Source organism: Pipistrellus kuhlii, unplaced genomic scaffold (assembly GCF_014108245.1).
Source record: "Pipistrellus kuhlii isolate mPipKuh1 unplaced genomic scaffold, mPipKuh1.p scaffold_m20_p_24, whole genome shotgun sequence".
NCBI classification, from domain to species: Eukaryota; Metazoa; Chordata; class Mammalia; order Chiroptera; family Vespertilionidae; genus Pipistrellus; species Pipistrellus kuhlii.
Window position 1 is genome coordinate 2,242,084 of NW_023425523.1, and position 123,792 is coordinate 2,365,875.

The window sequence follows — 123,792 nt, forward strand, 5'->3', positions numbered from 1 at the left end:
CAACAATGTTATTAATCTCACCAAAAATTATTTTAACTTTTCTCATCTTTGTTTAGTACACCTTTTACTTTAAAAGAATCACCATATTGTTATATGTAAAAATCAATAGAGAATTCAGTTAGTAAATTAATCTGTGGAAGCCAAGAAATCATAAGCTCATACTAGTAATGGAGTTAACGTCCTTCGCTGTGGGTGTTAAAAAAAAAAAAGATCAGCCAAGACCTGTTTGGCTCAATGGATAGAGCGTCGGCTTGGGGACTGAAAGGTCCCGGGTTCGATTCCGGTCAAGGGCATGTACCTTGGTTGCGGGCACATCCCCAGTAGGAGGTGTGCAAGAGGCAGCTGATCGATGTCTATCATCAATGTTTCTAACTCTCTATCTCTCTCCCTTTCTCTCTGTACAAAATCAATAAAATATATATTTTTTTAAAATGATCAAAAGATCGTGAATATCCCTAGTTGGTTTGCTCAGTGGATAGAGCAGTGGCCTGGGGACTGAAGGGTCCCGGGTTCATTTCCCAGTCAGGGGTATGGACTTCGGTTGCAGACCCCTCTCCGGCCCAAGCTCTGGTTGGGGCTCATGCAGGAGGCAAGCAATTGATATGTTTCTCTCACATGGATATTTCTGTCTTTCCCTCTCTCTCCCATTTTCTCTAAAACATCAATGGAAAAATATCCTTGGGCAATGATTAAAAAAACAAAAAGATCATGTATAGTCTGACTCCACTAATTTGAAATACACAGAATAGGTAAGGCCATGGTGTTTGAACGCAGACTATTAGTTTATCGGGGACTGGGGGAAGTAGGAAATAGGAAAAACAACTGAATGAGTACAGGACTTCCCTTGGGGATGAGGAAAATTATTTGAAACTAGATAAAGGTAATGTTTGCACAACATTGTGAACATATTAAATACCAGAAAAATGTTTGCTTTAAAGTGCATAATTATATGAATTTCACCTAACTATGAAACAATGACAATTGACAGCTTAAGGCAAAAATAACAATGCATTGTGGGACTTATAACATGTAGAAGTAAACTTTATGTTAACAAGTAAACTGTATGTCAAGAAAGAACAGAAATGGAAAATAGAAATATATTTCTGTATGGTTCTTATACTATATGTAAAGTGCCATAATAGTATTTAAGGTAAACTATGACAAGTAAAGAAGTATATGGCAAATCCTAGAACCACCACTAAAAATGAAAGTATAGCTAAAAATCCCATCGTGTCAAAAGAATGAGAAGACACAGACTGGAGAAAATATTTGTAAAAAACGTATCAGATAAGAATTGTTATCCAAAATATACAACTCTTAAAACTTAACGACCTGATTAAAGAATGGACAAAAGGCCCTCGCTGGTTTGGCTCAGTGGGTAGAGAATCGGCCTGTAGACCAGAGGGTCCCAGGTTCGATTCCAGTCAAGGGCACGTGCCCAGGGTTGAGGGCTCGATCCCCAGTAGGGGGCATGCAGGAGGCAGACAATCTGATTCTCTCTCATCATTGATGCTTTTCTTTATCTCTCCCTCTCTGAAATCAATAAAAAAATATATTAAAAAAGAATGGACAAAAGGCTGAAGAGATTCCTCACCAAAGAAGACATATAGATGGTAAATAAGCATATGAAAAGGTATTCCACATCATGTCAGCAGAGAAATAAAAATTAAAATAAGATCCCACTATATACGTAATAAACTCATGCTCGCATATGTAAAAATACAACTAATTAAATACATTATATCTATCAGCAACCTACCATGGAGGGGGAAAAAGGATACCCTCTCTGTTCTTCTCAAAGATTAATAGGAGAGGGGAATTTGGTGGAGAGAATAGAGTAGGTAAGGGAGAAAGAAAAAGGGGGGGGGGAGGGCACTAAGATTTTAGATGATTACATTTATGTATTGGTATAAATTATGTATATTCGTAGAGAATTTAAGTCATTTTTAGAAACTAACTTCTCCCTTTATAGCTTTTATAGGCCTCAAATTACTGATGTTTAAATGAAATTATCTTTTTAGTTACCTCCAACTCTAAACTCGGATTTCATAACTTAAATAACGTTGTCTTATCTGTCTCCTGTTTGTCATTTCCTATTTCTAACCCACAGTTGACCTGCCCTGATTAAAGTTCTTGATGTACTACTAATGCCTGTGGACTATTAATTATACTCAATTCAGGTTGCCTGAATTATGAATAATTTATTTCTAACCTTTATATCAACCAAAGCAACTTGCTCTTTGACATCATTAATTTTTACATTTACATGGAGGAGACATTTTAGTAGAATGATAACTTTATGGATGTTTTTCTTAGGACAGGTATTAGATCTAATCTAAAAGTTTGAAACCTAAACTTTCAGTCTAAGAAATCTTCCCATCTCTCACCTGAACTACTCCAGTAATAAACATATTGTTGGCTCCCAAATTTACACCATTGGCCTGGAATTGTCTCTAAACCAACTTACCATCTCTATTTAGATGTCCAATAGGCATTTCAAACTTAACATGTCCAAAACTAATGGACGCTATCCTTGGTCCCTTCTCTTTCTTAGCACATCCCACAACTAATTTTCTAAATAAATCTACAAGCTGACCACTTTGCTCCCCTGCTCTGTCACCCTTGCTCAAGTCACTTACCCTCTCTCCTATTTTTAAATCTGTTTTCTGTTTTAGTCTTTGTCCCCTTTTCATAATGTTTCAATATAGTGGTCAGAAAGATTCATATGCTAAAACAGGGGTAAGAATGGCTCCTTTGCTCAAAAAAAGTCTAATAATTTCACATCTTATTCAGAGGAAAGCCAAAGCTATTAAAGAGCTTACAAGCACTAATCTGCACGCCCGTCCTGTTAATTACCAAACCTTTTCTCCTTCTACCCTCCCTTTTGCACACTGTCCTCCAGTGGCCTCCTTACTGCTTCCCAGATATTTTAGGCACACCCCACCTCTGGGCCTTTGTATTTCCTGTTTCTTTTGCCAAAAATATTTTTCCCCAGACGGTCACAGACATGTCATTCAATTGTCATTTTAGTGAGGGCCACCCTGCATAAAATGTCAACCCCTTTAATGCTCCCTCATACTTCCTCTGCCCTTATTCCGCCTTAGCAATTACCATTAACTAATAGACTGTATGTTCCATTTATTTATTCTGTTTATTGTCCATTTCCCTCACTAAAATGTAAGCTCTGGAAGAGCAGAGGGTTTGTTTTGCTCATGATTGTATCCCAGCATCTAGAATTATGCTTCATCTTTATAGGCAGACACTCCATAAATATTCAACAATAAATGTTGAATAAGTGAAGTAATTTAGGAAGTCATACTGGTATAGCCGTTTTTCAGCAACTAAAAAAAAAAGTCTATTTTATAAACTAGGTAAAGCTGCTTCAGAACTGTAAACTTTGGATAAAATGGGCTCTAGCTTTTAAAAAATGGATATTATCAAAATTTTAATGAGTAGCTGTCTATGAATTAGACTTATTAATATTTTACCTTCCTCAAAGAGTGTGATAGCTTACAAGATTGAGGCTATTTCATCATAGTCTTCTTTTTTGTCTCTTGGCAGAATGTTCTACTTCTGTGAAATTCTAAAATCTTGTGCAACAGATACTTTTTAAAAAATCAGTTTATCCATCTGAAGTCTGAATTATCTGTCCAGTCACATTAGAATAATCTGCCATTTGCAACAGAATCTGTTTATTAAACTCCTTTCAATTTTTTTCTTAAACGATATATATTATTGTTAGTGAGTAGCTTTGCTATATACAGAATCAAGGAGAAGCATTTATTTGCATGCAAAATATTTTAATAGTAAAGAATTAAAAGTAAATCTCAATTGTCTAATCCTAGCATTCAATGGCTAACTTTATAATTTGAAAACTTAGCCAAAACACTTTTCATGAATAACAAATAAAGGTAAAAAAATAAAATCATCTAATTACCTGAATACAATTTTTCATATAACATGTAGTTATTTCACATTTATACCAAAATATAAAGAAACAAATAATGTATGCAGACATTAAAAACAAATAATGTATGCAGACATTAAAAACCTCAGTTACAGTAAAAGTTTGGGGGGGGGGAAAAAGTTAACTATAAATTTTGTTATTAGCATCCTTATTCACACAGATTTTCTGAAATTAAACAAATAGGCTTCCTGCTTCCTTTAGCTTTTTTCTCCTATCCACTTTGGCAATCATAGCCCAGCGATCATCCTGCATCTTCCTCATAGCTCCAAACTTTGGCGCAGATCCAAGGGCTGTTAGAGATGAAGGGGTCTGAATTCAAAATAAAATCATAATATGTTTAATTAAAAAATTAAAATCCAGCTTTTGAAATTTGCTTTCTGAAATAAATTTGTAAGTTACCTTTTTTGGTGTTCTGACACAAAAATGAGAAGTTGTTGGATAATTATTCTTGCATAGATTTTTCGATTTCTCTTCCTCTGAAACCATGGTCTTAAAGAAAAATACAATATAAATTGGGTATTGCCATTATAAATATTACATGATTACATTTTTGTCTATATACCACGTATCAGGAGGAGGAGGGGAAAGTGAAGGATGAGGGGGGGAAGAAAGAAAATAGGGGAGAGAGAAGACAAAAAAAAAAGAGACAAAAAAGAGACTATGATAAAATAGCCTCATTCTGCCAAAGACCTAGATTTTTATCCTATTAACTATATTCCTGAAAAGTTATATAAAATACAAGTGCTTGTGAATAGTATTTTTCTAACTTCTATTTCAGTTTCAGAGTCTTTTTGTTACCACTTTCTCCTCCTCTTTCCCCCCAGCCTACTTACACAACTCACACTTAAGTCCTATATAAGAAGCATTTATAATCACATAAAAATTAAAATATCAGTTATCAATTTGAGTATTGTAATCCTTCCAAATAATACTAGGTAACACTTATTTAGTACTTTCTTTATGTCAGATATTGTTTTAAGCACTTTGCATATTTTAGTTTTAATACAATTTTGTGAAGTAGATATACTATTATCCTCGTTTTAAATAGGGGAGGAACTGAGACACAAACATTAAGTAACTTGCACAAGATTATACAGCTAGTTAGGGATGGAACCAGGATTTAAATCCAGGTAGGCTAGCTCCAAAATCATATATATAGATAGATAGATAGATAGATAGATAGATAGAGATATTGACTTCAGAGCATTAGGGAGAGGGAGAGAGACAGAAACATCAATGATGAGAACCATTGATTGGCTGCCTCCCACATGCCCCCTACTGGGGCTCAAGTCTGCAACCCAGGCATGTGTCCTGACTGGGAATCAAACCATGATTTCCTGGTTCCTAAGGCAATGCTCAACCACTGAGCCACACCAGCCAGGCAGAATCCATTTTCTTAGTGAATAAGCTACACAAATTTAGTCAGGTAAGCAATGAGTTCAAATTATCTTTGCCTGCTCATTAAAGTCACACTTAACAAAAACTTCAGAGGCTTCATGGAAGAAAAATATTCACATTTTCATGAATCCTAAGATTTTAGCAGAATTCAAAGTCATAAAGAATTATCTATTTGGATATGTTTAGACCCAGTATGCACCAACTGGCCGGCTTGAAAAAGAGAAATCATTTTGAAAATATTTTGTAAACTATCATTAAAGCTCTACTTAGTGCACAGTAACTGACATTCATTACTAACCATATGAAAATAATACATGAATAAAAAATTTGGCTGCAGCAATATTAAAAATACCCACTTTTTTTTTAATCCTCACCCGAGGTCTTGCTTATTGATTTTAGAAAGATAGGAAGCGTAATGGAGAGGGGAACCACTCACTGATGGCTGCTTCCCATATGCACCCCAACTGAAGATGGAACCCATAAACAAGTATATGACCTGACCAGGAATTGAACCTGCAACCTTTCGGTGTATGGGACAATGTTCCAACCAACTGGGGCACACAGGCCAGGGCCTAACCTTCCTTCCTTTTGTCAATTACAGCTGAGGATCTTTTCCATTGATTTTTAGAGAGAGTGGAAGAGAGAGGAAAAGACAGAGAGAAACATCGGTTTGAGGAAAAAAACATGGATTGGTTGCCTCCTGCACGAGCTCCGACCAGGCCTTGGGCCAGGGAGGAGCCTGCAACCAAGGTACGTGCCTTTGACCACAATCAAATCTGGGACCCTTTGGTCCATACGCTGACGCTCTCTCTATCCACTGAGCCAAACTGGCTAGGGCTAACCTTTCCTTTTTTAAAAGAAAAAGAAAATGCAGTAAAAGCTCCTTTATAACACTGTTGGAAAACAATATGATTAATTATTTCAAATGCAACTATATTATATCAAGTATTTCAAAATGCCATGTTTTCTAAATTTTAGAGAAATTATTTGAGCCCTAATAGCTTCAAAATGCTGTAAAAGCATAGGTTTCTGTAATAATAAAGTGCTACTATCTTTAGTATTGATGAATAATATTATGATAGATAGTTCTTTATCAAGAAATAAATTAGACAGTAATGTAAACAAATAATAAATACTGATTATCCTCAATGTGTTTACCAGAAGATCAGCAGATTCTGAACTATCTGAATTAATATCAAACTCAAAGACCATTTTTCTCTTTTTAGTATTTTCTTCAATGGGTGCATTCTTGTTTTCTCTTGGCTGGATTTTTAGTTTCGTTGGTGTCTTCACAGTATATGCCTACCCAAAAAGAAAAACAACACATTATCCCATCAAATAAGACATGTTGTTAACAAAGGCAAGTTGAGTCTTTAGTAATCAATAACGCCCCACTATTGTTAGCATGTTTATAAAGTATAAATTTTGGGTAAGAATTTAATTTAGATGTTCTCGGTAATAAAACTTTTATAACTTTCTGCAAAAAAAATATACAATTGTGAACTTCCTCTTTCCCTTGAACTTACTGAAGAAGATAGTAGAGGGAGAGAGTGAAAGGAAGAGAAAAAAAAAACACTAGTTTTAACAATCACCAATCTTAAGAGGGACTTTAATTTTTCTAGCAATTATTAAAACCAAAAAACTTAGTGAGCATTGCTCTCTCAACAAAAATCCTTATTTATAAAAAAATAAGTTTGCCAATTTTTTGTTGGTAAAGTAATTAACATTAGTCAATGTTTGTTATTCCATATTTCCCTGTAAGTTTCATAATTTTTAAAAAGTATCTTTATAGCCGAGACCGGTTTGGCTCAATGGATAGAGCGTCGGCTTGGGGACTGAAGGGTCCCGGGTTCGATTCCAGTCAAGGGCATGTACCTTGGTTGCGGGCATATCCCCAGTAGGGGGTGTGCAAGAGGCAGCTGATAGATGACTCTCTCTCATCGATGTTTCTAGCTCTCTATCTCTCTCCCTTCCTCTCTGTACAAAATCAATAAAATATATTTAAAAAAAAAAAAAAGTATCTTTATAAAGTAAGGTCAGCGAAATCAGCAAAAATGACAGAGTAAGAAGCTCCAAAAATTTGCTCTCCCGTAAAGCAAAGGAACTACTGATGAAAATGGTGTTAGCTGTTTCAGATCTCTTTGAATTAACCAAAGCTTGCCAAAATTGGAGCTCTTTGCCATTAACATTTCCTTGTCCCATCCTCTGCCCTCCAGCTCTGTGTCACTTTAACAAAGACAGCCCATATGCATGGCCCAGCCTGGCAGCCACAGACAGAGCAGAACAGAATCAGGGTTCTTTCCACGCTGTATTCCCAGAGGGCTGCCTTATGTGACTGGCTAGTGGTTCTCTGGAAGGCCTCACTTACAAGGCAGTTTGGTTTTTGACCTGACTCAGAGCTCACTCAGCAAAAAAACTTTCAGCTTGGTGTGTGGGGGTTAGGGAGTAGCATTTCTTAAAAACAATTACAGGCAAGTGTTTTAACTTAGCTCACTGAAACAAGGACTATCAGTTGGGGTAAAGGATAGGTTACATAAAATTTTAGGAGTACAGCTTGTGAATGAGATATCCGAAGGGTTTTTGGAAAGCTCTGACATACTCCTGAAAATATAGAAAGCTATGCACATGCACAGGGCTCTGAGTAGTGCAGTAAAGACCTGAAAGGCCTAAAGCTTTTACCTCTGTCAGATCTTGAGGGTCTGCAAAGCAGGAAGTGAAGGCTAAGGCTGACTTGTCAACTATCTAGCTGTGTGGGCGCCCTAATAGCCCGGGGCAAAGTCTGGGAGAGTTGTTGGTCTAAGCTTTTAAGGAGATATCTGTTCAAACATTAGCTGAACATAAAGTTAACCAAGTAGAGACTTCAATGAAACTATAAGAATATGAACTTTACAGGATTAGTTTAGAAAGGTCACTAAACAAACAATAACAACAAACCCAGAGGAGAGGGTAGAATCTGATTCCCAGAGCTCACATTGTATTATTCTTAATGTTCAGATTTCAAGAAAAAAATGAGCCAAACCGGTTTCGGCTCATTGGATAGAGCGTCGGTCTGCGGACTGAAAGGTCCCAGGTTCCATTCCGGTCAAGGGCATGTACCTTGGCTGCGGGCACATCCCCAGTAGGGGGTGTGCAAGAGGCAGCTGATCAATGTTTCTAACTCTCTATCCCTCTCTCTTCCTCTCTGTAAAAAATCAATAAAATATATTTTTTTAAAAATGAGACATGCAAAAAAAAAGAAAGGATGAATGAATTACCCATGAATTAGTTGAACATGTGGAAGGCAGCTAGAATTGAGCTACTTTGCTAGCAACACCTGCCCCATGAGCTCTGACTGCTCAGTAAAGAATCCAGCAGCAAGAAGATGTGGAGGTAACTTGGGGTAACACAGGAAAATGTCAACTCAGAACCACTTTCCCACATCGGGGACCTATACATTGGTGAATGCTAGAAAGCTGTCAAGATGCCATTAAGTTGTGAACAGTGACGGAAAAACACACACACACATTTCATGTTGGTATCACAAAAAATTGAAACTTGTAAGAAACTGGTTTTATATCTACTAGTACGTCTGATATGTAACACCAAATTTTTTTAATTTAAAAAATTACTACTTTTGAAATTTTACCAACCAACCTTTGGAAATGATTCAGATAAAGTACTTTTGGCAGGTGTCCTCAGATTGTCTTTTTTTCCTTTGGGTTTGCCATAATCAGCTGATGTGAAGTTTTGAGATATATTTTGTGAAGGAGCTGCTTTAGGATCAAATTTCCGATAATTGGTTGTAAGTGTTTCAGATAATGATGTCTGTATTTTCTGGATTAGACAACAGAAATGAATAAAATCATCATTAAATGTCATTTAAATTACAGTGTAGCAACTAGTAGGAAAAAACTAAAATTTACCCCCAAAATAAATTACATATTGATTAAATTAAATAATTAACTCATTTTTTGTCACTTTATTTTCCTATTTAAGATGAAAATGGTATCTGCCCATTCCTGTCTTTAGGGGGCTGCTATGAAAACAAAGAAAACTCTATCTGATCAAAAACTGAGGATTCTATAAACAAAAATCTCTATTCCTGGTGGCAAAATGCCTTAATCCGTGGTTTAGTCTAATAGTCTAAAAACTAAGGGCAATTTATACACATTTCCATTCATTCTCTTTTATGCTTTCATATATTCTCTTATCTATTAATAAATGTTAGCTTTTTCCTATCCACCAACCTCACCTCCCTCAAAAAAAATGGGGGAACAAAAATTATGATAGCAAAGAACTAGAGAAATTATCAGGAAAAAATGATAAAGTAGCTATTTGCTACAATTCTGAAAATAAATTGCAAATTTACTCTAAATACTTAAATATTATTTCAACTCAATTTATTTGGTTTCCTTCTCTCTGCCTTTATATATCGTTACCTCAGCACCTGACCCAGCTTTCCAGTAAAAACTAGTAACAATAGCTGCTTGAGTGGAACCCTATGTGAAACTCATGCCTATTACTTATTATTTTACCACTTTTGTTGGTTACCATCATCTCCATGAATACAACCAAGGCAACCACTCCCAAGAAAGAAGGAAGCGGCACACACAGCAAAAAGACGGGGGGGCTACACTTTCTCAAGGCTGGTGGCTGAATCTGCAGTGAGAATAGGTCACATTCAATAGGCTACAGGACCAGGACAGGCCACGAGTGCTATAAAAACACGGAATAGGAGTCAAGTGTGCTCTTTTCTCCGGGAACTTTTACTGCTTTGCAATGTGATTTTAACCAAATCATTAAGTATCTCCAAGGCTTAAATTTATCCATCTATATAATCAAGGAGCTAAATAAGGTGATTGGTAGGTTTCTTGACTAGCCTTAGTGATCTCACTCTATAGTCCATTTTCCAGTAGGTATGAATCTTAGTAACATTTTTTCACAGTTGCACTTCTCCTTTCTTTTCCCTAAACAATTATACATCCTAGTTAATAGCACAATTTTAAGGAAAACAAAGTTATTCTCCTTCGTGGCTTCATTAGTAATCTCCAAAACGTAACTGCTTTCATAGACAAATGTTTCTCCCCAGAAAGGACTGACAATGGCAACTGCACCACCATGTGGCCATGCGGGAGAATCCACATTTCCTGGTGGCCTGGTGGCCTAAAAGAAAATGCCACCGCCCCTCATTCTGGAACACTGAAATAACCTCTCCGTAACACATCCCCCTCATTCTGGAACACTGACATAACCCTCTCCATAACACATCTCCCTCATTCTAGAACACTGACATAACCCTCTCCATAACACATCCCCCTCATTCTAGAACACTGACATAACCCTCTCCATAATATTAATACATCCCCCCCATTCTGGAACACTGAAATAACCCTCTCCATAACACATCATGGAGATATATGCACTTTCCCACAAGCTACCTTCTTTTCTAAGCTTACACTTCCCGTGATACATATATTCAGAACATTCATGATTGTCTCTGTTGTACTTTTTAAGCACTTATATGGTTATTTCCTATGTGCTAATAAGCACTATTTTGAATGCTTTACAAATACTATTTCATTTAATCCTCAAACTTTAGGAAATAGCTACTCTTATTACCCTTTATAAATGAGGATACCTACTAAGGCATAAGAAAGTTAAGTAACTTGCCCAAACTCAGAAATGTTTGATAAACCTAATGATTATAATATAGACTTTTGATATTTCCATAATTTTAGAATAAAGAATCACAAATAAAAGCATATTTACATTATTTCTTTTTTCATTTTCTCAATATTTTCCAGATACAATATAAGGCATTTACTAATGTACTTGATTACAGATATAAATAACAGGCATATATTAGTGGAATTATACACGAGTCAAAACAACTTTATAACAAATTGGGATATATACCTACATAGTATGAATACATTCTATATTTGAAAATAGATATTAGAGTTTAACCAATTTATTTACCTTTATCTGACACTTCTCTTAGACTATTACCTAATTCTGCTGGCTAATTTTAATATGATAAGAATTTCTTGAAATATTTTTTAAAGTGCCTACCACAGTATTTGGAACATATGAAGCACTCAATATTCATCCAAAGGTATATTATTTCTTTCCTTCTCTTTCTTTGAACCCAAATACAACAAAATTGTTGTATCCAGCGGTTGCCAACCTTTGAACCTCACATACTACCAGTGGGTCCGTGGACCACCGGTTGACAACCGCTGGATACCTAAAACTCAACTGTTCTCAACTACTGTCACTTTCAGTTTATAGTCAACAGCAACCTCTGTGGGGCCTAGGACCGACTACATCACTGCGTAGAAAGCATGTCTAATCCTTAAAACTTGCATTTAGAATTCTTCTGTAATGTGTCAGAAGCTGAGGGAGGTAGCCCCTTCCACATACCGGTGCTTCCTTCCACGTGTAGGAAGTAACCCCAGGATACATTCCTAATCTGTTTTCTTAGGGGAAGAACAATGACTTAATTGGATAGTGAATTTGAAAGGAGAAACTGGACAAATACAGTTTAAGCCCTTCCTTACTCTTACTCTTGGGTACCAGAGGAAGCACACATTCTGCTCTCCTTTATGCCGTATGTTTCACAAGAGCAGCCATTTTAAAGTGGATAACTTGTCTCAGTTCAGATCTACTGTGACAAAGTAGACAAAATGTCTAATTTGGGATTTCAGGATTAAGAAATCCCCTTTTCTTCAAATAAAAGCTACATTCTTCAATATTACTAACAAAGATATTATTTTAGTTTTCATTGTCTTTCTCAGTTGGTTCTGACTTAAGAAAAGCAGGATATCATTTATTTAGGCCTCTCAAACCCAAAACTAGACATAATCTTACGTAATAAAAGAGAAGCATGCAAATTAACCATCACTCTGCTATACCCACAGCCAATCAGAGTGAGTATGCAAATTAACCCAACAAAGATGGAGGTTAGAAGCCTGTTATGAGGGGAAGGGGAGAGCGGAGGGAGCTACAGGAACGTAGCTCCAGACAAAAGCAGGCATGTGCCTGCTGCCAGGCACCCAGCAGCCAGGGAGCAGGGACTTGCTAGCTCCCAGGCGGCTGGGAGTGAAGCCAAGGGCCTATTCTTGCACAAATATCGTGCAATGGGCCTCTACTCTAAATATAAGCTTTGGAGTTTTTAAGGAAAATATTTTGCCTTTAAACATTGGAAAATACTCAAGAAACACAAATGTACCTATCTAATTTAAGATAATACTGTAATTAAACTTATAGATGGTTGAAAACTTCTCTAAATCTCCAAGTGACAACTGCTTTAAAGTTTTTAGCAAATGCTTTTTAATAAGTAGCAAGAAACAACTTAGGAAATAAAATTGTGTGATATATTTCAAATGTTTTTTTTCCTAATTATGAACAAAAACAATTTCTAAGTAAACGTAAGAAAGTGAATTGGTTATAAAGAAAACTGAAAATTATATAAAACTCTTACCTTGTCAGTTTTTTCTTTGAGAGTAACTGTGTTTTCTTTTGCCCCTTTTTTGAGTTTTTCCTATTAAAAATGAATATCAAGTACATACAATGTAATCATTACTATTATCACAATGAATGTTCCTATTATCAAAGAAGTATGAACAAGAAAAAAATACTGACCTACAAATTTTATAAAAATAATAAAAAATTAAAAAATAAATTAGTTCTTCTCTACAGGAATGTTATTTAGTTTCAAATATCTTAAGAGTAAGTCTCTTAAAAACTTTAATCAGAACTTTCTCATTCATAAAATGAAGTGGATGGACCAGATTTATAAAGTAAGGAAATACACACAGGTAGCTAACTACAAAGAACTGCTAAGAGATCCGAAATATTATATGCCGTTAGAGGTAGAATTCACTTTTTCTCTGTGTTGTTTTTGAATAATGAACTTTCAACATGAAATTAAGAGATGAAGGATAAAGTATAGAAAAACAAAAAATGCTTGGGAAATAATAAATCACTTTTACTGGAGATTAGGGTGATAAGGGTGTATCAGTAATCTTACAATTAGTTACTTTATAATGCCACAAAACTTACTTTTTCTTCTCTTTCTATTTCAAGTTGTTCCCTAATAGAGGAAAGTTCATTTTTGAGATTGGATAGTTCAGCCTCCTAAAGAAAAAAAAAACACAAAGTTTTTACATACATATAAATGCAAACTAGTGTTTCAAATAAATTTAATTTTATAGAGAAATAAATTACTAATATATATACTTTAAGCCTACTAATACGAAGGCTGCTACCTGAACATAACTAAAGATTTCATTTTTACAGTATTTTATAGTTTACCAGATGCTCAGTGCACGAAAACTCACGCACTCGGGGTGGGGGATCCTTCAGCCCGGCCTGTGCCCTCTCCCAGTCGAGGAGCCCTTGGGGGATTATTCAACTGATCGTTTAGGCCCGCTCCCCAGGAGCAGGCCTAGGTCATAGTCTGGCCTCCCTCTCCCTGCTGGCCAGTTGTTCTGCTGTTCAGTCAATTTGCATATTGGGCTTTTATGATATAGGATTCTAAAGAAATATTAATACTACATATCTCTCCTCCTCATTCTCTCCCAATCTCCCCCCTTCCCAGCTCTCCCAATCTCAATCACAGCTCCAAACTTATTTGTATTATAACTGTAGTTTATAAGCATTCATTTGTGGGGGAAAGAGTTCATTCAACCATTTCAAAAAATAAATTGGAAGCCTATTTAACTATAAGATTCCTTTTAGATCTAAGGTTGTTTTTTTATTCTACAACTCAAACATCATATCAAGCCGTAGCCCATTTGGCTCTGCAGTTAGAGCGTTAGCCCTTGGCCTGAAGGATCCCAGGTTCAATTCTGCTCAAGGGCAGGTACCTCGGTTGCAGGCTATGGCCCTTGTCGGGGAGCTTGCAGGAGGCAACAACAAAAAATTATGGCTTTATTTAATATATGTTGACATAAAAATTGGCTTTTATGGCTACTGATTCTGTATCTCACCAAAGATGCTTTCACTGATGATTGTTCTTGTTCTCTGCTCTTATAAAGTCCTAATTCTGAGTCTCTTTCTTCAACGATTTTATCATATTGGTGCTATATGAAACAGAAAAAACATTTTAGAGCCCAAATAGATTATGCTTTAATATGCTTTAATATGACTGGTATCCTTGTACATTTAAAATTTAAAGAAAACAATGACTATGAGTTAAGTGATGTATATTTTTAAGCACATTTTTGAAATTTTTCAATTGCATAAACAATGAAACCTAGATAACTGTCTTGAAAATAACAACACATGAGCAAGAAATTATTCTTTTTAATTGGAAACACTGAATTTCTTAATTTTAAAAACAGGACCTCTTAGAAAAGTGGCTGATTCCAGATCTGAAGTAGGAAATACATGATGAGTCTTAAATGTTGTTATTAGAGAAAGCAAGCAAGCTATCAATGACTATTAAAGTCAAGCCAAAAAGAACTTGTACCAGTGTGAAGAGGTTCCCACTAGCCAAAGATGAGACAACTATAAAAACTGCATTGGGCTGAAATATGCCAAATATGTTTAAACCTGTAAGTTCACAAACTTACTTAAAAGTTTTTTTTTAATCCTCACTGGTTACCTCATAGTAATGTTCTATCCCAACAATAATTTTTAAAGATGAATAGGTGGATATAAGTCACCTGAAGAGAATAAGGCTTAATTTGCTAACAGAATTATTACTTTAAACAACAGTAAAAAATAGAGCACACTCACAAATACAACACACATTAAGCTTTTCATCTATTTATTCCACTGATAAAAATTCATTTAGCCTTATGTATGTTAGACACACATAGAGGATACAAATATTAACAAAACACATATCCTGGATGGAAAGTGCTATAAGAGAATACTAGGAAAATTCAGATAAAGAATGACCACTTCCATCCATCATAAGAGATTTTCTCAAAGTAACACTCAAGGTAAGCTTTGTGTGGTTAAGATTTAAACCCAGAGAATTGGGAGATCAAGGGCATTCCAGTTATAATTATCTACAGTTATATCTATAACTATAAATTTCTATAATTATCAGAGAAAATTACCACTTACCATTTTTCTGATATATCAGAATGCTATATTAATTTCACCATTTCATGCATAAATATGGCTTCAGTATATAATTTTCATTACACAAAATGGAAAAAATTACCTTATGTTTTTCCATAAGTGCAACCATTTCAGCTATTTTATGTTGACATCGTATATCAATTTCCTTCTGTAATCGTACCGCTTCATCAGCTGTTGCTTTGGCTTTCTCAACCTATCAAATCAATTAAGTGTTTATTAAAATTAAACACAAAAAACAAATTTAACTTAAACTTAGAGACCATATATTATTATACAAAATGTAGAGACCATATGCTAGTATATAAAATGCAGAAATCAAACACCAGGAATTTAGAAAAGCCAAGTAAAGAAATGCATTACTGTATTGGTTTATTACAGGGTGCTCTATCAAGTGAAATGACAGTATAACACTGTAATGATCATTTAATCTTTTCAAAATAATTGTATACTACTCAATACTCAAACAGAATAACAAGGATACTTTTAGCTTCTATAAGAAACTGTCCTTAATATAAATTTATTAATCCTTTTAAAAGTCATAATTTAAAAATCTTTACTTTTCTCTTAAAATGCTACTTAATAAACAGAGTTTTAATATAACAAATTCTCACACATATTTAATTTTCCTACCTCTCCCAAAAGATTTTCTTCTGATATCTTTTTGTCCTCAATTTCTTTTTTATAGTTGTCAGACATCTCTTTAAATTTTTGTTTGGCACCTTCTAGTTCTGACTCTAATTTCTTGACCTTTGTGTAAAAAATAAAAAAAAGTAGCATGAACATTAGTAAATGCTGTGGATTTTTTGACAATATTGTTCATTTTAAGGTTCTTCAAATTTTTAAAGATTACTTATTCATGGAGATTATAGTTGGATCATTTTCCTTTTTTCATTTGGTAAAATGTTTTGTTTTGTTTTTTTAATCCTCACTCGAAGATATTTTCATTGATTTTTTTAGAGAGAGAGAAAGGACTAGAGTGAGAGAGAAACATCGATTAGTTGCTTCCCATGCATATCCTAAATGGGGATCAAACCCGCAACTTAGATATATGCCCTGACTGGGAACCAAACCGAAATCTTTTGATATACAGACATGTTCCAACAACTGAGCAACCTGGTCAGGGCTTAATAAATTTGTAAGTGCACAATGCATTATTGTTGACTATAGGCACTATGCTGTACAGTCGATCTCTAAAACTAATTTGTCTTGCAGAACTGAAACCTCATACAAATTGAGGAATAACATACAAATTGAGAATTCTTATATTCTCATCTATTTACTACTATTTTTAAAAAAATGAAAATAATGATTCCAAATACCTTTATCTCATAAACATTCAGTTGCTTGCTCTCTGCTGTACCCTTTTTTTTCAAGGCCTTATTCTGTTAAAAGTTAAAAATAAAAAAATTATGTTTAGTACTCAGGTGACTCAAATTTGCACTGCCACCTTGCCCAGACTGCAATTACTACAGGAAAAGAAAGCATTATTCTCTAAAACTGAAGTGAAAAAAATCTTTTAAAATAATTTTGTTATTGAGAATCAATACATACCTCCTGTTGGAATTCTTCAATATTCTTGCTTTTCATTTCAACTTGTTTCCTTAAATTGTTACACTAAAAAAAGATAAATTATAATTATTTTACTCAATATTCTAGTCAACATAATTTCAAACTAATAAAATATTACATAAATATAGAAGTCACTTAAAAAATAATAGTTAAATGATTCCATTAACATCTAAAATCATGTGAATGGGTACAAATTTTACTAACAATTATCTCAATACAAATTTGAAATTTTTAACAATTCTTAATATACTTAAAGAACATTTGAATTCAACTACTTTAAAAACAATTCAATTTTCATTTCTGAGACTTCTTGTACGTATTATCTATAGGGGAGGGAAATAATATAATAGTCTGTCTCTTCCTAGCTACATTTTAATTCCTGTTTAAAAAAATATATCAGCTGAACACTTTTTTAGATCTCACTTTTTTTAATAACTCACATATCTGGGTACATATGCAGAACTGGAAAAAGAGGTATTGGCCCCCCAAATATGTGGAGTACCATAAAAGCAGCATACATTTCCAAAGGTCCCTTCATTACATATATGTAAATCATTCTAATTTCCATTGAAGTAGAAAGAAATTCTAATGAAAAAAATTTTCATCTCCCACATAGGCACAAAATTCTGTTAAATATTTTTCTTACAACACTCACTGTCCCATCTCACTCTCCCTTCTTTCTGAATAAGCTAATGAAAATTAAAGTAACTCAAATTTTCAAACCTTTTAAATTTAAATAATCTCAAAATGTAGGACTAATTAAAATAAATACGTTTGGTGGAATGCCCAGAAATCTTGAAAAGGTATTAAACTATCACAGTTAATTTTTAAGTAAAATAACTCTTATGCAGAGTAATAATTTTAATCATCAGAATTCTAGGTAGGAAAAAAAAATTGGTGTTATTAGAGGCCAAAACTACAGAAAGTGAACTATACTTTCCAGAGGACTACTATTAGGGGTGTCGAACTCAATCAGAGAAGGGGCCAAAATCTAAAATCCAGCCTAAATCGCGGGCCAAATGGTTTACTGAACAGTCATAAACTGTCATTGTGATGGAAACGCAGCGGAGTGCAGTGATGACAGCGCGGTGCGGGCCACATTGCAAGGCCTGGCGGGACGGATTTGGCCCGCGGGCCTTGTGTTTGACACATGTGCATAGAAAGTCAGGTTTAGGACCCAGGTGGAGTGAGGTACAGAGAAGGGAAAAGTGAATTGGAATAGGCAGCCAGCAAGAACACTTCACATAAATGAAGCAGAAATTTTTCTGCAGTTCTCTAGAGTGATGGAAAAGATGTCTAAGAATGATTTAAAAAAAAAAAAAATCCTGTCACACTAAAGATATCCACAACAAATGCAGCTGCACAGAGTATGAAATTTTGCAAAAGGGAAGAGATATCTATGAGGAATTCAATAAAACTTTGTTCTTTAAATCACTGTGCAAAAAAATCCTGAACCCAGAGCCACTTCAAAGACCTACAATAAAAATTCTACATTACTCCTCAAAGCGTTCAAAGGAGAATTGAGATTTATATAAGGACTGCTGAAAGTGTAAAGGCTAGTCCTAGCCAGTTTGGCTCAGTGGATAGAGCATCAGCCTGTGAACCAAAGGGACATGGTTTTGATTCTAGTCAGGGCACGTACCTCCCAGCCTGGGCCCTGGTTGGGGTGCACTCAGGAGGCAACCGATCAATGTGCTTCTCTCACATCCATGTTTCTCTCTCTTCCATTCTCCCTTAAAATATATCCTCAGGTGAGAATTAACAAAAGTGTAAAGGTTGGCCCTAAAGAATCTATTCATACTTTGTTACAAAGTCTCTACTTCCAAACCTGTTGCAATTTGATACTACCTTGTTTTCTAATATCTTCATTTGTTTATCTTTTTTTAAAACTTCACATTCAAGGCTTCGAACCTAAAAAATAGTATTTGACATCAGATTTAAAATGTTAATAGAATTACTATTTTCTTCTACAAGTATCTTTTAGAAATAGAATTATAAAACTCAACCTTTTGTTTTTACAAAAATATTTATCAGGCCCTAGCTGGTTTTGCTCAATGCACAGAGCATCAGCCCTCACTCAGACTGGCAGACTGAAGGGTCCTGGGCTGGATTCCAGTCAAAGGCACATACCTTGGTTGCAGGCTGGATCCCTGGCCCTGGTGGGGGTACATGTGGGAGGCAATCAATCAATGTATCTCTCTCAAATCAATGTTTGTCTCTCTCTGTCTCTCTCCCTCCCTTCCATTCTCTTTTTAAAAAAATTATATCCTTAGGTGAGGATTAAGAACCACAAACAAAAATTTATCAGCACTCCCAGATTATTTCAGTATCCTTTCTTTTAAAAACTGTCTTCGTGTCTTTGTGTTCATGTTTATATATTAACTAGAGGCCTGGTGCACCAAATTCATGCACAGGAGAAGGGGTGTCCCTCAGCCCATCCTGCACCCTCTCCAACCTGGGACCCCTAGAAGGATGTCCTATTCCATTCTTACAAATTAAAATATTTCCTGAAATAAAAAAATAATTGGATCACCATTGTCTACCAAAACAAATAAAATTTAAAGTCAGCACCCAGAACAGTTCCTAGCCCATAGTAAGTAGTCAATAATATTTGTTGAATGAATGAAAAAAAACAGTTAAGGCCTTTACAATCTAGTTTGATCTATTTTTGCACAATTTTCTCCACTATATATGTTATATACTATTATCTTGTCACATACTTAGTACTATTCCACTTTCATAACATTCTTTTCTAAAGACCTTGTTCCTATCTCAACTTATTAAATCATATCCACCAAAGCACAAAATGAACTTATTACTCAGTTTATCAGTATATTCTATATACTAAAGTACGGGTGTCGAACTCAATCAGAGAAGGGGCCAAAATCTAAAATCCAGCCTAAATTGCAGGCCGAATGGTTTACTGAACAGTCATAAACTGTCATTGTGATGGAAACGCAGCGGAGTGCAGTGATGACAGCGCGGTGCGGGCCACATTGCAAGGCCTGGCGGGACAGATTTGGCCCGCGGGTCTTGTGTTTGACACATGTGTTAACTAAAGCATAAGCCATTTATTTAGCCTAAAAATGTAAATCAACATTAAATATTGAGCATTTATAAAAGAAATTTAGAAGTATACTACTCTTTCTTCTAGATATAAACTATGCAAAATAAGCAAATTTTGCCCTATATTTTAAATTTCAATAGCCTATAAAAGTCCCTAGTTAACTAGTTATTTATTCAACAGTATACATCATTAATTTTTTAAATATGTGGTATTGCTTTTATGATTGGAAATTCTGTGATATGATTTATTATAAAATATAACATACATTTTCCTCACTCTTGTCCAATTTACATTTAGCTTCATCTCCTTTCTGCTTTAGTTCTTCTCTCACAGATTCCAGTTCATTCCTTAAAAGAAATAGAAGCGTGGCAATGAGATAAAACTTATATTTTCATTTTATTCCCTTTCTGAATTCTAAAATGATTAACTTTAACTTTATTGGTTTATATTTTCATTTTGCTGGGTAGCTTTTCATGCCTTAATACTAATTTGGCACAATTCACTCTCATATTTAAATTACACATTTATTTTTAAATTAATTATCTGCACACTTATAGTTACTTTTCTATTTAAAAAAAACTCCTGGAAAGAAATGCTTGTCCTAATTTAAGTCAAAATTTCACTTTACTGTCATAAATTAATCATTATTCTAAGACATAGTCATAATTTTATTAAAATAAATTAGATACATAAATACAAGTGATTTTAATGAAAAACTACATGACTGAAAAATCTGCATACACATATAACCTTATATATGTAACAGAGTATCTCTAGAAACATACACAGGTAAGAGTGATACCTCTGGGGAGAGAAACTATATAGCAGAGACAAAGGCAAGAAAGATAGTTTTGCTCAATTTTATTCTTCATTGAAATAATTATTCCTCTGACTCAATAAATTCTACTTAACTTGAAATTTATCCTATCAAATTCAAAATAAGAAAAAGATCTATATTTGCTAAGATGTTTACTACAGTATTACTTATGATAGTGAAAAACTGTAAAATATAAATATCCAAAAATATAAAAGAATAAAAGTAAAAAATGTCATATCCACTTGATTATCTGGGATCTAGGCATTACAATAGACGATTGGGAAAATGCCTAGAAACATGGCTAATGCTTAAAATAATATTTTTTATTTCTCTTCTAAATTTTCTGGCATGATTAATGTATATTCTTAGTTAATAAATAATACATATTGGAAAGCTATGATGCTCTTAAAATTAATGTATCTAATCTCACTATTTCAACACTGAATATAAAAGACATTATTACAACATTATTTTTAAGAATTCCAAAGCAGTAATTTAAGTCTCATTTTTACTTTATATTATATTCAACATAAGTTTAATCTAAATTAACTATAATAAATTAATAGAAAAGAATACTAAAATCTTTGCCAGACAAAAGAGGCCATCAACTCATTAGTCTTGCCTTAATTGAGTTTCTGTTTCTTCCAGATTTTCTATTTGTTTCAATGTCCTTTCTTCTTGCTTTTTGCTATTCTAAAGAAATAATATTATTCATATTATTTATCCTGTTGCAACAAAAACAAAATTGAAACTAATATTTAAGACCTTTATCAGAATAAAATTCATTTAGTTATATATAAATCAAGAGAATGGGCCAACTTGTACAGTTCCACACTACTTTTCCAAACTTCATTTCCTTAACAATCTCTATTCAACAGCTAACAAAACAAGTGTTATTTGCTGTTTCCCAATGATAGTTTGAGACACATCCTTTGTTTATATTGCTGTGACTTCTAGGAATGTGTTTCCACTCACTGTTACCTACTGAACTCATAATTACTTATCTTAAGGCTAAAATCAACGCTGCATTTCTCTGAAGCCTTCTCTTCCACCAAGGCCGAAGTGATCCTATGGATGCAGGTAACACTTTGTCCCAAAAGCAAGGCATATACTATTTTATTTAAGCTATTTGAGCATTTTTAAGCTATTTGAGCATTTTTTTTTCTCTTGAGTTATAAGCTCCTAAAGAGGATGACCATACCCTCCAGTGTCTCATATGAATTACTTAATACTTGTTGAATACTTTATATAAATCTTGATGCTTAAAATTAATTAACTTTATCATTGGGTAGCCTCTATATTCTGTTGCTCATTATCACCATGTAAAATCAGTATGTATATTTTTCTTCTAAAACAAAGTATCACCTCTAAGATAATTAGACTTTGAAAAGTGAATGAATTTTTGGGTCATCTATTCTAACTCCCTAATTTTACAGGTAAGAAAAATAAGTCATTGGTACTTTCTTTTTCAACTCACATTAATATCTTCTTGCTGTTTATTAAGTTCTAAGGCCATTTTACTTCTTTCTTGTGCCAGTTCTTCATTCTCCAGTGAAAGTTTGTTGCAACTTGCAGTCAGTTCAGTATTCTTAAGCCTATTTTTTAAAAATACATCGTATCAAAATATTTAAGTATAAAATTATATGATGTGAAATTTACTTCATAATAATCTTAGAGGAAAGCAGGGATTATAACCTATGGTTATAAATTAAGTACCATATTTTTCGGACCATAAGACGCACTTTTTTTCCCCCAGAAGTGGGGGGGGAAAAGTCCCTGCGTCTTATGGTCCAAATATAGCCTACACATATACTTTAAAAATAAGTTTTTTTACTTGCCCGGCTCTGTGTGGTATCTGTGTGCTTGCCTGGCTCTAAAATGGTTCTAAATGCTGCTGTTTACTTTACAGGGTTGATTACATGTGTTTATGACTGTGATGTTGGGTTTTAATGCACATAAAATATTTTAGGACACTATTTGTTTCAGAATCTTTTTTTCTTCATTTCCCTTCTCTAAAAACTGGTGTGTCTTATGGTCCGGAGCGTCTTATGGTCCGAAAAATACGGTAAGTTTGGCCACTTCTTAATTTCTGAAGCTGGGTGACAGGTACATGCTGGTTTATTACATCCCTACTTTTTACATGTTTGAAATTATTCTATAAACTTTTCATGACATCATATATTTCTCTGCATACTCCCCACACCATTACCCCCCATTACTTTTCCACAAATGTTAAAAACTATATTTTTTTCATGTATTTTTCTTTCTAATAGACTGTCTCTTAGAAACTGTTTTAAGCTTCTGATGAGTTGATTAAAGTAATATATGAGGCATGACATTTTAAATTAAAATAAAGAAAACGAGGTTTAACCTTTGTGCAAATACTTAAACTGCTCTAATAATAGGAGGCCTCATGCTCTGCCTTGGAAGAGAGATTACTGCTGTTATTGGTTGCAGCAAGGATCAATTTAAAGTGAAGGGGAATGTGTGGCTCTAGGAATGATTTCAGGAGCACTTATTATCTCCTACTACTTTAATGGAAATTCATCAAAAAAATAGATAAAAGTTTATGTTCAGTCTCTTCCCACATCCCCCCTCTCCCTTTTTCCCCAAGAATCGTCAGTTCACTCCCCTTCCATACCTCTGATTCTATTATATTGAGAACAGTGGGGTGTGGGGAAAGGGCAGAGGGTGGGGTGGGAACTTTGTGGAGGAGAGCAATGGTGAGAGGGGGGGGGAAAAAAAGGAACATTTGTAATAATATGAACAATAAAAATTTATTTTAAAGAAATAGATAAAAGTTTTCATTAATAAATGAAAGGTTGAAAAAGCAAATAAATGAAGATAACAAATTTATACCAAAGTATAAATAACTAATCAGCCTATTTATCAAAAGGGGTTTTGGTTATTAGATAAACTTTATCCAGAACCCCTAAAAAAGCACTGTTGAATATATGTCCAGAGGGAATGGGAGCTGAAAGAAAAGAAAGAAGATCCTGAATAAACTACTTGCTTCTCATTTTTATGTAGAGCTGAGAAGCAACCAAAAAAAATTATGCTCACCGCTAGCTTGGCTACTTGAGTTTACTTCTCTATAAATAATAATAATATAATAATTTTTCCTCTCACTTTTTCTCAAAATTAAACTTATTGAGTAGATAAATCATTCAATTTTATAATTTATTTGGACAATGTAAGAAATAAATTTGTATTTTCTCACTGGCATTTCATCAATTCAAACCTATGAGATAATTTAGCAAATCAATCAAAATAACTACTAGTTAGAACTCCAAATAAAAATGCTTTTTTCTAAGAAACCAACTATCTCTAAGAAATGTTTCATCTTAAGCAGTACTTAACTTTCTGATGAACTTTTTATGTAAATGATATGTACTTCCCTTAGCAATAAAATTGATAAATTATTTTGATCTTTATGAATAAAATACAACTTTAAGCTCATTCAAGTAAATATTGAGCATGATTCACTAATTTAATATTAAATACTAGAAAACCTAATAAGCTGTTTCATAGACAGATAGAAAGCATACTTCTCATTTTCAAGCTCAGTTTTCAGTTCTTGAACCTGTTTTGAATACTGTTGTTCACTTGTGGCAATGGTAGTCAATTGAATTTCCAAATCATGTACTTTTTTCTGAAAAATAAATGTGTATAACCATAGCAAATATTTTTACAATTTTCTCATTTAAAAAACGTGGTCACTCGATGCAAGTAGGTCATTTATTTAGCAAAAATGTGGTAAAAATATATCAAATTTTAAAAATTTAAATAGATTCAGTGCCATAACCATTATAATTTAAAGCAATGAGCAATGACAAATGTAATATAAGTAAATTTCATCTTGATATTCTGAAGCTCAACCAGTAAAATTATATTTACACATTTTAAAATATTTTTGTCACTTTTACTCTATCACATAACTTCAATTAAAATGCTATATAGCCCAGCCAGCATGGCTCAGTGCGTGAGCACCAACCTATAAACCAGGAGGTGAGGGTTTGATTCTGGTCGAGGGCACATGTCAGGATTGCTGGTTTGGTCACCAGTGGGGACATGCAGGAGGCAGCAAATCAATGGTTCCCTCTCATCATTGGTGTTTTTATCTCTCTCCCCCTCCCCCTTCCTCTCTGATAGCAATAAAAAATATTTTAAAAAATAAATTAATTAAATGCTATAATATTAAGAAGAAACATTAATAAAATCAGCATCTTAAATACTAAGCTGTTATTATTATAAAAAGATAGTTACAATGTTGTTATGGTCAGAAAACATACTTTTTCAAATAAATGACATTCTAAAATTATAACATGAGCACTATAAAAACTACTGTAAACTAATAACCTAATAAAGGCTAACTTTTAAATATATTGATTAAGAAATACTCAAGGTATCAATAAATGTAATTACAAGCCATGGCATTGTGTACATACTATTGATACCTTAAATACTGACCTTTCCCTCCCACATTATATATAGCACAAAATTTGTGCATGGGGAGGGGGTGTTCTTCAGCCCAACATGCACCCTCTCCATTCTGGGAGCCCTCAAGGGATGTCCTACTGGCGGCTTAGGCCTGCTCCGTGGTTCTCTGCTCTCTACAGACCTGCCTGCTTGACGCCACCACAGGCCCTGGTGTCTGCTCTCTGTAGGGGACTGCTTGCCCCTCGCTGCCAGGGCCAGGGCAAGCAGGGCCCTGCTGTCTGCTTGCTCCCTGGGGGGAATGTTCCTGTCCCGCCCCCGGCTGCTTGCATGGGCGCCAGTTAAGAGCACCTGGGCTCCAGGGACGTTCCCACCCCGCTCCCAGCTGCTCCGAAGCTGCGCACATAGGCCTGGTGTGGCTGGGGTGTTCCTGGACCCCAGCTGCTCCTAGCCTAAGCACAGGCCTATAGGCTCAGAGCGGCCTGGCTCTCAAGGCCTATCCCTGGGACCCAGGCCACTTGGCACTGGTGCACAAGCAGCTCCCCCACCCCCAGCTGCTCTGTACCTGTGTATGCAAATTAACCTGCCATCTTTGTCAGGTTATTTGCATACTCATTCCTGATTAGATGGTGGGTATTGTGGAGGTATGGTCAATTTGCATATTTCTCTTTTATTAGTGTAGATGGAAGTTTTCTAGATGTGTTTAAAATTGATCATTAGCATATTAAATGTAGCAGGAACATATACTTTAAAAGGAAATCTTGCTCTGATTGGTTTGGCTCAGTGGATAGAGCATCAACCTGTGGACTGAAGGGTCCCAGGTTTGATTCTGGTCAAGGGTATGTACCATGGTTGCGGGCACATCCCCAGTGAGGGGTGTGCAGGAGGCAGCTGATCGATGTTTCATCTCTCATCAATGTTTCTAACTCTCTGTCCCTCTCACTTCCTCTCTAAAAAAAATTCAATAAAATATATATTTTTAAAAATAATAAAATAAAAATAAATCTTGTGATAATGGCTATACAATAATATATTCTATAATCTATACTCTACTAATAAAATATGTGAAAGAAAAATGTATCTTTTATAAACAAACCTCTCTGGTTTGGAGAAGACCAGTTAGTTCTTGTTCTGTTCCTTTTAATTCTTCAACAATTTTCTCAAATTGTTTCTTTTCATCTAAAAGCTTTTGGTTTTCTGCCTATTTAAAAATATTAACAAATCATGACAATCAAAGTACACACATATTCAAAATAATCAAACTTCCTAAATAAAGTTGGGGAGAAATAATGAGTTTCCCTTTGGCTAAAATTTTTCTTAAAAGAAAATGTTTGTCATTATTAAGTAAATTCCAAAACAAAGTATGGACAGACCCCTGGAATTTTCTTATTTAAAAAAAAAAAATCATACAGGCCATATGAAGTCAAACCTCAATTATGTATAAATCACTCCAATTTATTAGCACTTACTAGTCATTCATTATTCTATCAGTCCTGTTTGTCCTTATAATTACACAAAAATGTGCTTTACTATAACTTTCATGCAATAGTCATTATTCTGCCTTCTTTGATCACATAAAAGTCTAATTCCTCTTTCACATGACAACTGGTAAATATTTGAAGATAGTTATCATTACTCCCTAACTTTTCTCTTAACTATTCTAAAATCTTTAAGAATATCTTCATTCTTCCTATGAAACAGTTTTAAATTACATCATTCCATCAGAATGGGCTCACTTTGTTAATATACCATCTTAACACAATGCAGGCAGATCACGAGCATTCTTGTGTTTTCATATCACACAGTGTTTTACATAACTGTTAAAGGCACGTCTTAAAATTAAATACCCATTGCATTTTGAAGTATTTATTACATGTTCTTACAAGCTAATATCTTTTTAAAGTATGATACTTTGTAAAATGTTTTTTGTACTCGTTCAATAGAAAACTATCTGGGCACTGGGTAAAGCTAGCAATAAAACTACCAATGTGCAATGTGTTAAGTAATATGCCAAGAATTGAATTCATCATGCTAGATAACCAAGGGTCAGCAAACAGCCCACAGACCTAATCCACCACTGCCTATTTTTAATAAAGCATTGCTGTAATATAGCCAATCTGTTTATGTATTATCTATGCCTGTTTTGCCCTATTAATGGCAAAGTTGAATAGCTTCAAAAGAGACCAAATGGCTCACAAAGCATAAAAATTTACTAAAAGGATAACAGGGAATATTATAAATAACTCTATGCACAGAAATCTTGACAACTTCAGAGAAATGCATTAATTTCTCAAAAATCACAAACTACAAAATTCACCCAAGATAAAGCAAGTAACCAGAGTATTTCTGTAACAATGAAAGAATTTCTATGTCCAGATGATTTCACTGGAGAATTCTACGAAATGTATAAAGAAAAAAATAACACTAATTCTACACAATCTCTTTAGAAAATAGAAATGAAAGAAAAGCTTTCCAATTCATTTTATGAGGCCAGCATTAGCCTGATTCCAAAAGCTAAGACAATCAAAGAAAACTACAGGCAAATAACTCCCGTTAACACAAAAACAAAAATGTTCAATAGTCTGTCCAATGTGGCTCAGTGGTTAAGCAGGACCCATTGACCAGAAGATCATGGTTCCATTCTGAGTTAGAGCACATATAAGAATCAACCAAGGAATACATAAACAAGTGGAACAACAAGTCTCTCAGTGTCTCTCTCTCTCTCTCTCTCTCTCTCTCTCTCTCTCTCTCTCACCCTTCCTTCTTGTCACATTCTTTCAGTCAATAAATTAAAAAATTGTTTAAAAACCTCTAAAGACATGAAGACAGTTATCAAAATGTATAAATATTAGTATAAGTAAGAATGTGTCTTTATTAAAACCAAAGGTCATTTTTAATAGTTTATCTGAAAAAAAAAAAACTAACATAAAACATCTATAGTGTGAGAGTCTAAGTCGGTAGTTTTGAAAAGTAATTACTCTATATTAAGACTTACCAAGGTTTTTTTCAATTCTTCAAGTTCTACTTCTTTGTTATTGTTAAGCTTAGTCATCTCTTCTAAAGCAAGCAAAAGAATATAAATGTGTTAAAAGCTGGATTAAAAGACTAGGAAAGGAGAAACAAGAATAATACCATTTGAAAGGGGAAAACTAAGAAATGAATTCATGTAACTAAATCACCAATTTTCCAGCAGTGTGCTGTAAAAAGTTTTTAAACATAATTTAAAAATTATTTGATAAAGTTTTTGTATTTACAATTAACTTTAACTAACTTGGTTTACACTGATTGAAATGGGCAATGAAAAGACAGCTTATATCTCAATATTTAAAGAGTTTGAACTTAGTCAATGAGATGGCTCTTAAATTTGTAACACAAAATAGTCAGGTTTGAACTACATAATGAACTGAATAGTCTTTCTTAAGGTTTACTTTTTTTTTTCTATCTCTGAAAAATCAAAAAAATTATCAAATAATGAATATTAGTAAATGACAAAGAAAAAACTACATTTTATTCTGAAATAGTGTTTATGTTTTTAGAATTGTCTAATATTATCATGTATACATTTAATTCTCTAAATCTTACCCAGTTCACTTGATTTCTTCTGAAGCTCCATGGTAAGTATTTTCAATTGGTCTTCACTTTTTTCCAATCTTGTAAAATACATTATTAATTTGCAATGTAAAATATTGTTTTATTGAGACTTCATCTAATAACTAAAATTGGTACAATATATCTTAGCACAGATTCATTCATTCAATTATATAGCATTTTTTGAGCACCTACTCTGTGCTGGACAGCGTAACACTTCAAAATAAAATATTGCTAATATTTATATTTATAGTTGTATATTAATTAATCTACAAAAAAGCTTGTGATCACAATTTATCTCTCTTAATTATTTATGGTAATCAAATATATCCTAGAACTTTGAGATTGAGTATATAACTACTACTATAATGAATTCTGCCTCAGGAACAATATAATTATGAAAACATGTGCAATTTGCTCAATTCCTCTGTCTTTCTGTTTCCTTATCTATAAAACTGAGGTAATTAGAATAGATGACATCTAAAATTGCTTACAGTTCTAAAATTTGAAAATCAACTAGATAGGTCCATCAAGAATGTAAGATTAGCTGAGCTAGAAAAGCTAGCTTTTCTTCCTTTATAAGACACAAGGAGTAGAGAAGAAATACTGTTAGGCCCAGTCCATGACTTCAGAGAAAAATTTGTTTCTTTCATCCTAATTAACCATAATTCTAATAAGACAAAAATAACTACTGAGGCCTCATAACACTGCTTTATATGAATTTTTCCTTAATATAAAATGAAAAACAGCAAGTTTTTAACTCACATTTTAGACAAACTATTTCAGATGAAATGCAAATGAATAGCTTATTTTATAATTAATCATATTCATTAACTCATTAATCCATTGATTTAATAAAAATATTTTAGTATATTCTTTGTACCAGGTTAATTTCTAATTTTGTAAATCAGAATTTTATAGACCTCAGTAAAATAAACCTCACTTCCCCAGAAGAAGTTATTTCTATGAAACCAATAATAACCCAGTTTAAATATGTCATATAACTGCATCAGCACGTATCAGTTTATCTATTTAGCTTGACTCTATGGCAAAGTATGCATGGAAACGATCCTAGAAAATACCTGCTATCTTTTCCTAGTATACCTGCCTACCCAATGCAAACTTTTAAAATGTATTCCCAGTTTATACTTTAAAAAAAAGACTGGTTACAATTGTTACAGGAATTACATGTCAGTTGACAATGAATAGAAAATGGCACTGAATATTAGGACTTTTTTATTCATATAAATAAGAAATATTTTTACCTTTGATGTTCTGTTGCCAGTAACTCTTTCAAGTTGCAGATGGTAGTTTTAAGTTCAGTAACCACAAGTGAATTAGCAGCCTTAGCTTTATTAAATTCTTCCATTTGAGTTTCTTTTCCTTCAGTGAGCTGATGTATTTTTGTTGTTGCTATCTGTAAATCTTCCTCCAAAGCCTTTTGAGTACTCTGAATGAAATAAAGCAGAAAACAAAAGCAATGATCCAAGGCCCTTTAAAAAAAAAAAAAAAAAAAAAAAAGCTGAACTCCTCAGCTTCTGTAATTTGCTGTCACTCCTTATCCTGTTGCTCCCCTCCTCTACCCCACCTACTAATCTTATTTCAATTCACCATTCCTCCAAAGCCCACCTAAAGTCTCATCCTCTCCACAGAGACTAGCTCATCCAGCCTGCAGCGTTCTTATAATTCTTACTGCTATCGCAGCAATTTTTGCCTTAATCACACTGTTGGTACCTAGCATGAATGATCTTGTATTTTAGTTATATTTTAAAGTGCTTTCAACTAATGTCTCTAATTAAACCATAAGCATTTTGTGACAGATTTGAAGATCTGGGTCTTTGTACATATTATTATCATTCCATAAATGTTTGTTGACGGATGAATAAGTGTGAGACTTATCACACCAATCAGTTTTTAAATCATACCACACTTCTTTGCAAAGACATTTTACAATCTTCTAGTTCTGATGTTAAATGATCGTTCTTCTCATTTGATTCTTTAAAGTTTTCATTCTGTAATTCTAAAAAAGAAAATTGTAAGTAAGTAGTCCTTAATAGAAAACAAATAACTTGTTTTTTCTCTATTAGATAACCCAAAATGAGGGAGAAATATGCAAATATAGATACTGATGGTATTGGTCATCATCAACTTTTATTGACTTTTCAAGATTGTTATTTCCCAAGCACTCAATGGTGAATAAAGATTTTGATGCTACATTTTTAATAATAGCTGAACATTGAAAACAATCTAAATATCCAAAAGGAGGTAGATTAAATTATAATGATGCATACATACAATTGTATAATATGTAGCCACTACAAATGACCATATAGGTACTACTGATTATTAATTTGGACAAATATTTATTAAAATTATAGAACTGCCCTAGCTGATTTGGCTCAGTGGGTCCTTGGGTTTGATTCCGGTCAAGGGCACATACCGTAGCTGTAGGCTCAATTTTTAGTACTGGTCAAGGGCATGCAGGAGGCAACCAACTGATGTCTTTCTCTCACATTGATGTGTCTGTCTGTGTGTCTCTCTCTCTCTCTCTCTCTCTCTCTCCCCCCCCCTCCCTGCTACTCTCTCTAAAAATCAATGAAAAAATATTCTCAGGTGAGGATTAACACCCCCCCCCCAAAGAAAAAAAAAACAAAAACCATTAAGCCATGCTAGCCAAGCTATGGTGTCCACTGTGATTCTATTTATTATAGTCTGATAACCAGATGTCTTCTCTGAGAAATTATAACCACAAACTAGTCCTTGGATATGTGTGGAAACTGAAAGCATGCTGTTTGAATGTCTTAAAAAGCTCCAAGTCAAAACTTAATTTGAAGTGCTCCTAAGTTTTCCCAGGATCCCAGAACTACAAATGCAAATTTTCTCTTTAAAAATATACTTCCGAGATCCAAGATGGCTGCGCCCAGGTGAACACCTAGCCGCAGCCGCACACAACAATTTCAATAAAATACAACTAAAATATAAAACGGACATTGCCCAGAACTACAGGAAGGTTGACTGACTGGAAATTCTACAGCGAGAAGCAAGGAGAAAACCAGAAGGAGGCGCGGAGGAGCTGGAAAAGCCCAAGGTACGGAGACGTGGCGCGCGGAGAGGACGGACCTGAGAGGAGGGAGGCCGAGTGCCTGGCGGGCGTTCCCCAGCGGAAAGGAGATAAAACTCCGACTGTGCTGGGCCCCCGACTGCTCTGGACCCCAGTTCTAGGCCGGACCCCGGGGACTCAGGCTCAGCCACAGGGAGCCGGGCTGTAAGGCGGAACCCCGGGGAGAGGCAAAAGGAGGTCCCGGAGGCGCGCACACTGAGCGCAGAGAAGGGACGGTCGGCTGTGCCGGGGGATTGCCCTGACGGGAAGGAGACTGGGGCTCCAGACTGCTCTGAACGCCACCTCCAACTCCACTTCCAACTGAACTGAACCCCAGTTCCGGGCTCATTGTGGGAGAGCATAGACTGTTTGGCAGCAGGCGAAAATCGAGGGCACCTTTCTCTCAGAGGCGCCGGCAGCGAGCACTGAAGGACCCGCATAGGGCGGGGCTGACAGAAGCCAAAGCTGCAGGCTCCACCCTGAAACCCCGCCCCATCTGTAACTGCGAAATGAGACAACAAAATAGATCACAAACGAAAGAATTGGAGGACAAAAAACGTCTGGATATAGAGTTCAAATCTACGCTTATAAGGTTTTTCAAGAATTTCCTAGAAAAGATGGATAAGGCCTATGAGGATATGAAAAGAGATCAACTAGAATTAATAAGGAGTCAACAAGAAATGATAAGGGATCAACAAGAAATAAAGAATACATTGTCTGAAATAAAAAATATTTTACAGAGTCCTAAAAACAGGAGGGATGATCGCAAGAATCAAGTCAAAGATTTGGAACATAAAGAGCCAGAAGACACTCCTCCACAGAAGCTAGAAGGCAAGAGAATCCAGAAAATTGAAGATAATGTAAGAAACCTCTGGGACAACTTCAAGCGAACCAACATCAGAATTATGGGGGTCTCAGAAGATGAGAGAGAGCAAGATATCGAAAACATACTGAAAGAAATAGTGACAGAAAACTTCCCCCACCTGGTAAAAGAATTAGACTTACAAGTCCAGGAAGCGTACAGAACTCCAAACAAAAGGAATCCAAAGAGGACCACACCAAGACACATCATTATTAAAATTCCAAGAGCAAAAGACAAAGAGAGAATATTAAAAGAAGCAAGAGCAAAGAAGGTAGTAACCTATAAAGGAACACCTATACGATTGTCAGCTGACTTCTCAACCGAAACCATGCAGGCCAGAAGGGAATGGCAAGAAATATTCAAAGTGATGAATAGCAAGAACCTACAGCCAAAAATAATCTACCCAGCAAAGCTATCACTCAGAATCGAAGGCCAGATAAAGAGCTTCACTAATAAAAAAAAGCTAAAGGAGTTCATCACCGCCAAACCAGAATTATATGAATTGCTGAAGGGAGTTCTTTCAGAAGAGAAAATAAACAAAGATAAAAACTATGAACAACAAATACGTAACTATCAACAAGTGAATCTAAAAACCAAGGAAATTAAAAAAAATCTGATGAACAATATTAACTGTTGAATATAATAGAATCAGAGGTATGGAAGGGGAGTGAACTGATGATTCTTGGGGAAAAGGGGAGAGGGGGGAGTGGGAAGAGACTGAACATAAACTGTGCACCTATGGATGAGGACAATGGGGAGAGGGGAAAGGGCAGAGGGTGGGGTGGGAACCTGGTGGAGGAGAGCAATGGTGGGGGGGGGGGGGGGGGAAGGAACATTTGTAATATGAACAATAAAAACTTATTAAAAAAAAAATTAAAAAAAAAAATATACTTTCAACCCAGTTACCAAAGAATTTCCACAGATGAAGTTATAGGACCTACAATCAAACAACACAAGAGAAAATAAAACACTACAAACAAATTCAGCAGAATAAACAAAAGCCAGACTTGGACCTGAAAAGATTTCAGATGTTCTAATTACTGACTATGGGTTTTTTAAAAATAAGTATTATGTCAATGAATCTTTAAAAATGAACAGAGGTAAGGAAGATGTCCATAAACTAAATAAAACTTCTATAAATGACATATATAAAATTAAAACTGGTGTAATGCGGGAGGTATATCATCCAACAAACCATTTCCCTAAAAAGGGATAAAAATTCAGGATGAAATATAAAGAACATTAAAATAATCAATTGTTATTGGAATGCATCAGTGAACAAAAAGATACAGCTCCCTGTTTTCATAGAGTACTTTTTTGAAACTAAATAAGAGTATGAAATGAAAAGAGGAGTGTATGTACTTTGAAAAAGCTCTTTAAGTGACTATTATGCTCTCCTTATGCAGGTTCACTCAGGCTTAGAATTACAGAACTAGAAAGCATTACAGCAAAACTGTAATGAAAGCCAAAAATTAAAGCATAACAAAGAGGAATACATAAGACACGGTGTTATATTTTATTATATAAATTCTTACTTATTTTTTCTTCTAATTGATTCACTTTATCTCTGGACTCCTCCAGCAGCAATGTTAACTCTTTTATTTTATTTTCTTTCTCGTTGTTTTGGATCAATAGCAGTGATACCTAAAATTGAATATTTAAATGACATACTATAGATAAGAAAAATAAAATATAACACCTTAGCATTTATCATCACCTATGATTATTTTATGTGCTTATTTATATATTTTTATCTGGCTATGTCCAGTATTTAGTACATGCTTGCCCAAAAAATCCTTTATTGAATGAAGAAACTATGGCAGGTCCTCAAAAATGATGTTTCATTCAATGTTTCATTATAATTTTGATGAGATGACGTAGGAACTTAACTTTTGTTTATGTCAATTAGCCTATGGTAAATTGATTTCACTATACTTTGTTTCAAGAACGTATTAATGACATTAGGTGAGGCTAACTATAATATGACACACCCAGTATTATAGTATGCATTTTAACTTATTACTGAGGAGGTTATATAATAAAATCTACTTGGCTCATTTATTCCATAAACTAGAGAACTGGTGCATGGGTTCGTGAATATCAAAAGGAAATAAATTAGAAGGTAGCCTTGGGGCAGGACTAGGCAAGAAAGGCTGGGCACGCCCTGGAGCCAACCTCTCGGGGTTCTTCCTGGCCGGCTGCACCTGAGGCGGCCTGGGGCTCAAAGGGCATCTGCAGAGTGAGCAGGGTCCCTCTGGCAGATGAGGTCCCTTGGCCTGGCCTGCGGGGATTGGGCCGAAACCAACAGTCTGATATCCCCTGAGGAGTCCCGGTGTGAGAGGGCACTCTGCAAAGTTGCCATCGATCAGCAACTCCTGCATTGAGTAGCTGCCCCCTGGTGATCAGTCCATTTCATACTTACCGGTCAGCCGGTCGCCTAGCCATATATATATATAGATATATAGATATATAGATATATAGATATAGATATATTCACCATTCCAAAAATCATAAGCATTGAGTACAGAGACATAAAGGAACTAACCTTCAAATAACTCAATAGCCTAGACTAGTAGATAAACCAACTCTACTTGAAGATATTAGTAACTAGAAGCATGATGCACAAAGATTCATGCTAGAATAAGCTTTCCTTTCCCTAGCTGCCCGCACCACCTTTCTACTCCCGCCCAGTCCCTTCAGCTCAGGCCCCAGAGCCTCCTCTTTCAGCTCTGGCCACACATCCCCATGCTGCCCAGAGGCCCTGAAAGACTGGGGGTAGGACAGAATGCCTGCATTGTCCCCATGGCAACGACACAAGTGTCCCTCTGCTGTCACTCAGCGGCTGTGTATGCAAATAAACTTACATCTTTGTTGGGTTAATTTGCATATCACTCCTGATTGGCTGGTGGCACAGTGGAGGCACAGTTAATTTACATATTTGTATATTAGTATATAACATAGGGCAAAAAGATTATAGGAATTGGGAAAGGAACACCTTTATCAATCTTGGGGGATGTAATAAAAAAGTAATCCTTCTCAGAGAGACTGAATTGAATATTACAAATAGAAATTAATTAGGCAAACATGGGAAAATAAGCATTGTAGACCAGCAGTTGCCAGCAATGTCCTATTACTCATTAATATAAATAATGTAGAAGATTAAGTTTTTAAAAGGACTAGCATTCATCACATGTGCATATTTGAGTCAATGGAAATTAATTCCACTAGGAAAAAGGCTGAATATTTAAATATATATAATATTAAAGCCGAAACCAGTTTGGCTCAGTGGATAGAGCGTTGGCTTGGGGACTGAAGGGTCCCGGGTTCGATTCCGGTCAAGGGCATGTACCTTGGTTGCGGGCACATCCCCAGTAGGGGTGTGCAAGAGGCAGCTGATCGATGACTCTCTCTCATCGATGTTTCTAACTTGCTATCTCTCTCCCTTCCTCTCTGTACAAAATCAATAAAATATATTTAAAATAAATAAATAAATAAATAAATAAATAAAATAAATAAATATAATATTAAAATTATCTAATAGAAATCTATCATGTAGTCAGCAAATATATGTTTCTTTTTGAATTTTAAATATTTTATAAATTAGCAAATACAAAGTATACAGAAAGTTAATTTTAAAAACATACCTGCTTTTCCTTGTCATTTACTTCCTTCTTATATTCTTCTTCAAGGTGCTGGATTTTTTCATAATCTTCCTTTACTTTAAAAGTAAAACAAATATATTTTAACATCCTATATAATAAAAGCCCAGCAACTGAAACAGCATAATGACCAGAGACAAGAACAACCATGGCACGTCACCCCAGCCGGCAGCCCCCCAGAGAGCAGTTAGGGGCAGTCAGGCAGGCAGACAGAGTGGTTAGGGTCAATCAGGCAAGCAGGAAGAGTGGTTAGGGGCAATCAGGCAGGCAGATATAGTGGTTAGGGGCCAGGAGTCCTGGATTTCAAGAGGGTGCAGGCCAGGCTGAGGGACTGCCACACTCTACCCATGCACAAATTTCATGTACTGGGCCTCTAGTATTAATATAATTGTATAACAAACAAAACTTAAGTTTTTGAAACCTACTTAGCTAGATATCAAACCCCAAATGTTTCTAGCAAGCAAAAACTGTTTTCTTGGTAATTTTAGTAAAATAGGGAATTTAATAGCAAAGTAACAATAACTTTAAAAAATTCTACTTTTAGCCGAAACCGGTTTGGCTCAGTGGATACAGCATCAGCCTGCGGACTGAAAGATCCCAGGTTCGATTCTGGTCAAGGGCATGTACCTTGGTTGCGGGCACATCCCCAGTAGGGGGTGTGCAGGAGGCAGCTGATCAATGATTCTCTCTCATTGATGTTTCTAACTATCCCACTCTCTTCCTCTCTGTAAAAAAAAAAAATCAATAAAAAAATAAAAATTAAAAATTCTACTTTTATATAGCACATATATAAAAGTTCCTTATAACAAATTTTAAATACATAGTTATTTTTATATGCAACTTCACCAAGAAATGTAAAAATAAGACCAAATCACACTTCTAAAAATTAAATATAAACCATAGTAAGTTTTATTTCAGAAAAAATGTAACTTTGAAGCCAAAAACATATTTTTTAGTATATGTGCTGCAGAAGCGAGCACAAAAAACATATTTTTTAACATATATCAATTCACTGTCACATTCCACAAGATTCTGAGAGGCTTACAAAATCGTATACAGTACAAAAATTAAAAGAGCTAGGCATCAAGTTGAAGGTATGAAAACATTAACACATTAACACAATGTAATAAAAATATAAACAGAATCTAATGAAAATATTTTTATATTTATAAAAATATAAAAATTAAATAGGATCCCTACATTTAAAATGCATTTCTAGTCTGGAATTCTCAGCTTGCACACGAAGATCCTCAAAAGCTATTACCATTTTCTGAAATACAAAGTTTTAACTTTTAAAAATCTACTTAAGACTTTTTAAAGTAGCTTTCTTCAAACTATAAAAATATTAATAAATTTCTATTATATGGTCATTATACAACTTTGCACAATGAAAACCCTATAACTTTTAATAATTCAGTAATTTGTAAAAATGTATTGTCTATTGCCAAAACCGGTTTGGCTCAGTGGTAGAGCGTCGGTCTGCGGACTGAAAGGTCCCATGTTCGATTCCAGTCAAGGGCACGTACATTGGTTGTGGGCACATCTCCGGTAGGGGGTATGCAGGGGGCAGCTGATCGATGTTTCTCTCTCATTGACATTTCTAGCTCTCTGTCTCTCTCCCTTCCTCTCTGTAAAAAAATAAAATATATATATATATATATATATATATTTTTAAATGTAGTGTCTATTGTATTAGCTTCTCAGATGCTAGGTACTACATACAAGTTATATAATATCAAACAGCAATGAAAATGATTACCACTTACTTAAAAGCCTTAGTATTAAAATCTATAATTTTATCTTTATTTTTACTTTTACTCTCACTTTAGTTATTTAATATCTGTCTTCCCCACTAAAGCATAATCTCTCCCATAGGAGTCCAAATTACAAATTCATTATCGGGCAACATGAGTTCAGTTCATTCAACATTCAACAAATCTTGATTTGTAAAACTGGATTTATTCAATTAATAAAGTTATTGAGTATCTATCATATACCAGGTACTGTGTTAGGCACTTAAAATATAAGAAAAGGTCCTTATGCTATTGAAACCAACTTATATTCCAGAATAAAAAAGAATACACACACAGACATATGTACATCACATAATTAACATGTATTTCTAAGTACACTTTAGAAAAGTTGAATGAGATGAAAATGTAATAGAAAGATCTTTTAGATAAAGTGGTAAGGAGGTAATTAAAAAGAATAAAGCTTATGAGTCTGCATAAGATCCTGGAGACAAAAGTTCTAGACAAAGGGAATAAATTGAAAGAACCAAGATCAGAAAAAGCTTAGCAAGTTTGAGAAACATAAGAAAGAGTGACTTCAGCAGAGAAGCAAAGTGGAGAATGACAGGAGATAAGACAGATTAAGCAAGAACCAGATACATTAAACTACTATGTTTTTCAAATTAATGATTTTGTGTTACAATGTGCTAGTGTCTGACACAGAATTAATAAATATTTGATAAATTAAGTTAAATAGTGTCACTAACATGTAAATTCAAATGCTACCCAGTAACAAATATTAACACTCATCATATAGAACCTGGAGAATTTTATTGGTGATATTATCATATGTCAACAAATAAATAATCCATTTGGCAAGAACAGTTTTCTATATCTTTGTAGCCATCATTCTACTTTGCTTAGAAATAACTTCGTTTAAAATATTAAGTTTTCACTACCACTTACCTCAATGTTATTATTTAGGTCCACATAAACTTGCCTAGTTTCTTCTCGTTCATATTCATCTATTATTAATAAAAATATTTAAATTTTAATTTTAAAACACTTATGATGTGGATAATAGTAAAATGCCTCAGAAAACATTAAAATTCTGTGTTAATGTTTACCTCCCTTGGTTTAGTGGTTGAATCCTCTTTTATATCTTTTATATGCTCCTGTGCAAAAAAAAAATTCTATTTTTTAGCCGAAACCAGTTTGGCTCAGTGGATAGAGCATCGGCCTGCGGACTGAAAGGTCCCGGATTCGATTCCCATCAAAGGCATATACCTTGGTTGCGGGCACATCCCCAGTACAGGGTGTGCAAGAGGCAGCTGATCGATGATTCTCTCTCATCGATGTTTCTAACTCTCTATCCCTCTCTCTTCCTCTCTGTAAAAAAAAAATCAATAAAATCTATTTTTAAAAATAAAAAATAAAAAGAAGACACAACTGTGCAAGGTGAAAACTTTAAAAACTACTAAGTGACCTGACAACAATTATAAATATGAAAAGAGGATTCAACCACTAAACCAAGGGAGGTAAATTAGGATCAAACTCAGTTTATCACATAGTTTACTTAGTACAGATAGTTCTTGCTTTATCTATGATGTATAAGGGAAGAAAAACTATATGATACCTATGAAAAAATACTATCAAAGGAAACAACATGCCTATCACTGAAAATGAACTCTACAGAATCCAGATGAAAATTTCAGAAAATTACTCTATGTTCTCAACAGGACCAAAATAGGAGAGGAAGTTACAGTCATAAAGAAAGAATAGGCCACACATATAATAAGGCAAGTATTAAGAATTTTTAAGAAAAAACCATCTCTCCTGTCACATTGAGATATAACCTTTAGTTCATTTAAAAGATCACCTAAATAATGTTTAAAAGATTTTTCAAATCACCACCTGATCTCTGACTTAAGAGCCTAAAACTAAATGGTAAAAGGACTATTTCTTCCACTCTGAATCCCCACATTAAAATAATAATTAATAAAATCACATAGAACAAGAAAGATATTTACACTTTTTTGTCTTTTCTGCAGATCTGGTACAGGTTTCTTTCAGTAAATTGCATAAATGCCTTATAGCATTATTCCTGGAACAAATGAAACAGCTAAATTTAATCTGATTACAAGCAAAACCATATAAAAAAGTTATGAAACATTATTTTTACAATTTTAAAGGAATTCTTAAACATTTTGTATATATCATTTTCTCATAAATGACTATATGAAGAAAAAATGGACTGACTGTACTGTTAGTGAAACTGTCTCCCTTTAAAACTAAAAGGAATAAACTCCTTAACAAGTTTCTACCCAAGTAGCTACCAATAACCTTTTAGTAAACAGTTCTAAGTTTGCCTAAGGGACTGAAGGGCAGAAGAGAGGGTTGGACTTTTCATAAATATTCCAGCTACCTTACCTTCAAAAACACAAAATAGCTAATATTCTGACTAGCTATTCATTCTGTGAATAACAATACCTCTGATCACCTCAACAGATGTTGAGAAATTATTCAATATTCATTTATGATTTAAAAAAAAGCTTCTCAATGAAAGTGTGTACAGAGGGAATGGGACATCAACATAATAAAGGCCATATATTACAACCTATATATAACATCATACTCAAGATGAAAAGCTGAAGTTTTTCTTTTTTATCAGAAACAAGACAGGGATGCCCACTCTTGCCACTTTTATTCAACACAGTATTAGAAGTCCTAGTCAGAGCAATTTGGCAAGGAAAGGAAATAAAAGGAATCCAAATAGGAAAAGAGCAGGTAAAACTGCCACTATTTACAGATAGCATGTTATTATATACTAGAGGCCCGGTTCTACCATAACAATGGCTTAGGCTTTTATTATATAGGTAAAAAGAAAAACCTAAAGATTCCACCAAAACAACAAATAGAATAAATAAACTCAGTAAAATTGCAAGATACAAAATTAACATACAAAAATCAGTTGCATTTCTATACATTAAGAAAATAATCCCATTTATAAATACATCAACAAGAATAAGATATCTAGGAATAAACATAAGCCAGGAGGTAAAAGAACTATGCACTGGAAACTCTAAGACATTAAAGAAACTGAAGAAGACACAAATAAATGCAGATATTCTGCACTCATGGTTTAGGGGAAATAATATAAATGTCCCTACTAGCCAAAACAATCTAGAGATTCAGTGCAATCCCTATGAAAACTCCAATGGCATTTTTCACAGAAATAGAACAATCATAAAGTTTGTATAGAACCACAAAGACCCTGAATAGCCAAAGTAATCTTGATAAAGAGGAACAAAGTTGGAGGCATCACACTTCCTGATTTCAAACTCTATTACAAAGCTATAGTAATAAAAGCAGTATGGTATTGGCATAAAAACAGATATATATATTAATGGAACAAAATAGAGAAGCCAGTAATAAACTCAAGAATATAGTCAATTCATTTATGACAAAAGAGTCAAGAATACACAATGGGAAAAGGACAGCCTCTTCAATAAACATGACTTCAGACACCAGTCACAAGCCCAGGTTGTTACCTATATCCTTGACCTACTGGCTAGACACATCAGGGGTTCCCAAACCCTTTTATTTAGGTTCAATTAATTTCCTAGAATGGCCCCCAGAACTCAGAGAAACAACTTACCAGATTACCAGTTTATTATACAACTATATAACTATATAAGCCAGATGGAAAAGATACATAGGGCCAAGTATTTGGAAATGATGTGGAGCTTATAACAGAAAGTGCTCAATAAATTTTTGTAAATTATTTTAATAATAAATTTGCAAAGAACAAATTCATTAAATTATTACTTACTCTTTTATTAACTCTTTATTTTCTTGAATTCCTTCTTCTAATTTCAAACTTACTTTTTCATTTTCAAACTAATTTACAAAACAGAATAGTTCATCAAATATTGCTTATCAAAATAAATAAGCATAACAATCAGTGTAATATGCAATTACACATGTAGTATACATCTGCTTAAAGTGACTATAATTGTAAATCTTTTAACATACACACACACACACACATATATATATAGTGTTTAAAATATCAAATACTTTTGCTATGTAAACAAAGCAAATAGTATTTCTTTGCTAACATGCTATGATGGTCCATAAAAATTGTTTTCTTTGAACACCAAAAAGTATTTTTTTGTCACAGCTTATGGATTTCCCATAAGACAATGGGCCTCACTTTCATCAATCTAAAATCAAGTTATCTTACCTAAACATTTTGAAATGTTTTATCTTCGTCCTAGCCCAATGTTGCAGTTTCTCAACATTTTTCTATCACTATGCGATGAAAATTGAAGCTAAACAGTTTCAGATTTAAAGTTTTATCTATAAATGTTATAGTACAATGTAATAAAAGACATTTATATTAAGTAAAACATCATCAATAGGAATAAAACTCAATCAGAATCATTAAATCAATCATTTCTCTAATCATTTGCATTATCTTGTGCAACTCATCCTCTGTATCCATCTTAAAGTTGAAATGCAATTAATATTAATGAAACTTCAAAAAGAGTCCTTAAAATCTACATTACAGAAACAAGATAAATGCAACTTACCCTGAAACAATAGTTTTAATATGTTTTTTATTGTTGATAGTATTACAAGTATCTCTTTTCCCCCACCATTCTCTCCTTCTCCCAGTCCCTTCCCACCCTCACACCCAGTTCTTCACCACCCTACGGCCTGAGTCCATGAGCTACGCATATACATTTGTAAGTTCTTTCCTTTCTCTCTTCTTGTTCCCCAAGCCCACATTGAGGTATTTTAGTCTGTTCCATGCCTCCCTGCTTCGGATCTTTGTTGGTCAATTTATTTTGTTCATTAGATTCCACGAATAAGTGAGATCATGTGATATTTGTCTTTCAATATTCTATTTTAAACTGTATTATAAGATTTATTATACTACATTTTAAATTCCAAATCACATACACCTGTAGTTCTTTTCTTTAAATATATGTTTTTATTGATTTCAGAGAAGGGAGAGGGAGAGACAGAAACATCACTGATGAGTAAGAATCTCATTGATCAGCTGCCTCCTGCATGTCCTCTACTGGGGATCCAGCCTGCAACCCAAGAATGTGCCCTTGAGCGGAATTGAACCTGGGACCCTTTGGTCCACAGGCCAACGCTCTATCCGCTGAGCCATACCTGTAGCTCTTGAATGGCTTTCCGCTGTGCTTCAATTATCTTTCTATTTTCTTGCAACTTATTTTCTTTCTGCTTCAGTTCAAAGTCTATATTCACTTTCCACTTCTTAATCTTTTCAGCCTCCTTATACAATTTTGAATATAGTCTGCTCATTGGCTCTGAATTCTGTTAAAAATAGGTTTTCAAAGATTGTTAATTCTTCAAAATGTTAGTATAACCAAACCTATTGAAAATATCCATGAGTAATAGCATCTTATTATTTGAGACCAAATCTCTCCTCAAAATATATGCCCTAATAGCATAGTGAAAGCTATATTAACTTTTTTGTACTCTTAAGGCAGTCTCTAGTTACTTTACTTCACAAAGTTACTGGTCATTTGACTAAGTTATACCTTGCTGAATAAAAGCAAGTAACTTCAAAATGAACCTAAGCCAGAAGTTAGAAATATTTTAGTTAAGGGGAAAATCTAGCTGGTGAAAAGCTAAAATAAATCACTGTACATGAAATCTATAAACTCTAACAATGGTCTTGAAACATTTTGAAAATATAAATTGAGGGTTAAATAAAGAACATGAAGCTTAAAATACAATTATAAGAAAAATAATAGTGAACATAAGATCTTTCATTTACCCTGAGATTTTACTTGGATTTCCTGCATTATTGATTTCTACATTACAAGGTAAAAGCCAGAGTTTTGTTTTGTTTTAAGCCACACTGATTTCTGCTCCTTATTATCAAAATATATAAAATAAGTTCTATATTTTAAAATTCTGTGATACTATAATCCAGCAACAAACATATAGTACTTCATTATTTTATTAGGTCATGGAATTTCTCATTTTAAAGACATGTATGTGCCATTAGTAAGAACATTTTTACAACTAAAATCAAAAGGATAGTAAGTTCTACAAATTCCTTAGACAGTTAACCAGCCACACAATCATACCTATTAATAAAAAAAATTATAAAATACTGGGTTTGATTCCCAGCCCTTTCACATATTGCATCCATTTTCCCTCTTCTATTCTTAATTTCTATGGTTTAAATTTAAATTGCCCCTAAAAAGCAGATGCCATTATAACCCAAGAAAATACAGAAGTCTAGAGTTTCGGCAATTTTAAATGAAGAAAAAAAAGAAGGGAGGGAAATCAAAGAATATACTTTCAAACATTAACCAATCTTTCTTTTGAAGCCTCAAAAGAAAAATATATAATAACAAATGATACTCTAATTGCAAGAAATTTCATATGAATGGGAAATCTTCCAACCTCAAAATCAGAGTCCTTTAATCCTTCCTGGTAATGACAACTGTCAAAATTATCAACCTAAAAAATGAATAAATGTTTCCTGTAAGAAAATATTTCTGATGAGAGTTTTTATACAATAGCAATTAAATACTGAAGAGTAGTAATCCAACAACTAAAAAATTTTTTTTTTTTTCAAGCAAGCAATTTAATGCCTAAACAGATTATATGTATCCATAGGCACTATACTTAACTGACCTGTTCAAGCATGGGGAAAAAGTTAACTTTTTGTAAAACAGCATCTGCAAGATAAAATACAACAGATATTAAGTATGTGAGCATCTTATTTTTTACTTTAAGTATTATATCTAACCTTAATGTCAAGACTATTTAACATAATACTGTTATATTTTCAATATCTAGCAATGTAGATTTTAAAAACGCTTCTATGTGAGGTGATATGTTGCTTTCCCAGTCTCCTACCTGAATCAATGTTCTTCCCTTGTTTGGAGCGATTAGTCATCTCAAATGGAAAACAAGTGTCATCTCCAGTGTCTTTGTTGAAATTCTAGAAACACAAAGAAGTTGTTAAATAAACTGTCCCATACAATTCAGATAACAAGCAGTATAAAGCAGTAAATATGTAGTTACATCTATAATACATCTGCTTAAAGAAGGGCCTATAGCCGAGATCGGTTTGGCTCAGTGGATAGAGTGTCGGCTTGCGGACTCCAGGGTCCTGGGTTCGATTCCAGTCAAGGGCATGTACCTTGGTTGCGGTACCAGTGGAGGGGTGTGCAAGAGGCAGCTGATCGATGTTTCTCTCTCATCGATGTTTCTAACTCTCTATCCCTCTCTCTTCCTCTCTGTAAAAAAACAATAAAATATATTTTTTTTAAAAGAAAGAAGTGACTATAATTATAAAACCTTTAATATATATAGTTAAAAATATCAAATGCTTTTATCATGTAAATGAAGCAAAAAATTTAATTATGTATTCTCAGTTATTAGGTGAACCTAAATTATCTATTATGCAATACATGCTTTGTTAAGTATTCAAGAATAACATTAAGAATTTTAATTAGATATGAACAATAAAAATTTATTTTAAAAAGAATTTTAATTAGTAGCACAGGATATTAGTTTTCTTCAATTTTATTGTGATCTTTCAATTTCATCATAATTATATAATATTATATAAATAGAATAATATTATATAATATTTTAAAGTTACATTCTTGGCTAAAGAGACATATAAAATTTTAAATATTGTTTCATTCCATCTCCAATATGAAGTTCAACGTGATGTTGCTCTCTCTCTTCCTCTCCCTTCCTCTTTGAAATCAATAAAAATATATTAAAAAACAAAATCTTGGGTAAAACAGACTACGTTTATTGAAAAGAAAGGCCTATTTAAAAAAAAATATCACCACTAAGAAACTACACCTGGCCTCATTTGCCTCAAGAACAGTCTAATTCCAGATTCAGATGCACATTCACCTTGAAGAAGGTGGTCTCTCCCGCCACGGTCTGCGGCCTCACGGCAGACACCTGGCCGCTGCTCAGTCTCGGCGGCACGAACAAGGTGATCGGCTTCTGCTTGTCCATTTTCTCCCTCGCGCTCGGGAGGACCTGCTGCCCCGAAGCAGGAGTGGGGGGGAAGGGGTGAATGTCTCACTCTGCTTCGCTGATAGTCTAAAAGGTGAAAAAATAAATAAATAAATGAATAATAAATAAATTTAAAATAAAAGGAGAGATTAACCGGGGGCTCGCACGCGTGGCCCGTTGGCACAGACACCGGTGTGAAGGCCCGGGAGGGGTGGAGGGGTCAACGGGAAACAGAGAGGGGCGGGTGGGGCACATCTGTCATACTTCCAACCATACAGATAAATCAAACATAAATGAAAGGTGATGCCGATATCCTCAGGGACCATCGGAAGGAATGGACGGGACCTGCCGCCTGTCCCTGCGGGGCTCGGAGCAGACGCACCCCTGTTGGTTCCCTGTCCCCTCTTCCCTCCTCCTCCGCCACCGAGGCCGAAAAGAATTAGCGAGAAACTCGAACCCGAACGCGTTCCGGGGTCCCCTGCCCCGTGCCCCCGCCGCGCCGCGCCGCGCCGCGCGGAGGGAACCGGCCCGCCGCCCCGAAGGCCGCCCGCGGCGGGTGGCGCAGGGTCAAACGTGTCTCCGGGCCCCGGGCCCCGGTCAGGCCTCCGCAGGGGAAATGGTGCTAAATTACATCCCCAGGGGAGGTCGGTGCTAAATTACATCCACAGAGCCCCCCGCCCCCGCCCCCGAGGCTGGCGGCGGAGAGAACCTGCGAGAAGGCCGCCGCCTCCGAACCCAGAAAAGGCGGGAGCGCGCCCGCCACCTGCTCGGCCGGCAGCGCGGAGCCAAGTGACGAGGCGGGGGCGGCTTAACGGCTAAATAACCGCCACCAACCGCCACGCGCGTGAGCACGTGAGCACGCACGCACGCTGACATCTCGCGAGACTTCCCCTGGAGCCGGGTAACCGTTCCTTCTAGCATGTTCTGTACAGGCCACGTGCTTTGAACTCCCTGGCACTGGGGTGCTGGGAGCTGAGCGCGACAGACCCACTCTGTCCTCGGGAGCTCGGTCTTAGGCAGGAACCTGACACACAGACCAGCAGTGAACAGCCACGTGTCCCCGTGTGCAGTGCAGGCGGCCATGTTTGAGGGGTTGGTTAGGCCTCGAGGAAAGCTGCGCTCACGGTGGCTGGTGGGGTCCGTCCTTTGCTGCTTCCGGGGAGAAGAAAAAGGGTGGACACGGCGTTGGCTACAATAGGGACCGGCGGGAAGAGCAGTGCTGATGGAGGAGTGAGAGGGTATTTGTGCAGGAGGCGAACTGTGTGGCCATGAACCAGCATCTTCCCTGTGGCTGTAATTTCATAGCCCAGCTGAGCCGGGGAAACGAACACGTGGCATGGGAGCACGGACTCACGTAAAATAAGAGTATTCGTGGCAGGAGGAGGGTTGGCGAAGGCACTGGTGTTGGGAGAGAGGCGAACAAGGGTCAGTGAGTCCCAGAAGGGTGTAGGGTGTGAGGACGAAGTGGGAAAATGGCAAGAAATGAGGCTGGAGACTTAGCAGCTGGGAAGGCCTCGCAGAGACTTGGAAATGAGCCTTCCTGAACGGGAATCTGGAAGTTTTGAGCAGAAAGGGAGGCATAATCAAGGTCAGAGGAAAAGATGTAGAAGGAAAATGGTTTAGGCCAGTGGTCGGCAAACTCATCAGTCCACAGAGCCAAATAGCAACAGTACGACGATGGAAATTTCTTTGGAGAGCCAAATTTTTTAAACTTAAACTTCTTCTAGCGCCACTTCTTCAACACAGACTCGTCCAGGCCATGGTATTTTGTGGAAGAGCCACCCTCAAGGGGCCAAAGAGCCGCATGTGGCTCGCGAGCTGCAGTTTGCCAACCACGGTTTTAGGCTTATGAGACTGGAGTTGTAGATAAGAGTTTTAGCAGCCTGAGGTGTGAGCTAAGACAGTGGTAGTGGAGATGAAGAAGAGGTATCAAATATAAAAGGAACTGATGTGGGTAGGATGTGATGGTTTTTTTAATCATGAGCAACGAGAGAAAAGTCTAAGGGTGATGACCGCCTGGTTTTAGGCTTGGGAGACTGGATACGATAAATAACATTGTGTTAAGTACCAGGCGTGAGCAATGAGTTTTTCTAACTTTCTCCATGTATGTAAGTGATGCCTTTCCAAAGGATTTCAGTAATATTTTTAAATAACCCACTTTGCTTAAATTTGTATAAATTTATTAAACACACTATTTTCGGCTAAAATTACAAAATGTTTGAGCTGGAAAGGATGTTCAAGAAAGGATGTATAATGAAAATTGAGTCTAGGTACCCTAAAAAGGATGAAATATTCCCTCCAAGAAATGATACCAAGAATATGCATAAGGTACAGGCTGATAATTGATACATTGAGTAAGATATTTTTAAGTTGAGGGTATAAATAAAATATTCCAAGTTTTACAACAATGAAAAATTCAACTATGGTTTCTTTATTGAAAACCAAAATGCTACTTCTAGTGTTAAATTAACTTAATTCACGTTATTTGCATCCAGTCTTTTTTTTTTAATATATTTTTTTATTGATTTTTTACAGAGAGGAAGGGAGAGAGACAAAGAGCTAGAAAAGTCGATGAGAGAGAAACATCAACCAGCTGCCTCTTGCACACCCCCCACCGGGGTTTTGCCCGCAACCAATGTACATGCCCCTGACCGGAATCGAACCCGGGACCCTTCAGTCCGCAGACCGACGCTCTACTGCTGAGCCAAACCGGTTTTGGCTGCATCCAGTCTTTCAAAAGAATAGTGCCACCATAAATTTCACACTTTTACATGAAATTTATTTTTTAATATATTTTTATTGATTTCAGAGAGCAGGAGAGTGGAAGAGAGAGAAACATCAACTTTGCAAAAAAATTAAAATAGTTTAATTTAGATGGCATAAAATAAAATGTTCTTATTTTTTAAAAGAGCATACTCATAGTTGCATGAAATGACGGGACAGTCCTTTTCCTCGCAGAATATATACAGACAGATTCAGCAATGGCTTCAGCTTTCCAGATGGAGCTAACTGACCTTTTCCTTGTTTATTAGGGAGCAGATGGGCACTTTGCATACCCTTAGGCTCCAGACACTCTGCAGAGCAATGATTCAGCTCTATCTCTGAGACAACTTCCAACCCAGTCCTCTCAGGATCAAAACAAGGGCAGTTACAAGCTTACATAAATCAAATAATAGCCAGATCATGAGGATAGAAGCCTTTGAGATCTTTAGGTCACATTCTCCCAGAGTTCCTTATTTTTTACTTAATAAATATTTTGTTTTCTTGATTGAATTTGACATTTTCCCACTTTGGTTACAAAATATTGGGCTTCTACAAACTACTAATATACACAGGAATAAAAATACCTCAGTTCAAATTCCGCTAATACAGGTGCTATAACAATTTAACTTTTCATTCGCTACAAAAAAAAAATGTTAAAACCAAACAGAAGTATTAATAACAAACAAAACATAAACTGGTACAATGTGAGATGTGTATAAGTCATATAGTCCAACCCTCTCATTTTTTGGCCAAGAAAAACTGCCAAACTAATAGAGACTACTCCTTGTTCAAGTTCTCTTAGTTAGTAGGTAGCAGAGTTAAACCCAATGAAAATTCAGTGAGTTAGCATGTAATATATATATATACATACACACACACACACACACACACACACACACACACGCCAAGCGACCAGAATGATGGAACGACCAGACATGTGCTGCGGTGGCCAACCAGCCTGATCAGGGCCCCGATCAGCCCCCACAACCCAACCGCCCACAGCCCCTAGCCCCAGCCAGCCCCACCCAAGATAGGCCCCGATCATTAATCTCTCTCTTCTCTGAGATCATTGCCATTATCTTACATAGCCTACAACTTCATGTTAAGACAATAAAATAAAACAGGAAAATCTACAACCTAACAACCCAATCTAGATACCACCCCACTTCTCTGTTCCCCTTCACAGCAAAGCTAGAAAAGTTATAACTTCATTATAACTTAATTTTTTAAACGTCACATAAACAAAGACTGTTGAATACCAGGTTTATAGTTTCATCCCTGTATCCCTGTAAGGCAATTCTAGGAATGAAACCATAAACTTACATGTTTGCCTATTATTAGGTAAGATTATACTATAGTTTGTGAGTTACACTCTTCCAAAGGACTTCATGTAATCATGATATTCTATTCAGCATCATTTTAAAAATGTGGCCCTGGCTAGGTAGCTCAGTTGGTTAGAAGTCTTTCCTATGTGCCAAAGTTGCAGGTTCAATCCCTGGTTAGGGCACATATAAGAATCAACCAGTGATTGCATGAATGGGTGGAACAAAGAATGAATGTTTCTTTCTCTTTATCTCTCTCTCTCCAAAATCATAAAATAAAAAATTTAAAAATGTGTTTAGATGATATAACCATATTAAAATAATAGAGTTGTCTTAATGTGATGGAGCTATTTAGTTTAATTTTTAGTGAGATTATTGAAAGGAACAACCTTGTAATAGAATATATCTAACAGGAGAGGATTAAAATAATTATCCAGAAAAGTTGGGCATCATCAAAACTTTTGTGCATGAGAGAACATCACCAAGAAGATGAAAAGAAAATCTACAGCCGGGACCGGTTTGGCTCAATGGATAGAGGTTTGGCTCAATGGATAGAGCGTCTGCTTGGGGACTGAAGGGTCCCGGGTTCAATTCCGGTCAAGGGCATGTACCTTGGTTGCGGGCACATCCCCAGTAGGGGGTGTGCAAGAGGCAGCTGATCGATGACTCTCATCGATGTTTCTAACTCTATCTCTCTCCCTTTCTCTCTGTATAAAAATCAATAAGATATATTTTTTTAAAAAAAGAAAAGAAAATCTACAGAAGAGGAGAAAATATTTGCACATCATATAGCTAGTATTGAGGTCTAGTTACTAGTAAATGGTCTAGTATTTAGAATATCTGAAGAACTATGAATTCTACAGTTAGAGTTCACATTAAGCAACCAGAAAGAATGTCTATTCCATTTTGTGTTTTGGAGCTATTTCACTGAATTTGAAAAAAAAACACTAGACATGGCTTTTCATTCTAAACAAAACTGTAAGAAATAAAGTTACAAGATAGAGGGTTGTGTGCTTTTTCTCAAGTGTTTTAAAATTTTGAAGTTTTTAACAGTAAAAGGAAATCACATTTAGTATGGCTGGACCATTTGCTTTTCATTCTTAATCCAGTTTTGAACTGTTTACTCCATTTTAATAATTAACCATTATCAACTTAATTAAACAGAAACCACCTCCTCTAATCATTTATAAAATACTTGTCAAACAAAATTTAAACAAAGAATAGGATCTGGGCAAAGCAACAGCTCTTTAAAATATATATATATATATATATATATATAGATAGATAGATAGATAGATAGATATAGATATAGATATAGATATTTTTCTTTATTTCTTTTTTTTTTTTTTTACAGAGAGGAAGGGAAAGGGATAGGGAGTTAGAAACATAGATGAGAGAGAGTCATCAATCAGCTGCCTCCTGCACACCCCCTACTGGGGATGTGCCCGCAACCAACATACATGCCCTTGACTGGAATTGAACCTGGGACCCTTCAGGCCGCAAGCCAATGCTCTATCCACCGAGCCAAACTGGTTAGGGCACAGTAATAGCTCTTTAAAAACTGCTGCAGCTAATTATAGGAGTATTGTAGTAGTTTTGTTATTGTTTTCAATTTATTAGGAAAGAATCCTGAAGACCTACAGCAAGCACTTTTCTTGACATAGTTATCTTAATTCTTGTTATTTTAACAAGATTTTTTATCCAGAGATGTGAAAAGCAGAGTTTGCAGTTGCATGTATGTAGGTCTACAACTGATAAAAATCATATTCCTATTTAATCAAGCCACCTTTAGGGGCATTATTTTCTATCCTACTTATTTTTTAGTTAAGTGAAAAGGGGCATGGGAAAATGCACAATATATTTCTTAGTTTAAGGTATACTAAAAATTGCACAAGCAAACTTTTTCAGCTAGTTTTAAAAAACAAAATTATTATAGATTTAAAATTAAATTCTAACTCTTGCCCTGACTTGTTTGGCTCAGTGGATAGAGTGTCGGCCTGTGGTCTGAAGGGTCCCAGGTTCAATTCTGGTCAAGGGCATGTTCCTTGGTTACAGGCACATCCAAGTAGGGGATGTGCAGGAGGCAGCTGATTGATGTTTCCCTCTCATCGATGTTCTAATTCTCTATCCTTCTCCCTTCCTCTCTGTAAAAGAAAAAATCAATAAAATATACTTTAAAAAATAAAATAAAAATGCTCCACCCTTGCCCTAACCCAGTGGTCTGCAAACTCACTAGTCAACAGAGCTAAATATCAACAGGACGATGACTGAAATGCCTTTTGAGAGCCACATTTTTTAAACTTAAACTTCTTCCAATGACACTTTTCAACATAGACTCGCCCAAGCCGTGGTATTTTGTGGAAGACCCACACTCAAGTGACCAAAGAGCCGCATCTGGCTCACGAACCATAGTTTGCCGACCACTGCGGCCTAGCCGGTTTGGCTCAGTGGATAGAGCATCAGCCTGCAGACAGAAAGGTCCCAGGTTGATTTTGATCAAGGGCACATGCCCAGGGTTACAGGGGGCGTGCAGGAGGCAGCTGATCAATGATACTCTCTCATTATTGATGCTTCCATCTCTCTTCTCTCACTTCTTCTCTGAAATCAATAAAAATTAAAAATAAATGATGGTAGAGGCTGATCATCAATTGATCATGTTCTTGGAGTTTTTTTTTCTAGTTCATGCACTTTGCTGGCTAAAGGGGTTGATCTATAGGTATGGAGCAGAAAAAGGCTCATAGGGTGATTCAATCTATGATATTGTATTCATTACAATATTCCTGTGTGTGTGTGTGTGTGTATGTGTGTGTGTGTGTGTATGTGTGTGTGTGTATGTGATATGAAATATTTTCAGCCTTAAAAAAAAGGAAACTGTGATGTGCATGGATGAACTGGAGAACATTATGCCAAGGGAAATAAGCCGGTCACAAAATGACAAATACAATTTGTATGACTCCACTGATATGAGGCACCTAAAGTAGTCAAATTCTGAGACAGAAAGTAGACTAGTGGTTGCCAGGGGCTGGAAGGAGGGCAGACTAGGGAGCTAATGTTTCATGTGTACAGTTTTAATTTTGCAAGAAGCGTTCTGGAGATGGGTGGTGGTGATGCTTGCATAACACTATAAATGTACGTCAGACTACTGAACTGTACATTTAAAAATGGTTAAGGTGGTGTATTTTATCACAATTTTTAAAATCTAAATTAAAAAAAAATAATAACGCAGGTCAACCAAAACCAGTATAGGGCAGAGGGCCCTGCTTTTCCGCCCTCTCAGGCGAGCATCCCTCTCTGGTGCCCAGAGACGGACCACCAGGGGAGCAGTGGGCAGCAGCAGCTCCGCTGGGCTCGCCCCTGAGCCGGACCCCGAGGCCCCCTTTCCTCCGGCTTCTCGGAGCCAGAGCAGCCCGCCCCCGCCCGTCTTTCCTCCGGCATCTCTAGACCCGGCCTGCCAGCCCGGGCTTTCCTGCTGCTGCTTCCGTCCCAAAGCCTTCCTGGTCTCACTGTCCCCGCCTGTAGAAAACATCCCCTAAAACAAAACAAAACAAAACAAAACGGTAAAGAAACTCCACCTGCCCCGCAAATCCACACTCGCCCACCGGCCGCGGGAACGGGAAGCCAAGGGCGTGCAAGGGCGGCTCCTGCGCGCCGGGCGGGGCCGCGGGCCGGTGACAGCGGCGGCCCGGCGGGCACTGCGCAGGCGCAGGCGGCCGGGCCTGCTAAGCGCACCGGAAGTGACGTCCGCGGCGCCGGGCCGGGCTCGGGAGGACCTGAGCGCCGGCCTCGGGGAGCCGCCGGGCTGCGCCGCGGTCGCGATGAGCTGCACCATCGAGAAGATCCTGACGGACGCCAAGACGCTGCTGGAGCGGCTGCGGGAGCACGACGCGGCCGCCGAGTCGCTGGTGGACCAGTCGGCGGCGCTGCACCGGCGGGTGGCCGCGATGCGGGAGGCGGGGACGGCGCTTCCGGACCAGGTCGGCGGAGGGGAGGGCTCCGGGCCTCGGGTTCTGGGCTCTGGACGGGTGGAGGGCGAGGTCCAGTTCTTGGTCTCGGAGGGTCTGGGGGGCGGCGGGGAGAACCTCTCTGCGGGATCGGGGCTGAGCTCGCCGCCCTGGGCCCTGCCTCCTGCCCTCTCGGCTGCACCTGTGCTCAGTCTGTCTGTCTGTCCAGTATCAGGAGGATGCATCCGATCTGAAGGACATGTCCAAGTACAAACCTCACATTCTGCTGTCCCAGGAGAACACGCAGATTAGAGACCTGCAGCAGGAAAACAGAGGTTAGTCAGGCCTCGTGTAGTAGTTGTGATGTTCTCATCCCCAGGAATAACATTGCGAAAGTTGGTGCAGAACTGCCCAACCGTTTACTAAAGTGCATATGTTGTGTGTATTTCCAAGTCAGTACTTTTAGTAACAATGACCCTGTGCTGGTGCAGGAAAATAAAGTTTGCTACATTACCCTTTTCAAGGTTGTCTGTATTTATAGGCAGCTTATCTAAGAGTGCTTAGTAGAGGTGAATGAGAGTTAATATCCTTTAGGGATTCAACTGTAAAGTTTAAATATTCAAATGTACTAAAGTTAAGATTGAAGAGCTTATGTTCTTGTACAAAGTGGAAGAGCTGAATCTTATACTCAGGATGTCTATTTTTAGGTTTGACAAGTGCGTTATTGATGATAGAAGTATGAACAGTTATTTGTACGTCAGTTGACAGAGCGCTTCCACATCTATCATCCCATTGTATTCTGTTTTCACATTGAGGTTTATGATACGAAATAGGCTCAGAGAGGTTAAATGATTTGCTTAAGAATATTACCTAATAACTCACAGAACTGAGCTCACACCCATGCCTTCTGATTCCACATCCCATGTTCCCACCAAACTGTGCTGCCTCTGCCTAGAGTTATGTTCCACATTGACCTTAACTGTTGTATTTTGTGGACATAAGCAATGACTTGGAATCACAATATCTCATGGGGTGCCATAAAATTCCACTAAGAGTTTGGCTCTGAAAGCTCTCTCGGACATCACTGCCAAGCTGTTTTATTTTCTGACAGAACTGTGGGTGTCTTTGGAGGAACACCAGGATGCTTTGGAGCTCATCATGAGCAAATACCGCAAACAGATGTTACAGTTAATGGTTGTTAAGAAAGCAGTGGATGCTGAACCAGTCCTGAAGGCTCACCAGACTCACTCTGCAGTAAGAAAAGCTTTTAAATTCTAAATGAACTGAATTGAAATCTTAAAACTGTGTTACCTTGTATGCCTTTTTGAAGAGAAGTAAGCTTTTTTTCCTTTCGTGTTTATCACATTCACTGCTGCTTTTGCTGTAGCTTTGTAAAGATTTGAATCAGCCGAAACTGGTTTAGCTCAGTGGATAGAGCGTCAGTCTGCGGACTGAAGGGTCCCAGGTTCGATTCCGGTCAAGGGCATATACATTGGTTATGGGCACATCACCGGTAGGGGGTGTGCAGGAGGCAGCTGGTCGATGTTTCTTTCTCATCGATGTTTCTAGCTCTCTATCCCTCTCGCTTTCTCTTTGTAAAAATCGATAGAAAAGAAAAAGCTTTGAATAAAACGAAGAGGGTAAGAGGCTCTCATGTTCTTTCATTTGAATAGGATTAAGGATCCTTTCTCCCTCACCAAGGTCTCTCCAGATACTAACGAATGCTTAGTCCTCCCACCAGACATAATGCTAGCTAGTGTCAAAGGGCTCAGGAAATACTTGATTGGTTATGATTGTACATTTTACTAACTTGTAAGCTCCTTGGTTGTAAGGAGCATACATTCATCTTTTATCCCTAGCATAGTACCTGGCACATAGCAGGCAGTCAGGAAACTTTTATTAAACTGAACCACATAACATCGTGCTCATAAGGAGAGAAAAGTATGGTTTAAAAATGCATATACAAGGCATCGTTTCTACACTTCGGTTGATAATGATTGAACTTGGGAGACCCAGTAATTATTCGTCTGTCTGTAGAGTGCTTTATGGTTGTCCTTGTATATTCACATGTACTGTGTCATTTAATCATGTATTAATAGATTAGTGCCTCACTATTTGCTGCAGTGAAATTTAGGAAAAGTTTCATCCTAGATTCCACTGAAAGCATTTTACTGACTTAAGTCTTAGGGAACAGCGATGCTTCAAATATGTGAATAGTTTTCTTATGGAAGAGAAAGATAAATTTTTAAAAAATATATATTTTATGAATTTTTACAGAGAGGGAGAGAGATAGTTAGAAACAATGATGAGAGAGAAACATTGATCAGCTGCCTCCTGCACACCCCGTACTGGGGATGTGCCCGCAATCAATGTACATATCCTTGATGGGAACAGAACCTGGGACCTTTCCGTCCGCAGGCTGATGTTCTATCCACTGGGCCAAACCAGTCAGGGCAAGAAAGATAACATTTTATTTTCTTTAGAGGAGAAAATTTGAACCTTGAAGGAAACAGATTTTAGTTCATATGAAAAACGTGTTAAAAGACAAGTCCAGTGCTGGCTGGTGTGGCTCCGTTGGTTGGGTGAGGTCACGTGCACCAAAACGTTGCTGGTTTAATTAAGAGGACGTGCCAGGGTTTCAGGCTCCATCCTCAGTGGGGGAGTATGCAGGAGGCAACCGATCAGTGTTCTGCTCTACATTGATGTTTCTCTCTCCCTCGCTCTTCCTCTCTCTCCAAAAATCAGTAAAAATTAAAAAAAGCTAAGCCCAAAGATGGAATAAGGTACTTTTGAATGTATTGACCTTCTTGCCAATAAAAGTATTCACGTTTAGAGGCTCCTTAGAGATGCTGTCTAAAATTCAATGGGTGGTTAGACTATAATCTGTCTTTTGAAAAATTATTTGTGAATACCACAGGATAACTTTATTATGGTTTTACCTCTGGGACTCAGACATGGTGAATTGGCTGTGTAACCTCTGTAGCATAGATTAAATTAACCTTTGAACATCATAACGGACATATTCTCATGAGCTTCCTATCTGCAGAAAAGGTGACTTTTCACCTTTTTTGTTTTATCTTCACAGGAAATCGAGAGTCAGATCGACAGAATCTGTGAAATGGGAGAAGTGATGAGGAAAGCAGTTCAGGTGGATGATGACCAATTTTGTAAGATTCAGGAAAAACTAGCCCAATTAGAGGTAAGATTGTTGCTATTTTCGTTCTATGGTCCCTCCCAGGCCAGATTACAGGAGGGCAGGGCAGGCCAGGCCGAGGGACCCCTCCGGTGCACGGCACCGGGCCTCCAGTAAGATATGAAATGTTATATAAATGCCAGGTAAGCGATACAAAGTACGAGGAAAGCACTTTATATGGTAGAAGATTAATGACCATAAGCTCTGATTCTTGCCTGAAAACCGGAATTTCCTGCAGAGAGAATAAGGATAGAGAGTGCTAACGGCCCTATCGGGAAAGCACAGGGAGAGACAAGGTTCCAAGTAGGAATTAGGAGTTAGTTCAGATGATAGAACAACCTTGTCTACTTTCTCCTTAGTTATGGAAAGAGCCCTCAGGAAACAAATTTTACTTAACACTTTAAGTGGAAAAAGCATGGCACTGGATGTAAATCTCAGCAATACCAAATCCAAGTATCTGAGTTTGGACAGATTTTTGGACTTTTGTGAACCACGTTGTCCTCATTTTAAAGAGAGGATGGATACAGGCAATGGTACCTACCCTACAGATGGTTGAGAGATAATGTATGTAAGACATCCGAGTGGATGCTGGGTAGGAGGCTAGTTTCTTCTCCCCCTTTAGGACATACAGGAGAGAAGACTGAGCGGAGTGAAAGTACAGTTAGGGATCTGAAAGATAGAAGAAACAGTAGCAAAACTTGGGGAACCGGAAGAGTATTATAAGCAGTGAATTCCTCTAGTGGGGAGGAATCTTTTTTTTCTTTTTTCTTTTTTTGTAGTTCTAACAAAGTAGCATATAAAAATTGCTCAGTAAATGTTTGTTCAATGAATAAATAAGTTGTATTTTAGGAAACTCTCAGTTCTTTCCTTAAAACTTTAAAAATTAAAATAATATGCTTTCTGTTCCTGACCCGAAACAATGTATTCTCATGCAGTTAAACAGTCAAAATACCTGCAATAAACATATGCCTTTCCCCCCTCCCCCAGCTTGAAAATAAGGAACTTCGGGAATTACTGTCCATCAGCAGTGAGTCGCTTCAGGTCAGAAAGGAAAGCTCAATGGACACTGCCTCCCAAGCCATCAAATAACTTCAGCTTCTGAATGACCGCTGGAGTGTGTTTATCAAGGAAGGAAGTTGCTCTCTTCCTATCAGATATTGTCCTTTCAGTGTGTTGCCTCAGACTTGATTTAATAATGTTGATTAAAGGAATCGGATGGCAGTTTAGAATTGGCTGTCAAAATTGGCTGTCCACAAAACAGTTTTGGGGAGTGTTAGTGAAAATACACACTGAATTTCACCATTCCTTTCTCTAAGAGACTACTTTTAATTTTCATACCTGGGACCTTGATTTATATAAACTATGTTTTTGGTTCATTTTTTGTTTTGTTTTTTTTCCACATCTCTGAAACTTTGAGCATTGTGTCAAAAGGCAGCGATTTTATTTTATATAGGATTATAAATTGCAACTATGAAAAAGATGAGCTTTTTAAATATATTTGGCATAAATCTGGATTATTTCCCATTTGAGAAAAATACAGCAATTTCACAGAACTAGATTGGCAGATTCTCCGATTTGTAATGTCACTCACATTCTATGAAGTTTACATCTCTCTGGTGCTAAGAGTTGGCACTTCATGGCCATGTGTCTTTACTCTTAATTTGAGAGAACCTATTGCTAGTCTCCAAGAAACATACTTGAAAATTAAGTCAACAGTTTTTTTCCAGTAGTAATATAGTCATTGTGTGTGCAAAGAATGCTAAGAAATGTGTCCTGTGTATGTGGACACACACATGCACACTTAGCTCAAATGCTAAAAGCAGCTTTCAGTTATTTCATTAGATATTAGTAATCAGTTTTTCGTTTTTTACCCAGTGTGAAGAGCATATATTAGATTTATTCACATCATAGTTCTTGGGTACTACATCCTACTATTTATATACAACCTGTCTTTTAAGAACCATCACTTATTGGATATCTTTCATTATTAGTACCAATAGTTGGCTTCTTTTCAGATCCATTTTCCACAAGGAAACAGTTTTATCACCTAATAAAAGTTATTACATTTATTTGTCTTTTAGACAACAAGCAATGTTGAGATTCAAATGCTGAGTAGTCAAGTAGACTCATTCATCAATTCATTCCCCCATTTCAGTTTACTCACATTATTTCATGTTATACTATCAATTTAGGTTTATCTCTAAATAACTGAAATAATAAATGCTAAACCTGTCAATGTTTTCTAATAACTTTAAGCATCATAGTGCATGGGAGAGGCACAGCATTAAAGTTTTATGTGTTTTGTGTGATGTAAAATTTCTTTTGTACAGCCATAAAAAATGAAATCCTGTTAAAACAAAATCTAAGATATTCTGAAAGCATCTGATCCCAGCAATGCTAATGGACTTTGCCTACAATGGTAGGCTTCCATGAATAAGTATAATTTAAGAATTCATCAAGTTTCTATTCAAAGTCCTGCATAGAATTTGAAAAGTGTTCTATCCCAAGAATAGGCATTTTTATCCCACTTCCCAAGAGTAATCTTTTCACCCAGCCATTTGCCTTGAAGTATATGCCCTAAGTGCCGCCATATGTCCTACAATTCCAATTCAAGAGGTAGGTACCCTATACTGTTTATCAGCTGCATGGTCAGTTTTCAGTGAACATGGTAATCAAGTGGCCCATTAAAGTGTAACATGGTGTCCCTTTGTCTTACATGAGATCTTTTTTAAAAATATTTATTGTTGCCGAAACCGGTTTGGCTCAATGGATAGAGCATCGGCTTGGGGACTGGAAGGTCCCGGGTTCGATTCCGGTCAGGGGCATGTACCTTGGTTGCGGGCATATCCCCAGTAAGGGGTGTGCAAGAGGCAGCTGATCGATGACTCTCTCTCATCGATGATTCTAACTATCTCTCTCCCTTCCTCTCTGTACAAAATCAATAAAATAAAAAAATAAAAAAATATTTATTGTTGAAAGTATTACATTCTTCCCCTTTTCATCCCTACCCACCCCTTCTAGCCTGGCCCCACCTCCTATCCCTCACCCCAGGCCTTCACCACACTTTTGTCTGTGTCCTTGGGTTATGCATATTTACATACAAGTTCTTTGGTTGATCTCTCCCCACCCACCCATCCACCCACCCACTCCCACCTTCCCTGTGATTAGAGATCTTAAATACATTTGTAGTAACTCCTTTTGCCATAAAGGAGTGATAATCCTCTAATACCCACAGGTCCAGCCCAGGCTGGAGAAGCAGGTATAGTCAGGTGTGGCTCAGGGATTGCAATGACCTATGAACCAGAAGTCAGGGTTGATTCCCAGTCAGGGCACATGCCCGGGTGTGCAGGAGGCAGCTAATCAATGATTCTCTGTCATCTTTAATGTTTCTATCATTCCCTCTGAAATCAACAAAAGATTTTATTAAAAGAAGCATGTACACTAGGTGGTGGGAATCTTGGCGGCCATCTCAGAATTCTACCTATCATGGTAGCTCTTAGCAATTTGGAATAAAATCCTAAAAACAGTGAAGCACTCTTTTGGTGGGCCAAGAATAATTCTGTGTGGAAAATAATGTGCACATTGTGAGCCAAACAGATGCCCACTAATATATGCTAAAATTAGTGGACTAAGGTTTAAGCAGAAAAGGATATTTGCTTAGTCTCTGTATTATCGATAGTTTCCTAGATTTGCAATAACAAATTACCACAAACTGTCCCTAGCCAGTTTGGCTCAGTGGATAGAGCTTCAGCCTGCAGACTGAAGGGTCCCGGGTTTGATTCCGGTAAAGGGCACACGCCAACGTTGCAGGCTCAATCCCTAGTAGACCCCGTGCAGGGGGCAGCCAATCAATGATTCTCATTACTGATGTTTCTATCTCTTCCTCTCTGAAATAAAAAATATGTATATTTTTTAATTACCCCAAACTGGATGGCTTAAAACAACAGAATCGTAAATATGTTTTTCGATGGTCTTGGGCTCTACAGCAGCGATTCTCAACCTGTGGGTCGGACAGGTTAAGAACCACTAGCTGGGCCGCCTAAGTCTAAGACCATCGGATAACACAGATATTTATATTACTACTCATAACAGTAGCAAAATTACAGTTATGAAGTAGCAACGAAAATGATGTTCTGGCGGGGGGTCACCACCACGTGAGGAGCTGTATGAAAGGGTCGCAGCGTTAGGAAGGCTGAGAACCACTAGGCTAGGCTCTAAGGGAGAACACACTCCAGGCTCCTCTTAGCTCTGGCAATTCTTGGCGTTCCTTCACTTGTAGATGCATCACTAAGCCTCTGCCTCAGCCTTCACATGGTGTTCCCTCTGCAGGTCTCTGTCTAAATGTCCCTTTTCTAAGGACACGTCATTGGATGAGGGTTTGCCCTAATTCAGCATGACTGCGTTTTAACTTGATTATGTCTGCAAAGACCCTTTTTCCTAAAAAGGTCACAGTCTAAGATCTCGGTAGACTGAAATTTTGAGAAGACACTATTCAATCAAGTATGGTCCCAACATACCACCCAAAACATTTTAGTAATTTTAAAGGAGAAAATAGTAACTTTACTATGAGAATCCTGGCAGACACCACTGTACCCAACTGATGAAGGTGAAATGGTTTCTATGGAAAGTAACCTCAGGGTAACCTGATCATAAATTTCTAATTTCATACTCGTGGTGGGTAGTCATGGCCTGGACACAGAACTTCTTTAATAAAAGGCTTATTTTTGCCTTAAGCAAGCCTTGTCCATGGTTCCTGTGCATTTAGGTAAACACACTATTGGAATACCCCCTTTCAGACCCCTTCTAAAGCAAGCCACCCTCAAGAAAGCACATAATCTTTACATATATATTAGAGGGGAGAGAAAGAAAAACATCAATGATGAATCATTGATTGGCTGCCTGTTCACGCCCCCTACTGGGGATTTGACTCTAGAAAACTAATCAGATCCAATCAGTTTTGTGGTTAAAATTGTGTCAAGGTTAATTTTCTAGTTTTGAAAACTGTTTTATAGTTAGATAAGACTAGCATAATGGGAAACTGGGTGAAGGGTTTCTGGAAACTTTGTACTATTTTCCAATTCTTTTGTAAGTCTAAAATCTCAAATATGCATTTCTGATGAGGCTGAGCATAATTTCAAATATTTGTACAGGTTTTGTTTAAATATAGACATGAAAGTCATTCCCCTTTTTTCTTTTTTTCTTATTGATATGTATTAACTTAATATGTATTCATGATACTAATACATTGTCAGCTTTATATGTTGGAAATATATCCTAGCTGTTGACTTTATTTTGGGGACTGCCTCTTGATGAGTGGAATTTTTAAAAGGTAGTCAAATTTATTAATAAAAAGAAAAATTCAGAAGAGTTAGGCTTTGCAAAGAAGTGTTAGGAATACCTTAATCAACTTCACTTATTTTTTCTTTACTTTGCATACACAGGAGCGTGACACTTGAAAACAAATCTAGGTCTAAATAAGTTTAAAAGTTCTTAATATAAAAATTCTAAGTAATAAAAATGTCAGTAAAATGGCAACATATTTTATTCTTGCGGTGCATGAATAATGTATAAATAATAAATTGTAAAATCAATAGTTTTAGCTTTAAGTAAGTGTAATTCACTCATTCAACAAATATTTATTAAGTACTATTATTATGTAAGGAACTGACCTAGGAATTCGGGATATAATGAACCAAACATAACTGAGGTTTATAGAAATGTTCAGCAGGGTAATAATTAAACTCATAAATGCATTAATTTTGGATGGCAATATGTTATGAGACAATAAAGCAAACTAATATTTTTAAGAAGTGGTGGTAATAATCATAGGTACTTTTATTTTAGAAAAGATGTTTGTGAGGCCATAACAGATGAACCGAAACCCAAATTCTGAGAAAGGGCCAAATACATGATGATTTAGGGAAAGGAATCCAGGCAGAGGCAACAGTAAATGCAAGATTTCTGCAGTAGGAACCAACCTGCAATGTTCAAGGAACCGAAATGGCAGTGGAGCTAAATCACAGGGAAGCGGGGTTAGAGACGTAAGAGGACTGGGTCATTCAGGGCCTTGTAAGACGTGGCAAAGGAGTCTGGGGTTTATTCCAAGTGCAATTGGTTTCCATCGGGATCTCATTTAAGGTTGATTAAACATATTCTCTTGCTGTGCCCTTCCCTCTGGCTGATTCCCAGAGCTAAAATGTTACGGTGGTTTCTTTCAGTGGGGCAGCTTAGCAAGTCCACCTGATTCTCCCATGAAGTGCAATGTTGACATTTTATAGGGAAGCATTATATAAAACTTTTCATTGTTCTTATTTAAATTCAAATATTTTATTACATAATCATTACTCTTATATTTATTTGTACAATGCATTTGAACTATTTTGAGGCTTGCTGATCAACAAAATCTTTTGAGCTGTAAGATTCTAGGGCTAAATCTTAATTATTTACATTCTGTTGGAATGTTATTCTTTTTTAAAGTTTTAGCTTTGAATAGTTTCCTGTCCTGAAGTCTTGAATGTGGGTCCCTTTATTATCCACTATTACCATAATTTTATAAAAGAAATTCTCTTTAACTTCCCTAAATAGGAAGGACATTATGTCAGAAAAACAACAGTCCTTAAAATCTTGAACAAATGTAGCCTTATTTTTAAAAAAATCTCTGCATTGTCCTAGTTTTTCTCATTTCAGAGAACTGACAAAAATCTCATCCATCACTGCTCAAGAAAACCTTATGAATGTGTAAAGGAAACTTTTGATTCTCAAATAGATGCCAGAGAAATGTGTTCATTAACATTATATAGGAAAAAAGCAATCAATTTCATTGCTGATTTTAGTTTCTCAGAGAAGAAAAATTATAATAACCAAAAATATTATTTGCAACTTTTTTGTTCTGATGCCATTCCTTAATAGACTAAATATCTTCTCCAAATCCACTATCTTACTGTATTGCAGATGATTTCCCAGTGACTTCACAAGTTTCTGCTTTACTTCAGTTTCAAAAAAATTTTTAACTTTTTTATTTGACTTCAAAATTAATCTAGAAAAAATAATTGCCTTAAAGTAGAAGGATCTACAAATGAAACCTAGGGCCTGGCGCTGAGAGCCCCCAATTGGTCTACCCAGTGGCAGCACCAGCTCCAGCCTGGAGGTGGTGGCCCCAGAGGGAACCCCTGGATGACAGTGCCACCATCTGCTGTGTCTGCCGGAAGCCAGGCAATCTGGTCACGTGCAGCCAGTGCGTTCTGCTTCCCGCCCCCCCCCCACTGGTCTGCCCCCTGCAGGACGCCCGGGGAGGAGTGGAGTTACACATTCGGCCACAGGCTTCCTGACCTGAAGGGGAGGCAGCCTGAGTCTGGATGGTGGTGAGGGCAGTGGGGCGGTGGCCAAGCTCTCACCAGCCAACCGCAGAAATGAGAGCATGTCCTGCTGGCCTGCACTGCCAGGAGCCCTGCCGGCCCTGGCTCCAGCTTTTCTATGGATCGACCTGCAGCACCTGGACCTGACTCTGACCCACACTCGCCTCCAGAAGCTACCACCCTCCTCCAGTGCCCCCAAGAGCTTGCCCTGGATGTGGGCAGCATGTTCAAGCAGGTCATAACTGAGGGCCAGGCGGGTGTGACCTGCAGCGTTCGAGACTCGCATTAAAGAGGCTTTTGGTGACACCAAGTTCTCTGCTCTGCCAGGGGAGCCCCCACCTGAGTGCCCAAGAGCTGTCCAGTGGCCTGGTGATGGCCCTGAAGCTCAGCGGGGCTGTCCTATCACCCCCCACCCTTCCCCTCTGGTGGCCTGGCTCCCAGGCCTTGGCAGCCCCACTCCCCAGCTCCTCACAATATGGTTTCCACTTGTGTGGAATTAATAAAAACAAGTTCCTAAAAATATAATAATATAATAAAACTGAGACCTGCCACTAATTACGTGTAGGACTTATAGAAGGAATAAATCATTTAAACTAGTGATTTAGGTTACATCACTCCATCTTTTACTTTCTTTAATGCATTGGAAGCTAAAATGTATCCTTCTGGGTTTATATATAGTTGCATTTTGTTAAATGTACATTGATACAAACTAGGGGTCAAAGAGGAATCTAAAGCAAATTGAGACATTCAAAATGAGATGTAATGGTTATATGATTTAAGCTTGTGTAATGGTAGAAATCCAGATTTATTCTTTCTTATTACTAGGAATTGTACTTATAGAATTTAGTAAGATTATTACTTTTTACACGTACCGTTGCTGTGATATTTGAGCATGTGTGCTCTTAGACCTAATTCTACTTTTAGCCCAGCTCCACATGACCTTGTTTCTGAAGCAAGAGCCCAGGGCAGTTTCTCTGTAACCTTAGATTAGAATATCCAATCTATTGCTGGGGGAGAGAGAGCTCATTTTAAGAACTGGTCAAAGGAAATGGGAACGGCTGGTTTGGCATGTTTACATTCTGTACTTCCCCAACACATTTCCATCTCTGACAGCTTCTTACACTGCTGTTCAGTGAAAATTCACTCAACAAGCTTTTGAGAGCTGTCCAGGCACTGCCAGGAACCAGGCCTGCAGAGATGAAAGTCACAGCCCTGTCCTAAAGTATCATTAGCTCTTAGAGACTAATCATCACAATAGAGTGAGCCATGAAAGCATTGAAAGTGAGGCAAATCTGTGCCCAGGAGAGCGTGGGAAGACACAAAAGAGAACAAAGGCACCTTGGAGGTGGTATCGGATTGGAATAGCAATTGCGGCGGAGAGAAAAACCTTCCAACATCAGAAGTAGGAGAATGCCTCCTCTCACAACTCAAGATGATTTGCTCTGATTTCAACCTCTTGGTTACTGATTCAGTCTCTTTGATTACCCGATTCACTACAAATATCCTCCGGTGACCAGAAAAAAAAAAAAAAAAAAAAAAAAAAAAAGGTCAAATGGATTTATTTTTATTTTTTAATGACTAGGCTTCCTTGCCCACTCTTGTCCGTCTGTTGCAAGCAAGGTAGTTTCTGGGAGACAAAGGTCTCACTTAAGACCTCCAAACTGCCTGACTCTGTACCGATGAAAATTCCAGGCTAATGTAACGGACGAAAGAAGGCTTACACTGTGAGGAGAAACGGGGGTTTGGGATCATTGCTTGGGGATCATTGCTGGGGAAAAAGAGAAATCCTTTACATGACAGTCCTGGATATGCCCTCCGAATTGCTCGCCTTCCGGATTTGCCCAGGTCTAGCTGCTCGGAGCAGGTTCAGGTTAGCACAGACCGGAGCGCCGAGATCACCTGCCACCCCGCCCCCAGGGTCCCGGCGGAGTCCGTGCTCCCGGAGGCTGCCGCCCGCAGGCGGTGGGGGAGGGAGCGCGGAGGAACGTGATCCCCATTCCGCTTGTGGTCCGGCGCAGCGCACCCGTGGGCGTCACTCGGCCCTGCTGCGCAGGCGTGTGAGGAACGCGCTGCCCTCCCCTTCCTGTGCACGCGCTCCGAGCCCGCAACTCTCGCGAGAGAAGCGAGATTTATTCCTACGTACCGGGCCGTGCTGCTTATGGCGGCGCTGGAGAGGGGGCGCTGAGCTGTTGGGGTGAGTACGACCCTGGGGTCCCCTTGTGGGTAGCAAGAAGCCAGACTAAGGGCGGATGAAAAGACCCAGACTAACGGGAGAGACTTCAGAGTCGAGGTGGGCACTCCCAGAGCTCCGGGTAGGGGGAAATCTCACCCTGAGTCTCCGCCTCGGGCTTTCCCACCCGGCCCGTGTTCGACTGTAGAGGCCTCGCGTCAGGCCGCAGAGCCGAAACGAAGAGTCGAGACCGGGCGTCCGCGCGTGGTGGCGGTGGCGGTGACTTAAGTGGGGGAGGGAGCGAAAATGGAGACTCCGACCGCAGCCAAGATGGAGGCAGGGGTGCGGGGCTGGGCCGCGGGGGCTGCTGGGAGTTGTAGTCTGGCCGCTCTCTCCTCTGCGGCTTCGCGGGGGAACGGGAACTACAAGTCCCGGCGGGCGGGGCGGAGGGGTGGTGGCGCGGTCCTTTGTGTGAGGCTGGGAGAGCCGGGGGCTGCGGAGAAGGGCCTGTTCTTACTCTGGACCCGATGGTTTTCACGGCTGTCATCGGCCTGGGGGTCTGACTACGAGTACCAGAGCGCAGTGCGGCACTGGCGGCCTCCTTTGTGTATGGGCTGATGCCTTGCTGCATCGAAATGCCTGGAGACACCTTTCCCCGGCCACCTCTGGCTTTGCAGCGCGGCCTGATTATCCCTACCTCCGCTCCCCTCGATCGGTCTCCTCGGTGTCTATGCCTAACCTTCCTTTCTTCGCCTCCCTTTCGACTGTTGGAGAAAGGCAGAGCCTGATCTTAGGCGTGCGGCTCTCCTCCCCCGCCTGAAGTTAGGGCGTGCTCGGGGAGAGCTTAGTGAGTGGAATCCATCCTCCTCACCACCTTCTCTCACCATATGCAAGAGCCAGCCCCACATTGTGCAATGGTCGGCTGGGCCTCGGCATTCTGCACAGAGTTAGCTTTTCAGAGCCCTGGTCAGAGACTTCCTGGGTTTTTACCATCCGACGTTTTTGTCGCTACGATTACTTAGTGACACGGTTCTTTTCGCTTTAAGATTTTCCTTTACAAACATCCAGATGGTTCCTCTCCTGTTTGACTCTCTAAAGCAGCCTCCCAGTCTGTAAGCACACAAATCCGGAGTGTGCTGGACAGTTTCCTTTTTTGCACCTAAACTGAGAGAAAGAATGGTCCTCTTTAAACTGCAGGGAGACAGCGTGAAGGGGGAGAGAGGACGCTCCAAGACACCGGTAGTTAAATCTATTTCCTTTGAGACACTTCGTTTTTTATCAAGGACGCTATGAACTGGCAGAGCTGCTACTGGTCTATAAAATGTGTGTGCCAAATTATAGCTCATCAAAGGCTGAGTAATTTTCTTTTGGGGTTTCTAGAACGCAGGCAATTCTCAACACTACACTGAGGGGCAATATAGCTTGGTGTCCTTTTGATACTAACAGTAATGGGTATTCTTGGTGTAGGTAAAGAGGGGATTTATATACTTGAAAGGCATATGCCTCGGACATAAAACCTAGATAGATACTCTGTCTTGTTTCTTTTTCTTTCCCTTTAGCGGTAGGCCCGAAATAAAAGAGATAAAGTGGTTTGAATGGTTTTGCAGCTGCTCTTGATGTTTACCATGGAGATGAGTATTTATAGCAGCTGAGTTGAAAAGTAAAGTATTTGAATCGCAGAAGATAGGTTTCCTTTTTTTGTAAATAAGTTCTGACTTAACTACGACCTTTAGAGTGGTTGGAAATTCTGGTAAATTCCTAGTAAACAAAAAATGAGTGTGAAAACTGACATGCTTTATTCTATTCCTGTGTTTTTCTCACTCTACCTAAAGACACTCAGGGCCATGCAACATTTTTAAAAAATAGTTTCTTTTCAATTATGACAAAATGTAAATACAGTAACCATTTTAATCTTTTTTAAGTGAACACTTCAGTGGCATTAAGTTTATTCACATTGTGAGAAGGATACTTTTGACCAGGTAGTTGAAACATAGAAACGCTGTTTGGATCCACTTTTAAGGAGTTGAATTTTAGAACTGTATTACCCCCCAAATTAAAATCTTGACCTCTTGTTAGTTAAAGAAACATGAAGAATTGATGTGCCTTCTTAGCTTTGCCTTTTAAGATCAGGGAAATTATTTTGAGACCTTTGACCTAAATTGTCTTATGCATTGCTGTGAAAATTGTAGGATTTCTTTCATAATGAAGGATTATAGCTAGGAGATTTATAATAATATTAACAGTTTTTTGAAACATGTTTTTATTGATTTCAGAGAGAGTTAGAAACATCGGTGATGAGAATCATTGATCTGCCTCCTGCACGCCCCCTATTGGGGATCAAGCCCTCAACCCGGGTATGAGCCCTGACTCAATCAAACTTGTGACCTGCTGGTTTATGGGTAGACACCCAACCACTGAACCACACCCACCAGACATATAACTATTTTTAAAGACTTAATCCCTAGAATGTCTTACATGGTGAGGATGCTATGGTAGGAATGACTCGTGGGTGTTTTTTTTTTAATTCCATCGTTTCTCATTTTTAAATCCTTTACCAAATCAGATTTTAAATAATCCCTTTGTCTTGAAATTAAAATGTTTTCCAGCCCTCGCCAGTTTGGCTTAGTGGATAGAGTGTCAACCTGCGGACTGGAGGGTCACGGGTTCAGTTCCCATCAAGGGCACATGCCTGGGTCTCATCATTGATGCTTCTCTCTTCCTCTCTGAAATCAATAAAAATAATATTTTTTAAAAATGAAAGCCTTTGCTCAAGGGCCTTACTTTTTACTATTGCTTTATTGGGCATGCTAACGCCTTTCCCACACTCATCAGTCTACACCTGCTCTGACCAATGTGGCCACTTGCCATGTCTGGCTATTGTGCACTTGAACTTCGCACAGTTCTGAATTGAAATGTGCTGTAATTGTAAAAAACAAAAGCAAACCATCAGATTTCAAGGAATGTAAAACACATTTATATAGTTTGATTACAAGTGGAAAATAACATTTGGGATATATTCGCTTAAATAAGACGTAATTTCACCTGAATCCTTTGGCCTATTTCAACTTTAATATGATTGCTAGAAAATTTTAAATTACATATATGGCTCACACTATATTTCTGTTGAACAGTGCTGGTCTACGCTGTTACCTGAATGTGTGTCTGACGCATTTCTTCAGCTTCTTCCCACATTGGCATTTGTCTCATTTCAAGTATTAGCATATATAGAAGCAATTAAGTGATAGATGTGTATTTAATTTCAAAAAACTTAGCTGGTAAGGTAACTAACAACCCAGCATAATTATATTTATTACTAAGTATGCACAGAAAGATAGTTGAAACAATTTGACTTTTATTTCATTTCCATTCAACATGTTAATGACATAAAATTGTTTGAACATGGTTAATTTCCTTAGATACTAAAGTAAAAGTGAGTTAAAACCTGGTAAGCACTTTAGTTTGTACAGATTATTAGCAAAAATGCGATATACTTTAACTTGAGTTAACGCACCAAGAAATCTGAACGGGAAAGTTAAAGGCAAGAATATTATTGGTGTAAATCAGCAATAGAGTCTTTCCGTTCCATTGCTGCCTCGGTGGTACTCTAAAAAAGTAGGTTAGATAGCGGGGAGACTCTTTTTCTTAATCCCCACCCTAATCCCCACCCGAGGCTCCGGTTTGTTTTTATTGACTTTGGAGAGGAAGGGAGGGAAATAGCAAACAGCTGCCTGTGTGGGCACCGCACCCTTCAGTTCCCGGATGGTCCTCCAATCTGCTGAGCCACACTGGCCAGCGCCGTGGGGAGGCTGTAAAGCGCGGAGGCTTTCACTAACATTGTCCCCACGTGGGTGCTGTGCAGACCTTGAGAATAATTTGTCAAACGGTAAACTGGGTTATGTGGTATATTTTAGATGGATTACCAATATCACAAAAACTGTTTTGGTTCAAAACTATTTATTTGATTTCTACTATGTGCTTGGCAACTGGGGAAGCTAGTAAATAACAAAATAGGTGTTGATAAATATGAGACAGGTGAGATAGGGATTAACTATTTGGTTTATCAATTTAAAACAAGGAATTGGCTTTAACTCCTAAAAATTGGTGATAATGTTTTCATACAGAGCAAAGGAAAGGAGTTGATTACTTAGCAATCAGGGAGACTGGGATCCACATTTAAATTGTTCCTTAGTTTTCTGATTGGTGCTCTGTAATTCATGTGACTTAAATGTTTAGTTTAATAATGTTAATGATGAATGGATTGCCAATTTTATTAAAATACCTAATGGATATCTTGTGTTTTAGTAAGTGTTAATTTGATTGAAAAGTATTTAGTTAATCATGGAAATGTCAAAACTGAAGTTAACTAATGAAATGATAGCCACTCTGAATTATTCATGATTTTGGGTCGGTTTGTTTGAGCTTTAATATATCCTACTAGGCTTTATTAATGCCTAAGACTGACCCTCTATTGCTTCAGATTTTAGATTCTGGAAGTGTTTTATCTGTGTTACTAAGTGGCAAACCTGGCAGTTCTTAACACAATACTAGGTTTACCGGTTAATAATGGCGGATTTTGTAATCACAACACGATAATTTCAAGAGAAACACCAAAAGTGCTTTATTCAAAGTAATGACCATCACTAGCTACAAATTTCCTCCATCTTCCGTGTAATTTGTGATACCGTCCCATTAGAACTTTTCTTGTTTTGAGGCACACCATTCAGAGACCCAATTTTCACTTCTTCATTGAAGTGCTGCTCAGAAAGTGCGTGTGCCATCGATGGGAACAAGTGGTCATCTGAAGGAGCAAGCGCTGGTGAACATAGCGGGTGGGTTCATACTTCCCAGGCAAGATCTTTTAACGTGTCTTTAACTGGTTTTGAAGGGTCTGGTGGTGCGTCATCATGAAGCAAAATTACTTTGCTGTGTCTTCTGGCCCATTCTGGTCGTTTTACTATTAAAGTGTGGTTCAAATTGATTGATTGTTGTCTGTAACGATCTGTATTAACAGTTTCACCTGGTTTTAGAAGCTCATAATACACCACACCTTCCTGATCCCACCAAATACAGAGCACTGTCTTCTTTCTGAAGCGATTTGGCCTTGCAGTCTATATTAATGGTTGACCTGGATCAACCCATGATTTTGTGTGTTTGTGAACACTCAATCATTGAGCCAACCCATGATTCTCAAAATAAATCCACTTTTCATCGCCAGTCACAATTTTATGCAAAAAAGACTTTTGTACCTTTGAAGCAGCGTTTTCCTGATGACTTTTCGGTTTTCCGTTGTCTTTCAGTTGATGTGGCACCCATTTTCCTTCCTTTAAAATCTTCCCCGTTGCTTGTAAACGATCAGAAATTGTTTTCTGAGCAACGTTTAATCTTTCTGCAAGTTGTTTTTGAGTTTGATGCACACAAATCTTCATCCAATAATGCTTGTAATTGTCAATCTTCAAATTTTTTCAGTTGATCTGGACGTTCTTTGTCTTTCACATCAAAAGCATCACTTTTAAAGTGTTTAAACCAGCGTTCACAGTATCTTGAGATGGAGCATGTTCACCATAAACTTCCCAAAGTATACAATAACTTTTTCTTAAAAACAATGAATTAAAACTTCCCGCAAATGCTCGTTTTGGTCCGAAATTTGACACTTGTAAGTGTAAGAATATCTAGGATGTTAACACCTTCAGCAAATTTGACATACGAAGTTTTGAAGCTTGCTGTCAAACCAGTTCAAATTTTTTAAGATAAGTTTTTTTTCCTTGATTCTCTGTCCCATAATATGCACAACCTTGTTAAGTAGTTACTCGTGGATATCATTAGATATCAGTTCTGAGATGTTTGGGTTCATAAATAGACCTAAGTTATTAAGATTAAACCATTGTACCAAATCTGTTTTTAAGAGATTAATTCTTTATTTTTAAAATTTTTTTATTGATTTTTAGTGAGGAAGGGAGATGGATAAAAGAAACATCCATTGACTGCTTCCTGCATCCCACCCCAACCCCTACGAGGGACCAAACCAGCAACCCAGGCTAGTGAACACTCAACCATTGAGCCACACTGACCTGGCAAAAGATTATTTATTGATTAGATAATTAAGACTTTATATAGTTAGTCAAAACAAAAATTTATGCATCAACTACTTTTTGCTCTGTTATTTTCTGCCGTGGTTAAGTTTAGAAGTACTGGGTAAGGCTCTAAAGGAGACTGTAATAGAGAAATAAATTTGATTTTTGCCTCGGAATTTTGAAATAAAATTGGAGGAACAAGATGCATAAACATGAAGTAAGCAAAGTACAGAATTGATTTGATACCAAAAAGAATGATACAGGCAGTAGGAGTTACTGTCCACATAGTGGGAATTAAGCTAATAAGTCAATGCCTGTATGGTCAAGAAAGGGTGTTTGTTTTATTTGTTTGTGGGTGTGGTTTTTTATGTCACCTTGAGGATGGCAAAGTTATATTCTATGTGGGAAGAGCCGTATGAACAAAGAGGTGCTGAATTCAAGAATCTTCCAAGAGTTGTGTTTAAAGATTAGGGAAGAGAGGCTGTGCGCTTGTCCAGGAGAATTGGAGAGCAATAGAAGGTCAAGAAGGCAAGGTAGAGCAGAGACATCGTGGGTGGTGGTTCTTAAACCCTGGTTGCAAGTCAGAAACATCTTGGGGAAAGGGAATAAACAAAATATGCCAAATTCTGGGAACTAAACCTAGTGAAAAATTAGAATGTCATCGTGGCGTTCAGGCTTTGATTTATTTATTTTTTTTAAGTTGCCCAGGTGGTGGTTGGGTTGGATATGCAGCCAGGATTGGAGACTTACCATAAAGAGTGTGGTAAAATCACAGGGTTTTGGACAAGGAGGTGGGATAAAATTGAAGTTTTAGATCAGGCTTGACAGTATTATTTGACGGAAAATGGAGGGGATTGACACTGAAAGCTGACAGCTGTGTTAGACACCTGGATTAACATATGATGTCATTTAGTATGTTAAGATGAAAACAAAAGATACTTTAAGGAAACATTGTTAAGACTTGCAACATTGGGCGTGGAGGTGGAGAGGGATGAATCAGTCATTATGGAAGTGGCCCTACTGTAAGCCAGTTAAATACTCTTGAGTGGGTCCTGGGCATGGGTATATTTTAGATCTGCCCACATGGTTTGAGAACCATAGCTCTAAGAATAAGTATCTAGTCTGGTTATTAGGAGAATGATCCAAATAAAATGGTGTTTGAACAAATGTTAACAGTTGATATTTGAAGTAGCAATGTATTGTCATGGGATGTTAGGTATAACTACAAAAGAAATGGCCACAAATCAGTTATTACTAAGTTTTCATTTTGCATATGAGAAACTGAAATTTAGTGAGATTAAATAACTTCATACTGGCATTTTATTAGTATCACTGATTAGAATTGAGCTGTGCTAGTCTAAGCTATTTCACCAACTCTGGCTGGCCTCTATCTGAATTATGGTTCTTTTTTTTTTTTCCTTATGGTTCTTGTTTGTGATGTTTTTCAAATATATATTCACTTTTCAGCTTCTCTAAGACTAAATCTACCTTTTTCTTCCCAGAGAAATCATTTTAGTTAACATTTGAATCAGTGCAAAATAATTTTTATAGCTAATATAAAGCATAATTCTTGTATTTATACATATATTCCTCTTTTCATTTCATCTCATCTTAATTGTTTTTCTTCTATAGACATTTCTCATCTATTTATGGCAACAGCTCATTAATGTTTCTCTGCTTCCTTCATTAAGTCATCTATCTCTCAAAGCATTTCAAGACTTAATACTCTTTTATCAAGAATTAAGACTGCCCTTGCTGGTTTGGCTCAGTGGATCGAGATCCCTATTAGGAGGCATGCAGAAAGCAGTCAATCAGTAATTCTCTCTCATCATTGATGTTTCTGTCTCTCTTTCTCTCTCCCCCTTTCTCTCTCTCCTCTCTCTCTGAAATCAATTTAAGAAAAGAAGAAAGAACTAAGACGGATTCCTGTTATATCAAGTTGAAATGCTTCATAGCCTGGCGCTACAGCACCTGTCACATCACAATCCCATTTCACTTTCATCCAGACTTTGTCCTAGCCAGCTAGCCTATTGATTCCTTTTAAAACAACGAGCCACACTTGTCACCCAGTCATTCACTCAATAAACCTCCCTGGATATGCTGGGCAGAGAGCATCATATGCATGGTCCCTACTCTCAGGGGATTTAAAATTTAAAACTGACATACTCTGACTTGGCTTCTATGATATTTCATACCTCACCTGTTTTCTTTCTCTTAAAATCTGCCCATTTCTCCAAATTAAGCTCAAATTCCACCTTTTATTAAAAGCCCTCTCTGACTTTGCTCATCATGTTGCTTTGATACACATACAGTGATGATTAAACAATACCTAGTATTTCTAGTATATGACGTAGTGGGCACCCAGATATTAGTTGAGCAAATTAATTTTTGACATTTTTGTCCTATAGTCTGCTTTTTCTTCATGTATAACTCTTCTCAGCAGAGTGTCAACCCCCTGTAATGACAGGAACTTTTTTTATATTTTCTACAGTACCTCACATAATGCTAAATGTTTATAAAACACTTGTACTAAATATTATGTTATGTAACTTAGAGCTTGAGGGGGGTATCAACAATGACCGAAATAATTTCTGGTTTTGAGTATCTGATGTTAAAGGAGGTGTATCCATTAGCACATGAGAGATTGCTTGAATAACATCAAATGAATGTGCTTTTAAGTTGCCTGTAATGCTTGCTTGACCACTGATTCTAAGTTAATGAGATGAACTGGTCCCCGTACCTATCCTCTGCCCCGGGTTCTTTTATGGAAGTTATATTTAATGTCTTTGATCCTTTTTTTTTTCTAGTATGAAGTGTAACAGAACAGACTTTACCACCTGAAACTGCTGCTTCAAGGTCAGATCAGGCAAAGAACAAACTTGAAACAACCAACAAGACCAAAGAAGAGTACACTTAACTTAAGTTGAAGACACAACACTTGATCTGAAACAAGAAGTTTGTGCCTACTCAACAGCTTTGAAAGAGCACTCCCCACGCTGCCAGTAGTCTGTTCTCCTCAGTGCTGTGCTGTGAGACTGCCCGTGCAGCAGCAGCTGTATTCCTGTTAGCTCCATAGGTCATTTTCTCTCGCTCTCCTTTTTTTTTTTTTTTTTTTTTTTTTAATACTAGCAACTTTCATCCTTTGAAACGTGTGCTGAAAAAGAAGAATCAGCAAATACTACTGAAAGTGCAATATTTGATTATCACTGCGAGGTAGGTTTGTAGTTCCGTGATGGACAATAATCTTATGTAATAAAAGCGTAATACGCAAATCGACTAAACAGCAGAACAATGCGCACTGACCACCAGGGGGCAGACACTCAATGCAGGAGCAGGCCCCAGGCTGGCCAATGTGGGTGCCAGCAGGGGGCCCCAGTGATCACCCTGCAGGTCACCACACGATTTCGTGCACCAGGCCTCTACTCAGTTTATAATTCTGATTTCCTAATGATTTGATCAGATACAAAGTCCTTCTAATCAGTTCTAAAAATATTCTGAAAACCACATTTTCAACTATTGAGTTGAAATATCACTAGATTAAATTATTGTCTTGCTTGATGGGAGCACTTTTATGGCCAAAATTGAGATATTTTCCCCATAAGATTATATTTATTCATATATATGCAGATCTCTTGGTTTATTGGTCTCTTAGAAAAACTCCATCTGTATTATTTGAAGCTAGGATTTCAGGTAGGAATGTCCGTTGTATTACATTGTATTTGTGTGGAGGTCTTTGTAACCTACGATAAAGCCTACAGAAAAGGTTCATTTGAAGGTGAGCAGTACTTTGTTCTTGTTTTTTTGTTTTTTGTTTTGTTAATATATTTTATTTTTTACAGAGAGGAAGAGAGAGAGATAGTTAGAAACATCAAGGAGAGTCATTGATCAGCTGCCTCTTGCACCCTTGAATCAAACCCGGGACCCCTCAGTCCGCAGGCTGACGCTCTATTCACTGAGCCAAACCGGTTTTGTCAAGCAGTACTTTGTTAAGAGGGAGAAGAGTATTCTGGTGGAAGTGAAAACACATGGTGTTTGTTGAGTGGGCCGTTGTGAACAGGGTGGGGAGATGGAGAGAGTAACTGGAAAGGGAGGCTGTTAGAGGCAGGTTCTGAAGGGCCACTATATTGCACTTGATTCTGTAGGAAAGTTGCCAGATGTTTGTAAGCAAGAGTTTAATGGATTTTGTATTTCAAAAGAGATAGCTTTAGGTTTTTAAAGTTATGTAATTAGAAGTATATCTTCAAAGATAAATGGGTCCACTTTAAAGAGATATGTGGACCCACTGCTCTTAACAGTATGGAAAGACCTGTTAAAAGCGGTGGCTAGAGCCAGGACCGGTTTGGCTCAGTGGATAGAGCGTCAGCCTGCGGACTGAGGGGTCCCGGGTTCGATTCTGGTCAAGGGCATGTACCTTGGTTGCGGGCGCATCCCCAGTGGGGGGGGTGCAAGAGGCAGCTGATCGATGATTCTCTCTCATCGATGTTTCTAACTCTCTGTCCCTCTCAATTCCTCTCTGTGTAAAATCAATAAAATATATTAAAAAAAAAAAAAAAGCGGTGGCTAGAGCATAAGGAAGGTAAACCTTAGGGTACAGTCTAAGAAAGGTAGGTGCTAGCTGGTGTTCTAATGGTGGAAGTGATAGGACGTGGTGACCAACTGAATGTGAAGATGAGCTTGGAGGGAATTGACTTACAGTCTATCCAGTTGTCCAAGCTAGAACTGTTTGTGAAAATGGGGACGTTTTGTTACAGAGTTGGTGTGGGAGAAGACAGCCGGACACTTGGAGGTTCAGGAAAAGCCTTTATTCAAAGCCGCGCTCTGGTTCGGGGGACTATAAGATCCAGATCCTGAACAACTTAGACAGTGAGATTTCTCTTTATATATTTGAGTGTCTTTGTTTCCTAACTACCAAGCTTCTGTGGTGGACTCTCCCCCCCCCCCAATCAGTCAGAATGGTTAGTTTAGATCATATAGGTTGTAGCTAATGTCCGTCCTGGATGGGCCAGTGACCTCCCTCTAGTTAAGCTGTTACATCCTTGGTTTACGGCCCCTTGTAAATGGGAAGTATTTAGATAAATAGCTCTTGCGAGACCAGATAATTAAGGAAGGGCAGTGACTTCAGGAATGTGGACTGGTCCCCATCAGAGTCAGTGGGGACCTGCTGGAATTAAAACCTGCATTGTGGAGATTTATTGTATTCATCCACTAATTCAAAGTTGAGGAAGTATGCTATATGGAATGCTAAACAATGGTAATTTAGATGGGAAGTTAGATTTATGAAGATCAATTTTACTTTTTAATCTTAAGTTTTCTAAAGTGGGTAGTATTAGGCTTGAAATTCAGAAAGGATTCCTCACTTTATAACGATAAAAGATAGTGTGCCAAAGAAGAGAATGTTCATTTGTGTCATTTGCTTTTCCTCTTTGTTTCTTCATACCTCTTCATCTGTTTTGGTTATTTTGGTGTGTTTTTTTTTAATAAAAGTTTAGACGGTTAGTGATTGATTGTGCTGGGTTGGGTAAGATAATAAAAATTGAATACTGCTTTACCTTTATTCAGAAAGGTAAAAGACTAGATATCAAGATTTCCATTTCATTCTATTGAAATAGATTTCAAGTAGAAGTGCTTTTTCTTTAACCTAATCTTTGTATTCTGAATATTAGTTTGCTATGTAAGTCGGTTATAAACATTGTGCTATGTTATCACAGCTGTTTAAGATGGAGAACGTTTTTACTGTGCCATCAGATCCTCTTCCCCCTCCTGCATCCCCTCCTTCACTTTCTTTATCTTCATCTTCTACCTCATCTGGGACAAAAAAACAAAAGAGGACCCCCATGTATCAGAGATCTGTAAGTCAAGGAAGCAGTTACCCCAGCCTGTTTGCTTTGTGTTTGTAGCATGGCTTAGGGATACTCAGTTTGGTTAAAATACCTTGCAGACTCACTTTCTAACTCCCTGAGCATTTCCTTCACCTTGAATCTTGAAAGATAAATACAGTAGTGTGGGGCTGTGCTGCTCACAGTGTGTCTTAGAATCGAAAGTATCACTTTGGGAGCTTGTGAGGAGTGGAGAATCAAACCCCTGTCCCGCTGAGTCAGAATGTGTATTGTAACCAGATCACTGGATTGCCTAGTGTGGAGCCCAATTGTAGACATTGGCCCTTCTTGGTTTGACATCACTCCCATTTGACTTTGGCGAGTCATTTAGTCTCTCTGTGTTTCCTCATTGTTAAAATGGGGAAATACTTCTCATGGGTTTTTGTAAAGATTAAATGAGTTAACACATGTCAGACAGAATAATATTAAGCATGAAAGAACTAGAACTAAATTCGATAGCTTTGATTTGCATCATCTGGCCATCCCACACATTGTTTAAGTATTTGTGCTTGGCTTTATCTTCCTACAACTTGAGTACTTTTTCCTACTGAAAAACATTGCACTTAAACGAAATGCTTATAAACCACAAATAATTTGTTTTTATGGCTTAATGAAATATCCGATGTGAGGACAGTATTTGATGAACTAAAGAGGTTGCATTGCATTACATCTAAATAGCTCCCCTTTTCTCTAAGGAACGTTTTCCTTTGCTTTATCTGATCATAAAAATAACGGCATTTAGAGATTTTATCAGTGTCTAAAATAGGTGAAGACTTATTAAAAGTACCTGTGAAATGATTGAACATTTTCAGAATTGAAGAATTTTTTTCTTGGAGTTTATGTTAGAAAACACTTGTTTTCTAACTCACTATTTTGGGTTGTTTTCCATTAAAGGAACCTAAGCATGCATGCATTCTGATATTTTCTGGTTTGAAATAAGTATTGCCTATAAAGTTTATTTAATCTCTACTAACATAAGTAATTGTTTTCAAGGTGCATGGCTTATGAAATAGTATTAAGGTTTCCATTTTAAGTTTCAAAGTAAGTGTTAATAAATTTCTTAAGGAAGTGTGCTCATAGTTTAAATTGCCATCTCTTAAATTTACCAAATTGTTTTAAGATTGTTCTTAAAGTTAACATAAAGGCAGCTTTTACTTACGTTGTTGATTTACCTTAATACTAGCATCTGGAAATTTGTTTTTCTAGTAAGCAAAAATTCTACCATAAATTGGGACAATTTCCCAAAATAATTCAAATATTTGCTCTGAAATGTTTTAATAGCTAAATTTGCATTTCAACAATAAAAGCCCATAATCTTCCATTTATCGGTTTTATCTTTATTTTGTTTGCCTTTTTATATTAAAAATTTAATGATTTGTTAATTAGGCCTATGCTGTGGAGGTAATGTACAGATCTATATATATTGAGTTCTTTTTCTTTTCAAAACAGATGAGCTTTGATCCAAACCTTCTCCATAACAATGGACACAATGGGTACCCCAATGGTACTTCAGCAGCACTGCGAGAAACAGGGGTTATTGAAAAACTGCTAACCTCTTACGGATTCATTCAGTGTTCAGAACGGCAAGCTAGACTGTTTTTCCACTGTTCACAGTATAATGGCAACCTGCAGGACTTAAAAGTAGGAGGTAATCTGTTGATTCTCCTTTTTTAAAAACCAATCACAAATTTCTTTTTCATATCAATTGCTAATGAGTGTTAGTTTGGGTCTTTTAATTCTACCAATTATTTAAGTATGTCTATATAAACTAGCAGAATTCTGATTTCTATTGTAGTGTTGTCTTTTTGAGCGATGAAAGGCTGATTAAAAGATATCTTGGAATATTTTTTTAAATAGATACTTAGAAGGTTTAAGTTACTCCCCTAATAATGACTCTTTATACTGTACTTGATTTTTAGGCCCATAGAAAGATTCAACTTTTCTAGTGTTTTGATTATTTTACCAGGTACTAGTTTGGTAGTACCTGAAAAAATAACTCTTTCAGCTTCACACTTGCACTATATGAAAAATCATCTTGGCTAACGCCAGAGAAGCCACTTTTCCATGTGAAAATGTGTAGCTTATTTATTAAAGGACTGACGTTAACAAGTCTCAGTGTGTATTTTTAAAAATATCTTTGAGGAGGAAAAAGTACGAACAATAGTTAACATGAATATATTATATACCAAGTACTCTAAACCCTATGAGAATATTTCGGTTAGTTCTCGTTATACACTTGAGGTACAGAGGTTAAAAAAACTTGCCAAAGGTCATGATTGTTACATTGCCTTATTTGCAGCATGTGTAAATGCAATGAAAACTAAGATATGGCTTAGTCTAAAGCAATGGTTTTGAAACATTAATGTGTATCAGAATTACCTGGAAGTCTTGTTAAAAACTTAGATTGCTGTACTGCTGCCCAGAGATTGCTTTTTAATAGGACTGGATTGGGACCCGGGAACTTGTGTTTCTGCCAAGCTTCTGGGGAGTGGCTGCTGTCGGTGCAGGGACCCCACTTTGGGAATCACTAGTGTAAGGCAGCTCAAATGCCACATTAAGTTTAGGTTGAACATGAGATACTATTTTATCAAAATTAGTACAACAAACAGCACTTTCTATATTTTAGACGATGTTGAATTCGAAGTATCATCTGACCGGCGGACTGGGAAACCCATTGCTGTTAAACTGGTGAAGATAAAACAAGAAATCCTCCCTGAAGACCGAATGAATGGACAAGTGAGTGGCTTTGATGCTTCGTGTTTTCTTCGGGCCCTGCATTTGCATATCTTTCCCATTAGCAAAGGAAGATTCCCCATCTCCTCAGTTTGCACGCAAGAGAGCTATAGTATATAAAGATCATTATTTTAAAATTCTATCAGAAGCACTGGCATTTCTTGACCTGAAATTTAAAAATGGTCAAGACTCAATTTGGGTTTTTACAGAGAACCCAGAGTTTGCACTTACAGTCCGTTTATGTCTGTAAGTTGGAAACTTGGCAGCATGGCATCCTCTGTGGATCATACTAAATGCATCCCTGTGTAGAGTATAGAGGATATTAAAATTCAGTTTATATTGCACAGTGCTGCTCCTGAAATGATTAGCAATGGAAATTTTTTTTTTTTTGACTGGTAGGTTGTGTGCGCTGTTCCTCACAACTTAGAGAGTAAATCTCCAGCTGCCCCGGGTCAGAGTCCAACAGGGAGTGTATGCTACGAACGTAATGGGGTAAACTTGTGTATTTTTCTTAAACCTTTGCCTGATCCACCATGTGACCTATAAGCGTCCTTTAATTCAAAATAGAAAACGTAAGCTGCAGTAGATAAAATCAATTTTAAATTTGGTTTCTAAGGCTTTGAGTGCAGCATAACAAAAACATTAAAAGCACAAAAATCTATAGGACTTCCAAGTGTTTTAGCTTGCCCACGTGTGACCTTAGTTAGAAATTAAGGTAAAATGCTCCTTTACTCACTTTTTGGGGGTTGAGGGAGGGGATCTTTTTTCTGGTTTCTTTTAAGCACTAACTCCAGCTTTTTGGTTTGGAATGCCTTTTATAAAAATTGGTCTTTTGAAATGTAACTACAGTCTCTGGGCAAACGCTTCCGTGTGTAAGCTTTTTGAAGTTGGATTGCTGCTCAGCTGTGGACTCGCAGAAGTCATCAGCATCATGGAGGGGAAGTGTGTGTTTATATGAATAAACAATGTGCTTGTCATGAAGCATTTAACTTTAAGGAATTTGGCTTAAAATGCCAGTTTAAGAGCTATTTAACAAAGTAAGTCACACTATACCGTAAACATGCATCCTGCCAATATAGTAATAATAACTTATTAATTCACAGGAAGTGTTTTATTTGACTTACACCCCTGAAGACGTGGAAGGGAACGTTCAGCTGGAAACCGGAGATAAAATAAATTTTGTAATTGATAACAATAAACAGTAAGTTCTTTTTTTCCCCCCCTACCTACATGATTTTCCTTTTTTGCAATAAGAAATTTGAAGGGAGTTATAAACCTAGCTTGTAACTGGATAATGTTTATGATCCTGTAAATTTTTCATTGATCACTAAGCATTTGAGGGGGTGCATTCTATGATGGGTATTGTCAAAAATAGGATGGGGATGTCAAAAATAGGAAGATAGTTAGAAAACAGTTTTTAAGGAGTTAGCTGTTCCAGAGGTTGGTGAAGATGTTGCGAGAGCACAGCAGTGGTGTGAGCTTTGGGGGAAGGTGGTAAGGTCACTAGGGAGGTGAGGGGAGAAAGTGTTCGAGGGATACTTGGCGTTGATTGAATTGACTGGATCATGGGAAGAAGTAGCTTGAGCTCTGTCCCATAGGGAGTTAAGTGTGATAGCATTAGATTATTGGAAGGGGTGGTGAGGGCAGCCTTCTGGAGAGCGGGGATGCTCTTAAAGTAGAGGCAGTTATATGGGAGGTAATAGGAAAGTTGAGGGCCCAATACAAAAAGGCCAGGGGTGGTAAGGTGGCGAAATGAGGGTGGGAAAAGAATTATACTTAGTTTGACATTTGGAATTTGAGGTATTTCTGGGTGAAGATTGAATATGCAGTTACACCTAGAAGTGAGAGGAGCTAGTAACGGGCAGGGAATAATAGCTGCATAAGCAGTTAAGGAAAGTGTAGTTAGGAAAGCCCAAGGGTGGTTATTTTTATTTGGGGATGGGGGAGATGGGAAATAAAAGCACAGAAGGAGGTTAAAAATGGGAAGTTGGAAAAGTGCTAGAAATGCACTTTCCAACAGCAAAAGTCCCAAGAGCTTGTGCAGAATCTTTGGCCTTGAGCCTTACCTTCTGTAAGACTCGAAGGAATCAGATTGAGTTGTGGTTTTGGATATTACAAAGCTAAGTCTGAATACCTCAGTTTAATCTCAAGAAGGAAACCAGAGGCTAGAGCTTGAGTTTGAGGGGGAGCCAGTGAGAGGGCTTTACTTAACTTCTATCAGGTTCTCACATGTGCCAGGCATCACAGTGAAATAGCTGTTAATCCTCAGAATAGCTTGCCTGATAACAAAACTGTAAACCGAGGTTTGTTCTCATACAGTAACGGTCCTAAAGTTTTCAATGGCAGATATTTAAATCCCAATCTGAGTCGAAAGCCTTTTCACTTCAGCAAGTTGCAAAGGCAAGTAGGAATTTTTTTTCTGTGTCTTTGTTAGTCTGATTTTTGAAGTAAAAAGCACAATTTGGTTACAATTTCTTGGTGAAGAATTAAGAAGTAATTGCTTGGTCTGCAGCTCTTAAAAAGCAACTACATCAACAAATACTATTGCATCTTACACAATCTGCCATCTTTAAAACGAAATCAAATGTACATTGCTACTGCTCAGAGATGGGGACAGTATAGCAGCATGTGATGTTATCTAACTGGTTTCAATGAAAGTGAATAATTTTGTAAAGCATAGCAAATTTCCCCTATAATAACTGCATTTACTCATCTTTCTTTTTATGGCTGTTTAATCAGAAGAAAAAAAATTGAAATAGTTACTAAAGTCAGTCATTGCCAACGGGCCATCTCTTATTCATCTCTCTATCTCCAATACCTTTGCTTGTAGCACAGAATGACTATTCACATGTGCGTTTAATGAATGACCTTCCTAAGACGAGCATTCCCTGTCTTTGGTTGCATGTAGTTGTGGCTTTATTTCTTTTGTTGTAATGGAAAAGCAGAACCTCATGTACCATGGTGTCATTTTAACAATCCAAGAGAACAATGATTATATGTATGTTCCTCATTTAGAAGGCTAGGGATTTTGAGCAAAAGGTTTTTTTGCATATGAAGTCGTGTGAAAACAATCAGGTGTCATAAACCTTACTGTGATAGAATTCTTGAGGCCTCAGAAAACTAGTTTATTGTTTGTTCCTTTCGACTCACTGTATCTAACGAACCCATTGCATTTTTCCCCCCTTTGTGATACCCCTTTCCCGCCCACTTACTCCCTTCTAGCACTGGTGCTGTGAGTGCTCGGAACATTATGCTGTTGAAAAAGAAACAAGCCCGCTGTCAGGGAGTGGTTTGTGCCATGAAGGTAAAGATCAATTTGAGAAACTTGAGTTTTTTTCTTTAACTATTTTATGTCATCTACTTCAAACTTAATAAAGCTTTTGTTTTTCCTCTTTGTCTTCTCGTTGAAAATATTTTACTGTTAACCTTAATAATCTCTTAAAATTCTTTGGTTACTAATTCATTATGTTCTTTCAAATGGGCCATTTCATTGATAGTATTGGGCTTTACCAAATTTATTGTTTCATAGCAGTATAATTTTATGAGGTTTATTGATTGTTAATTGTAATCATAAATACACACGCTCACCAGTATATACTGTTTGTGACTTCTTGTTTGGCTTCAGGAGGCGTTTGGCTTTATTGAAAGAGGTGATGTTGTCAAAGAGATATTCTTTCACTACAGTGAGTTTAAGGGTGACCTGGAAGCCTTACAGCCTGGAGATGACGTGGAATTCACAATCAAGGACAGGAATGTAAGACCGCCAACTACTTTTACGTGACTTTGTAAGATCAATAATGAATTACAGTTTCAGGAAACATTTAAAATGACATGCCCTCCCACCCCCTTTGGGTTTAGGGTAAAGAAGTTGCAACGGATGTCAGACTATTGCCTCAAGGAACAGTCATTTTTGAAGATATCAGCTTTGAACATTTTGAAGGAACTGTAACCAAAGTTATCCCAAAAGTTACCAGTAAAAACCAGGTAAATGGTCTTTTTCTGGAGTCGTCTTTGCCTCATCGGTAACAGAATTTTGATTCTATTTGATAAATGTAGTTATGTGGTATTAGAGCAATGAAATATTTCTTGATATGTCTAATTAAGCTAAATGAGAAGCTATTGATTGATTTATCCATGAGTGCAGTTTTTAATTTTGTTTTGCTGTGATACTGAGCCATAAGGAAAAGGGAACAGAAGCGATGCTTGTTAAAATGGAAAACGCAGTTTGGGGGCACACTTGTTTCCACCACTAGGTCACCCGTTGCCAGTTCGTTTTGTTTCTTTTGTGGGAGAAAGATGAGTCTGGGAAACGATGGGGGTAGGAGTCAGCGATAGTGCTACGGAAATGTAAAACATAAGAACCTAAAACCGTTTTCCTCAGAACCGCTGCATCAGCGCCTTTGCTGTATGTTGTGCTTTCGTGGTTTTATCTTGTTACCGTAGCACTCAGAGCTTTCAGAGCGGGCTTAGTTGTCGACCCCTTTTTTCCCTTTAGGGAACTGTTATAAATAGTGTGGGTTTGCTGTGTTCTTCTTGTTTGACTTAGAACTAGGAAGGGTGGGAAATCTCCAGCTAAAAATAGTTTTTCCTTCTCATCAGAATGACCCACTGCCGGGGCGCATTAAAGTTAACTTTGTGATTCCTAAAGAACTTCCCTTTGGAGACAAAGATACGAAATCCAAGGTGACCCTGTTGGAAGGCGACCATGTTAGGTTTAATATTTCAACAGATCGACGTGACAAATTAGAACGAGCAACCAACATAGAAGTTCTATCAAATACATTTCAGTTCACTAATGAAGCCAGAGAAATGGTAAGTGTTGGCTGTTATAAGTATCGGTATAAAGGTGGAGTGGTGTTGTAATTCTATATTAAAAATTATTTAAGTGAATGACAATATTGGGCTGTTGCTTGTTAAGGTAATTAATAACAGTGCAAGTCAGTCTAGGTTTGACATCTAGCTTTGCTACTTAACCTTGTAAAGATGTGGGGAAGAGAGAGGGATAGAGAGTTAGAAACATGGATGAGAGAGGATCAACGATCAGCTGCCTCCTGCACACCCCCCACTGGGGATGTGCCCCCAACCAAGGCACATGCCCTTGACCGAAATCGAACCCCGGACCTTTCAGTCCCAGGCCGATGCTCCATCCACTGAGCCACACTGGTTTCGGTGAGATGTGGGGAAGTTTTAGAATGGAAATTTGGACAGGATAATTTTCAAGGTCTTCTGAGAGTCAGTGGTTATCTGGCCCTTATATATGAAGACAGAAGATTTGAGAAAGCAGATTTTCCCAAACTGTTTAGTAAACACTAGATTAAAAATAGAGAAGTTTGTTTCTTGTTTTTACATCTGGACTTTGTGAATTCTTTTATTGGGTATATGTTTAGGAGTGGCATATACCAGGATTGTTTTTTTACAAGCTCAGTTTTCATGAATTAACTTTCCCTAATGTAATTTACATTTAGTTCTGTTTTGAGTCATAACATCTACAGTATATCTTAACTAAAAATCTGGAGATTTAGGATGGATCTGGAGAGCATTATGTTAAGTGAAATAAGCCAGGCAATGAAAGAAAAATACCACATGATCTCACTCATTTATGGAAAATAAAAAACATTATAACCCGAAGAACAAAAAGATAGATTCAGAGGCAGTAAAGCACCGGACAGACTCAAATTACAGCGGGAAGGCTGGGGAGTGTTGGGGAGGAGATCAACCAAAGGACTTGTATGCATGCATATAAGCACAACCAATGGACAGAAGACACTGGGGTGATTCGATGAGGGCATGCGATGGGGGGGGGGGTTGTAGGGGAGACTGGGGGAAGGTCAATGGGGGGAATAAAGGAGATAGATTTTCTATATGTAAAACTTTAAACAATAAAATAAAAATAATTTTAAAAATCTGGAGATTTAAACGCATGATTTAAAAAAAAAACATTTCTCAGGCAGGATCTGCTTTTGCCTTATGGCATGAGTTCATTGTTGAGTAGCTTGGCTGCCATTAGGGTTTAGCAAGGATTAAATGTCAATAATTGTGCTTCAGGGAACATCTGAGGACCTGCCATGTGCCCTCAGCTCTGGATATAATGCCCTCACAGAGCTGATAATTTAGTGAGGGAAGGATTTTCTCTATCGTAGTCTTAAGACCTAAACCTTAAGTCCTTCCTGTGCCTAAACTCACACAAAATTTTTGAGGTATAGATCAGAGAGTTACCTTTAGTTGACTGTTCAAGTATTTGAAGTCTCGGCCTATAGATTTTTTTTTTTATATCTCTGGAAATCATATTGTCATTAAGTTTGGACCTTGTTTGTAATCTTGTCTGCCTCTTACTAGCTTTGTGCTTTGGACAAATTGTTTAACCCGTCTCAGCCTTGACTGTCATATCTTACAAAAACATAATAATACTACTAAGTTCACAGAATTGAGAATTAAATGGAGTACATTGTGCTGCATATGTTTACATTGAAATCCAACTTTTCCTAGTGCATGTTTGCCAAGGAGTGTAGCATCTGGCGGGTCTCAGTTGCTTAGAAATTGGTTTACTTCGCTGAAAGCAGTGAGTTTGTATTTAAATGGAAAAATTACTGCACTCTTTCCTTCCCAGGACACCCACAGCTGTTTCTTTGCCCTCACCTTCCCTCACAGGGCACATTTTCTAAACTCTAGGGAACCCCATGAAACTTTCCACCAGGGGAGCAGTGGACAGCGGCAGCTCGTCCCAAGCTAACCCCTGAAGCTGTCTCCAAGGCCCCCTTTCTCTGACTCCTCAGCTAAGAGCCCTGCTCAGTCTCTCTCCGGTTGCTGCTTCTATACTTTGCCCTTCCTTGTTTCACGGTCCCCAGCTTTAATAAACACACCCTTAAAATGAAAAAAGATGAAAGGAAAATTACAGTGTGGATACAGAATTTGGGTCAAAGAATTCCTAATTTAACTTGAGTATGTTTGTTTGCTTAAATGTTGTTTTGAAAAGCTTCACAGCCAGTGTAACTTATTTGTGTTTCAGGGTGTGATTGCTGCCATGAGAGATGGTTTTGGCTTCATCAAGTGTGTGGATCGCGATGCTCGCATGTTCTTCCACTATAGTGAGATTCTGGATGGGAACCAGCTCCATATTGCAGATGAAGTAGAGTTTACTGTGGTTCCTGTGAGTAGTTTTTGAGAAAGTCAGTGGTTTTGTTTTTTATGCTTCCTTTTCCAGTCTAAGTTATTTTTGTTTGTTGCTTGTAGGACATGCTCTCTGCCCAAAGAAATCATGCTGTTAGGATTAGAAAGCTTCCCAAGGGCACGGTTTCGTTCCATTCCCACTCAGATCACCGTTTTCTGGGCACTGTAGAAAAAGAAGCCACTTTTCCCAGTCCCAAAACCACTAGCCCAAATAAAGGCAAGGAAAAGGTAAGTCTTACATCGTCGGTAATTTTTGTAGCTCTTTATTCCTTTTCTGCTTAAAGGCAAACACTCTCCACATAATAATGGGGTATTATCTTTTAGAACTCCCTGTTATATTAACTAAACTAGAGCAAGGTTTTTGAATCTCAGCATTATGGACATTTGGGGCTGGATGATTCTTTGTGGGCGTGGGGCTGTTCTGTGCATTGTGGAATGTTTAGTAGCATCTCTAACCTCTGCTCACTAGAGGCCAGTATCTCCCCCCAACCCCCTGCGTGACAGTCAAAAGTGGTTCTAGATACTACCAAGTGTCCTAAAATGACCCTGCTAGAATGACAGTACATTCTTCTGAGCAGTTTAAAACTTTCAAGTATAGGTAGATGCACTTCACACATTTGAGCTTCGTTTATTGAAAAGTCCACCAAATCTGCTATTGAGTAAATACAGTGGAGGCTTTCATAGAAACAATTCATATAGAATGTAAAATGTCTCTGTAAAAGGTTGTTTTCACGCTGGTGCAATTCTAAACGAGCAGAATCGGGGGTGTTTTCATTGTAGCATGACATTTAATAGGTGGGGATAAATGAGGAAAGGACATGCATTACAACAGAGATACAGGGGAGAAATGTTTGGGATTTCTTCAGAAAGCACCAAGTAGTTTGACAGGAAGATGGGTACTTTTTCTTTTGTGGGGTGAGTCGGAGAAATAAGGATGAAAAGATCAGGATACAGATAGATTAAGAAGGTGTTGGTTGCTACTCTTAAGAAATTTAGACCTTGTTCTGTACTCAGAAAAAGTTTTCTGTTGCAAGGTTACATCATCAGGTGTGCAGTTCAGGAAGATACTGGCATTAGTAGGAACCCTGGAAGGGGGTGGAGAAAGACAAAAGATGGAAGAGGTTGGATAGGAAATTATTTAATAGTTTAAGTAGTTTTTTTTTTTTAATATTTTATTGATTTTTCTTACAGAGAGGAAGGGAGAGAGAGAGAGAGCTAGAAACGTTGATGAGAGAGAAACATCAACTAGCTGCCTCTTGCACACCCCCTACCGGGGATGTGCCCATAACCAATGTATATGCCCTTGACCGGAATCAAACCTGGGACCTTCCAGTCTGCAGACCTACGCTCTACCGCTGAGCCAAACCGGTTTCAGCAATAGTTTAAGTAGTTCTTGAACTAGAGACAGCATAGTTGCAAACAAAAGAAGGTACATTAGAGCAGGGATCATCTTATCTCTAGTTAATATACTCGGAATATACTGTCTTGTCAGGTGTTGACTGGATATTGAGGTTAATGGGAGAGAGAGTACAAATGAATGCTGATATTGTGACATCATGTAACTGGCAAGAGTCAGTGCCATTGGAGTCAGACCTGAATTCCCTGAGCGACATGACATCACTCTTCCCTTAACCAGAGTCAGATCCTTAGTGTCACCTCTGGTGTTTGACAGTGATTTAAGTGTTACTTTGAAAACATTGGCCTGTCATAGCGTAATCACTTACCTGAATATCAAATACCCTGAACTGCAAATCCTCATGCATTGGCAAATATATTGATTAAACATTATATACCGTGAGTACTTTGGGATATTCAAAACAGATGATGATAAGTCTTCCTGTCCTACAGAATTTCCACCTGGTGGAAAATACATGCCCAGTCTGATTTCTGATTGGCTATGAATAGTATGGAATGGGCATGTAATAAACTTTCAATAAGGTTTTCCTCGGCAGCAAAAATTAGCTTCTTAAGACTAAAGGACCCAATTATAGCAAATTGAATCAATTCTGGATTGAGGCAAGACTGCCTTTTATTCATCTGAAAATCTATTGTCAGAATCCTGGATAGGGCATTTTTATAGCTGTGCCAATTCATTAGCTCGAGTCTATAAGAACTATCACTGTTTTTATATTGCTTTTTTGTTCTACATTCTTTTCATTCTATTCTATCTTCTTCTTTAGGAGGCTGAGGATGGTATTATTGCTTATGATGATTGTGGGGTGAAATTGACTATTGCTTTTCAAGCCAAGGATGTGGACGGATCTACTTCTCCTCAAATAGGGGATAAGGTAAGAGAATCCTGCTTGTTTTAGAGGGGGAGCATCTTAATTATTAGGTCTAGTAATAATTAATGTCGTTTTCTAATACTTTTTTTAATCGAATTTATTTAAACAATACAACAAAATTTAATCAACAATATAGTTGCCGTTGTTTTCTACTACTTGTGCCCAATGCTCAGGAAGCATTTTAATCCCTCTGTTGTAAAATTCTTGTGATTTTGATGCAGAAAATTCGGTCAATGCATTTTTGAGGCATTCTTCATTATTAAATTTTTTTCCAAGAAGAAAGTTTTGCAAAGAACGAAACAAATGGTAATCGGAAGGGGCAATATCAGGAGAATATGCAGGTTGAGGGAGAACTTCCCATTCCAACTGGTGCAGTTTTTCAGCAGTGATTTTTGCAGTATGCGGTCGTGCGTTATCGTGGTGAAGAATTACACCCTTCCAATTAATCAGCGCGGGTTCTTTTTCTCTTAAAGCTTGGGCTAACCTTTCCAATTGGGCACTATACACTGCACTTGTAATGGTTTGGTTAGATGGTAAAAGTTCATAATGAAGAATTCCTTTAAAATTCCACCAAACACACAACATCACTTTTTTCGCATGCAAGTCAGGTTTTGGCGTGGGCTGCGGAGCCTCATTTTTGTCCAACCATTGAGGCTGCCTTTTCAAATTAACATACAGCACCCATTCTTCATCTCCGGTAACAATTTGCTCTAAAAACAGCAAACGGTTTTGACGAGAGAGGAGCGAACTGCAAATTGTGACTCTTTGATTACGGTTGTTGTCGGTCAACTCATGAGGAACCCATTTTCCAAACTTTTGGACTTTGCCAAGTGCACGCACGCAATTGATTGGAAATTGTTTTTTGTGAACAATTTAAAGTTGTCGCAAGCTCTAGTTGGGTAATTTGAGGATTTTGCACCAAAAGAGCTTGAAGAGCTTCTTGATCAAAATTGGACACACGGCCTCGACCACTCTTGTCATCTAACAAAAAATTTCCCTGGCGAAATTTCTCAAACCAACGCTGGCATTTTCTGGCGCTAACTGCATCTTGACCAAGAGCACTACAGATGTTTTTTGCAGCCTCACTTGCTTTTCTTCCTAATTGGAACTCGTAAAGTATGCAGTGCCGAATATGCTCTTCATCCGCCATCTTCTTAGCCCTAGTTTTGCAACAAAAACCAAACCAAACACAAACTTTTTCAAGCAAAACTTGTTAATTGCACTTCACACGTTCTGTAGATACCACGTGTTTGAAGGTTATGTCAATACAAGTCAACGCCAAGCAAGATTTTAAACGAATGTTTAAAAACGACATTAATTATTACTAGACCCGATATTAATTCTGTGAAATAGTTGTTATAGTAGGAATTTCACAGATAGATGGTGTACTAATAAAATTTTATGTGCTTACAAGTTTACTATATGAACCTCTTATTTAAGAACAGTTTATTCAATTAGAACGGGGTCTAGCAAGCTCTTAAGCTCTTTATGAAGCCAATATGTAAACATTAGATAAGATATGCCTAAATCACTTAGCTTAGATAAAATTAATACTAGTAAGAAAGTTAAGACAGCCACTGAAACATTATCAAAGTGAATTCACACCAATGATTTTATATTGCTTTCATTTTTCTCTTATTCATTATGTCTGGTTTTCTGATAGCCCTCTTTCAGAGAAATTAAGAATTTATTTACACAGGATATTTGGAGTGGAAAGCATAGTAAGTTAAGAGCTTGGTGTGGAAATGACGTGGTATTAATGATGATCCTTATTTCCCACAGGTGGAGTTTAGTATTAGTGACAAACAGAGGCCTGGACAGCAGGTTGCAACCTGTGTGCGACTTTTAGGTCGAAATTCTAACTCCAAGAGGCTCTTGGGTTATGTAGCGACTCTGAAGGATAATTTTGGATTTATTGAAACAGCCAATCATGATAAGGAAATCTTTTTCCATTACAGGTAAGAGATGCCTTTTTAGGAACTTAGAGCTTACTATTCATTCTTTGATTTTAGAGTCAAAGACATTTAGTATTGGGCAGTTACATATTTTTTATTGCAATTTTTATATTAGTGAAAAGTTAATCATCATCTTTTGTAGAGAGAACATATGGCCAAAAGATGTAGAAAGGTTTGTCCATGTTGTGAGCATTGGATAGGAGACTTTGATTCGGTGGAAGGAATCTTCTATATGTTGCTACCAGAGTTGTATGTGTGATGATTTTGATGTTATAAGATAGAATAGTGGTTAAGAGCATGGGCTCTTACAACCACTTACTATCTATGAACTTTATCTCCTGGTGTCTTAGTTTCATTATCTTGAAGCTGGGGTTAATGGTACCTTCTCATAGGTTGCTTATGAGGATTAAATGAACCAGTCCATATAATGTGCTTAAAGCAGTAGAGCTAGGCACACTGTGAATGTTGTTACATAAGAAAGAAGGGCTGCTTGTTACTGTTGCTTATGCACTGTCATTTCCTTTCCCCCTCAGTGAGTTCTCTGGCGATGTGGATAGCCTGGAGCTGGGGGACATGGTCGAGTACAGCTTGTCCAAAGGCAAAGGCAACAAAGTCAGCGCAGAGAAAGTCAACAAAACGCACTCGGGTAATTTATCCGTCTCTGTTTTGGTGAGAGAGGAGGGATAATCGGCTGGGAGAAGGAGCAAAAAATTCAATTTTTTTAGATCAGAGGCTCTCCAACTGCGATCCCCAGATCCGGCGGCGCCCTGGCCGCTTCTTAGAAATACGGGCTCTCTGACCCACCGCAGCCTCCGAGACCCTGGGGATGGCGGTCTGCTTACCAGTCCTCGGGGTGACTCTGAGGAACACTGACATTTGAGAACCGCCGCTCTAGATATTTTAGATTATTTTCTTTACTTTCAATTCAATATCTCTTTTAAAAATAACCCCAAGACATAAATCTTCCCAGGGTTGAGGAGAGAGGCTTTCCTTTAGAAGGATGAGTCAATGTGAAAAATAATGGAAACTTAAGAAAATCGTTGCTATTTAGCATCTCTAATTTTTTAAAGACCTGCAGTCAACTTTTGACTTTTATTTAACCTCCCCAAATAATACTTTCTCTTGTTTAGACCTAGAGAAATGACAGCTAAGGATGTTCATTTCCATTTGATAAATATTAAGTGCATGCTATGTTTTTTTTGGGGGGGAGGGGAGGAAAAGGGGGAGCAGTGAATAAATCAGCAACTCCTGATCTTTGGGATTTATATTTTTATTCCCTATTACAAGCAAACAGAGATGAGTAAAATGTGTGTGTAGTATGCTTAGACTGTAATACATACTGTTACATAACATAGATCAGGAATGTATGTGGGTATTGGGGTTGCCATGTTCGAAACTAGGAAAAGCCTCACAAAAAAGTACCATTTGGTCATGGAAAGGTGAGAGAGCAAGACATGTTCTAAATATGTATGTTTGTTAGCTCCTTAAGCAAATTAACTTTATTTTAATGGTAGTTTAGAAATAAATAGCTGGCAACCAACCAATTTTTTTTTAATCTTAAAGCAAAGGGAGGGGAAGAGAGAGAAAAGTCAATGTGAAAAAGAAAAATCAAGTGGTTGCCTCCCACCTGCACCCCAACCAGGGACCAAACGAGAAACCTGGGTATGTGCCCAGACCGGGATCCAGCTCGCAACCTTTTGGTGAGATGCTCCAACCAACTGCACCCCCTGGCTGAGCCCCCAGTCTTCTGTCCCTTTGTTCCCGTGATCTTTGCTCTCTTTCCTGTGAGCCGGAGTGTAAATAAAATAGTAGAATATACTTATAAATCTGTTTTGTAGTGAATGGTATTACTGAAGAAGCAGATCCTACCATCTACTCCGGCAAAGTCATTCGCCCCCTGAGAAGTGTTGATCCAACACAGACCGAGTACCAAGGGATGATTGAGATCATGGAGGAAGGTAAGAGCATCTCTACTGGATTGCAGTTGTTTCCAAATTCCTTAAAAACTGAACTAAGGAAAGTGACTTTCCTCCCGTTATGGCTTTTATTTCCATGTCCCTGGAAGCGAGATCAGCCTGCGTTTACCTGGTGAACAAATGACCACTGTGTGAACAGATCGCTGATGCGTCTGCAGCTAACTGAGCTCTTTTGAAATAGACTGAGAGCAGAATCTCACACTTAAAAAAATGCATTTATTGTCTGTGATAAGCAAATATTCACAATTGACTTGATTTAGTACAACTTTATAGTTTTTTCTATTCACTCGTTATTTACATCAGTATTAACACATTTTTCTAACCATTCAATTACATAAAAATGTATGTTTCCTGTGAAAGTTCAAGGTATCTATTCCTTAATATTTAGGGTTCCATGGGAATTTTACCAACTACTTGTCTCTAAGCCCAAGGCTCCCTCTATTTTCCACTTTCTGCTTTTTTCTCCCCATCTTTAAAGAGTAGCTCCCTGAATTCTGATGCCGCACCTCACCACTAACAGTTACCACCAAAGAAGATCCACTTTGTGTGTAAAATAAGTTTGCAATAGAAATGATAGTAGGAACAGTGGATAATTAGTTTGGCGAAATTACCAAAATAATTGGGTTGATGAGAGGGTTTGAAATTCCAACCAAAGATGATGGCCTGGCTCACAAATAGGAAATCTGTTGTGTGTGAGTCAGAGGAACATAGACTGGGGAAGAGTAGGTCTTCTGAGAGAGAGATGAAGCTCCCTAGCATGTTCCTTTACTCATGAGGTTCTCGGGAATTCGTGTTTTACATAGAACCGGTGCCCCACTGCACACACCTCCAAATACGAGTTCATTTAATAGCAAACCAGGCTTCTACAGTAAGGCCGTCATGACCGGACCCCGGAATGGGCCTGAGGGACGTGGCAGCTAACTCGTGAGATATCAGATCACCCTTCTTCCTCTCTAAATGTTCCTTTTACTTCTTTTGCATTCCCAACCCTTCAATACACTTATTCTTCAACAATGGCTATAGCATATAGTCCAAAACTTTTCTGAAATCTCTTAAGCCTAGAGTTTTCTGGAACTAGACAGGCCAAGGCCACTTGATGGTGAGAACCGTTCTTTCCTTATTCAGGAATACATCTGTAACTGGATGTAAGGTAAGACCATGTGCTTTGGAATCAGGGAGACCTAGATCTGAATGCCATCTCTCCCATTCTAGCTGGATAACTTTGGACAGATTACTTAGATCTTCCTAGCTCAGTTTCTTCATCTTTAGATGAGATAATATCTTCAACTTCAGAATAAGATTAAATATGAGTCCATATAAGGTCTAGAATCAGACCCAGGACCTTTCAGTCCGCAGGCCAACACTCTATCCACTGAACCAAACCAGATAGGGCTGGTGGGGGGTTTTGTTTTGTTTTGTTTGTTTTATTTATTTCAGAGAGGAAGGGAGAGAGAGAGAGAGATAAGAGAGAGAAACACCAATAATGAAAGAGAATCATTGACAGCTGCCTTCTGCAAGCCCCCTACTGGGGTTGGAGCCCCCAACCCGAGCATGTGCCCTTGACTGTAATCGAACCAGGACCCTCCAGTCCTCAGGCTGATGCTCCATCCGCTGAGCCAAACCACCTAGGGCTGTGGTTTGTTTCTTTGAAGTTTGTTTGTTTGTTTGTTTTTTGAAACAACAGCTGACACTCATTTACATACACGGTGGACAAGAGTAGGTTTACAGTCATGAATATGTGAAACAGTTCATTGTATTATTTTTTATATAAACAACTGTAAAACTACCTCTGCCCATCCTTGTATTGTCTTTGGTAGCTTTCTGACTACAATAGCAAAGTTGAGTAGTTGTGATTTATAGAATGACCTATAATATTTACCATCTAGCTCTTTTATTCTTTAACCGTTATCCGAGGATACACTCTTCATTGATTTTAAAGAGAGGAAGGCAGGGAGGAGTGAGAGAGAAACATCTGTTGTGCCCAGACGGGGGTTGAACCTGCAACCTATGTCCGTGCTGCCCTGATCGGGAATTGAACCCGCAACCTTTTTGTGTACTAGACGGCACTCTAGAAAAAGTCACTTAGGAAAAAGGTGCCTTTTGATTTGAGAGTGTCAAAGTCAGAACAAAGAAAGGAGGTAGAATGGCAAGTAAATTTATTTGCATTGTCTTTGAATGTACCTGGCTTACTGTTTAATACCTACTTGAGTATGAGTCAGAAATACTTCGGTTGGCTCATACATGACTTTGAGAAGAAGATAATCCAAGGGATCATACAGTAACCCATAGTGCTTAAAAAGCTCAGATTTTGGGTGATGAGATTATAAGTGATAGTATTTTAATTTCGTTTAAAACTGTTCACTAGCTCTTACGGTAATAAGCTACAAGTTCTTGTTTGTTTTCATTGTAGTATTTAGGATTTCATTGAAGCTTTAAAAGTAAAGTATCTCAGGGGTAAAAAAGTATTTTTCTGAACCTTTATAAATTTCTTAGGATCATCAGCAGAAGGCTGTTGTGAAATATTAGCTGTTAGTCTTTGTACCTTTTTCTCCCTACAGGGGACATGAAAGGTGAGGTCTATCCGTTTGGCATAGTTGGAATGGCCAACAAAGGGGATTGCCTGCAGAAAGGGGAGAGTGTCAAATTCCAATTGTGTGTCCTGGGCCAAAATGCACAGACTATGGCTTACAACATCACACCTCTGCGTAGGGCCACTGTGGAGTGTGTGAAAGACCAGGTAAGTGGCAGCATCTCTGGATCTGAAATTGATCCTATTATGCGTTGGTAACCAAATAGTAACCAAACCTTGAAATTTTTTCAGCCAACAGAGATTCCATCAAAATTCATCTGGTTTTTATTATAATTCCACTTTACCCTTTTTCAGTAATTTGAGCTAACCTATATAAACATGAATAAGAAGACTACATGAATGGGGGGAAATAGTGATATTGAGCGGGGGAGTATTGATAACTAACATTACATGATGAGGAAAATAAACTTAGAGTGAGGTTGTCAGAATAGAAAGATTTAAAGGTCAGAGATTCTTTTGTAAGCCATGCAAGGAAAGAAACCACGTGTAGAAGTGTTCATAGAATAAGCTTGGGGCAAACAATTTATTCCTGGCACAGATCTCAAGAAAACCCCTCAAAGTCCAGGACATTTAAATATCAGTATTGTAAATAAAGTATTTTGTGTGGTTGATTTTTATAATACTATAACCATGCTTAATTTTGGAAGAGATCAAAACAATGTATATGTTTATGTAACAGCTTACTAAAGATTTTACATTATTCAAAAATTTAGCTCATATCATATATGAAGGCACAGGGCAACCTTTCTATTTGTTTTAGCCAGGCTGTCATAGTCATGGCGGTGAGTTAAGTATTGTATTTCTGCCCTGGTGAGTTTTGCCGATTTATGATGCTGTTCCGGTCTAGCCCCGGCAGCTGACCTGGAGCATCAGTGTTGATACCATGTCTGTAAACGCCTTCTTGTTAGGCTCACCCATTGTGCTGCATTCAAAGGGAGGCACTCTGCCCCTGTGATGCGAGTTTTTGTTTTTAAATTTCAGTTTGGCTTCATTAACTATGAAGTAGGGGATAGCAAGAAGCTCTTTTTCCATGTGAAAGAAGTTCAGGATGGCATTGAGCTACAGGCTGGAGATGAGGTGGAATTCTCAGTGATTCTTAATCAGCGCACCGGCAAGTGCAGCGCTTGTAACGTTTGGCGAGTCTGGTGAGTGTTTGTTGTTGGTTTAACAACCTCCCTGGTCAACTTGCAATCTCTGCATTATCCCATTTCTTCACCTTTCTATCTGCTTTTCTTAATTCTCTTTCACTTTGTCTCAATTTCTTGGTACTTTGTATCTTTTACCTCTAGTCTTCATTGTGTAAACTTTTAGTTTCATAAATCTGGCCCAGTGGAATATTAATTAGACACTTGCTAGATAATAAATCTTAATATAAAATGATGATGTATGTATGCCCTAACCAGTTTGGCTCAGTGGATAGAGTGTCAGCCTGTAGACTGAAGGGTCCCAGGTTCTATTCCGGTCAAGGGCATGTACCTTGGTTGCGGGCACATCCCCCATAGGGGGTGTGTAGGAGGCAACTGATCGATGTTTCTAACTCTATCCATCTCCCTTCCTATCTGTAAAAAATCAATAAAATATATTAGGAAATAAAAATAAAATGAAGATGTAGTCCTTGTTCTTAAAGGATTCTGCTTAGCTTTTTGTTTTTTGTTTTTCCATTAAGCCATTTCTGGGTTATACGGTGCTTAAAAGTCTAATTTTATAGATTAGCAGTTCAGGCTCTGTTTTTTGTTTTTGTTTTTTTTGTTGTTTTGTGTGTGTGTGTGTGTGTGTGTGTGTGGTTGCCTGTTTATTTTTTAATAACATTGTTACCATGCTAGAAGCTGGGAGTCTGGAAATATTTCATTATATATAACTCTTCTAAGGTTTTTCACATCCACTACCTTGTTTTATGTCTGCAAAACTGGTCTTTCTGGAAGCGGACCAGTCTAGGGATGACCGTCACCCAAATGATTCTTCCAGCTCTTCTGCAGGAATAAATCTTGCGTTGGGAATAAAAACATAAACAAACTTGTCTGTCCTGTCTTGCTAGCTAGCTAGCTAAATGAGGCAAGAGTTCCCCCTCATTAAAACTGAGTCACTTGGGTAGCTAGGTGGGAAATGCACTCTTAGTACTTGTTTCTTCCCACCACGTGCTGCTGCTTCTCACTTCTTGACTTGCTTATAGCGAGGGCCCCAAGGCCGTTGCAGCTCCAAGACCTGATAGGTTGGTCAATCGCTTGAAGAACATCACTCTGGACGATGCCAGTGCTCCTCGCCTAATGGTTCTCCGCCAGCCAAGGGGACCAGACAACTCAATGGTATGAGGAGGGTGTACGGGGTTTGGGGGGAGGGAAGGTTGTGATGTGACAGACCAGTATGATAGTTGAGGTCCTTTTGGAGCATATCTCAGAGCGCTTACGGAGCGTTAGTATTGCTTATAACTAGTTAGGACCCCTTCCCTACATATTGGTTCAGTCCCCAACATAATGGTTGCTTACCAGTAAGAAGCACGTTTCTTTGTTTTCCTGATACTTTGAACATAGTTGTAGGAGGGCTTACTATGTAAGATTTCCTCTGGGAAAAAGCTGGTAGTGGTTAAGATGATTAAAAGTAATGCTTTGGTTCACAGTCACTTTGGGATTGTGAATGCTGTGACTGTCATACTCTCAGGTCATTAACTGCTATTTTATTTCTCACAGGGATTTGGTGTGGAAAGAAAGATCCGTCAGGCTGGTGTCATTGACTAACCACATCCACAAAGCACACCATTCATCCACGATGATCAAGTTGGGGGGATTCTGGTGAAGGGTTCTGAATATCTCCCTCTTCATCCCTCCCCAAAATCTGGAATACTTATTCTATTGAGCTATTACACCAGTTTTAACACCTTCCTCATGTTATGTTTAAAAAAAATAAATAAATTTAAGAAAACCATTTTAAAATTATGCACAGTTGCAGCCTGGAAAACTTAAGGTGGCGCCTTGTAGTATCAATTTTAGGAGCTTTATTTGGTGCATTTAACGCAACTGGTAATTGCAAAATCTACTTCGCCCGTGTAAGTGAACAATATAGACTGTTACCTTGTTGGCTGTAAGAAATTCTGCACTTGATATTTAGCATATATTCTACCTTCATTACTTCTGGCAAGATGTCCTGCCTTAGCACTCAGTTGCATTCTTTTCCTTTTCTTTCCTGTTCATTATGCTTTAATTCTGAGGACCATATGAGGGTAGACTATATTTAAAAAATTTAAAAATTTGTATAGGCAAATGATTTTCTTAAGTTGATGGCCAAATGTTCAAATGTTATTTTTCATATCATTTATAATCTTGTCACAGTCCACTTAAACGAATTTTGGGTAGATTTCAATGAAAATTATCTTCCAAAGTAGTTTTTTTTTTTCCCCTGGGATGGGGTGGGGGGTTAATTTACCACAATTAGTATGTATGGTGCAGAATTTCATGCAAATGAGGTGTGCCAGCAGTGTGATAATTTAAACGTATTTAAACGACGAATGCACAAACTTGCTGCTGCTTAGATCACTGCAGCTTCTAGGACCCAGTTTCTTTTACTGATTTAAAACAAAACAAACAAAAAAATAAAAAAAATTGTGCCTGAAACGAATCTTGGTTTTTTTTGTAAGTAGCCGCCTGGTTCCTGTGTCCTGTCACATGCAGGCACTTGATCCTTGGTGTAGCTTCTGTTCAACTTTTTATCACGGGAACGGATTGGTCTGACTGCTTGGCCCTCATCTTGAATTGGCCACTCGCAGGGCCCCTGGCCGGTGTACGGAAAGCTTTGTCTAAGGTGACAAGGGTCAGCTCAGGGGATGGGGGAGGGCGCTTTATCTTCCCCGTTGTCATTGAGGTTCTGATCTCCTCTGGGTAAAGAGGCCATTTATCTTTGTAAACACACAACACTTGCTTTCTCCGGTTTTCTGTTAATGGCGAAAGAATGGAAGCGAATAAAGTTTTACTGATTTTTGAGACACCAGCACCCAGCGCTTTCATTATTGCAGTGTCCGGCGGGGCGGGGCGGGGCGGGCGGGCGGGGCGCGGCCAGCAGCCGGAGGCCACGTGGCCGGGGCGGGGCCTCGGGCGCCTGGGGCGCCGGCTGATGACGTAGCGGGCGGGGCCGGAAGTGCCGCTCCCTGGTGGGGGCTGTTCATGGCGGTTCCGGGGTCTCCAGCATTTCTCTCGGCGGCGATTCCGATTCCGAGCCCGTGCGCAGCGGAGGCGCCGGGGCTGGAGGTGAGGCCGGCGCAGGCGGCTGGGCCGGGCGCTGAGGCGGCTGGTTCCGGGCGGAAGCGGGCGGGAGACAAAGGCCCGGGCGGGGGTCCTGTCGGAGCCCCCGGGGAGCCCCCCGGAGCCGGCAGGGAGGCAGGAAGGGGTGCCGAGGAGCCGGGCGGGCGGGGAGGCTCCTTCACCGAGGGCCGAGGGCGGCGGGCGGACACACAGGCGGAGGTGGGGCGGCGGCGAGGGGACTGACCCGGCACCGGAGCCCGTCGGCGCGCGTCCCTGAGCCCCGGGAGCCAGGGCGCCGGCGCCCCTCCGGCTCCGGTCCGGCCGCTGTTGCTGAGAGAAAGGGCTGAGGTGCCGGGGGCGGCGCCGTTCACCTCCGCTGCTCCCTCCCGCAGGTCCTCGCTGTGCAATGACCGAGTACAAACTGGTGGTGGTCGGAGCAGGCGGAGTGGGGAAGAGCGCGCTGACCATCCAGCTCATCCAGAACCACTTTGTGGACGAATATGATCCCACCATCGAGGTGAGGCGGCGCAGGCCCTGCCCCGTCCCTTCCTTCCGGTCACCTCGCCCTCACCCTCCAGCGAAGGGACAGCGAGGGAGAAAGGGGGAGGTTACTGAGGGGACTGCGTCCAGGAAAACGGCAAGGAAAGCTTTCCATGTCTGTGGAGAAGAGTTCGTTTTTATGAGCTGCTGAAGATTTTCTAAAAAGTTACAGCTTTAACATGTCCGTAAACTTGAAAGCTCATTTGCGAGAGTTGAACTCATTTAGATTCTTCTTATGTGACAACTCTATATTCTTATTTAATATTTTACTTTTTTTTTTTTTCACAGAGAGAAAGGGAGAGGGATAGAGAGTTAGAAACATCTATGAGAGAGAAACATCAATCAGCTGCCTCCTGCACACCCCCACCGGGGATGTGCCCGCAACCAAGGTACATGCCCTTGACCAGAATCGAACCCGGGACCCTTCAGTCTGCGGGCTGATGCTCTATCCACTGAGCCAAACTGGCCAGGGCAACAACTCTATTTTAAAAGCAGCACAGGCCATAGGTAGAGCGACTAACTGAATAATATAGATCAAGGATTCAGAGATCTGGTTGTTCTGCAATTTTAATTTTTTAGCTCATTGAAGCAGCCAAGACTGCGGGTTGGAGTAGAAAGAACATTTTGAGTCACTGTGCTTAGGATTTCAGTCCCTGTTTGCATTTTGTTTAGTTATGTGATAATGAGCAAATCACTTCCTCTCCCTCAGCCTCATTTTCTTCATCTGTTAAATTACTGTAAGCTTGTCCTGTCTACCACACAGAGATGAAGTGAAAAGTCAAATGTGTTTGAATTTTTTGTGAATGGTAAAGCACTGGATAAATAGTACTTACTTAAAGAGCCTGTTGTTTTTGTGGCAGTTCACGTTAAAGATTGTCTTCCATGAGTGGCAAAATAAACCCTTTCAGTGAAGGGCCTTGTAATTTTATTCGATTTAGAAATGTGTAACTCAAGAGATTATTGTATTTTTTTTTAATTTATTTATTTATTAATTTTTTACATATTTTGAGATTATTGTATTTTAATCCACACCTGGTCTTCCTACCACTCAGGCACTGGGTGTTGAATGCAAGCTAACTTTAATGTAGCCTTATTAAAAATTATTCATGAGTTCTTTGCAGAACTTTATTTTAGGCTTAACAGCGTCAGTGTTAATAGTAAGAACCTTTTAATATTTTTCAGAGCTTTAGTTATTGCTGGGTAACTTACATAGAGTAAAATACATAAATGTTATATCTACAACCCAGTGACTTTTTAAACATGTCTATACTTACATAATAACCGCCACTCAGATTGAAAAATATACTATTTCCTATGCCCCAGGGAGCTCTCAATGCCCTTTGCGGTCAGTGAACTCTCTTACCCCCCAGGCGATAACCCCTTCCCTGACTTCTGTTATCAGAGAATAGTTTGACTGAAACCTATCTTCATAATTTTTGTCTTGTTCATCTTAGAACAGACACTTCACTATGTTCATGCACTAAGAAATTTTGGTGATGGAAATTTTATTTAATTTGAAAGTACAGTCCTGCAATAAAGTGAGGTACAGAGGAACTAGCTAATGAATGGGCTGGGAAATGAGGTTGAATTGTTTTTTCTCTGCCTTCGAGCCCAATTGAAAGTATGTTTTTATATGATCTATTTAAGGAATGAATTATATCTCTATCTTGTTTGTAACCTTTAGGAAATTGATTGAGGATTATTTCCCAAAGGTACAATATGTCATGATGAGAAAAAATAATTTGGTATATGACCTTGTTTGAAATAAAAACTTTTGTGTTTAGTCATAAACACACGAGGCACTGTGACCAGGCCAAGTTATAAATTGGTGGAGGTATGTTTAGAATTTTAAATGTACAATAAACAACTCAAATAAGAAATGTTCAGTGCACACCTTTGTGAAATGCGCTGTGATTAACACTAGTTCAGCGGTCGGCAAACCCATCAGTCCACAGAGCCAAATATCAACAGTACAACGATTGAAATTTCTTTGGAGAGCCAAATTTTTTTAAACTTAAACTTCTTCTAACTCTACTTCTTCAACATAGACTCGCCCAGGCCGTGTGTTTTGTGGAAGAGCCGCACTCAAGGGGCCAAAGAGCCGCATGTGCCTCGCGAGCCGCGGTTTGCTGACCACGCCCTAGTCTAACTGCAGGAGAGCTGCCTTTGGAATGACCACATTTGTTCACCTTTCCCAGCCACTGAGCGTTCACATTTTCCTTTCTGCAGGCTGACAGGATCTGGAAGACACCAACAAGTGTTTTGTTGGTGATTGCATATTAGCAGTTTGAGGGACAGACCAGAGAGAGAATGGACTTGGGCAGGAGCTTTTTTAACCTTGGCGGTGGCATTGCATTTCCTGTGATTTTTAGTAAAAGTAGAATCTCCCTCTCCCCCTCCCCCCAGGATTCTTACCGAAAGCAGGTGGTGATTGACGGTGAGACCTGCCTGCTGGACATCCTGGACACGGCTGGGCAAGAGGAGTACAGCGCCATGCGGGACCAGTACATGAGGACCGGGGAGGGCTTCCTCTGTGTGTTCGCCATCAACAACAGCAAGTCGTTTGCAGACATTAACCTCTACAGGTGCGAGGAGCGTTGTTTGTTTATTTCTTTTCTGAAGGGATAATCTCTAAGCTTTGTTATGAAGCTTTGTGGGGGGGGGGGGGGTTTGTGTGTGAGGATGCCACACTAGGAAAGATGCAGCTTTTTTCATTGCAAGAAGAGTTGGTTTTCGTTTGTTTGACATTGAGAATCTAGGGTTATTGCTGCAAGTTCATGCTGGAATTTATGTTATGTTATTCTATGCCGTGGCTACAATGTGTGATAGTGCATCAGGGAAGCTTGCTAGTGGGAGTGATTCCAAACCAGAGGTGTTAGTCAGTCACAGAGGAATTTCAGAGAGGAAGATGCCTGAGAAACATTGTTCAGGAAGTAACAGAGATCATGAAAGGAAGAAAAAAGATGGGCAGAAGCTAAGAGGAAAGCTGGGGCAAAGGTGTGTAAAGATTGTCTTTCTCTGTAAAACCATCAAGTTTCAAAGCTCAATTGGACCATAAAAATGAAAACAACATTCTGATTTTACAGAATCAGAAATAGGGTTCAGAAGGTAGTTTAGTAGGTTTTTGGAATCTTGACTGTTGCTAGTAGCAGAGCCAGGAACAAAAAACTCTTAAGGCGCCTTTTCTTAGCTCCATGTTATTAATTTAAAAAAAAAAAATTATTTTTTTTGTATTTTGTTTTTTATTGATTTCAGAGACAGGGAGAGAGAGAGATAGAAACATTGACGAGAGAGACACATTGATTGGCTACGTCCTGCGCACCCCCCACTGGGATGGAGCCCTCAACCCAGGCATGTGCCCTGACCTGGAATCAAACCGGGACCTCTTGGTTCATGGGTGGACACTCAACCACTGAGCCACCCCAGCTGGGCACTCCATATTCTTTAAGCAGAATTATGTAATGGTTAAGAATATAGATGCCTGGGTTGAAACTTGGCTCCATCATCTATTAGCCATGAGACTTTGGGGCAAACTACTAAATCTCTGTGCCTCGATTTCCTTACCTATAATATGGAATTATTATATCTGCAAGAGTTGTGAAAATTGAATGAATGAATAAACATTAAATCATTCAGAACAGTGCTGCACACATAGGAAAGCCTGTACAAGTGTCCTGGCTTCTGCCCTGTCTGTGAAGAAGTCTGCTCACGGAAACACACTAGTTCCAAACCGAGTTCAGGGCTTCTTTCTCCTAACCCTGCTCCCCTGTCTTCCACTTCCTCTGGAAATAATAGCGGTACCTAACAAGCACCTATATTGGCTGAATTTCCAGAAGTTATTTTTCTTTTTAGGCTGTCTTATAGTATCCCTCAGCATAGGGGTCAGTTGGGAATTCCAGAACCTTTCCTAAGAGCAGTCTGGTGTTTTCTATAATATCTTGACTCCCAGCTATAGTTTTGTTGGAGGGAAATATCTGGACACCACCCATTTAGAGAAAAGGGGAGACTGTCTTCCATCAAATACCATCACTCTCAAGGAAACCTTAAGAAGTTAATAAGAGGCAGTGAACTTGACTTTGTGCACTTTGGACCGTAATCTAGAATGCAATTCGGAGTTGCCGGTTAAATCTAGAGCCAAGCTCCGGAGAATCAAGGAGCCTAATACAGACATGTCGACGTAGACTAACCATCCATTCCCACTAGAAGTGGAACTGGCACTTGACTTTCCTGTGGCTGCTGAATCAAGCCTAAACCAGTCTCTTTATGTAAGGTCTTTTATAAATAGGAGGGAGTCCGGGGAGTGAAACTCACTACTAGAAGCTGTAGACTGGATAAAAGTGAAACTTCACTACTAGAAGCTAGTAGGCTAGATAACACTTGTTAGGTTTCTTTTGCTCTAGCTGTTCATCTCTTCCAAAGGCTTATTCTGACAACATATTCCTTTTTTTCAGGGAACAGATTAAGCGAGTGAAGGACTCCGATGATGTTCCAATGGTGCTCGTGGGAAACAAGTGTGACTTACCAACAAGGACGGTGGACACAAAACAAGCCCATGAACTGGCCAAGAGTTACGGGATTCCATTCATCGAGACCTCAGCCAAGACCAGACAGGTAGAGCACAGCTTCCAGCTCCGGGCAAGGGTTTGCTGAAGTTAGAAAAGTTGGATTGATGGACTGTTTGCTAGAGAAGTGATCCACATTCTTTGTTGTTACAGATTTTATTTTTTAAAATATATTTTACTAATTTTTTCAGAAAGGAAGGGAGAGGGATAGAGAGTTAAAAACATTGATGAGAGAGAAACATCTATCAGCTGCCTCCTGCACACCCCCTACTGGGGATATGCCCGCAACCAAGGTACATGCCCTTGACCAGAATCGAACCTGGGACCCTTGAGTCTGCAGCCCGACGCTCTATCCACTGAGCCAAACCGGTTAGGGCTGTTACAGATTTTTAATAGTGTTCTATTTTCATCTTCGCTTTAAACCCAAAATGAACTTGTTAGTATCCCGGTGTGACATTTATACTCCTACATTTTAACTTGCACACATAGCACTAAAATGAAGACCTTTGATTAAAGATATTCATAAGCATTCGTCTTTTCTCCTGCAACACCAGCCGCTGTTTAGGGTTTAAGTTCTTCTGAATGGTATCTTTACATGCTATTTTTGCAAAATGTGCCATTTGTATATCAGCCTCTTAATGTGATTCAGTAGAAATGCTAAGTTCAGTGTCCTCTTCCTACGCCATCCTATTTTATCAGCTTACGATTTAATAATTGGAATTCTAAATTCACATAAAGCAGTGAGAGAGCTCACATCTTGGATTGGGTCTTTTAGGCTGTCTTTTCGTTTTCTCTTACAGGGTGTTGAAGATGCCTTTTACACACTGGTGAGAGAAATCCGTCAGTACCGGATGAAAAAACTCAACAGCAGCGATGACGGGACCCAAGGCTGCATGGGGCTGCCCTGTGCGGTGATGTAACAAGGTGAGCACGTGGGCTCAGGGCAGAATGACACACCGAGCGGTGGGGAGGAGTGTTGTTATTATTTCTTATGTCATCATATACCTGCTAATTTCTCACAGCTAGAAAATGTTTTCCTTCGATGCCCTTCCTGAGAGTATTGAGGTTTAACCTGTTTTTTAAACATTATTTTACAGACATGGTTCCGTTGTCAATAATGTTAAAAATTAGAAGACATTATTTATGAAATGTAGAATACCACATTCTTGGCACTGACCAGGAGTTTGAGGAATCACTACATTAAAACTAGATGATAATGACTCGGTGTGTCTTCTTTTCTTATAGATACTTGGAAAGTTCTAGCATCAGAAAAGAGCCGCTGTCCAGGTAGGACACGTTTGGAATAGCTTGTCATTCATACTGATGTCTTCACCTTGTGTTTCTTGCACTCTCTGGTGACATTTACACGTCCCGTCTCATTTCAGCTGCACTGACGCCCTGGTCCTGACTTCCTGGAGGAGAAACCAGTATTCCTGTTGCCGTCTCAGTCTCAGAGAAGCTCTGCTCTTCCCGCCTCTCCCTAGATCAGTACCACGTTCTCCCTCCGAGATCTCAGAGTAACTACCTCCTTCCTCGGTTGTCTGGCCAGAGAAGCGAACCTCTTGTTACTCCCCAATGTTTTCCACTCTGGGTTCTCCCCAGACACTTCTGCCACCCCAGGTTTTACATCTGAAAAGCAACTCATGCTCTGAAACAGAACCAAACCGTAAACATGAAATTCTCTAGAAAACAAGGTCTTGAGCTCTAATGTAGCAACTGCTGGTGATTATCTTTTTTTCTTTTTACTCTTGAACTTGGAACTCTATTGCTTTTGGGGGGAAATGTCAGAAATTTCTGTTTTGCTGAGATTATAGTTAATGTGGGTGTTTGGTTTGTTTATAATGTTATCGGCTATACTCTATAAACTGGCATCTGCTCTGTATTCGTAAAAACAAAGGTGAATACAGACTTTGGAGTCTCTCCTCCTCTTCTCGACTTTCATGCAGTTAAATTTAACTTTCACAATGAAGTGCCTTTTTCCTAGAAATGGTTTGTATACTTCAGTGGAGTGGATGTTTCAAAAACCATTACACGTGCAAATGAATGTCTGAGTTATGTCTGTGAACTGCCTGCCTTTGAGGAAAAGATGTGCCGATACAGTAGCAGATGCCACTTTGTAACCTACATGAAGTTGGCTTTGACCTGTTTTTAGGTTCTCCCAAGAGAAAGATGAAACTGGAAACAATTATATTTCACTTGTTTTTTACCTGTGCTCCACTTTTTTTTTGTAGGTTACTAACTATGAAATGTGTGTAATTTGTTTCTTCTAGCTTACTGATAACCTGATGTTCAATGAAATTCCGTTTGTATTTAAATCTGGGCTCTATCAGAAAGCTCTACATTTGCAGATGTGCAAAATTGTAAACATTTGATGCTGTTTTATTTAATATTGTGAGCAATGATTTTCAAGCCTCAGACATAATATATTAACAGACACGTTTTCAGTACATAGCTTGGTATCTTAGTGATGTATAGAACGGCCCTCGGTCACCTTTCACCCCACCCTCCGACCCTCACCCACAGCGACTGCAGTTTGAGTCATTATTTCAGTTGAGTAAAGATGGTGCTAAATGGACCAGGGTCCCCGCTTCAAACCTGAGCAAGCCCGTTAGCATCACAGAGGGGGCAGCGCTTCCACGTCTGCTCCCGGCACCAGTAACCCCGGCTGGTGGGTGGCCGAATGCATGCTCTCACCCTGCAGGGCACTCAGAGGTCAGGTCACCCAAGCCCTTTCTCATGATGGGAAAGGCTGGGTACCCCGAGGAGGGTCAGCTCAGCAGTCTTCATAAACAGAGTGTCCAGACTCTTAGCCACCTGAGACCAAAGGAAGCCAATGTTTTTTGTCATTATGTTTTTAGAATGAGGGTACCTCCGATCCACATGTTTTAAAATTCCCTTTAAAATTTTAGAGTTTTAGATGCGGTGTTGATGAGTTAGTCTGCATAGGAGCTAACAGAAGCTGAGTGCTCAGAGCAAGAAGCCATTGAATTAGAATTCCTTTAAGAACGGATGGAAACATAATGAATTGTTAGTTTTGAGGATTTGGGAAACGTGGCTTTTCCATTTGCAAATATCTTGGTAATTCTAATGAAAAATAGACTTAGGTAACTTGATAAAAAGCCTAGTTCCCAAATGGTCACTTTCCGCTCTGGTCTTTCAATATGTAAGTACTTACTGAGGTCCTCGGTCTTCTAACATGAATTTTCACGTATTAAGCAAACTCCACATGGCCTTGAACTGACGTGGACGAGAGGAAGAGCTGCACTGTGTCCAGAGCTGAATGAGCTCAGCGAGCCGTGCTCCTCGGGCTCCTGAGTTCCACAGCGCGGTGGCACCTGGTAGCAGGAACTTGCTGCTGCTGTAGAGCGTTGCTCTGTCATTTTTCTTTTTCTGACATTTGTTTATTGATTTCAGAGAGGAAGGGAGAGTGAGGGGGAGAGAGAAACATCAATGATGAGAGAAGATCAGTTGGCTGCCTCCTGTAAGTCCCTTACTTGGGACCGAGCCAAACCCCAGGCATGTGCCCTGACTGGGAATTGAACTGTGACTTCTTGGTTCATAGGTCAAGGCTCAACCACTGGCCAGACAGGCACTTTGTCATTTTTCTTGAGGCTGGACTGAGGCTTGTCACCCTCTTCTTCCTCTTGTGTATGTTACTGACAGTATGATTCTTTTTCTAATGTCACTTTAGGGGGAAGGATATCAGATTGGGGGTGCTCGTACCCATAGCCCTTGTATGTTCCTTACCATTCTCAAGTATGTTGTAAGCACAGAAGTCTCTAGATGAGGCCAAAATCCAGACTTGAAAATATTCTTTTAATAGCTTCTTAAGTTACATTTAGGTTTGAATTTTGGCCCAGTAGAGTGACAAAGTTACAGTTCAATGCTGAAAAGCTTCAGTTAGTGTGGTACAAAGTGTGGTGTTCAGAGTATGTTTGTCATTGCTGAAAACAATTCTAATTTACCTCAACATATGAAAGTCTCTCTCCCCAAGTTAAGTGCCTGGCCAGCTGTTGCAAATTACACATTACTTTGTTTTTTAAAGGTTGCATGTTCAAGAGTGTGAAATAGGATGTTCTGTCTCAAGGCTACCACGCCTGACCTGTTAAGTGCTGTATTTGCTCCACAGCTCACTGTAGAACGTTAAGTGGTAATACAGTAACATACTTGTTACAGTTCTCACTTTAGAGTGAAATGGTAAAATTGTTCTCAGTATGTATTTTAGTGGGCCCCGTGTTTAGTCTGTGCATCGTCCTTTAACCTGCTGTGAATTTTTTGTCTTGACTTGAAACCAAGAATAGAGAAACACTTTAAAGAGCTATTTTGTTTTTTTCCCCCATTCCAGAATTGTTGAGCATAATCCTATTCTGTTTTACAGTTACAGTCATGAACTCTTAAGCTGGCAGCTACAACAAAGAACCAAAAAAAATGGTGCACTCTGCTTCTTGTAATTCATCTCTGCTAACAGGTTACAGGAAACAGGATTATTCATTCGGGGAAATGTTTTATTTGGGTTGTTTTCATAAACAAGGGACTGTAACTTTGTGCGTTGTTTGACATCTTTGCTGTTTCTTGAAGCAGCCACAATGATTGGAAGGTGTTCCCTATAGAATTGTTTGAAAAGTATTGTCATTAAAGTAGTTGTTGTTGTTTCATGAATAACTGGTGATTTTTAAAAGCCTGAGTACTGACCTAAAGCAACTGTGTGACTTCTACTCTGGAGGGAAGGGATCGCAATGGATGTTGTGTGACGTCTATATTTCTGTGCCATCAGATAGAGGTCAGTGATTGTGCAATCCTGCTGTGTAAACGGCAACTCTTGGCCTCCGTGGCCCTAAATGAAAGGGCTGATGTTTTCAGTTGCCTATTTTATTGTAAATTAATCCATCTAATTTTTAAAAGTTTGGTTGAATGTGTTTCTTTTCAAATGTTTAAAAAATAAAAACTGGAAGTTCTTTGCTCAGTTATCACTCCCCCCCCCCCCCACTGAGTCCTTTATTGAAAGTTAATATTCATTTCAAACTTTGTAACGTGATGGTGTTGGAAGACCTCAATATAAAACGGCAAAGCCTGCTCTAGGTGATTCCTTTGAGGTGATTCATAGACAAACGATTCATAGCTGTCATGTCCCATTCTCCCGCATGAAGTGCTTAAAACCCCCACTGCATTCCTGCGTAGCCTACCGATCTGGGTATGTTGGAAGAGCATTGGTCTGGGAGCCAGAAAGCATGGGTTCCAGCTATAATTTTCTCTTTTCCAGCCTATAGTGTCCTCACTTACAAATAGGGGAGTTGAATGAGGGTATCTCAGATTTCCCAGCCCTCATTAATGAGACACGTTTCTAAAAGAATACTGTCTGACTTCAGCTTCTCCACCTAACTCTGAGCACTGATTATCGGTACCTTGGCTTATTCCACCAAAGACTTCAACTTATTTTATTTCCTTAAAAGAGGAAGAGGGAGGTGATAGTTACTATGTGGCTGAATTGAACTTAAGGAAACCAAATGTAAGTGACAATACAGTTTCCACAGGAGGCTGCCGTGAAGAGTATAAAATGCTGGTGAGAAAGAAGCAATCATCGACTTTGAATATTTAGAACAGATTTTCCCCTTAAATCCAGCACTTGATGCTACATAGCAGATATTTTTTGCCAATATTTGACCCCCAGTATCTGAGAAAGAAAAGGTGGTTTTCTTCTTATAAGCGCTGCTCTTGTGCTCAGCAAAATGAAGCTGGAGCCCTGGCTGGTTTGCTCAGTGGCTAGAGCGTTGGCCTGAGGGCTGAAGGGTCCCAGGTTCGATTCTGGTCAAGGGCCTGCGCCTCGGTTGCAGTCTGCTCCCTGGTTGGGGCTTGTGTAGGAGGCAACCAATCGATTTTCTCTCACATGGATGTTTCTCTGTCTTTCCCTCTCTCCCCCACTTTCTCCGAAAGGCAGTGAGAAAAATATCTTCGAGTGAGGATTACCGAAATGAAGCTGCAGAGAGACATGAAAAAGTAGCTAAGAAGCTTGTTTATTTGGAATGTGAGGGGACCTCCTGTGTGTCTGTACTATTAATACTGGTTTCTGTTCTCATCACAAGCAATACTGAAGGTCTTGAAAAGGCCAGCATAGTTGCGTCGTCATTTGATCTCCATAAATACATGGAGGGGCGCCAGAGGCTGTGCGGGGATCATTTGCAGAGCTGCTGAGTGATCCCGTTCCATGGCTGGAGAGCACAGAGAGATCCAGAACCCAATGGGAGGGGTGCTGGCGGTGCTTTAACTAACCCTGGCAATGGATGTGGTCCTCACCGCAATAAAAGCAGACAGGACTCTAGGGACATCCGAATGCAGGTACTGATCCCCTTCGCAGTGCCAACAGGAACACAAGTTTAAGGTTCATGAGCTGGAAGTAGACCTAGTGAACTGATCATTCTTGGAGACCGTCCTCATGGCTTCACGCTTGCACCAAAACAGTGTATGTGTTAACTTCCCGGAGGGGCTTAAACCCTGCGTAACTACAGATCACCGTGAACTTACAGGAGGCGTATAAAGAGCAAGCACCTGCTGTCCTGGGGGCTCATAGCAAATGTTCTAAAGATAGAGGCAGCGGCATGCCCAGGGGAGGGCGTGATTGGAACTGAGCAGGTGCCTATCGGGTCTTTCAGACGGCGGGGCCTGAAATACGATCCAGGTTAGGAAAGCATCTTCTAGAATGCTGCTGTGGAAGCAATAAAACTGCACTGACGACACATTCTGTCGGAGCTTGACATAAATGAATTACATCGATATTTAGGTCTGAAAGAGAACCTACATGTTATTTTAAAACATCTTAAAAATAAATCAGTCCTGGCCGGTTTGGCTCAACGGATAGAGCGTCAGCCTGTGGGCTGAAAGGTCCCCGTTCGATTCCAGCCAAGGGCATGTGCCCAGGTTGCGGGCTCGATCCCCAGTAGTGGAGCATGCAGGAGACAGCCGATCAATGCTTCTCTCTCATTATTGATGTTTCTCTCTCTCCCTCTCCCTCTCTTAAATAAATAAAAGTATATTTTTAAAAAAAGAAATGCATCAGTTCACATTTACAACCGAGACCCGACACCCCTGAAGTGAATGGTGGGGTTTTTTTAAGGAGTGGAATGAAGTTGAATCCATTTTGAAAGTTGGGTAAAGGAATCTCAGTATATGCTTGCTTTATAAATTTGAGGGGCTTGACGATATTACAGTCGGAAATGGAACTCGAACGTGGCACGTGAACTGAGATGACCAAGGCCTGGGCCCCTCGCCCCACCTTCTGGAGCTGCTGATCTGACATTCGGATCTCGCTGGGAGGCACAGGCACAGGCCCCAACAAAATGTGCTTGTTTCACGGGCTCAGGGAATGTTCCTGATGCCCTTCTTCCCGATTCCTGTAGCAGTTTCACTGAGCACCTACCACCCGCCCTGGCAGCGCTGCTCTGGCAGACACAGTGAGCCAGGCAGCCCGTGGTTCCTCGTTCACTTTTATATCCCATGAAGGCATCTCTGAAACAACATTTCTTAGTTGCAATCTGGTGATTGTGTCAAGGGAAAGGACACTGTTCACTCTGAGACATAACTTATTTAACCCCAGTGTTCCCACCTCCCAAGGGTCGCCTCCTTCCCGATTTTTCTGAGAATTCTCAAGGCTCCCCACCACGCACCAGGACCTCACTCTGGCCTCATTGCCATCTCGTCTCTGCTTTTCAAGGCAAGTCTCTGTGGAAACAGGAATGATCTATTGGCTTTGCGATTTCAAAGTGCTCAGAGACCTCACCTCATGTAATCCCCCACAACATAAAACAGGAATGGTCTCCGTTTACTGGTGAGAAACTGAACCCACTGCGGATAGATGTATTTATCTCACATTTGAACCCAGGTCTTCTGATTTCACATGTCATGCTCTTTTTGCTTCCCTAGTTTTCAATCCATGCTGCTCAAAGCCCCTGGAGTGTCGTCAGGGAGATGTTTGAGGAAGTCTGGGGGGGGGGGTGGGGGGGTGGGGACTCTGCTCTTCCTCCCCAGCCCCCTCTTCCACAGAAACAGCTCCATTTCCATCACTGAGGCTTCCACTCCAGATGGAGTTGGAAGATTTCATAAGTGGACGTTGAAGCACCCTTGACTTCACCCATCTACCTCTGCAACCATCCATCAAGCTGGGAGGCACTGTACCGCCTCCTCATGTCGCACAATGATGGTTCATGCACAACTAGCCAAAGTGAGGCAGCTCGTGGCACAGCGGGGGCCGCAGAGCCTGGGCTGAAACCCCCGCTGCCACCTCCTGGCTGTGAGACCGCGGGCACATCAATTTCTTTTTTAATATGTTTGGATTTTTTAAATTGATTTTTTTTTTTAGAGAGAGAGGAAGAGAGAGGGATAGATAGAAACATCAATGAGAGAGGAACATCAATAATCTGCTGCTCCTGCACGCCCCGCACTGGGATCAAGCCTGCAACCCCGCATGTGCCTGACCGGGAAACCGTGACCTCTTGGTTCCTGGGGCAACATTGAACCACTGAGCCAGACAGGCCGGGCACAAATTAATTTCTTGTTCCTGAATTTCTTCAGCTGTCACATGAAAATAACAGTGCCTCAATGTCTATAATAATATAATAGTACTCAGAAGACTGCTGCTGTGAAATTAGATGAAATAGTGTGTGTGTGTGTGAGTGTGTGGGTGTGTGTGGTGTGTGTGTGTGGTGTGTGTGGTGTGTGTGTGTGGTGTGTGGGTGTGTGTGGTGTGTGTGTGTGGTGTGTGTGTGTGTGTGGTGTGTGGTGTGTGTGTGGTGTGTGGTGTGTGTGGTTGTGTGTGGTGTGGTGTATGTGTGTGTGTGTGTGTGTGTGTGTGTGTGTGTTTCTAAGCTGGAACAGTGCCCAGCACAGTTGTCACTGCACGGACCTCACAGCCAGCCTCTCTCTCTCTCCCCACACAACTCCAAGTTCAGATTGTTTTGTTCAAAGCAAATTGCTGAATTTCAGTTCCATTTGAGAGACAGGAAATAGTGTCGGTGTGTCTCATGGAAAAGGATGAGTCTTATAAATCTGACTTCTTTATTTTTGGGCCTGCATGGGAAATTGTTACTGACAGGAAAATGAAGCGGAATCCGGGGAAAAAAAATACCATAGCATTCCACAGGTGTAGTTAGACTCCCAGCTCAAACTCATGCCGTGGTGATAAGAGAACCCACACACCTCCAACAGAGGGACAGGAAAGGTCCCTGGCTGCTGCTGCTGGCGGGAGGGTTCTGTTCCCAAACCAGGAGTTGTCATGAACTTGGACTGCCAGCCCTGGGAGCAATGTAACAAAGGAGTAAGCTGATCCTGGAAGCTTCTCTGAAGGACAAGCAGGAGCCACATAAAACCGTGGGGACAGGGCGGAGGGGGTGAGGGGAGCTTGGGGAGGGGGGACCAGGCCTCCGGGTGCAGGGGGGGGGGGGCCCCGCTAGCCGGCAGCCCCACAGGAGGGCTTTCCGAACAAAGACTGTGGGCAGCTCCCTGCTGTGCAGTGTCACCGTCCCAGGGGGCGTCAGGCGACAGGAACCTCTCACCGGATGAAATACAAGAAACCTCTCCTTTAAGAGCCATGTTTGTGCCTTGAAAACTATGTCATCTTATTAACGGATGTCTCCCCAGTAGATTCAAGAATGTTTTTTAAAAACACATGTGTAAAATATATTTTAAATAAGTAAAATAAAAACACGTGTAAATTTGTCACTCGGAACTCTGAATGTGTCCCATTGGCAGAGCATCCTGAATGATGGTAGGCCTCCGAGTGAGCGCCCGCCGATGTCTGTCACAGCTGAAACAGTCACATTAACCATGTTTTTTGTTTGTTTTGTTTCTTATAGCTGAATATTTGTGTTTTTTTCATTTCTTTATTGATTAAGGTATCACATATTTGTCCTCAGCTCCCCCCATTCCAACCCTCCACCCTTCCCCACTCATGCCCCCACCCCCCTATTGTCCTTGACCACTGGTTAGACTCATATGTGTGCACAAACAATATTTTAAAGACACAGAAAACAACACTTTTCTTTTGCTAAACACTAAAGCAAAAAAGTAGAATTAAATGATAGTAGTTTGTATTGTATACTGATGCTTGAGGAAAAGCAAGCTTGATTAAAGGACAGGTAAATAGAGACTTGTCCCAGAGAAGGGAATTTCAGGGTGTTTTCCCTTAAGGGCTGCAGATGCTGGTCGGACTAGAATTTATTTTGTTGTGCTTTAAATTCAGGTTTGATTTTCTTCTTCTTCTTCTTATGACAAACATACTTATTCGGGGTAGAAGATTAAATAAACCAAAAGAAAAAGAAAAAAATCGCCATCATCCCATACCCAGACAGAATATTAGCTGGGAATAACACTGGTATAAATGGCTGTTTTCATCGTCTATCACGATGTATAAATTAAATGCCTTTTTTTATTTTTTACAAAAACAAGGTTATATTGTGTATAAAGCTTTGCAATAAAAATTTTTTAACCCTTTCCATATTAATAAAACTTTGCCTACATTCTATTATGGTTGCATTATACTTTAGTCAATCTTCTATTATAGACATGTCAGTTCTTCCTATCTTTTGGCTGTTACAATGGTGGAGCTACAATTTTTTAATACACACACACACACACACACACACACACACACACTAGCGGCCTGATGCCCAAAATGTGTGCAAGGGGCTCAGCCCTCACAGCCCAGGCTTCATCAGGAAGGTCGTTTGGCTGACCAGTCTAATTAGCATATTACGCTTTTATAATTATAGATTTTAATTTATTTCAAAGACGATGGGAAAGGGAAAGAGAGATAGAAACACCAGTGATGAGAGAGAATCATTGATCAGCTGCCTCCGGCATACCCACTCCCCTACGCCCCACTGGAGATGAAGCTTGCAACCTGGGCCTGTGCCCTGACCAGGAATCGAACCATGACCTCCTGGTTCATAGGTCAACGCTCAACCACTGAGCCATGCTGGCCAGGCTACAATTAAAATTCTTGAAATACATCTTTGAGTACCTGTATATCATAATAATTTCCTTAAGATAAAGTCATGAAAATGAAGTTGTATCAACAGATATGCATATTTTAAAGGTTTTTGATAAATGTATTGCCAAATTTCCTTCCAGAAAAACTAAAATTTTTAACTTCTACCAACCCTGGCTGGCAGCTGCTTAGGACCCTACCTGTGCATGAATTTCGTGCACTGGGCCTCTAGTATTCTATTAAATGTTATACAAACGAGAGGTATATTCCTTTCATAACAATGTATACAGTAGGGGTAATTGAGCACTGTAGATGGCAGTTGAGTTCCAATAAGATTTGAAGCAAATTACTAGCTGATTAAATAAATTCTGCCAGGTGAATTTCTGCTAAGTCAGGGATATTTCAGAGAGAGAGAGAGGTAGAGAGAGAGAGAGTGTGTGTGTCACTCTTGAGGGTTTGATGAATATACCAGCGAATTCACCAACCTCAGAAAACTGTTTCACCCCTGAAGTTTTGATGATCTCGAGTTTCCAGGTGCCTGGAAGACTTCCCTGCATTTCACTAGGGTGGGACATAGTCTTCAGGGTCAACTCATTCAAGAAAATGACACTTGAAGAGAATTCAACCTGTGGGAAGATTTGGAGAGTATTGGAATGCGATTCCTGGCCTGCCACTGAGACGCTTCTCAAACCCCAACGAAGATCGGGAGCTCCACATGGTTTCCACGGTCGATTGCCTAAAGCTATAAATAGGTCTGCAGCTCATCTCGCTTCTTTTAGCAAGAAGGGTCAGATTACAGGACAAAGCAAAAACATAAAATAAGAGTCCGTCCACTTCTTTCTGCAGGGCAGTCCTCCCCACACTCTCCTCTCTCCTTCCTACTGTGCTCTCCTAGAATCAAGGATCCCAGCAGCAATGCCTCTGTTGAAACTCACAGGTAGGTGTGCAGCAGTGTTTGGAGAGCACAATTCTTTTCATAGGCGGCCATCCCTTTAACTGTCACTTCAGCGCCGTGATCCTTTGCTTAGGATTTGGAGTAGCCTGAATAATTCATTTCAGGAAGAGGCAAGCCCAGGTTTTCAAGTTCAGGACTTTTTTTTTTTTCTCCTTAGCTTTGGGAGGGAGGTAATTTTCTGGAACTATCTTGTGGTAGCAACTTGATGATCCCTGTAGAAAACTGTATAAGATATTTAATATCTACTCCGCTACCAGCCAAAGCCTGTGCTGCCACACTTCTGAGAGGGGTCTGTGCAGTGTCTCCAGCTACAGTATTAGCTGGGAATGAGGACCATAGTGCTAATATTAACCCAATCTCTGTACTCTGATGGTTCAGAATACCCAGAGTATTTTTTTAGAATAAGCTATGCCTTCTTCATTACTAAGACAACACATGTTTCACATGAAATAAAAAGAGAAATTATACCAAAAAAAATAAAAGCAATGAACACTCATTTAGAGAAATTGGGAAAGTAGTAACAAGAAAAGAGCAACAACCACGGTCCCCTCATCCAAAGATATCACTTGTAACGCATTAGTGTTTTTCTTTTCAATCTATTTCCTTTGTAAATGTAAAGATTAAACGCACACAAACAGTTGTGATTCTATTGTATGTCATTTTATATAGTGACTATTTTCTTTTTTGCTTAACATTGTAACTTAATCATTTGCCATAGTCCTCCAGACCTTTCCTCACATCATTTTTTAAAAATTGATCACACACACACACACACACACACACACACACACACGATTTATTGTTCACTGGTTCCTCGTACATGCCCTGACCAGGAATCAAACTTGAAACCTTGGTATATTGGGACGACGCTTCAACCAACTGAGCTACCCGGCCAGAGCCTAAATATAATTTTAAATAGCTGTATAATTCTAAGCTGCATAAGCCCTTAGGTTCTTTACAGTGTTTCATAAGTATAAACATGTTCTGAGAATGGTATTTGCACTAACTCTTTTTTTCGTGTTTAAGAATGATTTTAGTGGGGTAGACTCTCAGAAATGATTGGTAGGTGTCACTCAACTGTTTACCAAATGAGCTGCTTCAGTTCACCTGCTACCAGCATCACATCAGAGTTTCCAATCCTTTTGATCAGGTTTTCTTTAAAATAGCATTTTTATAAAGAGTACCTCTTTATGATTATAAACAAAAGTTTAAAGAGACATTAGAAAATAAAATGTAGAGTTGTATAAGGACTATATTTCCGGGGGTTTTTGATGGCAGCAAATTGTAGGCCAATGGAAGAGCGAGCTGCAGCAGCACATTCACCACCGCCCCTTTTGTACCATCTGCTCATTCCAATCCCAGAGCCCTAACGCACAGCCGCTGTGATTTCTGAAAGTTGCTCATCTATATATTGTCTTGTTCTATTTTACTTCATACAGCTGAAGACAAACGTGAGTATATGTGACTAATTCCCCAGCATCTGCCAAAGTATCCATTTTTAAAAGATACTACCTCAGACTCATGCGTGTTTTTCAGCAGTGTGTATGAAATGATGCCGCTGAGGGCCAGCAAAGCTAACTAATGACCAGAGATGTCCCAGAGCAGAGCAAGTGAGCTCATGGGTTTTCCGCAAACCACCACCCCCTCCAAAAAAAAAAAAAAAAAAAATCCTTTTTTTTAAAAAGTGAATCTCAGGGGACATTCATTTGAAAATTCTAAATAAAATAATTTTCTCCTTTAGATGCAGATTAGCCAAGGGGACCTATTGGGTCTTGCTTTGGTCAACTCTCGACTCCAAAGCAAAACAACAATATGGTGGATTTCTGTGGCCTGGTAAAATAAAGGCCCGTTTTAGATAACACTGTAACTTTCCATGTATGTTCCCCTCCAGCTCAGATGAGACTTGGCCTCTAGCTGACTGTCGGTAGGTCTGCCTCTGACTCCTCCATGAGATGAGATGTGGGCCATGAAAGGCCTGCATGCTGTCCTTCCCACCCCCTGACAAAGCACTGCTGAGAAACAAGCATGCTTCTCTGGTTCTGCTGGGTGAGCAGCAAGCATGGGGTTCCTTTTCTTGCACTTCCGATGTTAATACAATAATAATAATGCCCAACTTCTGGCCAGGACTGTGGCATCTTTGAACTATTCCTTTTTTTAAAATCTTTTTTCGATTACAGTGTACATTCAATATGATTCTGCCCTTGTTTACTCTGTGGCAGCTCTCTGGAGTGGACATTATTATTATTAATGCTTGCCTTTATGATGATGAGCACAGAGACTCCTACTGGTTGTGTGGTTTGCCCCGGGCCACCCGTGGTCACAGATACTTTTTCTCACTCCTCGGGCCACTGTTCTCTCCGCTTCGCCCTCTCCTCCTTGTTTCTGTTCTCTTGTCTGCTCTCTCTCTGCACCTAGACGTCCTAACCAAAAGGCAGTTGGACTCAGACGCTCCGTCCCCTCCCACACATTGGGCCCAGCGATGAGCTGTACAAACCCATGGCATCACCTGTCCTTCAGGCCATGCCTCCAGGTTGTCACCGAATATTACCTGCTCCCCTTCTGAAACCCCAGGCTCCCTCCTGCCTTTCCACAACCACCGCTCCCGGAGGTATTTCTGAAAGGCAGAGCTCTTGGAATGCGAGTCAAATTTCAGCTGTGGTTACATGGAATCAAAACAGCTGGTTGATCCAGTAGAAGGAAATATCAACCGTATGGTTTTTATAAACTACTTTTTTTTAGTTGATTCAATTGTATTGATTTTATGAAATAACTTAGATACTAAAGTTTTGCTGTCGGTTTTTAAAAATGTTATCTTTATTGTTGAAATTATTACAGATGCCCCTTTTTTTTCTCCATGGACCCCTATTGTCTGTGTCCAGGGGTTATCCAAAAACTACTTCTCGAAAGTAGAATTTTCTGCTTTTCAACTATCTGTAGTGGCTTAGGAAGAGACAACCTCGGTAAAAACATTAATATTTTAAAATATGAAACAGATAGATGTGCGCAGCCCCGGATGATGAATGCTTATCTGGAAGAGCCAGACCTCAAGCACCTGGGGTTTGGCTGCTGGGCACCTGTTTCGTCCTGTCCTTGGTGAGACCTCCAGCAACATCGCCACAGACCCAGCATCCTCACCCCCACCTTCTTCTTCATCATCGTCACCGACTGGCCTGCTGCCATTTGCCCTTCATGATGCACGGACTGCCTCTAACATCTGCTTGCCATCCACCCTGAGGTGCATGTGCCTGTGTGTGCTGCTCAGGGAGAGACGATACCCCTTCCGGGGAGCAGTTGGCCGGGGGTGGGTGAGGGGGGGGAGGTAGGGCATTCTCAAACCATCAAGCACCCACTTAATGTTTTATCTGTCCCTTCATGGGTCGTGTGCTCGCCAAAGGACCACTCTGAGCACTCTAAGCTGCTTTTCAGTGTCAGAAAGTGCTTGAGTTTAATGGAACAAATGGATGTGTGACGTCCAGCCAACGGATTGGTCTTCCCTGTTACTCGGCCGTGACAAGCCAGGCTGCGAACAGGGCCTGGCTGTTCGTGTTGGTGAAGATGAGTCAATGACTGTCGTTTCTAATGTGAGCTTCAGCCTGTGCTAGGCCATGTCATCTATCACTCCCTTAATAGCCCACAGCCAACCCGAATGCCAAATACCTGTCTGACCAGGGCTACAAATTACACCATTCGGCTGTTCTGGTGTTTTCTTTCCCTGAAAGCATGTCCATGTACGTGATCTCACCGTGTGCCACGGCAGCCTGGTGAGCGGGGTTTGGTAGGCGTTAGTGTTCCCACGGCAGAGGAGGAACCGGAAACGGAGGAAGGGGAGGCAGCTGGCGCGTGCAGAACAGAGACTTGAACACGTTGCGTACACTTACTTAGGAGAGAATTGAAAGTGGGGCGTTTTGGATACCTGTATGCACGTTGATGGGGCAGGAGTGGGGGCGGGGGGGTCTTTCTCTTTGCGTGCACTGCGCTTTGTCATCCTGTGAGGAGTGTTTCTGTATTCTCCTGTCGCTCCAAAGAGCTGGTTGCCATTTTCATTATTTGCTGCCTACGCTTTGCTGGGGGAAAAACAAGAGACCTTGAAAAGCGTTAGAGGTGATGGCTGTTTAGATGGAAACAACTGGGCATCTGGAAAACACGGTGGGATGCTGACCGCCCGCCCCCACCCCTTCTGTCCTGAGCGTCTCGGGGTCGTCCACTGCCGAGCTCCAGGCCCCCCTCCACCCGTGTTAGGAACGGGGAAGCGAAACACGTTCCAGCGGCTTCCCAGGCTCACTCAGAAACGGACTCCAGCACCAGGCAGTCAGCTCCAGGGGTCGCCTTCCCCCCTGTGCCAGCATATCCCTAAAGTGTCAGGATTTGGGGGAAAACAAGCGAGGCTGTGGTATATGAGAGAAACACAATATCCATCCCATGAGGAAGAAAGAACCTGAGTACACTTTTTTTTTTTTTTTCCAGAAGTTCTTAGATCTTGGTTCTCTTTAGGAAGAAAAACCCCAAGGACCAACTACCCTATGTACATCTTTAAAACCAACCCCCCTAAAAATAAATAAATAAAATAAAATAAAATTTTAAAAAAGCACTCCACCCACCTCATTGAAGGACTCTGCTGCACGGTTAGCTGTGGAATCAAACCGAGCCCGGCCAGCCAAGGCGATCTTAGGTGAAATGCTAGTCCTCCGAGAGCCCAAGGCCACCTGAGGCCTCCTGGAACGTGTGTGAGATCTGACCTGTGCCTCTGATCATGGCCTTCCTTCCAGCTGCCCACCCGAAGCCACGGGAGAGGGGGCAGCAGCAGCGCCCAGCACGTTCCGGGG

At 39.0% G+C, this 123,792-nt stretch overlaps 4 protein-coding genes across 14 annotated transcripts; 3 read left to right on the forward strand and 1 right to left on the reverse strand.

The window, feature by feature from the left end:
* Positions 1-3,684: 3,684 nt before the first annotated feature.
* SYCP1 (synaptonemal complex protein 1) lies at positions 3,685-54,107 on the reverse strand. The gene is made up of 33 exons (XM_036452843.2): positions 53,964-54,107; positions 46,204-46,314; positions 45,187-45,271; positions 44,962-45,005; positions 44,728-44,784; positions 43,459-43,623; positions 42,104-42,171; positions 40,302-40,375; positions 39,238-39,296; positions 37,742-37,811; positions 36,527-36,600; positions 34,418-34,526; positions 30,846-30,940; positions 30,186-30,370; positions 28,915-28,982; positions 28,328-28,389; positions 26,429-26,533; positions 24,444-24,547; positions 22,373-22,490; positions 21,518-21,588; positions 20,344-20,425; positions 18,860-18,922; positions 16,994-17,056; positions 16,762-16,824; positions 16,073-16,189; positions 15,525-15,635; positions 14,338-14,430; positions 13,409-13,483; positions 12,828-12,887; positions 8,999-9,178; positions 6,524-6,667; positions 4,367-4,456; positions 3,685-4,276 (listed from the first exon to the last, which is right to left on the reverse strand). The coding sequence occupies exons 2-33, from the start codon at positions 46,309-46,311 to the stop codon at positions 4,139-4,141; spliced, it is 3,000 nt and encodes a 999-aa protein (XP_036308736.1). The 5' UTR covers positions 46,312-46,314; positions 53,964-54,107; the 3' UTR covers positions 3,685-4,138.
* Positions 54,108-54,125: 18 nt separating this feature from the next.
* SIKE1 (suppressor of IKBKE 1) lies at positions 54,126-76,028 on the forward strand. Of its 4 annotated transcripts, XM_036452873.2 has the most exons (6): positions 54,126-54,370; positions 54,567-54,672; positions 55,449-55,591; positions 57,423-57,556; positions 72,583-72,590; positions 74,489-76,028. In XM_036452873.2, exons 1-6 carry the CDS (start codon positions 54,212-54,214, stop codon positions 74,644-74,646), a joined length of 708 nt encoding a protein of 235 aa, XP_036308766.1. In that variant the 5' UTR covers positions 54,126-54,211; the 3' UTR covers positions 74,647-76,028. The 4 variants fall into 4 exon arrangements, with proteins under 4 accessions (XP_036308766.1, XP_036308769.1, XP_036308768.1 ...); XM_036452875.2 differs by lacking the exons at positions 72,583-72,590; positions 74,489-76,028 and adding an exon at positions 58,153-58,238 and having other exon boundaries at positions 54,128-54,370; positions 57,423-57,536; XM_036452874.2 differs by lacking the exons at positions 72,583-72,590; positions 74,489-76,028 and adding an exon at positions 58,518-59,828 and having other exon boundaries at positions 54,130-54,370; positions 57,423-57,536.
* Positions 66,926-101,686, forward strand: CSDE1 (cold shock domain containing E1). Of its 6 annotated transcripts, none has more exons than XM_036452850.1 (21): positions 66,926-67,079; positions 75,934-76,339; positions 78,835-78,975; positions 80,452-80,650; positions 81,629-81,738; positions 82,135-82,227; positions 82,839-82,936; positions 84,958-85,039; positions 85,361-85,489; positions 85,594-85,719; positions 86,335-86,547; positions 88,742-88,882; positions 88,966-89,130; positions 91,083-91,190; positions 92,970-93,145; positions 93,676-93,788; positions 94,981-95,100; positions 97,677-97,855; positions 98,690-98,853; positions 99,879-100,011; positions 100,393-101,686. In XM_036452850.1, the coding sequence occupies exons 3-21, from the start codon at positions 78,844-78,846 to the stop codon at positions 100,438-100,440; spliced, it is 2,529 nt and encodes an 842-aa protein (XP_036308743.1). In that variant the 5' UTR covers positions 66,926-67,079; positions 75,934-76,339; positions 78,835-78,843; the 3' UTR covers positions 100,441-101,686. The 6 variants fall into 6 exon arrangements, with proteins under 6 accessions (XP_036308743.1, XP_036308745.1, XP_036308746.1 ...); XM_036452851.2 differs by having other exon boundaries at positions 67,023-67,175; XM_036452852.2 differs by lacking the exon at positions 82,135-82,227.
* A 114-nt stretch (positions 101,687-101,800) lies between these two features.
* Positions 101,801-112,006, forward strand: NRAS (NRAS proto-oncogene, GTPase). Of its 3 annotated transcripts, XR_006742561.1 has the most exons (8): positions 101,801-101,943; positions 102,330-102,454; positions 104,884-105,062; positions 106,929-107,088; positions 107,840-107,963; positions 108,285-108,326; positions 108,425-108,761; positions 111,424-112,006. XR_006742561.1 is itself a non-coding variant. In XM_036452878.2 (7 exons), the coding sequence occupies exons 2-5, from the start codon at positions 102,344-102,346 to the stop codon at positions 107,957-107,959; spliced, it is 570 nt and encodes a 189-aa protein (XP_036308771.1). In that variant the 5' UTR covers positions 101,801-101,943; positions 102,330-102,343; the 3' UTR covers positions 107,960-107,963; positions 108,285-108,326; positions 108,425-112,006. The 3 variants fall into 3 exon arrangements, 2 of the variants coding, with proteins under 2 accessions (XP_036308771.1, XP_045442800.1); XM_036452878.2 differs by having other exon boundaries at positions 108,425-112,006; XM_045586844.1 differs by having other exon boundaries at positions 101,808-101,944; positions 102,322-102,454; positions 108,425-112,006.
* Positions 112,007-123,792: the final 11,786 nt, after the last annotated feature.

Excerpts from the sequence above, each read along its gene's own strand:
- SYCP1 (XM_036452843.2), bottom strand. The coding sequence starts at position 46,311 with ATGGACAAGCAGAAGCCGATCACCTTGTTCGTGCCGCCGAGACTGAGC. Across the intron at positions 30,371-30,845 it reads TGTCTTTGCAAAGAAGTGTG|AGTACTCAAAAGGCTTTGGA; the intron begins GTATGATTTAAA and ends TATTTCATTCAG. Across the intron at positions 21,589-22,372 it reads AACAGCAAGAAGATATTAAT|AATAGCAAAAAGCAAGAAGA; the intron begins GTGAGTTGAAAA and ends TTATTTCTTTAG.
- SIKE1 (XM_036452873.2), top strand. The coding sequence starts at position 54,212 with ATGAGCTGCACCATCGAGAAGATCCTGACGGACGCCAAGACGCTGCTG. Across the intron at positions 54,371-54,566 it reads GGACGGCGCTTCCGGACCAG|TATCAGGAGGATGCATCCGA; the intron begins GTCGGCGGAGGG and ends CTGTCTGTCCAG. Across the intron at positions 54,673-55,448 it reads CCTGCAGCAGGAAAACAGAG|AACTGTGGGTGTCTTTGGAG; the intron begins GTTAGTCAGGCC and ends ATTTTCTGACAG.
- CSDE1 (XM_036452850.1), top strand. The coding sequence starts at position 78,844 with ATGGAGAACGTTTTTACTGTGCCATCAGATCCTCTTCCCCCTCCTGCA. Across the intron at positions 86,548-88,741 it reads CTAATGAAGCCAGAGAAATG|GGTGTGATTGCTGCCATGAG; the intron begins GTAAGTGTTGGC and ends TTTGTGTTTCAG. Across the intron at positions 93,789-94,980 it reads AGTCAACAAAACGCACTCGG|TGAATGGTATTACTGAAGAA; the intron begins GTAATTTATCCG and ends TCTGTTTTGTAG.
- NRAS (XM_036452878.2), top strand. The coding sequence starts at position 102,344 with ATGACCGAGTACAAACTGGTGGTGGTCGGAGCAGGCGGAGTGGGGAAG. Across the intron at positions 105,063-106,928 it reads GCAGACATTAACCTCTACAG|GGAACAGATTAAGCGAGTGA; the intron begins GTGCGAGGAGCG and ends CCTTTTTTTCAG. Across the intron at positions 107,089-107,839 it reads CCTCAGCCAAGACCAGACAG|GGTGTTGAAGATGCCTTTTA; the intron begins GTAGAGCACAGC and ends TTTCTCTTACAG.